Raw genomic sequence first — 102,658 nt, forward strand, 5'->3', positions numbered from 1 at the left:
TTTTCTGTGCGAGCCCTGATTTCTCTTACTTTATCGTGATAATCATTTCTCCCTATATAGATGGGTGCGAACACAATTTTTTTTTTCGGAATCGGAGGACAAAACTGGTGATTGATATTTCATGAGCAGATCCCATCGCAACGAAAAACGCCTTTGTTTTAATGGTTGCCACTTCTATTCACGTATCATGTCTGTGGCACTTCCTCCCCTGTTTCGCGATAATACAAAACGAGCCGGCCTTCTTTGAACTCTTTCACTGTCATCCGTCAGTCCCACCTGATGTGTATCCCACACAACACAGCACTACTCCGCCCGCATCTCGTGGTCGTGCGGTAGCGTTCTCGCTTCCCACGCCCGGGTTCCCGGGTTCGATTCCCGGCGGGGTCAGGGATTTTCTCTGCCTCGTGATGGCTGGGTGTTGTGTGCTGTCCTTAGGTTAGTTAGGTTTAAGTAGTTCTAAGTTCTAGGGGACTTATGACCACAGCAGTTGAGTCCCATAGTGCTCAGAGCCATTTGAACCATTTGAACAGCACTACTCCAGAATAGGGTGGACAAACGTAGTGTAAGCAGTCTCTTTAGTACATCTGTTACACCTTCAAAGTGTCCTGCCAATGAATCGCGCGCTGTCTTTGCTTTGCTCTACCCACAACATTAGCTATGTCATCGTTCCAATTTAGGGTATTTGTAATTGTAATCCCTAAGTATTTAGTTGAATTTACAGCCCTCAGATTTGTGTGACTTATCGCGTAATAGAAATTTAGCGGATTTCTTTCAGTACTCGTGTGAATAACTTCACACTTTTCTTTATGCAGGGTCACTTGCCGCTTTTCGCACCGTACAGATACCAGATACCTTATCTAAATCATCTCATGTCTTTAAAGGCGGTAAATGACAGCATCATCTGCTAACAATCTATAACGCTTCCTTGGGGAACGCCGGATATTATTTCTGTTTACTCGATGACTTTCCGTCTATTACTACGAACTGTGACGTTTCTGACAGGAAATCGCGAATCCAGTCGCGCAACTGAGGCGATATTCCATAGGCACGCAGTTTGGTTAGAAGATGCTTGTGAGGAACGGTGTCGAAAGCCTTCTGGAAACCTAAAAATATGGGATCAATTTGACATCCCCTGTCGTTAGCACTCATTACTTCATGAGTATAAAGAGCTAGTTATGTTCCGCAAGAACGATATTTTCTGAATTCGTGCTATGTGTCAATAAATCGTTTTCTTCTAGTTAATTTACAATGTTCGAACACGGCATATGTTCCAAAACCCTACTGCAAATCGCCGTTAGTGATATGGGCCTGTAGATCAGTGAATTTCTCCTATTTCCCTTTCTTGGTATTGGTGTGACTTGAGCAATTTTCCAGTCTTTGAATACGGGTCTTTCAGTGAGGGAGCGGTTGTATGTAATTGCTAAATATGGAGCTATTGCGTCAGCATACTCTGAAAGGAACCTGACTGGTATACAATCTGCACCAGAGGCCTTGCCTTTATTAACCGATTTAAGCTGCTTTGCTACACCGAGGATATCTACTTGAACGGAAACTAAAGACGATTGTAACTTTAATACAACTGTTCGCGGGAAATGGAATATGCTGTATGTCGAAAAATTAAATCAAAAGACACTAGAAACTTCATTGGTGAAACGACTGCGGCGAGTGTGTTTCTGACGGAGGGTTGGGTGTTGGGTTGTTTGGGGAAGGAGACCAGACAGCGAGGTCATCGGTCTCATCGGAGTAGGGAAGGATGGGGAAGGAATTCGGCCGTGCCCTTTCAGAGGAACCATCCCGGCATTGGCCTGGAGTGATTTAGGGAAATCACGGAAAACCTAGATCAGGATGGCCGGACGCGGGATTGAACCCTCTGACGGAGGGGTCCCCAGTTTGAATCCGACTGTGTCCTTATCTTCCCTTGTAACACTTGTTCCTGTTTCTTTCAGTTACCTGTAGGAAACGTATCATCTTCGAAGGACCACTTAATTTATTTTCTCATTTCATAAAATAAACAATTCTTCTTTTTTCGTTTCATTTCATCTGCTTTAAAACTGCGCTTCGTTCAGTCCTTTAGTAAACAGAGGATCCTAGGGATAAACCACCTTACAAAAGTGCACAGTTTATCGTGTGTTCAAGGTGTGGCTAATCAGAACTCGCACCCGTGGCATTTCGACATGAGGGAAGTTCTTAGACGTACTTCGGCTATCTGATGGATGGCCTGATAAAGACAGTCGGCACCTCCTCAAGTGTTTTGTTTACTGCTGTCAGCTGGCACATGTGAAGAGCTGACAGTCTCCACAAATGTCCTCAGTTGATAAGACCGGTATATTTCTTTGTCAAAGTTCATATGTCAAATATTTACGTCAAATAAATATGGCAGTATAATAGGGAACTTTGTCAAATGTCGCCTCTCGTCAAAGAAATATGATGAAATCTAGAGCCTCGCCGTAGTTTCGATCATAAAAGTCGTTCGTCTTCTGTGCACTGCAGTGTGAAATGTAACCGTTTGGAGCGCTATCATCGCTACAGATATTTGACGATCCTGTAGTGTGTTTGTAAACATGGATTCAAAGTGCTCCTTCGACTCTTTTTTAATAACCTTGTTTTGACTGGGGTCGTGGTGGGGGGGGGGGGGGGGGGGGGTCAGCAATGGCCACACGGCATGTCATTAATCGTGCGCTGGTGGGCAGGAGGAATGTGGTGCAGGCGGCTTCACAGCTGCAGCCATCCACCTCTACATCTGGAAACATGCAGGCATCTTTCTTTTCTTAGCTTTCCATTCTACTTTGTGTATTTTTGAACGCAGGATGCTACAAGTTAAAAAGTGCTTAATCTGTTTCGTATTTTTTATTAACTTTGTAGTTGTTAGAGCTGTACTTCAGTCAATTAAATTATTCAAAAATAAAAATAGTTCTTATCGCCCATATAGTGTACTAAACATTTATTTACCTTCAGATATTCCTTCTTCAGTGCTTTATAAATCGCTTCAATGACTCCGTCCCAACAGGGCTTGGAAGGCCCAACGGTACTGATCGGACGCCGTGTCATGCTCAGCCCACAGGTCAGATCACGATACCGGAGCCGCTACTTCCCAATCAAGTAGCTCCTCAGTTCGCCTCACGAGGGCTGAGTGCACCCCGTTTGCCATCAGCTCCCTCAGAACGAATGGTCACCCATCCAAGTGCAAGCCCGCCCCGACAGCGCTTACCTTACGTGATCTGACGGGAACCGCTGGTAACGCTGCAGCAATTATTTATTAGAATGAGATTTTCACTCTGCATCGGAGTGTGCGCTGATATGAAACTTCCTGGCAGATTAAAACTGTGTGCCCGACCGAGACTCGAACTCGGGACCTTTGCCTTTCGCAGGCAAGTGCTCTACCATCTGATCCACCGAAGCACGACTCACGCCCGGTACTCACAGCTTTACTTCTGCCAGTACCTCGTCTCCTACCTTCCAAACTTTACAGAAGCTCTCCTGCGAACCTTCCAGAACTAGCACTCCTGAAAGAAAGGAAATTGCGGAGACATGGCTTAGCCACAGCCTGGGGGATGTTTCCAGAATGAGATTTTCACTCTGCAGCGGAGTGTGCGCTGATATGAAACTTCCTGGCAGATTAAAACAGTGTGCCCGACCGAGACTCGAACTCGGGACCTTTGCCTTTCGCGGGCAAGTGCTCTACCATCTGAGCCACCGAAGCACGACTCACGCCCGGTACTCACAGCTTTACTTCTGCCAGTACCTCGTCTCCTACCTTCCAAACTTTACAGAAGCTCTCCTGCGAACCTTGCAGAACTAGCACTCCTGAAAGAATGGATTTGACAGTCGGCAACAGAAACCAAAACATTGCTTTAAAACAAGCGTTCAGTGCATAGTGTTGTGGAATGGGGGGAAAAACCGCAAATTGGCGTTTATAAGAGGAAGAACAACACCAAAAATGCAACAGGAGCGTAATATGTAGGAAATTGTCCACGCAACCTGCCACTGACGATGCCTTGCAGAAAATAAAGGCGAAACGCGTATGGCACTAAAATTGTGTTTCATTCAGTTGCTGTCAGACGGTTCATAAGTAAAAATTATTAATATACCGTAATATTACATGCAACTGAGGAAGACAGGACTATAAAAGTTTATATTTTTTTATCTGCTGGACCATCGTCACCAAGAAGTGTTTTGCAGAAATATACCGCATTCTCAAAACTACTTCTGCTATCGTACTCATCATTTAAAGTCGTTAAGATAGTACGTGCCGATTTTATTTAATTGCAATCTTTCATTTATAAATTTATATGTTACTTTCATATTTCGCAATTGGCGAGTGATAGAAACCTTCGACGATTCGATTCATGTCGTATACTGTAGACTCAGCAGTATTTGGCCTGTAATGCGGCAACTACGTATCCCAGCCCCAGGACTACGAAACCAGCCAAAACTTTTTATATTTCAACTCTGAGTCGGAGGGTACGTAGTTGGGGGCCACACCATCACATCTTTCATTTTCATTTGAAACGCCGCAAAATTCTGAGCGGTCCATTTGGCATGTTGTTGGGCCCATCTGTACTGCGCTGCATGGTGTCGTGGTTGCAAAGATGGACCTCGCCGTAGACGTCGGGAGTGAAGTTGCGCATCGTGCAGCCTATTGCGCACAATTTGAGCCGTAACACATGGTGGCGTTGCTGTCAGGGTTCCTCCCATCCATAATCCGTAGGTAGCGGTCATCCACTGCGGTAGTAGCCCTTGGGCGGCCTGAGCAAGGCGTGTGACCGACAGTTCCTGTCTCTCTGTATCTCCTCCATGTCCGAACAACATCACTTTGGTTCAATCCGAGACGTCTGGACACTTCCCTTGTTGAGAGTCCTTCCTGGCACAAAGTAACAATGCAAACGTGATCCAACCGTGGTACTGACCGTCTAGGCGTGGCTGAACTTCAGACAACACGAACCGTGTACCTCTTTCCTGCTGGAATGACTGGAACTGATTGTCTGTCGGACCCCCTCCGTCTAATGTTCAAGCATGGTTGTTTTACATCTTTGGGCGGGTATCATGACATCTCTGAACAGTCAAAGGGACTGTGTCTGTGATACAATATCCACAGTCAACGTCTATGTTCAGCAGTTCTCGGAACCGGGCTGATGCAATCTTTTTTTTATTTGTGTGTTTTTCCAAAAATTCTGAAAAAAATATTTCGCTTTAACATTCAATGAAGGTGAGGGAAACTGTAAAATTTCCATCAATAACGATATCAACAGTCCATTTAATTAACATAACAATAATATAATTAGAATTACTTACTCGATTTATGGGTCAAAGTAGGGAATTTTGTTATTTTGGTTACCACTACAATAGCACACTGATGTGTGTCATCTTTCGTCTGCACGATTCTGATGTAGCTATTGCTGTCTTATGTTCATAGTGACGATGGAACACAGAGACGAAACTACAGACAGGGCATTAATTTTATTTCTTGCATATGCTGTCTCTCATTTCGGAGTGTGTTAGTGGATCTCGTCACCGTGCCAGCCATTTTTACTTTAAACAAAGCGGAACATTGGTATATATTTCTTCAAAGATCATTTTGTTTTTGACAGTCTGTCTCATATCGCATTATATTAGATTTCCATCATACCACAGTTGCATAGGAAAAGGCGTACGGTCCATTTTTCTTTCTGGAGAATACTATTACATGAAGTACATATCTTGATATGCTTGAGAGCCTTCTTTTCTCACAGTTGGAGACTGATTCGAACAAGTTCATTTACCAATCTAATGGGGCACCGCCACACTGGCATCTGGAAGTGCGGGAATTATTACATCAAAGGATCACTGAACGATGGATTGGTCGCTCTAAATCAAATGATTCACCATTACATTACTGGCCTCCAAGGTCATCAGATCTGACTGTATGTGGTTATTTCTTGTGGAGGTTTATAAAAGACTCTGTTTATGTGCCTCCGTTACCAGCAACAATGAATGAACTGAAACATCGCATAACAGCAGCTGTGATAGCTGTAACTCAAGACAAGCTCACTGCAGTGTGGAAATAATATGAATACCGCATTGACATATGCTGTGCATCTCAAGGGGGCCGTATTCAACACCTATTAAGGGGAGTAGGACGTAAGAAGGACCGACTTGGAGCAGGAGAGGCACCACAGGACATTTTAATTTCCACTGTCTATACTTTTACAAATAAATTCATAAAACTTTGTCAGCATGACCAGGAAGGATTCAGAATTCACACTCAGAGCAGTGGAAGTTCCAAAACATAACGAAGTAATTTTTTTTACATGTGAAATTTCATCATTTTTTTCACTTACTAATGGCAGCATTTGTTGCTATAGGTACACTTTTCTTCATAAGTTAGAGAGATTCTTCGATGAATTTTGCACAGCATACATACCGTACTTACAGGTGTATGAAAGTCTAGAATTTATTTAATTTATGAAAAAACGAATGATCTGTTGTATTTTAAACTTCACGTTTAGAAAAAACACAAATGTTGTAGTTAATTACCTCAATTTTTACCACAGTTTTAACACATTTGGAAAACTCTAGTATATCATACACCTTTAAGTATGGTTTCTATGCTGTGCAAAATTCATCGAACCATCTCTCTTACTTACGAAGAAAAGTGTACCTATAGCAACAAATGCTGCCATCAGTAAGTGAAAAAAATGATGAAATTTCACATGTAAAAAAAATTACTTCGTTATGTTTCGGAACTTCCACTGCTATGAGTGTGAATTCTGAATCCTTCCTGGTCATGCTGACAAAGTTTTATGAATTTATTTGTAAAAGTATAGACACTGGAAATTAAAATGTCCTGTGATGCCTCTCCTGCTCCAAGTCGGCCCGTTTGACGTCCTACCGCCCTTAAAAGATATGAAACAAAACTTTTTGAGTTTCCCATTCATCAAAAAAACAAAATCCATTGAATATCTTTATTAGTTTTAGAAATATAGACATACGAAATCGGATGATTCTTTTTCATACACCCTGTAATCATTTCCATTATATCATAGCTTGTACAAAAGGCTATAGCTATTACCTGGAAGTCAGTGGAAATAACTTAGTGGACATCTGAGACTGCTAATCAAAATGTATTGTTACCTATTTTGCCAAATTGTAAAGGTTATTTATAGCCATTTTGGAAAATATTATGAGCATCATTGGACTATATCCATTAGGAATGGACTAGCATTCACACGGCATGTGACGTGTACCGCTTTCTGATTGGCTTTCCTACACAAATCAATTTCAGTTCCACAGTCCAGCCCGACCGTCGCGTCGGCTGGACGGTGAGGAAGGTGTCGGGACAGAGCTGCTGCAAGGCGGGTTGCGTGCCAGCCCCTGCAGACACTCTGCTCATGTGACGCGGGGCTGAGGAATATGCAGAGAATGAAAGCGCGGAAAGAGAAAAATTGGCTTTAGCATCCTGTTACAAGAGTATGATGCATGATACATGGCAATGCATCTTATAATTACATAAGAGGTGTATGGAAAACATACGATTAGGAGGTCCTCTCCGATCGTTTTAAATAAAAATAAACTGTCAGTATGATCTCTGGTGATAAGCACATAGTGTGGCGTAAATATTGCTGGGAATGTCGCGTTCTAATTATAGACAGTATCTCATGAGCCTTCAGTACAGCAGACACATCTTATATGTTCTTCTGCTAAACTGAATTTACTTGTATAACTACAGTGACATAAATCACCGCAAAGTCTGGAGGATATGTACAGTAGTACATTGAGTCTTCAGTTTCAACAGAAGATGCATTGCACGCACTGACCTTGTATGGTAGTGAACTGAGTATGGTAAAATTTATGGTCGTTTCTCATAGCGCTAAACATTAAGTAATTTTCTGTAATGAAATATTATAATGAATTAGTTTTTGTTAGTAATTGAGTATTTTTACAGTTTTGTTGACTTTATGCAAAGGGAAACTTGCTGTTTTTACTTAAGTTAGAAAATGGTTCAAATGGCTCTGAGCACTATGGGACTCAACTTCTGAGGTCATTAGTCCCCTAGAACTTAGAACTAGTTAAACCTAACTAACCTAAGGACATCACAAACATCCATGCCCGAGGCAGGATTCGAACCTGCGACCGTAGCGGTCTTGCGGTTCCAGACTGCAGTGCCTTTAACCGCACGGCCACTTCGGCTGGCTTGTTAGAAAATAAATTCTATCTTGGTCGCTTTTTTTATGATGTTACCTGAGTAATTAGACACTGAAGCGTCGAAGAAACTGGTATAGGCATGCGAATACAAACACAGAGATATGTAAACAGACAAAATAGGGCGCAGCAGCCAGCAACGCTTATATAAGACAAGTGTGTGGTGCAGTTGTTAGATCGGTTACTGCTGCTACAATGGCAGGTTATCAAGATATAACTGAGTCTGAACGTGGTGTTATAGTCGGCGCACGAGCGATCGGACAAAGCATCTCCGAGGTAGCGATGAAGTGGGGATTTTCCCGTACGGCCATTTCACCAGTGTACTGTGAATATTAGGAATCCGGTAAAACATCAAATCTCCGAGACCGCTGCAGCCGGAAAAACACCCTGCAGCAATGGGACCAATGACGACTGAAGAGATTCGTTCAACATGACAGAAGTGCAACCTTTCCACCAATTGCTGCAGATTTCAGTGCTGGGCCATCAAGAAGTCTCAGCGTTCGAACCATTCAACGAAACGTCATCAATATGGGCTTTCACAGCCAAAGGCCCACTTGTATACCGTTGATGACTTCACGACACGCAATTGGACTGTTGATGACTGGAAGACTGGAAACATGTCACCTGCTCGGACAAGTCTCATTTCAAATTGTATCGAGTGGGTGGACGTGTTAACCTCATGAATCCATAGACCCTGCATGTCAGCATGGGACTCTTCAAGCTGGTGGAGGTTCTGTAATAGTGTGGGGCATCCATTTATGTCCATTGTGCATTCCGACGGACTTGGGCAATTCCAGCAGGACAATGCGAGACCCCACGCTTCCAGAATTGATACAGAGTGGCTACAAGAACACTCTTCTGAGTTCAAACACTTTCGCTGTCCACAAACTCCCCAGGCACGAAAGTTATTGAACATATCTGGGACGTCTTGTAACATGCCGTTCAGAAGAGATCTCCAACCCCGCCTACTGTTACGGGTTTATGGACAGCACTGCAGGATTCATGGTGCCAGTTCCCTCCAACACTGCTTCAGACGAGCCACGTCGTGTTGCGGCACTTCTGCGAACTCGTGGCGTGTCCTAGACAATATTAGTTAGGTGCACCAGTTTCTTTGGCTCTTCAGTGTATGACGTATACAGGGTGAGTCACCTAACGTTACCGCTGGATATATTTCGTATACCACATCAAATACTGACGAATCGATTCCACAGACCGAACGTGAGGAGAGGGGCTAGTGTAATTGGTTAATACAAACCATAAAAAATGCACGGAAGTATGTTTTTTAACACAAACCTACGTTTTTTTAAATGGAACCCCGTTAGTTTTGTTAGCACATCTGAACATATAAACAAAAACGTGATAAGTGCCGTTTGTTGCATTGTAAAATGCTAATTACATCCGGAGATATTGTAACCTAAAGTTGACGCTTGAGTACCACTCCTCCGCTGTTCGATCGTGTGTATCGGAGAGCACCGAATTACGTAGGGATCCAAAGGGAACGGTGATGGACCTTAGGTACAGAAGAGACTGGAACAGCACATGACGTCCACATGCTAACACCTTTTTATTGGTCTTTTTCACTGACGCACATGTACATTACATGAGGGGTGAGGTAAACGTACACACGTGGTTTCCGTTTTCAATTACGGAGTGGAATAGAGTGTGTCCCGACATGTCAGGCCTATATATGTTCAATGTGGTGGCCATCATTTGCTGCACACAATTGCAATCTCTGGCGTAATGAATGTCGTACACGCCACAGTACATCGGGTGTAATGTCGCCGCAGGCTGCCACAATACGTTGTTTCATATCCTCTGGGGTTGTAGGCACATCGCGGTACACATTTTCCTTTAACGTACCCCACAGAAAGAAGTCCAGAGGTATAAGATCAGGAGAATGGGCTGGCCAATTTATGCGTCCTCCACATCCTATGAAACGCCCGTCGAACATCCTGTCAAGGGTCAGCCTAGTGTTAATTGCGGAATGTGCAGGTGCACCATCATGCTGATACCACATACGTCGACGCGTTTCCAGTGGGACATTTTCGAGCAACGTTGGCAGATCATTCTGTAGAAACGCGATGTATGTTGCAGCTGTTTGGGCCCCTGCAATGAAGTGAGGACCAATGAGGTGGTCACCAATGATTCCGCACCATACATTACAGTCCACGGTCACTGTCGCTCTACCTGTCTGAGCCAGCGAGGATTGTCCACGGACCAGTAATGCATGTTCCGTAGATTCACTGCCCTATGGTTTGTGAAACCCGCTTCATCGGTAAAGAGGTAGAACTGCAACGCATTCTCTGTTAATGCCCATTGACAGAATTGCACTCGATGATTAAAGTCATCACCATGTAATTGCTGATGTAGTGACACATGAAACGGGTGAAAGCGGTGACGATGCAGTATGCGCATGACACTACTTTGACTCAGTCCACCGGCTCTCGCAATGTCACGTGCACTCATGTGTAGGTTCATGGCAACAGCAGCTAACACACCAACTGCACCCGCTTCTCCTGTGACGGGCCTGTTACGGACCCATTTGCGTGCTACGACCATACCTGTTGCATACAGTTGGCGGTAGATGTTTTGCAATGTGCGGCACGCTTCTGAACGTCGGAGGTTTCAAGCGTCAACTTTAGGGTACAATATCTCCGGATGTAATTAACATTTTACAATGCAACAAACGGAACTGATTACGTATTTGTTTACATGTTCAGATGTGCTAACAAAACTAACGGGGCTCCATTTAAAAAAAGCGTAGGTTTGTGTTAAAAAACATACTTCCGTGCATTTTTCTATGGTTTGTATTAACCAATTACACTAGCCCCTCTCCTCACGTTCGGTCTGTGGAATCGATTCGTGAGTATTTGATGTGGTTTACGAAATATATCCAGCGGTAACGTTAGGTGACTCACCCTGTATAAACATGAGTAGAAAGAATAACTGCAGGATTAACTTTCTGTATTCTTTATTTCAAAACTATTGAAAACTAATGTAATGAAGATGGTTTCTATTTGATCAGGCGGAGTCTGTCGGACTGCTGAGTATGTCTATCAGGTGGTCGTGGTTGTGCTGCCTAGCGAGGTCCAGCGGCGTGTAGCCCTCGCCAGTGGTGACCCGCCTGTCGGCCCCTGCGTCGAGCAGCGCAGCCACCGCCGCCGCGTGCCCGTGCTTGGCCGCCTCGTGCAGCGGCCGCATCCCGTCCCGGTTCCTGGCGTCAAGGTCGGCGGCAGACGAGGCCAGCAGGCGCACCACAGCTTCCCGGCCGCCCCACGCTGCCCAGTGGAGCGGCGTGTTCCTCACCCAGTTGCCGGCGTCCACATCTGCGCCGGCCCCCAGAAGGCACCCGACTGCCTGCAAGTGGCCCTCCCAGGCTGCCCAGTGCAGGGCGGTGTTCCTGTCACTGTCTTCGGCCCCAACGTCCGCCCCAGCGGCTAGCAGTGCCTGCATCTGCTGCACTGCTCCGTTCTTAGCTGCCAAAATCAGCCTCCTGTCTTTCTCCTCGGCAGAAAGGTTCCTGCCAAAGAGAAAGAAAATTCTCACACATTTCTGTGAACACAGACTTCTGATGAAGAAAATTATCATAGAAGTGGAGCTGAGACCATTTCTAGAAACACATCTGTCGGGTGACATCTTATAAATCTATAACTGTGTTCCTTCTTTGATCGAGACTCTTTACATTGAAGAACAACTGGAATCACTCAACAGAGGAAAGTCCACTGGACCTGACGGGATACCAATTCGATTCTACACAGAGTACGTGAAAGAACTTGCCCCCCTTCTAACAGCCGTGTATCGCAAGTCTCTAGAGGAACGGAAGGTTCCAAATGATTGGAAAAGAGCACAGGTAGTCCCAGTCTTCAAGAAGGGTCGTCGAGCAGATGCGCAAAACTATAGACCTATATCTCTGACGTCGATCTGTTGTACAATTTTAGAACATGTTTTTTGCTTGCGTATCATGTCGTTTTTGGAAACCCAGAATCTACTCTCTAGGAATCAACATGGATTCCGGAAACAGCGATCGTGTGAGACCCAACTCGTTTTATTTGTTCATGAGACCCAGAAAATATTAGATACAGGTTCCCAGGTAGATGCTATTTTCCTTGACTTCCGGAAGGCGTTCGATACAGTTCCGCACTGTCGCCTGATAAACAAAGTAAGAGCCTACGGAATATCAGACCAGCTGTGTGGCTGGATTGCAGAGTTTTTAGCAAACAGAACACAGCATGTTGTTATCAATGGGGAGACGTCTACAGACGTTAAAGTAACCTCTGGCGTGCCACAGGGGAGTGTTATGGGACCTTTGCTTTTCACAATATATATAAATGACCTAGTAGATAGTGTCGGAAGTTCCATGCGGCTTTTCGCGGATGATGCTGTAGTATACAGAGAAGTTGCAGCATTAGAAAATTGTAGCGAAATGCAGGAAGATCTGCAGCGGATAGGCACTTGGTGCAGGGAGTGGCAACTGACCCTTAACATAGACAAATGTATTGCGAATACATAGAAGGAAGAATCCTTTATTGTATGATTATATGATAGCGGAACAAACACTGGTAGCAGTTACTTCTGTAAAATATCTGGGAGTATGCGTGCAGAACGATTTGAAGTGGAATGATCATATAAAATTAATTGTTGGTAAGGCGGGTGCCAGGTTGAGATTCATTGGGAGAGTCCTTAGAAAATGTAGTCCATCAACAAAGAAGGTGGCCTACAAAACACTCGTTCGACCTATACTTGAGTATTGCTCATCAGTGTGTGATCCGTACCAGATTAGGTTGACGGAGGAGATAGAGAAGATCCAAAGAAGAGCGGCGCGTTTCGTCACAGGGTTATTTGGTAACCGTGATAGCGTTACGGAGATGTTTAGCAAACTCAAGTGGCAGACTCTGCAAGAGAGGCACTCTGCATCGCGGTGTAGCTTGCTCGCTAGGTTTCGAGAGGGTGCGTTTCTGGATGAGGTATCGAATATATTGCTTCCCCGTACTTATACCTCCTGAGGAGATCACGAATGTAAAATTAGAGAGATTCGAGCGCGTACGGAGGCTTTCAGACAGTCGTTCTTCCCGCGAACCATACACGACTGGAACAGAAAAGTGCCCTCCGCCACACACCGTTGGGTGGCTTGCGGAGTATAAATGTAGATGTAGATGTAGAACAGATATACGGCGGTATCATCCTCTCAAAGCCACCATCCACTCTCAGATAAAAATTCCTACCTTCCATCACTCATGAAATTCAGTAGTCACATTCTGGCAAATTGTTTCCCATCATTACGTTCCTTTATCCTACTGTTACTCGGTCGTTGTCCCCCACTGGAAGAAATTATTCATACAATCAATCTTCTGTGTGTCTCAATAGCTTCTAACTCTTGGAAATGTGATGCATAAAACTAATCACATCTCCAGGTATTTAAGAAAAGTTTCCTGATATGGCAACAAAAATGTCAGACCACTTAGTTGCAAACTGCTTTACAAATCTGAACTAGAGAAAGCTACTCTGCCAGCAAATCATATAGTCGAAATAGCTGATACAGACCAGTGACACTGACTTGACACCCTTGCTCATACACAGACACTTTTTGGAGCAGTTCCACGTGCACACTTCATTGACAACATGTTATACACCCACCCACCCACACACACACACACACAATTTCACCTACATTTTTATTGCTGCGATATCTCAAAGGAACGGCAAAAGCTTCTGGTTATGAGAGTATATACAGCACGCACTTATCTTCATTAACATCCTACATATAGCTCCAAGTACCTCCAGGTTCCCAAACACTCTGTAGATCGACACCGATGATAGTTTTTCTGAGAAATGCAAGATGTTACTTCGATGTAACAACTTTACTATGATGAGAAAATACTTTTTTTTTCTTTTTCTGTAAATATAATGTCCACATGGAGATGATAATGTCGCTGTTTTAATTAAAAATAATACACATCATATGCTCAAACTTTATCTTAGTGTTCCAGCAACAGTATGAAATGCTTCTAGATCATTCTTGTGGGACGACAAGGCAGAAAATGTGAATTATGAACAAGTGTACTGTGGCCAACAGCCTGGAAGGCGTTCTGATTAACACGGTGCTTTACTAGACGTGTCGCTGGCGGAAGTGGCGCACCTCTGCACGCGCCTGGTGAGTGCGCCGGCTCACGTGGACCCCGCTCTGATAGGTATACTAGCGACGGTGCTACTCATTTTTAAAACAGATTCAAAAAATTCTACAAATGTGAGTAAAACACTTAACTACGGTATCGGGCACCTTAGTATCGGGCTAGTTTTGTCGCTGACATTTCTCTACAACTACTGCTGTAACCACATTCAGAGTACCACATTTAGTCTGCCACATGTTCTAATCATTATTGTACATACTATGAAACATGTACTTTAAGCTGGTTGACTCATCATCACTTCCAGTACAAGATCCGTCGTCCTTCAATCTAACAGATGTTCTGGATGGCCAAATTACTGGAAGTCTATATTCTGTTAGGCCACTCATGTGCATGCCTCTGTGTCTCATTGCTTTTTCCTGTTAAAAGAAGGAGAATTTTGTACTTTAAATCTGTTGCTGAAGCAACCACGCATGTCATCTACAGTGGGAGGAGATCCTGCTTTGCACTTGGGTAGTGGGGTCAGCAGTGGCGTCAAACGGTGGGGGTGCACCCGAGCTGTGAACCTAGGACAGCCTCCTCCTACACCCATGTGAGCTCTGACAGGGCACAGGGCAACAGCCAGTCTGGTGGGTAGCGCTCCTGGTACTGATGTCAGTGGATATGGTGGACAAAACTTGTGAACCTGACGAAAAATCGCATGCATCAAAACGAAAACTGTCATCTCATAAGCATTCTCAGCAATTGTCTGGAATTTTCTTCCACTACTATACACACACGCAAACTCATTAATAACAGTGTTTCAGTCATAAACACTACAATGTTACCAACAATGTGCTTCGTCTTGTTACAGGTTGCTCTACCATATTTAGATTAGTGTAAGTAAGAACATCACCAGGAGCAACGCCTGAGTGGTAATCCGGTTCCCATCAGATCACCAAAGATGAGCACTGTCGGTCTCGGCTAGCACTCAGATGCGTGACCGTGTTCCGAGCACTGTTGGTAAGTGGGGTGCACTCAGCACTCGTGAAGCCAATTGAGAAGCTACTCGACTGGGAAGTAGCGGCTCCAGCCAGAAAAACTGCCAATGGCTGGGAAAATTGTGTGCTGACCACGTGGCCCTCAGTATCTGCATCCAGTGACGCCTGTGGACTGAGGATGACACGGCGGACGGTCGGCGCCGTTGACCTTCCAAGGTCTGTTCGTACAGAGTTTAGTTTAGTTTTTATGTAGGGATACTAACAGCAGCCTGGGGAAACTTATCATTTAGTCACAAAAATGCCATGCACACTTTGTAAACAAACGGATTTACTATTATTTTCCTCTATGTGGTTTTTGTAACTAATTTTTGATTTAAAATTTTTAGCTTTCATTTGTTTCTCTCTCCACTGGTGTAAAATATAATAATGATATTGCATCTGAATATAGCTGGCAGCAGCAACAAGCTAATGCCAAACCATCACTCACTTGTGGTGAGTATTTCTGACGTTTTGATGTTTTGACGAATAATTTCCAAACACTACCACAATGAATGTGGAATGGACGACACTGTAAAGCAATGAAAGAGTTAATCACGATGCAGTGGTGACAGTTTAAAATCTGTGCCAGATGAGCATTATAATCGACATTTCCTGCTTTGCATAAGCAGCCACCTCAAGTTTTTCACTTTGAGAAACATTAAAATGAGTATATTTAAACTTACCATCCCTTGAAACTAGTGTCAGGATGACTGGTTCAATTCACTTGAAGAATGTGTTTCAATTCCGTGTCCTTGGAAGTCACTCTGATGGTAAAAACTATTTCTCCAAGAGTCAATTCCACAAAGCTTTTGTGTAATACAAGTAAATTCAGGCTTTGCAGACGTGGACTTCAGTCATCATCTTACAACTGTTCAGCTGATGGTTGAAGTGATCGGTATAGCCACCAGATACCAGTATTTAAATGGTGGCCTCTATTTTGACCAGAACCGTGGCGGAATCTTCCTACAAGTCAATCAGGGGCCCAAAGATGGCGCAGTAGATCGCCGAAACTGACAGCCAAGTAAAATAAGTTTGGAAATTAGATGGCTGAAAGGTGTTTGATTTGACAACCGCCTTAAAGGTTAGGCCTTCTCAGCATGCCCACAGATATGACTGCCACATCCAATGAGGCTGATGTTTTGATGAATAACTTCCAAACACTACCATGTGAAGTTCCCATGTTCATCTCTTGTAGTAGGGTAAACCACTGTACCGCATAGACTCCATTCACCCAGTGGAGTTATTCCCACATATTCTGTGGGAAAATATCTGATTCTAATGTTTGGAAAAAATGTGGAAATATTACTACGATGGATGTTTGAGACAGGTCTGTCATGTGAGAGGTAGTACAATGGTTAAGCTGACGCTTGTGATAAAGGAATCTGCATTCGAGACACAGTATGGTACAAATTTTCAATGGTAAGTACATAGTAACTGAAAAAGTCATTTAAAGAAAAATACACGAAATTCATGTTGTAAGGTTTCTGGAGGTCAGAACATCTGTGTAAGCTGTAAATAACTTTGGTCTAATGTTGCAATCTTATCACAGAAACACAAGCAATTACACAGTTTAAAATGTGACAATGTTACGACTGGTTGTCAAACGAACGCGACTCATCTTCAGGAAGTGAAATAATCCTTAACACAACAATGGTAAATTTTAACAAGAAGTTTCTTTACAAAACTATTCTTACGACTACGACATGATGTTTCGAGAGGGTGCGTTTCTGGATGAGGTATCGAATATATTGCTTCCGCCTACTTATACCTCCCGAGGAGATCACGAATGTAAAATTAGATTAGAGCGCGCACGGAGGCTTTCAGACAGTCGTTCTTCCCGCGAACCATACGCGACTGGAACAGGAAAGGGAGGTAATGACAGTGGCACGTAAAGTGCCCTCCGCCACACACCGTTGGGTGGCTTGCGGAGTATAAATGTAGATGTAGATGTAGATGTTGGCCAGTACTACTATAAATCATCCGATTCCGGTTCAAAGTTCGGTACTATTTAGGATGGCAATCAAGTCTATGGAGGATGGTTATTTTTGTGACAAGTTGAGCAAAAGATTATCCAAGGTCGCTCGAGTTTACAGTGGACGCAAGCTGGTAAACCAGCAAGTTTACACCTCTGCTCCCGGTATTTACCTTAACTGCGATGACTGTGTCGCCTGGCCACCAAGAGCTGTTGCAGGATGATTGATTCACGGATCCAGGTATATGGCTCCTTCCGTGTATAGCGATTTTACGACTATGACGAGTGGGGCCTGAAGATGGCATCAATGTAATACCGAAACTGGTAGCACATAGAAGTTCATAAAATAAAATAAATTTCTACAATACACACGACTGTTGGTAAATTATTGCATCAAGAAGTTCATGCCAGCCGTGATCCCACGATCCTTAATGGATCAACGAAGATTAAAATTAACTAGCTGGCTGGTTTGTTTCTCCACAGTGGGAGCTCAACGACGCTTCAGCTAATATCTAGCTGAATGTCAACAACCGTGAACGCAGTGTTCACTCAAATTTCTCCTCTGCGTCGTACAGAGAGTTATGGGCACATTCTTCACTTGACGCCAGTTCAGAGAAGAGTCCCCGAAAATTTCGCTCTCGTCTTTCTCGTAGACAAACTCTCTCCCCACCTGGGTTCTTTCGTTCTCCACGTCACGGCTTTTTTCGACCAATAGGAGTGTTCCCCTTATTTTGTGGAAATTCTCTCTGCCAATCGCAAGGGCCCTACCATTGAACTGTGTCAAAATCTTGGCACTTACCTCTTTCCTAGTTCGTTTCCGTCAATCGGACGTTTCGTGCCCACTCACATGTGTACCATTCGCTGTTCACGTGATCAGCTGCGTCACTGCTTTTGTTCGTATCCATTTGGAATTCAGAAACGCAGTTTTCTAAAGCTTCTTTCTGTCCTACTTCTGGTGGTCCGTTAATTGCTCTTCAGTATGCGTCACCTGTCCGGTCACTGACTCCCACTGTGGGACGCACCGCCTTAAGAGCTTTCTGTAGTGCCTCCCATGCTGAGGCCTCTGCATCTGCCCTCACTGGCTTCCACACAAAACGTTTCCTCTCGCTGTTTGTTTCACCTTCTGTTAATTGGCATGCATTATATAGGAGCGGTGTGTTAATACTGTCGTTTGAGTCTCATCCCTTTTGCATTACATACTTATAGGCAAATCTGCTCATTACCGCCGAAGTGAGTTAGGTGTCATATTCACCTTCCCATTACGATGTATAAAACTCTTATGTAAGGTGCGAAATTGACCTACATTTATTGTGCCACCTCACAATGTGAAATTTAAACACACACCCAACATGCCATACCCTTATTCAATTGCTGTCTATTACTTTGTTTCTCTTTTCCTGCTTACTATTGCTTTATTATTTCCTTTTGAGTATCACAGACTTCCATTACAACTACTTATTTGCATAAAATGACTGTTCTATGGAGCATCTTTTCCATATAACTGCATTAACTGAATTATTTCTGTTCTGAACTGAACTCAGAGATTGTTGTAGAGAATCACTCTGATACATAGCTACTCGAATAAAAAATTTTATGAAAGGAAATACTTTTCCAGGCAACTGTAACCTGTGTTTTATCAAAAAAGAAAAAAAACTAGCTTATCAACATGGTGTTGCCAAGATAGGTATTTGTTCCAGTCTTCTGTTTGTCCTTGTCGCTCTGTCCATCTTGCCCACACCCCCCTGTCTGTCCATCTCCTCCTTTCCCACTGTGCATTTCCTTCCCTGCTTTATATTTCCTCATCCCCCCCTCTCTCTGATCACTTGCAGCTCCCTTCTCTGTCTATCGCCCAGTTATCATCCCACCCCAATGGGAGGATGGTGCTTTCACCGCCACAGCATTTCATTCCAGATAGTAGCTAATGGGTGTACAAAAATTGGTAGAAATCGATAGAGGGGCTTGTGTTGAACATACAAGTATAGACCGCCCATTCATGTCTCTGATTTTCTGTTGTTGCACGTCATACGAATCCACAGGGGTGTTAAATTTACACGTGGTATTCAGCCGTGTGGCCTGACCTTATGTCCTGACACACAGTTACACGACTATTGACTCGCTGCAGTGCTCACTCGCGAGACCTGATTGACGCACTGAATGGCACAAACTGGAGATAAATTGGACTCCATACTTCTAAAAGTATTTGAAGTCAACAAAATACGGGAAACATGTACCAAAAGGTCGTTTTCGAACAATTTTACATCACGCCTACTCATCCACACCACACTCATAGCGGGAGTAGTACTTCTATGCAGTTAATAAATAACTCGTGTCCTAACAAATTTGGTTGAAACTGCTCCAGGTGATCCTGAGTTATCCTTCTTTCCCACCTTCCTGGGCTGTAGCTGATTCTCAACCCCACAGTGAATCTTTCCAGACAGTAAGTAATCAGTCAGTCCCTGACTCTACAGACAATCGAACTGCACTGTATAAAGCAATCAACCTACTGATTGTTTTACGAATGAATGAATGTGTTAAATATCTGACTTTCAGTATCTAAGCGGAAAAAGGTTTGGAAAAGGTTTGAAATTACGTTAGGTGTTTGTAGAAAGTGGATAAGTAGTATCGTTATCAAGCACTGGATGAGTATACTCAGGGTAATTTGCGCTTAGTTTCAAGAAACCTATATTGACCTATATTACTGTTAACGTCACAATATCTCCCCAGTAATAGGTGATAGAGTGATATAATTTTGCTGGTACATGCAGTGGCATATGTGCATGCTGTCTGCAAAAGTGTTGCGAATGGCCGGCCGGTGTGGCCGTGCGGTTCTAGGCACTTCATTCTGGAACCGCGTGACCGCTACGGTCGCAGGTTCGAATCCTGCCTCGGGCATGGATGTGTGTGATGTCCTTAGGTTAGTTGGGTTCAATTAGTTCAAAGTTCTAGGCGACTGATGACCTCAGAAGTTAAGTCGCATAGTGCTCAGAGCCATTTTTGTTGCGAATGGAGTTACTAGTAAATGTGTAACAAATTGAAACGTTATGTCTGAAGCAGAAAGTGTACTGGTAGAACAACGAAAATGTAGCTCGACACGTGTGACAAGCCTATAGTGGCTTTCATTCTATGTACTATTTTTTTTTAATTTATAACTAACGTTTTATCGCTTAATATTTAGTTTTATATGTGACATGTCAGTTTCAGTGTTTTACTTCTGATAAAGTGCCGTACCTCAGTCAAAAGATTTCTTTTTTGCGACCGAGGGCTGCTGTTACATTAATTTCTTTTTATCATTTTGTAGGAGGGGGGGGGGAGGGGGGGCAGGAGGAATCGTTTCATAAAGATCGGAAATTATCTTCTGGAGTTTGCTGAAAGTCGCTAAATGCTCTCACCCCCAATTATGGTATGAATAGATACGAGGGCAGTTCAATAAGTAATGCAACACTTTTTTTTTCTCGGCCAATTTTGGTTGAAAAAACCGGAAATTTCTTGTGAAATATTTTCAAACATTCCCGCTTCGTCTCGTATAGTTTCATTGACTTCCGACAGGTGGCAGCGCTGTACGGAGCTGTTAAAATGGCGTCTGTAACGGATGTGCGTTGCAAACAACGGGCAGTGATCGAGTTTCTTTTGGCGGAAAACCAGGGCATCTCAGATATTCATAGGCGCTTGCAGAATGTCTACGGTGATCTGGCAGTGGACAAAAGCACGGTGAGTCGTTGGGCAAAGCGTGTGTCATCATCGCCGCAAGGTCAAGCAAGACTGTCTGATCTCCCGCTTGCGGGCCGGCCGTGCACAGCTGTGACTCCTGCAATGGCGGAGCGTGCGAACACACTCGTTCGAGATGATCGACGGATCACCATCAAACAACTCAGTGCTCAACTTGACATCACTGTTGGTAGTGCTGTCACAATTGTTCACCAGGTGGGATATTCAAAGGTTTGTTCCCGCTGGGTCCCTCGTTGTCTAACCGAACACCATAAAGAGCAAAGGAGAACCATCTGTGCGGAATTGCTTGCTCGTCATGTGGCTGAGGGTGACAATTTCTTGTCAAAGATTGTTACAGGCGATGAAACATGGGTTCATCACTTCGAACCTGAAACAAAACGGCAATCAATGGAGTGGCGCCACACCCACTCCCCTACCAAGAAAAAGTTTAAAGCCATACCCTCAGCCGCTAAAATCATGGTTACAGTCTTCTGGGACGCTGAAGGGGTTATTCTGTTCGATGTCCTTCCCCATGGTCAAACGATCAACTCTGAAGTGTATTGTGCTACTCTTCAGAAATTGAAGAAACGACTTCAGCGTGTTCGTAGGCACAAAAATCAGAACGAACTTCTCCTTCTTCATGACAACGCAAGACCTCACACAAGTCTTCGCACCCGAGAGGAGCTCACAAAACTTCAGTGGACTGTTCTTCCTCATGCACCCTACAGCCCCGATCTCGCACCGTCGGATTTCCATATGTTTGGCCCAATGAAGGACGCAATCCGTGGGAGGCACTACGCGGATGATGAAGAAGTTATTGATGCAGTACGACGTTGGCTCCGACATCGACCAGTGGAATGGTACCGTGCAGGCATACAGGCCCTCATTTCAAGGTGGCGTAAGGCCGTAGCATTGAATGGAGATTACGTTGAAAAATAGTGTTGTGTAGCTAAAAGATTGGGGAATAACCTGGTGTATTTCAATGCTGAATAAAACAACCCCTGTTTCAGAAAAAAAGATGTGTTGCATTACTTATTGAACTGCCCTCGTACTAGGTATTTGCACTGAGTGCTTTACGCTACTTTCTCTGCCCCACCCTCACCCCTTTGGGAGGTGGGTGGTTGTTACCACCAAAGTATTTCTTTCCAGATAGGAAGTTTGCTTGAGTCTTATCCGATAGTTTAGGAGGAGATGCATTCTTATAATATACATTCTTATAAGATACAGATACAGTAAAGCGACATTAAACTTTTTGTTCATAACACCTAGTTAAAGCCCAATAAATACTGTGAATGAGGAGAACGTGCACGTGTAGTGGCGGAACTCACCGCAGGAGAGAGACGGCAGCGTCATCTGGTGTGGGGGTGTGGCAGGCAGGCGAGGGTGTCCCAGCGTGGCGGCTGCGGTCGCTGTGGGGCAGAGTGGTGGGGGCGGCGGCGGCGGCGGCGGAGGCGGGGGCGGCTGCCGTGCTGCACGACAGATATACACACTGCTTGGGAGAGTGTACTCACGTGCAGAGCAGGGGGCAGCTCACTACAGAGGGTTCGTCCACACACAGATAACAGAACACACACAGCCCAAGGCAGTAGTGGGTCGGCTAATACGAATGACCAGTCATTTAACTAATCATTTTACACACTGCAGATCCTGACTTGCTCATATCAAACAACAGTTTGTACAAAATAAAGCACAAATAGAAGATACGTACAAGTTTCAATGGTTATGCTGTAGTTGTGCGACAACTAGCAGAGAGCATAGTTTGAACATGTAACAACAATTACCAGAAATTAAAACGAGAATAACCTTTAAATAAACGCAATGTGCTTTATGGTCATGAGATGGTGTTTGTAGCTAGTGTGCAGGGACCAGACTGTAGGATGCACAGGCGATAAACCTGGAGGACAGCACGTTTGGAACTCAACGGGGAAGGGAATTCAGAGAAGGAAGGGGGCACAGAATTTGTGATAGTGTGAAGCTGTTCCAGTGAAACATCAACTTCCACTAAAAGTATCAGCAACTGTAACATTGCCCAGTACATCCACCTGATTCACACTGCCCAACAAGCAAGACATTGAATATCATTCTGATCTATGTCATATGTGTCTACCTTTTAATAAGGAATGCTCACAGCCAGACGGCTCATTGTGTGCATATGTGTGGAGCACACAGGCAACCGTGACACGAAGGTGAACTCGTGCTTCCTACAGCCAACTGAGTGATTTTGAAAGGGATCAAATTGTGGATGGTCCTTTCAGAGAACTGCCACAGGAGTTGGGCGTGCTGAATCAGCTGTGCAACGGGGCTGGTACCAGTGGTCACGTGGACATTCTCACGCCAGTAGGCGAGGTTCTGGACATCCATCCAGCACAGACGCCTGCCAGGGTCGCCATATTTTTTAAGGGCAGCAGTGGCATGATGTAGAGCAACCCTGCACTGAAAAGAGGGCTTGTGGGCCCAGACGCGTCGACTCGAACTCTTACAAGCAGCTTATTAGTAGGGGAGCTACAGCAATGTGCACCTGTAACCCATCTTCCACCCGTGCAGCAGCATCGATGTGCATGGCTCGGCTGTTGCCATCAGAGCATCACTTGGAAAATAGAATGAGGTGCTACAGCCTTCAGTGATGAGAGCAGATAGGGCCCGAACACAAGTGACGGTCGCTCGCTTGTACGACATACACCTGGAGAGTGCTGTCTCGTGGAGTGCATTCGTCCGGGACACACCGGCCGCACTGTAGACCTTATACACTGCTGGCCACCGTAAATGCAACACCCTGAAGGAAGCATCCGAATCAAGTGAAATTTACACCATGGGTTTGCAGCGATGAGATATGCAACTGATTAGAATTTCAGCGCAGACGCACATCACGCGCGCCTGTGGCGCCACCTCATAGCGCCATTGAAGGCTTGGCGATTTCGACGAGTGTACGTTCGGCACGTGTGTTTACCTTGTGGTTGTTTCACAAGACGATCAGTTATGCCTCGTAGGCAACAGCGAACATCGTTTGATCAAGTATTCGAGTTCGACAGAGGAAGGATAGTGGCTTACCGAGATTGTGGATTATCATACAGAGAAATCGCTAGTCGTGTTGGACGAAACCAAACAACTGTAATGCGGATATGTGACCGTTGGATGCAGGAGGGTACGACGGACCGACGTGGTCGATCGCATTCACCTCGGCGCACCACTGCACGTCCTGATAGACAAATTGTGCGCATGGCAGTGACGGATCGCTCAGTGACATCCCGAACCAGAGCACAGCACATTGCGTCTGTAACGCATCATCCAGTGTCTGCGCAGTCCATTCGACGCCGTTTACAGCAGAGTGGTCTGTCCGCAAGACGTCCATTGCTTCGTCTACCATTGACGCAGAACCACAGACGTCTCCGTCGCCAATGGTGTGATGACAGACGGATGTGGACGGCAGAATGGAATGACGTTGTCTTTACTGACGAGGCACGCTTCTGTCTGCAGCACCACGATGGTCGGATTCGAGTGTGGAGACACCGTGGAGAGAGGATGCTGGACAGCTGCATTATGCACCGCCACACTGGTCTTGCACCGGGTATTATGGTATGGGCGGTATTGGATATTACTCTCGCACACCTCTAGTACGCATTGCCGGTACTTTAAATAGCCGGCGCTACATATCCGAGGTGCTGGAGCCAGTTGTCCTTCCTTACCTTCAGGGCTCGGCCACAGCCATATTTCAACAGGATAATGGGCGACCACACGTGGCACGCATTGTCCAAAGGTTCTTCGTCAATAACCAGATTGAATTGCTTCCCTGGCCGGCTCGCTGTCCGGATCTTTCGCCGATAGAAAACATGTGGTCCATGGTTGCTCAACGAGTGACCCAGATTACATCCCCAGCTGCCACACCAGATGATCTTTGGCAACGTGTGGAAGCTGCTTGGGCTGCTGTACCCCAGGAACACATCCAACGTCTCTTTGACTCAATGCCGAGACGTGTGGCAGCGGTGATCTCCAACAATGGCGGCTACTCTGGCTACTGATTCTGGCAGGAACCACATGTCACAGACGTCTGTAAACGTAGTCATTTGATACTTGGTCAACATGTTATCTACAAAATAAATTTTGTTGTGCTACCTCTTGTCTTTCTTGGTGTTGCATTTACGGTGGCCAGCAGTGTAGTATGGGATGCAATCAGCTACAACTCCCGTTCATATTTTGTGTTTCTGGAAGGGACGCTAACCAGCGCTCGGTATGTGCACAATGTTGTTATACCTGTTATTTTTCCTTTTTGCAATAGGAAGGTATTATATATTGTTCCTGCAGGATAATGGTTGTCCAGACACTGGCCTGCGTGATGCGCAGATTTGTCTCCAATCAAGTACATGCACGATAAGATGGGTCGAGGAGAGGCTATTGAAAATCGTCAACCAAACTCCTACAGAATTATGTGAACAGGTCGAGCAGCCTTGGAATAGTGCATCCCAAGACAGTACTCGCTTGGCACGATTGACTGCATGCTGGAATTAGCGCCTGCTTTGCCACCTGTGGAAGCTACAGCGTGTACTAATACAGGCAGCTGTTTCACTATGGGTCGATACCAGTTATCTCACAACCGCTTGTGCTATTGTTCTGTAAATGTAATATTTTCATTTACTCCCTATGTACTGATGCTACAATAAAGCTTGAGTGAATTGGAAACCTGTAAAAGGATGCACTAATTTTTTTCTGTGAATATCTAAATGGAACCGTATACTTCTTATAACTGCATTTGACAGCCCCTGAGAAGACAATTACAGTGATAAAGCGTTTATTAATTTTGACGCAGAGCTTGCCATAAAAAATTTCGAGAAATATCCTAGAATGTGAGAGAACAGTAGTCGGAAACGGTGTTTGTGGTGTAGACAGTGCCATGCAGGCATCTCGGACTAGACTCAGTACTTTTGTACCGTAAACAAGCTTGCGCTACCAGAATACGCTTACGAAAACTGCTTCACATTTGTCATTGTTCGTACTCTCAGATTTACATGAGCTGAAACAGAGAAATCAGCTGTTCATTCTTCAAAAATAAAGAGGTGTTATTGTGGTGTCACTGCCAGACACCACACTTGCTAGGTGGTAGCTTAAATCGGCCGCGGTCCATTAGTACATGTCGGACCCGCGTGTCGCCACTGTGTGATCGCAGACCGAGCGCCACCACACGGCAGGTCTCGAGAGACGTACGAGAACTCGTCCCAGTTGTACGACGACGTTGCTAGCGACTATACGGACGAAGCCATTTCTCTCATTTGCCGAGAGACAGTTAGAATAGCCTTCAGCTAAGTTAATGGCTACGACTTAGCAAGGCGCCATTACCCTTAAATAGCTTGTATATAAAGAGTCACTTGTATCGCCACAATCTCCAGATGTCTCATCAAGAACGATGTATACAAGGATGTATTAAAAGTTAAGTATATTCCAAAGATACGTATTTTCTTTATCACATTCATTAAGTCTCCTGTTTCAGACCTCACTCCATCCTTCGTGAGTTAGCGCGTGCATCTTGGCCGCCTCTTTCAATTAGTGTGCGTAGTGTTGGCAAGTCTGCCGACACTACAGTTATACGTTGCAGAAAACCTCTATAGTACTAAATATCTAAATATTTAAAGGTGTTCTGAGCAGTCAGCAACATATATTCGGTGATGTGAACGAATATGTCGTAAACAAAATGTAAAAACAGTCAAATGAATCGTGCAGTATGCCCTAGACAGGTATGTCCCGAGTTAGGTCCTAAGGAGTGGGAAAGACCCACCATGGTTTAATAGCCGTGCTAGAAAACTGCTACGTAAACAAGATAACTTCGGCTCAATTTCAAGAGAAGTAGAAGCCTAATTGACTAACAAGAGCTGAACAAAGCGAAAATGAGCGTAAGAAGAGCACTAAGGGAAGCGTTCAGCTACTTTGAAAGTAAAACTTTGTCAACCGATCTGAGTAAATCCCTAATAGGTTTTGGTCCTATGTGAAATCAGTAATTGGGCCAAAATCATCTATTCACTCACTTAGTGACCACACTGGCACCGAAACGGAAGAGCCGGCCGGTGTGGCCGAGCGGTTTTAGGCGCTAGAGTCTGGAACCGCGCGACCGCTACGGTCGCAGGTTCAAATCCTGCCTCGGGCATGGGTGTGTGTGTGTGATGTCCTTAGGTTAGTTAGGTTTAAGTAGTTCTAAGTTCTAGGAGACTGATGACCTCAGAAGTTAAGTTCCATAGTGCTCAAGGCCATCTGAACCCCATTTTGAAACGGAATATAACAGAGAGAAAGCCGAAATAATGAATTCTGTCTTCCGAAATTGTAAGACGGTCCCTCCTTTCAATCGTCGTACGAACTTGGAAATGGACGATATTGAGATAACCGATCGAGAAATAGAAAATCATCTACACTTGTGTCCAAAATTGAAGCAACAAACGAAAATTTTCCAAGGTTTCCTTCATTTTGTCACAAAACAAGCGATAGTAACGCAGAAACCATGTAAAGAATACAGAACGTAAACAGCAGTAACATGCATTACGGTGGACAAAAATTTTCTTGGTTTTTGCAACTTAACGGATTTGCACGCAAATTCAGACAACTGCTCGGTGTGCTCAGTATGGGGTGTGGCCACCTCTGGCAGCAATACAGGCCTGACAACGGCGGGATGTCACCAGTCTCATGCTGACGCAATAACACCCATACTTCCCGCAGAGCAACTCTCAAGTCTTGGAGAGTGGTTGGTGGATGCTGAAGTGATGCAATCCGTATCCCTACCCAGACGTGCTCTTGTTGTTGTTGTGGTCTTCAGTTCAGAGACTGATTTGGTGCAGCTCTCCATGCTACTCTATCCTGTGGAAGTTTCTTCATTTCTAACTACAGCAACCTACATCCTTCTGAATCTGCATAGTGTATTCATCTCTTGGTCTCCTTCTACATTTTGTACCCTCCACGCTTTCCTCCAGTACTATATTGGTGGTCCCTTGATGCCCCAGAACGCGTCCTATCAACTGGTCCCTTCTTCTAGTCAAGTTGTGCCACAAATTCCTCTTTTCCCCAATTCTGTTCAGTACCTCCTCATTAGTTACATGGTCTATCCATCTAATCTTCAGCATTCTTCTGTAGCACCACATTTCGAAAGCTTCTATTCTCTTCTTGTCTAAACTATTTATCGTTCATGTTTCACTTCCATACATAGCTATACTCCATACAAATACTTTCAGAAAAGAGTTCCTTGCACTTAGATTAACACTTAAGATAACAAATTCATCTCCTTCAGAAACGCTTTCCTTGCCAGGGCCTGTCAACATTTTAAATCCTCTCCGACGATCATCAGTTACTTCGCTCCCCAAATAGAAAAACTCGTCTACTACTTTAAGTGTCTCATTTTCTAATCTAATTCCCTCAAATCCACTTGATTTAATTGACTACATTCCATTGTCCTCGTTTTACTCTTGTTGATATCAATCTTATATCCTCCTTTCCAGACATTGTCCATTCCGTTCAACTGCTCTTTCAGTTCCTTTGCTGTCTCTGAAAGAATTACAATGTTATCGGCAAACCTCAAAGTTTTTATTTCTTCTCCATGGATTTTAATTCGTACTCCAAATTTTTCTTTTGTTTTCTTTACTGCTTGCTCAATATCCAGATTGAATAACATCAGGGATAGGCTACAACCCTGTCTCACTGCCTTCCCAACCACTGCTCCCTTTCATGTCCCTCAACTCTTATAACTACCACATGGTTTCTGTAGAAATTGTAAATAGCCTTTCGCTCCCTGTATTTTACCCCTGCCACCTTTAGAGTTTGAAGGAGAGTATTCCAGTCAACACTATCAAAAGCTTTCTCTAAGTCTACAAATGTTAGAAACGTAGGTTTGCCTTTCCTTAATCTATCTTCTAAGAGAAGTCGCAGGGTCAGTATTGCCTCGCGTGTTCCAACATTTCTACGAAATCCAAATTGATCTTCCTCGAGGTCGGCTTCTACCAGTTCTTCCATTCGTCTGTAAAGAATTCGTGTTAGTATTTTGCAGCTGTAACTCATTAGCGTGGTAGTTCGGTAATTTTCAAACATGTCAACACGTGATTTCTTTGGGGTTGTAATTATTATATTCTTCTTGACGTCTAAGGGTATTTCGCCCTTCTCATACATCTTGCTCACCAGAGGGTAGAGTTTTGTCATGTCTGGCTCTGCCGACGCTGTCAGTAGTTCTAATGGAATGTTGTTGTCTACTCCTGGGGGTCTACTCCTGGGGCCTTGTTTTGACTTAGGTCCTTCAGTGCTCTGTCAAATTCTTCACCCGGTATCATATCCCCCATTTCATCATCATCTACCTCCTCTTCAATTTCATTAATATTGTCCTCAAGTACATCGTCCTTGTACAGACCCTCTATATACTCCTTCCACCATTCTCCTTTCCCTTCCTTGCTTAGAACTGGTTTTCCATCTGCGGCCATTGATATTCATACAAGTGTTTCTCTTTTCTCGAAAGGTCTCTTTAACTTTACTGTAGACAGTATCTATCTTACCCCCAGAGATATATACCTCTACATCCTTGCATTTGTCCTCTAGCCACCCCTGCCTATTTTTCACTTCCCGTGATCTCTTTTTTGATACGTTTGTATTCCTTTTCGCCTGCCACATTTACTGCATTTTTATATTCTCTCCTTTCATCAATTAAATTCAACATCTCTTCTGTTACCCAAGGACTTCTACTAATTCTCGCATGGTCTATGGGATTCTAATTGACAGAGCGAGCAGGCCACGCCACGCGTGCAGTATCTTCCAAGGAAAAATCAACCACCTATGCTCTATGAGGTCGAGCACTATCGTCTAGCAATACGAAGTCAGTGCCCACAGCAACTAGCAACAACCGTACATCAGGTCCCAAGACCTCGTCACGATACCTCACAGCAGTTAAACCATTCCGATTCACCTGTAGAATTCCATGAAGGGTCAGCATAATCGCTGCCCACACCATTAGGGATACTACTCGATATCGGTCTCTTTCCACAATGTTTGGGTCGCGAAATGCTGTTCCACGTTCCCTCCAGATGCGAATCCGTCGGGAATCACTCTCTGGACGAAATCAGGACTCATCTCTGAAAGGAACATTGGCCCACCATTCGACTCCACTCTAGACGCTCCCTTCTGTGAAGCATCAGAGGTAGACACACAGCAGGTCTCCGACAAGAAAGGGCACTCTGCCGAAGCCTTCAGTACACCGTTTGCCTCGATACAACACGTCCAGTGGATGCTGCGAGGTCAGATGCCAGTTGCTGAGCAGTACTAAGGCGGTACCGTTGTGCCCTTACAGCCAAATAGCGGTCCTCTCTTTCTGATGTCACACGTGGTCGGCGCTGCCCTGGTCTTCAGAGTACAGCTCGGTCTCTACGAATGGTCGTCACGTTCGTGAAACAGCAAAACGATTCACATTAAGCCGTTGGGCCACATCAGTTTGCGACTGTCCTGTTTCCATTCTTCCTATGGCCCTCCACCATAGAGACTGTGCTAGGCGTCTCCTCTGTGCCGTCTGTGAATGTGTACACAGCGATTGTGATGTGCGACTACATGGCAAACACTACCCCTTTTGACAGGTGCCCCAATGTCAACGTTGGGACGGTTGTCAGTTGACCGGAATGCCGTCTTCCGTGCAGAACACGATCGTATGGACATCTGTTGACATTTTCTATGATTATATCGTGAATTGGACGCAGGAGCAGGAAACAGCGGTTTGTTGCTTTAATTTTGGACACCAGTTTACAATCAAACAGTAGCGGAAAGGCGTCAGGACCGTATGAGATACGAGGTGTAACATCATAGATTAAGGGTCGACCAGCAACAGCAATCGCACAACTTGCGTAGGGGCCGCTAGATGCCGCCGCGAGCGCTAAGAGTGCATTGCGATCGCAGGCGCGCGTGTTGCGTACGGGCCGCGAGGTGCCGCCACGAGCGCAACCGTATTTATAAGTGCCGACGGAGTTCGGCCAGCTCTCATTTTGTTGGCATCTCATTTTTGCCTATTCTCTTATTTGCTTAGTTGCTTGGCTCTTATTCGTTTATGGCTCATGTTATTGTGGTCTCTTTCAGCCATTCTGATTGTTTTGATTTACTCCGAACTGAGAAGTGCTCATTTTGGCATTTCACTTTTGCATATTTCTCATTTTGCTAATAATATGCTCCTTAGCTTTTTACAGTTGAATTGATTAACATAGTCTCATGTACTGTTTGTTCATTTCAACCTGTTCATATTTTGATGTTCTTTAAATACTGTAATAATTATCGGAAGCATTTCTTCCCTTAAACCTGTGTAAAGTATTCTCGATGTAGGATTTGTTCTGTGACACAGGTGTGAGGTTTTGAATATAAATTATATACGAAACTGTGCTTTAAAAGGAATTTATTTTTTCAGTTTGTACTACATCAGACGACAATTTTGTGATATGAGGGAGAAATTTGAGTGGCGAACCCATGGAAATATTCTTAAGTGATCCCCTTTAAAAATAAAAATTTGTGTGACACTGAAAGACGTGACACTGTAGGCACCGAAAATGTATATATATAAAATTATACATCACAGAGGGCCGCTCAATAAGTAATGCCCCACTTTTTTTCAGAACATTTATTGTTAAGAGTCAGAATTCGGTGACAATATACATCAACATGTCTTGTCCATCTCCTATTTTTCTACGTAATCTGCATCACGTTCTATGGCTGTACACCAACGTTGTGGAAGAGCATGTATTCCCTGCTGGTAAAATCTCTTGTCCTCTAGGCGTAGCAATGTTTTCACTGCATGACTGACGCTCTCGTCATCTTGAAAGTGTGCGTGTGACCCGTAGATAATCTTAAAGCGGCCCAGAGAGATGGACGTACGAGGGTGCCCTGTCTGGACTGTAGGGTGGATGAGGCAGTGATGTCCAGCCCAATTTGGCGATGTGTTCCCGGGTTCTCAAACTTGTGTGTGGACGTGTTGTATCGTGTTGGAGCAAGATTTCTGCTGTGTTTTTGTCCGTTCGAACACGTCGGAAACAGTTCTTGAGTTTACTCAGAGTCTTCATGTATGCCTCTGAATTGATGGTTGACCCTCTTGGCGTCGCATCCATGACAATGACGCCATCACAATCCCAGAATGTCACCGTGACTTTTCTGGCAGAGGGGGATGTCTCGAGTTTTTTCTTTTGTGGCGAATGCGCCGGTGGCGGTGGTCTAGCGGTTCTAGGCGCTCAGTCCGGAACCGCGCGACTGCTACGGTGGCAGGTTCGAATCCTGCCTCGGGCATGGATGTGTGTGATGTCCTTAGGTTAGTTAGGTATAAGTAGTTCTAAGTTCTAGGGAACTGATGACCACAGATGTTGAGTCCCATAGTGCTCAGAGCCACTTGAACCATTTTTTGTGGCGAATGAGGATGGTGCCACCTCACGGACTGCCTTTATGTGTCCAGCACAGAGTGGTGCACCCAGCTTTCTTCCCCCATAACGATCCGTGACAGAAAGGTCTCTTTGTCGGTCTCAAAACGCTCCAACAATTCAGACGATATGGCCTTTCTTTGGATCTTGCGGTCGCTGTGAGCTTTCGTGGAACCCATCGTGAGCACCTCTTTGAATATCCTAGTCTCGATCACTGCAGGCGCACTTCCAGTGCTGACCGACAACTGTAGAGCCATTTGTCGAGTTGTGACGCGCCGGTCGGCGTGAATAATGGCACCCGCACGATTCAGCATGTCTGGAGCAGTGGCTGTGACAGGACGTCCCGAGCGTGGCTGATCGTGCAGCTCTGTTTCTGCATTTCCTGAGGCTGTATCTTTTGTAAGTAGGCTGTTTACGTTTTTTTTTTTTTTGGTAACGCCACCTCTGTACGAAAATCACTGGCTGTGCTGTGTGCAGTCTGTGGCTGCTTTGCATTGTTGTAATACTCGCCATTGTAGTGTTAGGCAGCTGGCTGTGAACAGCGCGTAGCGTTGCGCAGTTGGAGGTGAGCCGCCAGCAGTGGTGGATGTGGGGAGAGAGATGGCGGAGTTTTGAAATTTGTCATGAACTGCTATATATATGATGATATCAAGGTAAATACATTGTTTGTTCTCTATTAATATCTTTCATTTGCTAACTATCCCTATCAGTAGTTAGTGCCTTCCATAGTTTGAATCTTTTATTTAGCTGGCAGTAGTGGCGCTTGCTCTATTGCAGTAGTGGGAGTAACCAAGATTTTTGTAAGGTAAGTGATTTGTGAAAAGTACAGGTTAATGTTAGTCAGGGCCATTCTCTTGTAGAGATTATTTAAAGTCAGATTGCGTTGCGCTAAAAAAAAATATTGTGTGTCAGTTTAAGCACAGTCGTGTATATTTGTTCAAAAGGGGAAGTTTCACTTTCTCTACCCATCGCCCAACTGTACTCCTATCAACTGCATCATCGCCATACACTGCGCACAAATGTTTATGGATGTTCACCACGGTTTCTTTCTCTGCACACAAGATTTCAATAAGAGCACGCTGCTTGTAACGTGAGTCGTATGTGGACGCCATTTTGACGCTGTACTACGGCTCTGCCATCTATCAGAACGGTTCGAAACTTCATCGGCGCACAGAACAAACATCAAATGTTAAGCACCAATAAAGGACGTTTGTCTGTGTTTATTGGATCCAAATGGCTCTGAGCACTATGGGACTTAACTGCTGTGGTCATCAGTCCCCTAGAACTTAGAACTACTTAAACCTAACTAACCTAAGGACATCACACACATCCATGGCCGAGGCAGGATTCGAACCTGCTACCGTAGCGGTGCATCCGCACGATTCAGCATGTCTGGAGCAGTGGCTGTGACAGGACGTCCCGAGCGTGGCTGGTCGTGCAGCTCTGTTTCTGCATTTACTGAGGCTGTATCTTTCTCTACCCGTCGCCCAACTGTACTCCTATCAACTGCAGCATCGCCATACATTGCGCACAAATGTTTACGGATGTTCACCACGGTTTCTTTCTCTGCACACAAGATTTCAATAAGAGCACGCTGCTTGTAACGTGAGTCGTATGTGGACGCCATTTTGACGCTGTACTACGGCTCCGCTATCTCCCAGAACGGTTCGAAACTTCATCGGCGCACAGAGCAAACATCAAATGTTAAGCACCAATAAGGACGTTTGTCTGTGTTTATTGGATCCAAATGGCTCTGAGCACTATGGGACTTAACTGCTGTGGTCATCAGTCCCCTAGAACTTAGGTCTACTTAAACCTAACTAACCTAAGGACATCACACACATCCATGCCCGAGGCAGGATTCGAACCTGCGACCGTAGCGGTCACGCGGTTCCAGACTGTAGTGCCTAGAACCGCTCGGCCACTCCGCTGTCCTTATCCGGTTCAGTGTCCTCCATGTCTTCCACTTTGCGCTGAATCCACTGGGCACTTTCTGTGCAGGTGGGTAATCAGCTGGTGGTTCTCCTGCTATCGTGGTCAAGAACCTTTTACGGGATTTCAGTCGCCCGGGTTTACACTCAATGCCAAAAAGGGGATGCAGCCAACTTCTCATTCGACGGTGACCACCAATCATGGTACATAACACAAGAACCAACAGACAACAGAGGTCACGTTCTCCCTCCACCGCAATAACCTATTAAAATCAAGTTCCCTCTCCTTCTTCCTTAAGTGACCAATGAAACTAACTACCATTTTAAATTTATGACGTAATGGCATGCGCAGTAAACACTAACAACAAAATATAAAGGGTACTGCATAGCTAGAACGCACCATTAGACCCAGAAGAAGGCCGCTGCAATCGTGGCCGAAACGTTGGTTTTTCTCCAGTAGCAGTAGTTTTTACATCATGACGCGGCACTATACCCAGAAAACTTTTATGTCGACTGACTCTGGCCGCGGAAGCCTACGCAATTATATCATTTGATTTGTTTGACAAGGTTCAGCTTCCTGCGGTAAAACTTCCTTCTAATTACATGCTTGCTGTTCACGTGGTAGCGGGACGTCGCTGCTTGTCTGCAATTTGTGGTGACAGCAAAACTTTAATATTACACGTACTCACCTGTTTTACATACGTTTCTACACGTTTCAGTAGTAATAACACCCACGGTGCAGTGTTGTTGTTGCTACAGATGTAAAGAGAAGTACGTGAAAGGAGGACCAGTTATTTTTCGTAGGTACGTACAAGAAAGATCCAATAGTGAATATTGAGCCGTGGTAAAATTGGATGTTTTGAAGAGCGCGCCGCAGCGCGTAGTGTAAAGCAGTCGCCCCCTGTTTCTGGCGGTGGCGCCGCTGTGGCAGTCGCAGCTTTGGTGTCTCCCTATGGTGGGAAACGGGAAAGGTTGCCTGTTCACGTGCATTTAAGGGGCGCTATGAGCTCGCCAGTCGGTCAGGTGGTCAGTCTGGAGTCAGTCTGAGCCAATCGGTCTGGGTCAGTCTCTCGTCCCCAGCTTGCTTGTCTGTCTCTCGTCCGAATCTGCGAGGCAGTTAGTGTCTGTCTGTCGTCCGGAGTGCTAGTGCTTACTTCCTGCAGTTGAGTCTGCGCGTTAGGCCGTCAGTCTGCTCGAGTTTGTTCCCTCCCTCCCCCTTCCCCTCCCACAGGAGGGCTTTAAGGCTCCATTCAGACGATAGCCTATCACAGGATGATGAAGCTCAGCTGGCTACCTGTTCTGGCACGAGGTCCACCATACCTGTGTCCTTGAGATTGTAGGACTTTGTGGAAACTTCACTGATATGGGCGACTGGTGTCCAGTCAACCTCTGACTTTTCGTGCCAATGGATTGCGAGCTGTCTACGATTCAGGTGGGGGAGGGGGGGGGCTCACCTTCAGAGACTCCTAGCCACCTAGACATCATCGGCCGCTCTACTCGTCTACTCCTGGGGGGGGGGGGGGGGGGAGGTCTGTGACATTGCTGCCCAGCATGAGAACATCTAGTGTCAGCTACCACACCCAAGCACATGACATGGAGACAACGAGTATGCACTGGCATGCCTAACCGACACAATACCAGAGAGTACATGTGGGCTGTACTCATCACCACCTGCTGGCGACGCACGCGCTGCCTCGGCAGCTGCTGCTCAAACCCCAGGACAACAGACAACACTGGTGAGATATGGGCGTCAGTGCATTCCTCAGTCAGCTGCGCTTGCGTGCAGACAGTGAGAGTGCTGTACAAGGCTGCTCAGATAAACACCTGTTAATAAGGTCAACGTTCAGCTGCACAGCCCGGCGTGAATCTGCCCTCTCCTTCACCTTTTCTATCACCCATCCTCATGCATAGCAGCCTGGAATACGTTGGATCGTTGCAAATGTTCTGCTTAATTCCGCTGTGACGATCAGGGAGAATAAGTATACTTTACTATGGAAATTGCACATGTACTGGGAGAACGACGGTTCAAACCCGCGCCCACCCATCCAGATTAAGGTTTTCCGTGATTTCCCTAAATCGCTTCAGGCAAATGCCGGGATGGTTCCTTTGAAACGGCACGACCGATTTCCTTCCCCACCCTTCCCTAATCCGACCTTGTGGTCCATCTCTAACGACCTCATTCTCGACTAGACGTTAAAGCCTAATCTCCTCCTCCTCCGCAGATGTATTGCACAGATGTACCTACAAAGTGAAAAGAAATACGCAACAATCAAACAGAAGAACCGATATGTGGATAGCAATTACTCTGACCATTCGCTTCACTACACCTAATGTTTCCATAGGTCAGGATTTACAGCATAGCAACATAAGGAGTGGGAAATTCTAAATATGTTGCAGTGTGCTGCAGAGTTCCTGGTGCGAGTATTGGGTGACACACCTGCATCTTTCCTTTATGCAGAGTTATGCTAATTCTAGATATCCCATTGTTAGTAGTATCAGAGACAGAAGACAACAATAAACATGTTTACAGTGACGTGAACGACACACAAAATAAACATTCCAGACTCTCGTACTCTGGCTACAAACTATACATTTCAACTGTTGTAAGCAGCAGATCATTGGCTCCACTGCTAGAATGGCTCCTGATCTTTTGCTTAGCGGCTTCATGTCAGAATCTAAGAGCTTCTTGTGCAAATGCAATTTAATAGAACTAGTGAGAGCAAAGAACGCTAAAATAATTGTGAAGCTACCAACTCGGTTCTCCCGTAATTTTTCTTAGCTAACTTACACTATGTGATCAAAAGTATCCGGACACCTCCCAAAACATATGTTTCTCATATTAGGTGCATTGTACTGCCACCTACTGCCTGATACTCCATATCAGCGACCTCAGTAGTCATCAGAAATCGTGAGAGAGCAGAATGGGGCTCTCCACAGAACTCGTGGACGTTGCACATGGTCAGGTGATTGGGTGTCACTTGAGTTATGCGTCTGTACGCGAGATTTACACACATCCCTAGGTCCACTGTTTCCGATGTGATAGTGGATTGGAAACGTGAAGGGACACGTACAGCACAAAAGCGTACAGGCCGACTCCGTCTGTTGACTGACACAGACCGCCGACAGTTGAAGAGAGTAGTACTGTGTAATAGGCAGACATCTATCCAGACCATCACACAGCAATTCCAAACTGCAAGTTCTATGAAAACTTGCATTTCATGGTCAAGGGGCTGCTCATAATCACACACCACGTCGGTAAATTCCAAACGACGCCTCAGTCGGTGTAAGGGGCGTAAACATTGGACAATTAAACACTGGAAAAACATTGTGTAGAGTGACGAATCACGGTACACAATGCGGCAATCTGATGGCAAGGTGTGGGTATGGCGAATGCCCGGTTAACGTCATTTGCCAGTGTGTGTAATGCCAACAGTAACATTCAGAGGCGGTGGTATTATGGTGCGGTCGTGATTTTCATGGAGGGCGCTTGCACCCCTTGTTGTTTTGAGTGGAACTGTCACAGCACAGGCCTACATTGATCATTTAAACACATTCTTCCTTCCTACTGTTGAAGAGTAGTCCAGGGATGACGATTGCATCTTTCAACACGATCGAACACCTGTTCATAATGCAAAGCCTATGGTGCGGTGGTTACATGACAATAACATTCCTGTAATGGACTGGCCTGCACAGAGTCATGACCTGAATCCTATAGAACACCGTAGCGATGTTTTGGAACGCCGACTTCGTGGCAGGCCTCACCGACCGACATTGATACCTCTCCTCGGTGAAGCACTTTGTGAAGAATGGGCGGCCATCCCCAAGAAACATTCCAGCAGCTGATTGAACGTTTGCCTGCGCCACGAACTTGTAAGTCATTTTCAGCCAGGTGTCTGGATACTTTTGATCACATAGTATATCTCCTAATACACGCAGTTCAGTTTAGAGATTAGATGAATCTTGTTGTGTACATAGTTCCGCGTAGTCAGCGCATACACAACTTTCCCACTAGAGCGCGCCCCGCTAAGCACAACAGCGCAGGCGCAGCGCTCGTTCGTCTCCGCACTGCGAGATGGCGCTGCCTTAGAGACGGACCAAATTCTGCTTCCGCCGATCCACGTATTAATATGTAATGCAGCCAATGAGATTGCTGCTAATGTACAACCTTTTCTCCTCGCGGATCACACTCGCGCAGTGATATCGGAACGAGTGAGGTATTATAACTAGTGTACAGACCTCCAATTAGTCAGTCTGCATTTGTCTGCACCAGTCTGTATCAGTCTGTATTAGTCTGTACCAGTCTACAGTCAAGTTTCAGTCTGCACCTAAGAAGATTATCATATTCCTGTACATAGCCATGAAGATAAATGTATAGACACTTTGTCAAGTATCAGAGATATGTGAGAATAAGATTAATGTACCAAGACCAAAGGAACTTCAGATTGTCAATTGTAAATAGCATCCAGAATCAAGTTACGTTATGTTTATGCTTGTTATTATTTCAATAAATGTGTGTGAAACTTAATCAAGTTCTGTTTAAAGTTGGTGACCATCAATCTGCTACTCTAAGCTTGCAAGTGGCATTTCTATCGTCTGACCTAACGGCAGAAGATAAACATGCCACGATAAGACCAAGAGACTTATTGCTGACACTCGCCTACTTCATTAGAGCGACAAGTCAAATAATCTGATGGTTTGTGTACCGAAGGTCTTACAGTACACACACCACATATCTTTTATGAGGTATCAAGAAAGGCATTATGAAACACAAGGAGCCGGCCGAAGTGGCCGTGCGGTTAAAGGCGCTGCAGTCTGGAACCTCAAGACCGCTACGGTCGCAGGTTCGAATCCTGCCTCGGGCATGGATGTTTGTGATGTCCTTAGGTTAGTTCGGTTTAACTAGTTCTAAGTTCTAGGGGACTAATGACCTCAGCAGTTGAGTCCCATAGTGCTCAGAGCCATTTGACCCATTTTTTTGAAACACAAGGAAATGAACATCACTGAAAGTGAATTTTACATCGCAGACGCATTTGTGGATACTCGGTGGTGAATACTGTAGCTTTGGAAACGACAGACGAGTGACTCGTCTGTCACTTACCTCGTTTCAGCAAATTGATCAGAGTGTTGGTGGCTCGCTTCAGTCACATCTCGGTGCTTGCCGCGCATCGTGTGTGGCATCACGTGGAACAGGTGAGCCTTCACGAAGTCGGCGACGGCCTGCCTGAGGCTGTCGGAGGTGCGCCTAACCGCGAGCACAGCTGCAGCCGCCGCAGTGCCCACAGAGAGCTGCGCGGCCAGCTGCTGCTCGCACGCTGCCTTCAGGGCGGGCAGGCCGTACCTGTCAGCGGCGGCCGCCAGCTGTGGGGTCACGTCGGTCAGCTGGGGGGCCCGGAGGGTGTACATGTAGGCCACCAGCTGGCGCAGCACCGGGCCCTCCACGTCCGAGATGCTGATCCGGCCGCTGCTGGCCTCCGGCGAGTCGTCGCGCAACATGGCGGCCAGCACCGGGCTCCGGGCAGCCAGGACGGCCCTGTGCGCCACCAGGCGCGTGTCGCCCGCCACCAGCCACACCACGGCGCCCACCCCGGAGTCCAGCAGGCGGTCCAGGTCCGCTGTCGGCGGTTCTAAAACACGGGATCCCTGTGCAGGCCTCTCCCCTCCCACACAGTGAACCTCTGTATGCCGCACGGACTGGCCGCGTGGTTAGAGGAGCCGTGTCACGGATTGCGTGGCCCCTCCCACTGAAGGTTCGAGTCCTCCCTCGGGCACGGGCGTGTCTCTTGTTCGTAGCATAAGTTAGTTTAAGTAGTGTGTACGTCTAGGGACCTGATGACTCAAAATGGCTCTCAGCACTATGGGACTTAACATCTGTGGTCATCAGAACTAACCTAACTAACCTAAGGAAATCACACACATCCATGCCTGAGGCTGGAATCGAACCTGCGACTGTAGCGGTCACGCGGTTCCAGACTGAAGCGCCTAGAACCGCACGGCCACACCGGCCAGCAGGCCAGCAGTTTGGTCCCTTAGGAATTCACACACATTTGGACATTTTTTACTTGTATGAGGCACAGGCAGGTTTGTATCACGCAAAATTTCATAAATATTGTCTATTACATGTCACTTACGACAACATCAAAGCTTGTCTGAGTAGAGTTTGTCGTACAGGTACATATTAAACTTTTAACATTAATGGTCTCAGGATGCCATGTGAGAAAACTGCGAGTTGAGTTCTAATGATCGATATTTTTGAAAACCGTGACAGTTGCCATGGGAGAGGCCATTCTGTTTGAGGTGGCTCAGCACAATGTAGCATACCACCCACATTTGGTCACAAATGAGCAAAGTTGAAAGCGCATAGTCACAGCTCCACCTGCAACCAAGTGTGGGTGTTACGCTGTATGAAACGTAATACATACATCCCAGTACTGCAAGGCAAGGGATGGAAACATGTGACACAGCAGTACCCAAAAAAAAAAAAAGTTTGGCTGCCAAATGCAAGGCTTATTTCAGTCGACACCACATTCGGCGACTCGCACGCTGGTGATGAGGATGATATCACAATGAGGATGAAATGATGATGAGGATAATGCAACATTCGGTCCCCGAGTGGAAAAATTGTCCGACCCGGCCGGGAATCGATCGAGGGATCGCTTGCATGCGAGGTAAGCATGTTACCACCCGGCTAAGCAGGGGGACCAGTACCACTTGGTAGATGACACAAGTCTTTCCACACCAGCAGCCACCAATGTGTTTAGCATCTTTGCTGCAAGGCATAGCAAAGCCCAAACAACATATATACTTAGCCACTTTGTAATGAAGTCATAGCTCTGATGCCACGGCAGTGCATCGTGTGAACACCCTGTGGAATCCTTTTTGCAGGCTACAGGTCGACTCCGCATAAGGGCAGGTTGCCCTGTGGCACCTTGAGCCATCGCCAAAACAGGCCAGCATCAGCCCTGGGAAGCAGTTGGCCAGCCACAGACTGGGGCAGGGGGTGCAGAGAGGGGAGGGGGGAGGGGGGCAGTAGGTCCGTCCCATTACCCCGCCAGCCTGCTGCCTTCTGGACTGTGCAGCATTCACGAGCTGTGCCACAACACAGACGGTCAGTGCCAGCTGAGGTCGCCCCAAGCTGAAGTCACCACTGATGGAAGCACTTGTGTCGTGAGCCAACACCTGGCCCTTGCTGTGCTCTGTCAGCATTTTGGGGTGCAACACTCACTAGGCGGCCGAATGCCGCTGCCAAGCTGCTGCTTCCTCTAGTGAGGTATGGCGGGGTGCCACTATAAACTATTGGAGAGTACAGATGTCTTTAACTGGCACCACACAGAGTAGCCCCAAACTGTCTCCACCAGTTTACCCAAACTGGTGATGCAGTAGTCTTAGAAATTTGGCAGAGATGGTAGGATGGTTTGACATGGAACTCTTGAGGGTAACAAAATTAAAAGTAACTGGAGAAGATAAAGCTTCTGCGGATTGTATGGAAGCTCTCGAGGGAGCTGAAACACTTGAAGAATTTAAAAGGGGGCTAGTTCAAAGCTATAGCAAGCAAAATAATACCAGACATTTAGAGAACAGTCGCACATGGTATCAAAGAGGTATGAATAACTGGTAAAAGAATTTGTGCACAGGATGAGCAATGTTAATGGTTGTAGATATAAGTAGGGGAAAAATACTATGCTGAATAAAGTTATTTTGTGTTAGGACGTTCAGAATGCACTTTTCGCATTTTAAGAAGTTTGCCTTCGGAAATATTGAGGAGAGTGCGAACAGGGGTTCCATTTGGTTTGTGTGCAGCTATTAGATTGGCACTAGAATTAGAAGAAACTTATGTGTTGACCGGGTTGCAAGTTGGACGAGCAGCGTCTTCAGCTAATATAAGATGTTACGACTGTGGACAGATGGGTCATATGTGGAAGTGATGTCGATAGCCATGAAACTGTGGGAATAGGGGCAGAGGTCAGAATGGTGGTAATGGTAGTTTCAGAGGTACAGGACCAGAGAAGCAGCAGGCGTTAAACGCCAAAAGGAACCTGAGATCCACCTACAGATATTCGTAGCAAAATTAGATGCTATAAGATTGTATGCAGAGGTGGATGGTGTGAGAAGTGGGGAAGAGGAATTGCTGGATGTTTTTGAATGGACGGTGAATGTACCTGCTGCCAGTGGGAATCTGGTGGTGGAAGCCACCACAGTGCAGATGGGATGGAGTGAGGGATAAAGATGTCACCGTTGGGACTGCTGGACGTGGAGTTTGCTCAGGCATGGCAGTGTGTGGAAGGTGTGCCACAGGCGAAGGCTATGACACGGTTCTGGAGTCGGATTTCTTGCATCAGCATTGTGCCAAAATCGACTTTCACAGTGCATTGCGGAGCTTAATGGAAAAACGTTTTCAGTAGAGGAAACAGTTGTCAGTGTAGGGGGAGTCTATTAGATATGAAAAACCATTCAAACCGTGAACAATCACATTACTGCTCGATTTACACAATCGTGTACCTAAGGCTATTGGCAAACCACTCTACTACACTGTTATGTCTAACTTATCGGTACAGACGTTGTGTATGGTGTGGGACCATTGGAAGTAGATGAAGTGCTGGATCAGGCAGGTTCCTCAATGAGAAGTGAGTTTACAAAAGCTAAATGGGGAAAATGTTCTGTATTTGTAGATAAATACAGTGCCAGGAAGTTTAAGTTAACGAAGGGTTTGTTCCAGGCTAATGTGGTATCCTGGAATGGCGACGCTCACAAACAATCGTAAAACGCCACTGAAACTGCATTACAACCTAAAGGGAAGCACCTAGAGAGGATTTATAAGAAACAGACGGAAAAATTACTCTTGGAATTTACGCATTTATTATTTACAATGAATCACCAGTTTGCTGCAAACATACGGGGTACCGAGATACCTGCAGCCAGTTCTGGAGCATCTCATCTATCTGCATCTGAAGGAAGGGACTATTAAGGGAAGCAATAGCCCATAGGAGGAGGGAGCGCAGAATTGTCGTTGCACCCAAATAATCAACAGCTGGATCACGAAACTATAGATTTTGTTGCGATTGCCGTTCTTTGAATACCAACACTGTGATGGATACCCTTTCCCGAACATCGCAGAAACCATAGACTATTTACGACAGTGCAAGTGTTTTTCGACGATGGACTCAAAAACCGACTACCATCAGTTAGAAATGGCTCTGGAAAACCGACCTAAAACAGCATTTTCTTCGCCTTTGGGGACATTATCAATTCAGCAGGATGCTTTTTGGATGGAAAACGCGACGAGCCTGCAACATTCCAGTGTCTGCTGGACGGGGCTCTCTCAGCACTGAAACCATGTGTGCGCACGGTGTACCCTCATAATACAACCGCCTTTGCGAGTGACGTGATGCAGTGCATACAGTGGCCAACGGGGGTAGTCCTGAGATAGGGGCAGCAAATTTAACGTTGAGTACAGAGAAGTGTAATTTTGTGTTAGAGGAGATGGCCCACCCTTGTCACAAAATTAGTAAGGAGGGGGTTAAGATGGGCTCAAGATTAGTAAAAGCCATACGTGGATTTCCTGTTCCCAAAACAGTGAAGGGACTTGGCATCACAAATTATTATAGAAGGTTTTTAAAAGGATTTACGGATATTGCCAGACTATTAACGCAATTATTGCTCAAGAAACATTCAAAGTGTGTATGGTCAGAGGATTTCCGGTGTGCTCTTAAGAAAGTGAAAGATACTTTGACGGCGAGTCCATTCTTAGTGATTCCAAATTTCAATAACGAATTAATTCTGTTATGTGTTGTGTCCTAACATGCATTCTGTTGTGTGGTGGGTCATCAAAGCAAACGAACTCTGCAGGGAATAATTACTCCATGACAGAAAACCAAATGTTATGTCATGTATATGGAATCACCTACTTCAAGTGTTATCTCAATGGATACAAGTTTCGGTGATAATGGAACATGCAGCGTTGAAATGGTTGCTAAGGTCGAAAAATCCATCCAGTAGGTTGACAAGGTGGGCAGTACGATAAAGTGCGACTTCGGGGTCATACATAAACCAGGAAAGTGACATGGAAACTCAGGTGGATTGTGTAGGAAAGTAGCTGTATTGAAAATAAGAGGTAACGAGTTCAAAGTATGGCAGACAGTACAGGAGATGGATGACAAATACAAAAAGTTTCGTAAACAGTCGCTGTTTTGTGTGCAGGATGGGTTGTTGTGCGCAGAAACTAAGTTGAAACCGTGAGTGGTGGTACCAGCACAGTTGGGGTTTGAAGTGTCACAGGAAACGCTTGATCACTTGTTAGCCAGTCGTGGGGGATGCGGCTCTGCCAACACCAAGAGAGTACTGGGAGAGGAACTGGTGGGAGAATAGGAAGGTGGACGTGGATCAATATGTGCCGAATAGCATATAGTGTGCACAGAGAGTGGATTTGTGTCGGACAAGAGTACCATTCCAGAGGTTACCGTAAGTATTAGGGCAGATCGAATTGATCAGGACTGAGGGATTTTTTCAACGTAAGACCTGCAGAGTACAAGTATCTAGTATAGATTACAGACCATTTTTCGAGATACATGGAAATGGTCGTGACGCCCAACCAACATGAAGAAACAGTGGCGCAAGTGGATACTGAAATTCGGAATACCTGAGATGATAAGACAGATCAGGCAACCAAATTGATGTCGGGTTTTTTCAGAATTGTGCCGGCTGTGTTGACAAATAGTCATGTATATCTTTAAGCTAATGGAGGAATGGAAAGGGTTCATAGAGCTACAGGTAAAATGTTAGGATACTATGTGGGCGCACGGCATACTAATTGGGATGTCTGTTTAAGGTATGTGGTCTCAGAATAGAACTCGAAGCAGCATACGAGAGCAGGATTGTCACCGTATGAGGTAGAATATGGTCATGAGATGCCGTCACCGTTTGACATGTTAAAAGCCGAGAAGAGTAAAACAGTAGAATCCCTAAAGAGTTTGCAAGAGTGATAAGCGAAATACGGAACATGGTGTGCGGAGCTAATACCGAAGCACTAGAAAAACAAGAAGAAACAGTGAGCTATGCATTAAGAACGCCGCAGTACACGTCTGTCGACTTCCTATCTTCCGAAGTGGATAGCAAATAAATATCTTGCAAGATATCTGGGGCCATATCAAACTGTGGAAACTACGTCACCAGTAAAAAATCCATCTCTCGACAAGGATGACGATTGTGCATCTGGGAAGTCTGTACATGTGGGACGTCTGAAACCGTTTAGAACGCGTCCACACGTTATTCCACGAGTTGTGGGCTGAAACAAAAGAAAAAAGCGAAAAGGATGTTGCAGATGGGTGGTTGCAGACGAACCAAAGACAGAAAATCCGTGAGTGTTAAGACGTAGGACATAAGAGGAGGTTTGAGGTTTTGTGTTTGTTAGATATAAACATAGCACAATGTACACTGTAGTCCACATATAGTGCTGTGGAGCAGTAAAGGAGCTTTAGGGGGAGGGAACGGTAACAGGAATCCCTGTCTTCAGGCTGGACACGTCAGGAGACAAGACGGCAAAGGTCCTGAACAGGGTAATGGGCGCTGGGTCAGGAAACGGGAAAGGCTGACATGAAAGAGATGAGCAGTTTGCGAACATGGGTTGTACTCTGCCTTCGATGAAGTGATGGTGGTGGCGAGTTGCTACGAACAAGGGAAGCTCAAATTGGCAGAAAACTCAGAACTGGATGGAAGAGGAGGGCACAACACATCTAGCCCTTTACACTTGCGATATATAGTGTTTCGACATGATACACCTATTATCTCTAGTAAATAGGATTTTAATTTGTTTTGTAGTTGTCTGTGTGAAAGACTGTAAGAAACAACATTTCAAAAAAATGGCTCTGAGCACTATGGGACTTAACTTCTGAGGTCATCAGTCTCCTAGAACATAGAACTACTTAAACCTAACTAACCTAAGGACATCACACACAACCATGCCCGAGGCAGGATTCGAACCTGCGACCGTAGCGGTCGCGCGGTTCTAGACTGTAGCGCCCAGAACCGCTCGGCCACTCTGGCTGGCAAACAACATTTCAATGGGAAGTTTTTTTTTTTTTGCTTTATTGAATTTCGATTTCCCCCCAGAAGGGGAGGGGGGATGGGCTGGAAGCAGCGTAATATGCTGCTCTCCAGCCTACAGAAGAGTTAAAGACATAATGAGCAGACATCAAAACAATAAAAACAGGCCATAAAACACAGACTGTTGCAAACTGGAACATGGTGAAAAGTTGAAAAGTGAAAATATAGAAACAAAGGTTGGTTGATGCTGATTAAAATACACAGTAATTTGACAGGCACAGTTAAAAGACACGGCGAGAGTTTGGTTTCTGTTTGCTAGAGTTTAAAAACACACCTAGCAGTAGTATGGTGTCTGTTTGCAACACTGAAAGGGGCTGCACAACACTGAACACTCACTTAAAACTGCGCTATAGAGGAGACATGACAGCAGATGGGGAGGGGAGGACCCGGACAGATGAGGGGGAAAAAGGGGGGAGGAGAGGAAAAGAAAAAGTGGGGAACTTATGGAGGGAGAGGATATATAAAAGGGAGGGGGGGCAGGGCAGATGCAAGAAGGAGTGGGGAAGGCAGAGGAGGGGAAGGCAAAAGGACTCGGGGGGGAGAGAATGGAGTCAAAGAGAGGGTAGGCAGGAAAAAACTGGATGAGAGAGGGAGCCCAGGAAAAGAACAGAGGGAGGGAGGGGGAGGTGATCAGAGTTGATATGAAGGATAAATGGAGGGAGAGAGGGCATCATCCAGGAGGGGGACGTGATAGAATCCACCTTGGGAAAGGAGATGAAGGGTGTAGAGGTGGAGGGTAGGGGAGACACAACGGTGAAGCCACGGCAGCAGGCAGGGATTGGAAAGGAGCTACCAGGGCATGAGGGGGATCACGTCGGCGGGAGTTGTAGAGGGTGTGGATATGTTCGAGGAAAAGGAGCAGACAGGGGAAAGGAATCAGGTCATAGAGGATCCACAGGGGGGGCGGGAGGTGTATAGGGAAGGCGAGGTGGTGTGCATGGCGCTCAAGGATCTGCAGGGACTTTAGAATTGGGGGAGGGGGGCGGATATCCAGACGGGAATGGCATAGCAGAGGATGAGACGGATAAAGGATTTGTGGGTGTGGAGGACAGTAGAGGAGTTCAACCGCCATATCCAGCCAGAGAGAAGTTTAAGGAGACAGAGGTGGTTGTGGGCTTTGGCTTGATGGTAAGCATGGGACTGGCATTTTGTAATGTATGTACAACAATATTCTGGTTGTTTTAATGGTGTACTGTGACGAAACTTCGTTTCTTTGTTATAGAGTATGCTGTGCTACGTAATTTCAAAGCTGTAAACAATGTATAGCAATGTTTTGGATTGTATACCAGTGTACAGTCTGCGTTTATGTTTCAACTAGAGACTAATTTCGTTAAGCTTTGACAAGGGCGCCATATAGCGCATGTTATTGTACATTACAAAATGGTCAAAAGTGTGTGAAATCTTATGGGACTTAACTTCTAAGGTCATCAGTCCCTAAGCTTACACACTACTTAACCTAAATTATCCTAAGGACAGACACACACACCCATGCCCGAGGGAGGACTCGAACCTCCGCCGGGACCAGCCACACAGTCCATGACTGCAGCGCTTCAGACCATATTGTACATTATGTACGTCCCATTTTGTTTCTTGTGTTTCTATACTATGTTCATGCTCTCTAGTGGCAGAATGGGTTACCAAGCAAATGGAGCAATGTTAGCAAGTTAGTAGTCTGTCAATGCTACATGAAAGTACAGTGACATTCTTTTTGCGGAACATAGTAAAATTATGTGCTGTATTCCATATGGAAGCTTGCTGTGTTTGATACACTACAGTGAGGTTTATGTTTATCTCATGGGAGTTTGCGCCACGACAATGATTAAATATACATTGTTTCTTTTTCAGACTTGGCAATTTGTATCAGCCATACGATCACTGTGTCACAGCAGGACACATTGTAAGTATTTTTTACAGTATTTATCCTGGTGTAGTTTTATCTACGCTGCATTAGGACATGGAATTAACTTTTGGGCAAGAATAGGCATAAGTTGTAGTGACTTGACTATGGCACCATAGCCTCAGTTGTCTGGTCTCATTGTTTCTCGTAATTATTGTAAGATGTATGGTCATAATTATCATTACACAGGGTGATTCCTGAAGATATGTTAATATTTAAATATAAACATAGGTCCGCAAATGTTTAGTTACCGAGGTACGGTTAATAAAAGATTTTGCTTGAAACTTAGCAACTTCGCTAATATCAAGCCATCGTAAAAACTGTACAAGGTTAAAGTAAAGCACGATTTCCATTTATTTTGTTGTTATTGATCTGGTGAATCTGATAAAACATGTCCTAGACATGTATCTGCTGCAGTTTTCCAGATCATCCAGAGAAGGCGCCCACTCATTGAAAATCCAACAACCACTGTATTACTACGGGTTACACCGTTTTCAGACTCGACGAAGGCCCTTTTCAGGTACTGTCGCATCATAAATAAGTCGATAATCAAATTCACTTTGATCAGTGTTCCAAATGCAGTGTGGCTGTATCGGTAAACTTGCAGTTTTGTGCTTTACTTCTTCAATAAAACGGGTCCCAGCTTGGCGATTCTCTTGGTCATTCTGTAGATCTCTGGCTGACATGACAAAGGTGACGTGTCTGCCGTACATTATGTATTCTCTCTTGAGACGTACTATGGAAGCACAAGAACACTTAAACTTGTCTTGCTTTTTGCACTCATGGGCGCAGTCTCCATTCTTTGCTATGTCAAATTGGGACAGCATGTGTTGTTTTATCTCCAGTTTTTTGTTTGCCTTTTTTCCTCGAAATGGATGTTCAGTATTTAAAACCTTCCCAACATTAAAGGTTTCGGTCATTTCGCTATACATGGATGACAATACTGACACGTATACTAAACACGTCAACCACTGACCGACTGGCGTGTTACCTCTCCCTTCCTCGAAGACTGCCAGCGCTGTTGTGTACAACCCGAGACCGACACGATCACACGCCGTCGCAGGAGTGGATAGAAACATGAGACGGGTGAGTGTAGAAATGTTTAAACACAAGTTCCCGTTCGAGCCAAGAGACGTCGCTTGTTAATTGGTTTCCTGTAACCTTTAATGCTAGCTTTCCAAAGATGAACGCCATCTCACAACAACGACATAAAATGTAATGCACAACACAGCACGTGTTCCACTTGGGATGGCTACCGATGCGTTATAAAAACCTTACGTGAAAACTATACTTCCACTTTTCTAATCGAGGCTACGAATATCGCCGTAAGACTCTATGGAACATGCGTGCAACACTTAAATAAATAGCATTCCACCTGGTAGCCTGTAATACCAAAAGCAATGAAAGACTGAAACTCAGAAATGTTACAAGGATGGTTTATAATAATCGCTTGACTCCAACGCGACACAAAGCAGTTAATGAATCACGAAATAAGACTACCACAAGTCGGCATCAAATGAAGTTCTGAACCATGAGCCGGCCGAAGTGGCCGTGCGGTTAAAGGCGCTGCAGTCTGGAACCGCAAGACCGCTACGGTCGCAGGTTCGAATCCTGCCTCGGGCATGGATGTTTGTGATGTCCTTAGGTTAGTTAGGTTTAACTAGTTCTAAGTTCTAGGGGACTAATGACCTCAGCAGTTGAGTCCCATAGTGCTCAGAGCCACTTCTGAACCATGAAATGTCTGTAGGAATAACGGAAGCAAATATTACCTTGATTGTCGGCTCTTGAACGGTAGACTGTGACTTCAGGATCAGATCCTAAAAAAGAAATTCACAGAAACGTGAGAGAAAAATCTGAACACTTATTTTATTACTTCGTATACAATTTGTTATTCAGTATCACACCCTAACTTATATCAACTTAAAAAAAAATAATATTTTTACCTGAAATTGAGTCTGCGTCACTGTAGCTGGTAACTGTGACTAATGCCACAAAAATGCGGATGAACCAAGTAACGCTTGTGCAGCTCATAATGCGAGGGCACAGGTATCACGCCACGTAAAGAACGTTTTCCTCAAAATATCTTCACCAAATGTGCACACTGGTGCACTACCTGTAATTTTATGAACGTATGTAGTTAGAAAACTAATTTTCAATCAACAAGCTTTCTTGCCAACTAGCTAGCGAAAATTTTTTGGATTACATCTTTTGAAGAGATTTATCCCACTTTGTTCCGCATAATATACAGGGTGTTATATTGTAACAAATAAGCCCTCGGTCACAAATATTAAGTCAAAATTAACCTGGTTTCGACGCTACTATGAGCGTCGTCTTCAGAATGAGACTAACTGCACTAAAACATTAGGTATATAGTACATTAATAAAATTAAAGTTTGTACTGACTCGAAAAGATGCAGTACTTACAAGTCACATATTAAAAAAGATCTAAGCCGGAAAGGCGACGTAATGAACACTTGTGAGATGGCGAGCCGCTAAGGGCTGCTCGTACTGTGAACAAGGGTTGCAACAAGACATATGTTTCAAAACTCGATGGCAGACCTTCAGGAATGGACTCCTCATAAAAAAAAGACTGTATCAACATGGGTTTCCAAACACACAGTTACTGAGTTATTCGAGCACACTGCTGTTACGGGCCCTGACAGCCTTCAGCACGCATACAGGAAGCATACAGCTAGTGTTCGCCGTTCGTGTACGTAGCTGACGGCATGTCCGTGGTTAGTAACTGTGGCGAGCGGTCAGCTCTGAAGTGACACGCTAGCACGAGGAACGTTAAAGATATCCGTAGCCATTAGCGAACGTGTGTACGGCGTGGTTTGTAAGTCCTGTTGCCGTCGTTTGCAGCATGGGAACGTACAACTGAGAACTCGCGACCACGCACGGCATTCACCGTTTGTCGGCTGGCAATGCATTGGAAGCGCGTCACTCGCACCACGAACGGTACCCACTGCTCAGATTACGAGACCTAAAGACATTTTTGATCGCAGCCTCTGTGAACACGGCAGTTTTCACACGTGCACCAGGCAGCAGTGACAGGCCAATATGTACAGTACCAGAGAATGTTAACACGAAAGCGTCGATCTGGCGGTGGTTCCTTCAGCAATGTGTTGTGGCGCAGAAACTTGGCAGTTGTTGTTTCAATCACATATGAATCCAGAATCCGTGTAACTAATACACTGTGAGTGGACACAAATCAGCCGCGCAGCCGCCCAATCGGCTCGCCGACGGAGGCTCTTCATTAATATCTGTGCAGTCATTGTTGGCGACAATTTGCTGCGACCCTACATACTTTAACTACTTACTGGACAGGACAAGACAGATTTCTTGCGTACTGCAGTGCCTGAGCATTTAGAAGGCTGTATTTTATGCACAATCGTGCTCCTGCACATTCAGGCACCTGGACGCACGTTTTCCCGAGCGCTGGACGGGTGGAGGTGGACCGACTACTTGCCCACCCCGTTCGCCCGACTTACACCCCGTGTACGTTCAGTTCGTCTGTGCGGACGCGTAGAGTCTGTAGTGTATTCGAGTTCAACAGGGGATGAACCTATTCTGCGTGAACACACTGTACCAGGAACAGGAACAGCATCGTAGTGTAGTGGTTACTGTGTTGGAGTACTATGCAGACGAACCATGTTCTTACCTCCGTTGTGCCACTAATTTTTTTTTCACAAAATTATGATCTCTCCATCCAGTCATTGAAAAGTTTGTCCTCTTTCTGGAGTTTTGGCAGTTGTCATACTATACGTTGGTTGTACATAGACTATAAATCATATGGTAAGAATACGTTACCGTCACAAGTAAATGTGATGAATAGTGAGAGCAGGCGAGCTACCACATAAACGCCTCACAGAAATGAAAACTATAAATGAACTGGTGCGAACTGCGTTACAACAAAGGAATTAAACAGTCGAGACTTCCAAAACGGAACGCAATTTCGAAAACTTTAAAAACATATATTTTGACAGACTACACAGAATCTGTGTGATTGTGAAGCTCTTGCGTTCATTTGTTGCAGCTGATGTGACAAATTACGATCTTTTTATCATTTGCTTGGAAGCGATCACATTCACATTGATATGAACACCTATACCGGGCAAGGACGGCTATCTCACTCACTTACCAGTCATACAAATTAAGTGCTTCGATAAGAGACTGCTATTATATGGCACACGTGCTGTCACTAATGCCGTGTATGACACACCAGACGTGTTTTCCGGTGGAGGATTCGGTTGACTCCTCGACTTATCATCGAACGTCTGCGGTCCCCATTCGAAAGCCACTTCCTTTTGGCTGCTAATGGAGTAGTTGCGCAGAATCAACTGTCATCATAGGTCCCTGCCTTACACCCCGCTGTAGCAGACGAACGTTACGCCACGACCAAGACACAAATCTGAATAAAGCGAACTGTGAAAAAAAAAAAAAAAAAAAATTGACACGAGGGAGGTTTGAACACGGCAAGCATTTTCTATTTTTATTGGGCAAAACACTCTTTTCAATGCTCAATGTTGATCAAGTCACTCTTTCAATTAAAATGTTCGCAATTAATTAATTTTGATCAACTATCACACAGTTCCATTAATGATGGAGCCAACACGTGAGATTTCTATTATTGACGAACAATTTTTATTGTTCCTTCTTAGCAGTTAGTTTATAATCGTGAATGATAAAATTAGAGAGCGTTATTTTCTTATTAGCATCTTCCACGCCGCGCGGGGTAGCCGAGTGGTCTGAGGCGCCTTGCCACGCTCCGTGTGTCTCCTCCCGTCGGAGGTTCGAGTCCCCCCTCGGGCATTGGTTTGTGTTTTGTCCTTAGTGTAAGTCAGTTTAAGTTAGCTTAAGTAGTGTGTAAGCCAAGGGACCGATGACTTCAGAAACTTACCACAAATTTCCAACACGGCACGGCCGCGTCGCTGGCCAATACTTTGACCACTTTCTTTCTTCTTGAGCTGATTTTGTTGGTCATTGTTCGTTGCAGCTGTTCAGGGCAGACCTCCCATGACACCCGCTGAAGTCCATTGTTGAGCCATTCACTCAGTGAATTTTATTACAGAGCGCAGCTGACCCTCTAACCAAACACGCTGGGATGCCGTACTGGCTACCACAACACATCCCTGCCCCGTGTTGCACTTCTTGTTCTTGTACCGCTCACTATTTCTATTTTGCTTTTTTTTTCACAGTCCAGTAGTACACCTTCTTCCTCTTTTCATGATTGATCTGCGTTTAGTTTTTGCCGGGCTGTCCACGGGGCCCCCTTACCACTAACTCGGTGCGGGTTGCGATGGGGAGTTTGCTGTGTTAGGGTCGTTTGGTCACGTGGCGTGACAGCAGCGCTCCAAGTGCATAAAGTCAAAATCTTGGCACCTGTGACTATGTTCATGGTGCAAAGCGCCCGATATGAACGGCACCACTTTCCCTACACCCCTCGCCAAGAAACTGTCTCAAAGGACGCGTTTTTGAGGGTACATTCAGTTTATGTTCACATCATCTTCCGGTGCTTACATTTCTTTGTGCGTCGCAGATATTCTTTCTTCCCTTACGACAATTTACAATAGCAACGTTGTGCACGACACATAAATAAATGGGAACATCTAAAGACTGGACGACAGGCATCGCGAATGTGATAATCAAAAATAAATGTTTCTAAAAGCAACTGGCTGCAGCTAATTCGTTCTACATTAGCTTCAGTTTCTGAAGTCGCAGTATTCTAATACGTCCACGCTGGACAAGAATTATTTACCAATGTTCATACGAAAGAGGATGGAAAAACAAAATACGACAATGAGAAAGGTATCGTAGTTGACAATCTATTAGGAATAACTTTGCGATTGTTGACCGTAGGCAAATCACTAGGTGTGTTTCAATTTTTTAAATATTTATCCAAAAATGCTGTTGGTAGCTGATAGCATACGCGCGGAGTATTTGTGTAATGCTAAATAAGGCATCATGTCTTTCCTCGTTTTAAAAAGTCTAATTCGTTTCAGTTTGACGTCTACCGACTGGATTACACAGAGGCCAGACTAGAATAACGCGAGCAGTGGAATGCCGAACATTGGAAAACGCGTCGCGGGCGGAGTAGTGTGTGGGGGCCTCGTTCACCCCCCTCCCCCCACCCCCGCCACCACCCCACGCCTCTCCATGAGCCTCCCACGGACTCGTCCCGCGGGCCAGTATGATGAAAGAGCAGTCCGACTGCCCGAAACCCGCACCAGTCAGCCGCAGGTTGCTGGTTACGCTAATGGGCACTTGTAAAAACGCTGAATAAAAAGTGGTGCACGCTATGTAAACTCTAGCAGGTATAGCACACGTTGGGCGGGAGGGTACTCCTTTTAAGCTTGCCGCTCTTATTCGTATAACTTTTCTTACGAATAAATTATGTGAGCATGATTTACATTCTTTATTTCATGTTACATTGGATCGTTTATGTACTCAGGGGTCACAAAATGACCGTGACGAATGTAAGACTGTTGTAATTACAGGCATACAGAGCGAATCACGTAAAACACTCACCGAAAATATTGCGGAAGTCGAAAGTGCTATTGATGTGCAGTTTCCACAGAACGCATTGGTAATCAGGGGCTCGTATTGTTAGCCAGTAAACGGATTGTAATATGACTTACAAAGCGTATTTTTCTTGAAAACATACACTTTTTATTCATAATTTTGTTTAGCAGCTCATTGTATTGCCCATGTTTGCAGTTAAAATTGTTGGATGTGAGGTCCGCTAGCTATGCAAAACACCGTTTTTTCTCAGTACCCAAACATTTTTCGGCACCACCGTCCCATCATCAGTGGGTTTTCGTTTTTATTTATTCTGCAATAAGAACATTTTTGTTAAATGATTATAAAATTATGTGCATCTTTAATTCAAACAACAGATCGTTTCTTTTTGTGAATACCTTTACATTAGGTGTGTATGAATTTTCTGGATCACGTGTGTGTTAATTACTACAGGTAGCTTGTCATCTGCAACCAAACGATGTTGATGAGAAAGTTTTCTGATGGGAGTTAAGCTTTCTTCTAAAATGTAATTTAGTTTGTCGCGACGTTTTCGCGCCTATATTCCTTTTTACTTACGTTTTCGTGTAGCAAGCACTTCCATTCTCCGCATCATGCTGAGGTGTTGTGATGCACACGTAACTATAACAAGTATTTTCCACAAATAACGTAGTAACAACACTTTACACTTCACCAAAACACAGTGTGATTGCGGTGTGTTGTGTGTCCCAGCCCAGTCAGTGTTCATTTGTTCATCAGCGAGTTCGGCGCCAAATTTGAATTTTGTTTGCATTTTATCTTTGTGTGTGTGTGTGTGTGTGTGTGTGTGTGTGTGTGTGTGTGTGCGCGCGCGCGCGCGCGTTGTCTTTTATATGGTATTCCTTTTGTTTTATCTGTATGTGCTGTTTTTATTTGTAAAGTTCCTATAATGTGTTAAATAGTGTGCCCTTACAGAGTGTATGTATGTATTTCACGGTCTAAGAGAACTTTCTGCTTCTTTAAGAGAACTACGAAGAGGAAATTAGTGTTGGTAAGGCTTGGGAAAGAGTAAAGATAGTAATAACAGATGCAGCAGAGAAAACTTTGGGAAAAAGAAGGAAACTTAAGAAACGGAAATGGTTCAACGAAAAGTGTCAGAGAACTGTGAAAAGGAGGAAAGAAGCCAGGATGCTGTGGCTGCGTAACATCGACAGTGAGGACAGAGACGGAAGAGTTCAACGTACAGAGGAAAGGAAATATCTAACTGGAATTTTGGAATCTAAAAGTGGAAAGCAGGAACAGCGACTCAAAGAAGCTGTTTCAGTGTACAAAGAATAGTCAGAGAGGTTATCAAAGTGAAAAACTATTCATAAAAGACAAAAATCGAAAAATGTTGACACAGGTGGAAGATGTTCTAGCCATGTGGAAAGAGTTGTAACGGCTCCGTGTGAGCCGCTACACGGTTATAAGAATGTTAAGAGCTGTGTAGCCAACCACAGTCTAGAGTCTCTAATACTGCTACGTTGGGTCAGAGAGGCATTAGTGGCCACTGTGAGGTTGGTAGAGGCATAAAGCGCTTACGCTGCCTGAGCCCCTCCGGCCACCGTGTGCGGACGTCTGAGGGTTCAAAATGGTTCGAATGGCTCTGAGCACTATGCGACTTAACTTCTGAGGTCACCAGTCGCCTAGAACTTAGAACTACTTAAACCTAACTAACCTAAGGACACCACACACACATCCGTACCCGAGGCAGGATTCGAACCTGCGACCGTAGCGGTCACGCGGTTCCAGACTGAAGCGCCTAGAACCGCTCGGCCACACCGGCCGGCTCACCTCGGAGGGGAGAGATGGCGAGGCAGTGCCTTCCCTAGGACGCCGGTGAGCACGGATGGTCTGATCAGCATCTCTTTTTGCTGAGTTGAAATGTGTGAGAGCTTTGTTTGAGTTCCCGGCAGTCACTCTGGTGCGTGCTACTGATAATCGTGCAGCGATAACTACACTACTGGCCATTAAAATTGCTACACCAAGGAGTTTGGACAAGAAGAGAATAGAAGCTTTCGAAATGTGGTGCTACAGAAGAATGCTGAAGATAAGGTGGGTAGATCACGTAACTAATGAGGAGGTATTGAATAGGATTGGGGAGAAGAGAAGTTTGTGGCACAACTTGACTAGAAGAATGGATCGGTTGGTAGGACATGTTTTGAGGCATCAAGGGATCACAAATTTAGCATTGGAGGGCAACGTGGAGGGTAAAAATCGTAGAGGGAGACCAAGAGATCAATACACTAAGCAGATTCAGAAGGATGTAGGTTGCAGTAGGTACTGGGAGATGAAGAAGCTTGCACAGGATAGAGTAGCATCGAGAGCTGCATCAAACCAGTCTCAGGACTGAAGACCACAACAACAACAACAAGGAGAAATGTAGATGATAAACGGGTATTTATTGGACAAATATATTATACTACAACTGACATGTGATTACATTTTCGCGCAATTTGGGTGCATAGATCCTGAAAAATCAGTACCCAGAACAACCACTTCTGGCCGTAATAATGGCCTTGATACGCCTGGGCATTGAGTCAAACAGAGCTTGGATGGCGTGTACAGGTACAGCTGCCCATGCAGCTTCAACACAATACCACAGTTCATCACGAGTAGTGACCGGCGTATTGTGACGAGCCAGTTGCTCGGCCACCATTGACCAGACGTTTTCAATTGGTGAGAGATCTGGAGAATGTGCTGGCCAGTGCAGCAGTCGAACATTTTCTGTATCCAGAAAGGCCCGTACAGGACCTGCAACATGCGGTCGTGCATTATCCTGCTGAAATGTAGGGTTTCGCAGGGATCGAATGAAGTGTAGAGCCACGGGTCGTAACACATCTGAAATGTAACGTCCACTGTTCAAAGTGTCGTAGAGCCACGGGTCGTAACACATCTGAAATGTAACGTCCACTGTTCAAAGTGTCGTCAATGCAAACAAGAGGTGGCAGACGTGTAACCACTGGCACCCCATACCATCACGCTGGGTGATACGCCAGTATGGCGATGACGAATACACGCTTCCAATGCGCGTTGACCGCGATGTCGCCAAACACGGATGCGACCATCATGATGCTGTAAACAGAACCTGGATTCCTCCGAAAAAATGACGTTTTGCCATTCGTGCACCCAGGTTCGTCGCCGAGTACACCATCGCAGGTGCTCCTGTCTGTGATGCAGCGTCAAGGGTAACTGCAGCCACAGTCTCCGAGCTGATAGTCCATACTGGTGCAAACGTCGTCGAACTGTTCGTGCAGATGTTTGTTGTCTTGCAAACGTCCCCATCTGTTGACTCAGGGATCGAGACGTGGCCAAACGATCCGTTATAGCCATGCGGATAAGATGCCTGTCATCTCGACTGCTAGTGATACGACGCCGTTGGGATCCAGCACGGCGTTCCGTATTACCCTCCTGAACCCACCTATTCCATATTCTGCTAACACTCATTGGATATCGACCAACGCGAGCAGCAATGTCGCGATACGAGAAGCCGCATTCGCGATAGGCTACTATCCGACCTTCATTAAAGTCGGCAACGTGATGGTACGCATTTCTCCTCCTTACACGAGGATTCGCAACAACGTTTCACCAGGCAACGTCGGTCAACTGGTGTATGTTTATGAGAAATCGGTTGGAAACTTTCGTCATGTCCGTACGTTGTACGTGTCGCCACCGGCGCCAACCTTGTGTGAGTGCTCTGAAAAGCTAATCATTTGCATATTACAGCATCTTCTTCCTGTCGGTTAAATTTCGCGTCTGTAGCACGTCATCTTCGTGGTGTAGCAATTTTAGTGGCCAGTGGTCTAATTCAATCAGTGAACGGTGTTAATTTCAGTAGTATTCCGTTTATTCGGCGAGATCTACTGTGCCGCTGTAACTTGGCGTGGACGAGCGGTGCCGCCACATGATGTACAGCTCTAGTTAGCTTAGTGGATTATGTATAAATGTTTTGTCTGCTTCGTGGCATGCTTGAGCTAAATTTTATTTCATTTACCATCCAATTTGTATTTCATTCCCACGGACTTAGTAGCCCGTACCTAGGTGCACCACGTGTATGTCTGTGTACACCCTGAGGCTTCAGTTTCGTGACAGAGTAGATGTATTCTTGTATGGTAAACTTATTTACAAAATTACTGAGTTGTACGGAAAATTAGAAGTGGACTTTGTTCTGTGAAACTGACCGTTAAAGGTAGTCGCGCTAAGACCCAGTGAGCTTACGTGTGGATCAGGGAAACTTTTTTTCTAAATCCTATCTTTCGTTGGCTGAGTGACCAATGTGAACGTGATGTGTGTGACCTTGATAAATCGTATCCAGTAATTTAGCAGTCTTGTACCACTTGTGTCGGTCCAGATGCGGCCCTTTATAATGTACCACGTATCGATATTCACGCGCTAGCATCCCAAGTAACTGTACGACGGTTGAATGAAAAGTAATGCGTCCACCTTCGTTAATTGGGTTTGGATGGGAATATTTTAATAAATCAAACGCAGAAATAATTCTTAGAATGTGATCTTTAGTTACAAACATTTACTTTACCACATAATCACTAGCCAACTGGATACATTTCTGCCAACGATGAACAAGTTTTCTTAAGCCGTCACGGTAGAAGTCGACACTCTGTTTCCGCAACCACAGTCTCACAGTTCTCTCAACGTCTTCATCAGAAGCATAATGATGTCCCCGCAAATCGTCTTTCATTATGGGGAACAGATGGAAGTCAGACGGTGATAAATGTGGACTGTGTGGAGGATGCCGTACGGTGGTGAGATTCAGTCTGTGAAGTTCTGCTGTGGTGGCGCATGAAGTGTGTGGTTTGGCACTGTATTGTCATGCTGCAGGAAAACATTTCCCTTTTCCTTTCGGACCCTTGTTAGCCGCCGTTTCAGAGTTCCCAGCGATGTGATGTAAGGCTCTGAAATCAACATGGATAACACCATCTGCGTCCCAGAACACTGTGGCCATGATTTTTCCAGCTGAGGTCCGCGTCCTGAATTTCTTTTTCTAGGGCGACTCTTTGTGTCGATATTCCATAGACTGACGTTTCGTCTACGGGTCGTAATGGTGTACCCACGTTTCATCTCCTGCCACAATTGAATGGAGAAAGGCGTCACCTTCATTCTCGTAACGCCAGAGGAGCTCCTGGCCAACTTCAGGTCTGTGCGCTTTCACTTCAGGAGTCAGCATCTGGGGTACTCATCATGCACAGATCTTCTTAGAGCCAAGCAAAGCAATAATGTGAGCCACACGTTCTTGTGAAATGTCGATTGCGCTTGCAGTTTCTTCCTGAGAGATACGACGATCGTCCTGAATCAATCTGTCTACATGTTGCTTGAGTGCAGTAGCGAGTCGCATATTTAGCTTTCATACTTGTTTTGTAGTTTGAGTCTTAAGTTCTTTCCGAGTGTTTGTGCGCTTGCATATTTAATTACATAAAATCCTTGCGTATTCTCGTATTTGAGAGGAGGTATACTGCTTATTGATAGCTGTAAAGCATAAATTCATGGAGTCGTTAGTCAGTTCTTTGTTTTGGACAGCCAGTGCTTTCTGTTTATTTCGTAGAGTCAGTTAGTAGAGACAGAGGCCAGTGCAGTTTCATCTGTGCTTGCAGAGTGACGTGTGCGAGCAGCAGTAGCAAAAACTAGTCGTATATTCCGTTTTTCGTATTAGTTCCGCGGGTTTAAGTCAAATTACTTTGTGTGTTTGTGTGGCGAAATTTTTCGGATCCTTGCGTATTTTCTAATTAGAAAGGGGTAGTATCAGATTTTAATAACTGTAGAGTGTAACATCGCGTAGGCGGTTGTCATTTGTGTTGTGTTGGCAGAAGAGCCAACACCGTGTTACTAGAGGAGGCCGAAATGCACGCGTCTTAGCTCACGCAGGCTGGCGTGAAGAGGGAACAACTATACTGACGTGAGGTCTGGAACATGACAAGGAATGACAATTCAGAAAGCGGACGTAATTAGTTTGATACTTAACTTTAATCCATTAATGATGAACGTCGCTCTTGACGGTACATGAGTCACAATATTATCTGTTCAGAATAGTAATTGAATATGGCGCCTTGCTAGGTCGTAGCAAATGACGTAGCTGAAGGCTATGCTAAACTATCGTCTCGGCAAATGAGAGCGTATGTAGTCAGTGAACCATCGCTAGCAAAGTCGGCTGTACAACTGGGGCGAGTGCTAGGGAGTCTCTCGAGACTAGACCTGCCGTGTGGCGGCGCTCGGTCTGCAATCACTGATAGTGGTGACACGCGGGTCCGACGTATACTAACGGAGCGCGGCCGATTTAAAGGCTACCACCTAGCAAGTGTGGTGTCTGGCGGTGACACCACAATTTGTACTAAGACAGGGGTACGATCGCATTGTAATTATCTGTATAGTGGCGTAGTCGTGGTCATTTGATTGCTTAGTTCGTAAGTAATTGTTCATATATCGCAGCTCAATCTGGCGCTGGGGACGCAACTGTGCAGTCGCATATTGCTGTTTTATTTGCCGCAAGAGATACGTCCAGATATTAGCAGTAGGATGGATAGGGCGTGTGTGTGCTGTGTGCGGGCGCAGGAGGAACTGGCCGCGGTTCGCGAGCAGCTGAGCGTGCTGTTGGCCACGGTCAGCCGCCTTCAGGTTGCTGCATGGAGGTGCAGCGACGGCGGAGGGTCTGGTGCGTCGCTTGAGACACCCCAGGTGTCGCTTGCTGCGTCCGCTGACTCAGCCGCGGAGGCACCTTCTAGTGTACCCGGCGCGTTGGGGCCGACCTCACCCCAGGGTGAGTGGCGGACTGCAACGCGTTCGCGTTGCTCGAGGAGGAGGGTCAATGTCGAGGCTGGCCGGCTGGCCTCGCCCGTTCAACCTGTCAGTGGGCAGGTGGCCGCTCCTTCAGCAGGGCCCGAGCAGGCACACGTGGGCAAAGGCTTGCTGGTTATTGGGAGCTCCAACGTTAGGCGAGTGATGGAGCCCCTTAGGGAAATAGCGTACAGGTCTGGAAAGAATTCCAACGTGCACTCGGTTTGACTGCCGGGGGGCCTCATCCGAGATGTGGAGGCGGCCTTGCCTGCGGCTATCGTCTGCAAGTAGTTGCTCTCGTCGGCACCAATGATGCCTGTTGCTTCGGTTCTGAGGCGATCCTCAGTTCGTACAGGCGGCTGGCGGATTTGGTGAAGACAGCTGGCCCCGCACGCGGGGTGCAAGCAGAGCTCTCTATTTGCAGCATCGTTCCGAGAGTGGATCGGGGTCCTTTGGTTTGGAGCCGAGTGGAGGGTCTCAACCAGAGGCTTTATCGACTCTGTGACGGTCTTGGTTGCAGATTTCTGGACTTGCGCTATTGGGTGGGGAATTGTAGGACGCCCCTAGATAGGTCAGGGGCGGACTACACAAAGGAAGCGGCTACTCGGGTAGCAGAGTACTTGTGGCGTGCACATGGGGGGTTTTTAGGCTAGGTAGGAGTGCGAGGTGTCCTCACCAGTCGACGTGCAGGCAGGGAAATCAGGACGCTCAGTGTAAAGACACTTCAGCTATCAAGATATCAGCAGTAAATTTTAAGAGTGTTCGGGATAAAGTTCCTGAATTTACTGCCCTCCAAGAAGCCTGTGGCGCGCAAATTACTCTCGGGACTGAGACCTGGCTGGACCCTGAGATAGGAAGTTCTGAAATATTTAGTGAGGGTTGGAGCGTGTATCGGAAAGACAGATTAGACACCGTAGGAGATGGTGTCTTCATTGGAGTTGACAAAAATATTGTGCCTACTGAGGTCGAAGTAAAGTGTGATTGTGAAGTTATCTGGACACGTTTAACAGGGCTATGAGAAATAAAGTTAATTGTTGGGTGTTACTACCGGCCACCAGGTTCCACCGTGACTTCTAGAATCATTCAAAGGGAGTCTACACTCTGTATCGCAGAAGTACCCGGATCATGCTATATTAGTCGGAGGCGACTTCAACCTACCTAGTATAGACTGGGATGTCTATGGATTCATTACATGTGGTACAGACAAGCCGTCGTGTGAATTACTTTTGAACACATTATCCGAAAACTGTCTGCAGCAGCTAAATCGACAGCCGATGCGTAATGGAAATATTGTAGCTCTGGTAGCCACGAACAGACCAGACCTCATCGACGGTGTCAGTGTTGAGACAGGGATTAGTGATCATGATGTTGTCATTACGACTATGGTTACGAAAGTTAAAAAGTCGGTCATGAAGGCTAGGAGAGTATTCTTTCTAGAAAGAGTAGATAAGCAGTTGTTAGCATCCCACTTAGTAAATGAATCGACTTCATTTACTTCCGGCACGATGGACGTGGAAGAATTATGGGCAAATTTTAAACAAATTGCAAATGACGCATTGGAGAAGTATGTGCCGAAAAAGTGGGTTACGGACGGAAAAGACCCGCCGTGGTTTAACAGCGCAATTCGGAGAATGTTTAGGAAGCAAAGGCAGTTGCGCTCGCGGTACAAGAAAGATCGGGAGAATGAGGACAGGCAAAGGTTAGTAGAGATTCGTGCTGCTGTAAAAAGAGCGAGACGCGAAGCATTCAACCACTACCACCGTCATACCTTAGCAAAAGATCTTGCTGAAAACCCAAGGAAATTCTGGTCTTACGTAAAATCGGTAAGCGGGTCGAAGGCTTCCATCCAGTCACTCACTGATCAGTCTGGCCTGGCAACGGAAGACAGCAAAACGAAAGCTGAAATTTTAAATTTAGCATTTGAGAAATCTTTCACGCAGGAGGATCGTACAAACATACCGCCGTTTGAGTCTCGTACAGATTCCCGTATGGAGGACATAGTGATAGACATCCCTGAGGTTGTGAAACAGCAGAATGGGTTGAAAATAAATAAATCACCAGGTCCTGATGGAATTCCAATTCGGTTTTACAGAGAGTACTCTACTGCATTGGCTCCTTACTTAGCTTGCATTTATCGCGAATCTCTTGCCCAACGTAAAGTCCCGAGCGACTGGAAAAAAGCGCAGGTGACGCCTGTATATAAGAAGGGTAGAAGGACGGATCCTCAAAATTACAGACCAATATCCTTAACATCGATTTGTTGCAGGATTCTCGAACATATTCTCAGTTCGAATATAATGAATTTCCTTGAGACAGAGAAGTTGCTGTCCATGCATCAGCACGGCTTTAGAAAGCATCGCTCCTGCGAAACGCAATTCGCCCTTTTTTCACATCATATATTGCGAACCATGGATGAAGGGTATCAGACGGATGCCATATTCCTTGACTTCCGGAAAGCGTTTGACTCGGTGCCCCACTGCAGACTCCTAACTAAGGTACGAGCATATGGGATTGGTTCCCAAATATGTGAGTGGCTAGAAGACTTCTTAAGTAATAGAACCCAGTACGTTGTCCTCGATGGTGAGTGGTCATCGGAGGTGAGGGTATCATCTGGAGTGCCCCAGGAAAGTGTGGTAGGTCCGCTGTTGTTTTCTATCTACATAAATGATCTTTTGGATAGGGTGGATAGCAATGTGCGGCTGTTTGCTGATGATGCTGTGGTGTACGAGAAGGTGTCGTCGTTGAATGACTGTAGGAGGATACAAGATGACTTGGACATGATTTGTGATTGGTGTAAAGAATGGCAGCTAATTGTAAATATAGATAAATGTAAATGAATGCAGATGAATAGGAAAAAGAATCCCGTAATGTTTGAATATTCCATTAGTAGTGTAGCGCTTGACACAGTCACGTCGATTAAATATTTGGGCGTAACATTGCAGAGCGATATGAAGTGGGACAAGCATGTAATGGCAATTGTGGGGAAGGCGGATAATCGTCTTCGGTTCACTGGTAGAATTTTGGGAAGATGTGGTTCATCTGTAAAGGAGACCGCTTATAAAACACTAATACGACCTATTCTTGAGTAGTGCTCGAGCGATTGGGATCCCTATCAGGTCGGATTGAGGGAGAACATAGAAGCAATTCAGAGGCGGGCTGCTAGATTTGTTACTGGTAGGTTTGATCATCACGCGAGTGTTACGGAAATGCTTCGGGAACTCGGGTAGGAGTCTCAGGAGGAAAGGAGGCGTTCTTTTCGTGAATCGCTACTGAGGAAATTTAGAGAGCCAGCATATGAGACTGACTGCAGTACAATTTTACTGCCGCCAACTTATAATTCGCAGAAAGACCACAAAGATAAGATAAGAGAGATTAGGGCTCGTACAGAGGCATATAGGCACTTATTTTTCCCTCGATCTGTTTGGGAGTGGAACAGGGAGAGAAGATGCTAGTTGTGGTACGAGGTACCTTCCGCCATGCACCGTATGATAGATTGCGGAGTATGTATGTAGATGTAGATGGTTGCTGTCACAGAACGTCCAATTCTTTGTTTCTCACGCAGGTCAAATGTTCCCCCCTCAATATCTTCAAACTTACTCGCCCAACGACGCACCGTACTCACATCAACACATTCACCACAAACTGCTTTCATTCTCTGATGACTCTCCTGTGGGGTGACACATTCTGCTGTCAAGAATTCAATGACTGCACGTTGCTTAAATCGCATTGACCGACCGTCTGCGCAGGGTTCCATACTTTACACTATAATAACACAACCGTTCAATGCTAAGGCTCCCCGCCAACTCGAGCTGTAGAGAAGGCGCTACGGAACAAGCCAGTACCTGCCGCATACCAATCCTGCCAACTATTGAAGAGTTACGAAGGTAGAAAAAAAATTGTGGTAAGGTCTTATGGGATCAAATTGCTTAGGTCATCGGTCCCTAAGCTTGCACACTACTCAATGTAACTTACACTAACTTATACTATGGACAATACACACCCATGCTCGAGGGAGGACTCGAACCTCAGACTGGAGGAGACGCGTGGACCGTGACAAGGCGTCCGAGGGGCTACCCCGCACGTCGAAGGTGCAGACATTACTTTTCAGTCAACCCTCGTATTTCAACTTCTGTGTGTTACTGTTAATGAGAAAATAAATGCGAATTATTGCTAATTTCTTTGCTATTCCATCTCACAGCGCCATTCCGCTCCCTAGTCAGGATCCTTAAAATCGGTCAGTTTGCACATCCTCTTAGCAATGTTTCAAAACAATTTGCCTGAGTGTTGTATATCGAATATAAGGATTGGTATTTTATTAAATCATCAAAGCGCATCAGTTCAATTAATCGACATTTTAATAAATTTGGCCAACTAATAAGAAATTTTGTGTTTGGTACATGTAGCAGGCAAGCAAAGGTAGCCCCTACTTGCAGAGTCATTCTCGGGAGTTAGGGAATAGATAAAGAGACATTTTGCGTAGCTGATCTTACCAGTAACAGACAACAGGTGTCATTCAGAGTATTTCTCAGAAATGTTGAATTGTACTGACCTTCACACAACCTTCAGCTACAAAATGGTCGAGAGTAACAGCAGTAATACTGACAGTACAGAATCACAGAATAGGAAGTGGTACAAACCATTCAAAAGCCGAAAAACAACAAGGCTGCAGACGAGAACTAGATACCAGCAGACATCTTCAAAGAAGGTGGAAACAAACTACACAAAGAAATTTATAACCTTATCACAATGATGTGAAAAAGTCGAACGCTGCCTGAAGACTTGAAAACTGAAAGAATTTGGAGCATTTCACAAGAAACAAAATGGAATATGGAATTTACAGAGGAATCAGTCTACTGAACATGACATACAATGTTCTGTCGATGAGCATTCTCGACAAAATTAATTCTCACACAAAGAACAATATTCAAGAGAACCAGGCTGAATTTCGACCAAATCATTCCACAAATGACAATATGTTAACTCTACTGTAGATCTTTGAGGAATACTGGGAATTTAACAAAACCATACACAGTATGTTGATTGATTTTCAGCGAGACAATGACAGCATCCATAGAAGTAGCCTGTACAACGCACTAAGATAATTTAGGATATCTTGTAAAATCATTAGGATGGTACAAATGTGCATGGGTGGGTTACAGGTAGCAGTGAAGTGCAGAGGATCCACATCCGCTAACTTCCGAATCGAAACGTGCTTAAGACAAGAAGACGTTCTTTAATGCGTTCTCTATAACCTTGCATTAGGGAAAGTGGTTCGAGAGAACAGTTTACAGGTTTGCAATGGTCTGCGATTGCAAGACTGTGATGAAAAACTCCTGGAATACACAGATGATGTACTCAGAAACAGAAGAAGAGGTCAAGCACCTGTACAGATCTCTGAGGCACAGTGCCAGCAAGTTGGGACTTTTGATAAACCAAGAGAAAAGAGAATATAAGGAAATATATCGAGTCGTAAACCTAATCCACACTTTGAAATTTAACGCCATTCTAGATTCAGAAAAGTTCATCGGATTAAATAAATATCTTGGATCGCACTTCAGCAGTAAAAATGTCACAACACTGGATAAAAGGAGAGACTAGCCTCAGGATCGAGATGTCTGTACGTTGTGAGCAGCTCAGTCAAAAGTAAAGCTTTGTCAATCACGACAAAGGTGAACACATACAAAGCTTACCAATTACCAAGAAAGAGAGAGAAGAACTGATTGTTTCCAAAAGAATGGTGATGAGAAAAATCTGGGGACCTGTGTTTGAGAACGACATCTGAAGAGTTCGAAAGAAAACTGAAATTTATCAGTTAATGAAGCAACCCACTGTCGTCCAGAAATTAAAAAGTAGGAGACTGCAATGGGCTGGGCGTGTGGCTAGAACTGAAACCAACAGAATTCCTAAGAAGGCATTTGAGGGCAGTTTCCAAGCAACAAGACCACTGGGCCGACCTCGCACGCGGTGGAAAGGTGACGGTAGAGAACGGCGTCGCAGCATTAGCAACTTCCGCAGGGTGGAGAGAAATAGCGAGAGACAGAAGAAGGTGCGAGCAGATCGTTGATACAACGCGTGTTCTACAGGGCCTGTGATCGTTGAAAGCAAGAAGAAGAAGAAGAAGCTGTACGATTCTACAATTTCAACGAAATGGTTCAAATGGCTCTGAGCACTATGGGACTCAACATCTTAGGTCATAAGTCCCCTAGAACTTAGAACTACTTAAACCTAACTAACCTAAGGACACCGCACACACCCATGCCCGAGGCAGGATTCGAACCTGCGACCGTAGCAGTCCCGCGGTTCCGGACTGCAGCGCCAGAACCGCTAGACCACCGCGGCCGGCTAATTTCAACGAATTCGGACGCAGAATCCCCAGAAGGTTTCGTTTTATGTCAAATCAGTAAACGGAGCCAAGCCATCTCTCCGGGCATTGTGCGACCATATGTGCAGCGAAATGAAGAATGACAGAGATATGGGCGAAATACTAAAAGATTCCCCGAAGTTGTTTCATTGAAGAAATACTACTGCGATTACCAGAATGAGATTTTCACTCTACAGTGGAGTGTGCGCTGATATGAAACTTCCTGGCTGGTTAAAACGGTGTGCCGGACCGAGACTCGAACTCGCGACCTTTGCCTTTCGCGGGCAAGTGCCCTACCAACTGAGCTACCCAAGCAAGACTCATGCCTCGTCCTCACAGCTTTACTTCTGCCAGTACCTCGTCTCCTACCTTCCAAACTTAACAGAAGTTCTCCTGCGAACCTTCAGAACTAACACTCCTGAAAGAAATGATATTGCGGAGACATGGCTTAGCCACAGCCTGGGGAATGTTTCCAGAATGAGATTTTCACTCTGCAGCGGAGTGAGCGCTGATATGAAACTTCTTGGCAGATTAAAACTGTGTGCCGAACCGAGATTCGAACTCGGGTCCTTTGCCATTGCCTGCTAGTTCTGCAACGTTCGCAGGAAAGCCTGTTAAGTTTGGAAGGTAGGAGACGAGGTACTGGCAGAAGTAAAGCTGTGAGGAGGGGTTGTGAGTCGTGCTTAGGTAGCTCAGTTGGTAGAGCACTAGCCCGCGAAAGGCAACGGTCCCGAGTTCGAGTCTCGGTCCTGCACACAGTTTTAATCTGCCAGAAGTTTCGTATTGCGATTCCTCGTTTAAATCGTCGCACGGATGACTTAATTGCTGGTAGTGTAGTAGGTGACCACTGGACAGAGAAGCAACTGAAATCGCTTAGCGATGTCATAACACTACAATTGTACACACAGTAAGCGAATGCATTTGCAGTATCGTGCTGTAGGTCGCTGAACGAGCGACGCCTTCCTAGTCATTGGAACATACCATTTAAAATTGTAATGGCATTACTGGTAAAAGAAGTGAATCAAAGGTTACCTACAACATGTACGGAAATCAGAGTGCACTTAACAAATGTTGGAGGACGTGAAAGAGAAGCGGTAGTACGGAACTGAGCGAGAGAAGGTCGTAGCCCATCGCCGATATTATTACATCTGTACATTGAGGACACTGCGATGGAACCTAGGAGAAATTTGGAAGGGGAATAAAAGTTCAGATAGAAGCAATAAAACTTTGCGGTTTGCCTATGACGTTGTAATTATTCTCAGAGACAGCAAGAACGTGGAAGATTAATTGGATGAAATGCATAGAGTATTGCGAAACGGCTATAAATGAACGACAACAAACGTAAAACAATTATGGAATGTAGTCGAGTGAAATCAAGGAGTGCTTAGAGCATTGTATTAGAAAATGCGGTAATAAAAGTAGCGGACGAGGCTTTTTTATGTTGTTGTTATTGTTGTTGTCCTCAGTCTTAAGACTGGTTTGATGTAGCTCTCCATGCTACTCTATCCTGTGCAAGCTTCTTCATCTCCCAGTATTTACTGCAACCTACATCCTTCTGAATCTGCTTAGTGTATTCATCTCTTGGTCTCCCTCTACGATTTTTACCCTCCACGCTGCCCTCCAATGCTAAATTTGTGATCCCTTAATGCCTCAGAACATGTCCTACCAACCGGTCACTTCTTCTTGTCAAGTTGTGCCACAAACTCCTCTTCTGCCCAATTCTATTCAATACCTCCTCATTAGTTATGTGATCTACCCATCTAATCGTCAGCATTCTTTTGTAACACCACATTTCGAAAGCTTCTATTCTCTTCTTGTCCAAACTATTTATCGTCCATGTTTCACTTCCATACATGGCTACACTCCATACAAACACTTTCAGAAACGACTTCCTGACACTTAAATCTATACTCGATGTTAACAAATGTCTCTTCTTCACAAACGCTTTCCTTGCCATTGCCAGTCTACATTTTATATCCTCTCTACTTCGACCATCATCAGTTATTTTGCTCCCCAAATAGCAAAACTCCTTTACTACTTTAAGTGTCTCACTTCCTAATCTAATTCCCTCAGAATCACCCAATTCCATTATCCTCGTTTTGCTTTTGTTGATGTTCATCTTATATCCTCTATTGAATACACTGTCCATTCCGTTCTGCTGTTCTTCCATGTCCTTTGCTGACAGAATTACAATGTCATCGGCGAACCTCAAAGTTTTTCTTTCTTCTCCATGGATTTTAATGCCCTCTCCGAATTTTTCTCTTGTTTCCTTCACTACTTGCTCAATATACAGATTGAATAACATCGGGGATAGGCTACAACCCTGTCTCACTCCCTTCCCAATTACTGCTTCCCTTTCGTGTCCCTCGACTCTTATAACTGCCATCTGGTTTCTGTACAAATTGTAAATAGCCTTTCGCTCCCTGTATTTTACCCCTGCTTTTTTATTTGGGCCACAAAATAAGTGACGCAGGTCCACGCAGAAAGCTCGTAAAAGGCAGACTGGCAACAGGGAGGAAAGCATTTCGGAAAGATGTGAAATTTAGTAACACTGAATATAAATTAGTGTTAGGAAGTCTTTTCCGAAGGAACGTGGATAGAAAGTACGACTGTATGGAAGTGAAACAGGGATGACGAAACAGCCCACACAAGAAGAGAATGTGATGCTACAGAAGAACGTCGAATATTGGATGTGTGGATCGAAAAAAGAACTGCTCAAGTTCCGAGTAATACTGCGGAAAGAAGTGATTTGTGGCACATCTTGACCAAAGGAAGGCATCTGTTGACAGGACATATCCTGAGGAATCGTTTCTGGAATTTGTGGTAAGTTCCTATGGGACGAAACTGCTGAGGTCATCGCTCCCCAGACTTACACACAACACACACACCACACCAATGCCCGAGGGAGGACTCGAACCGGTGGTTGGGGGAAGGGGAAAGGGGGGGGGGGTTCGCGCGAACAGTGGCAAAGTGGCAAGGCGCAAGGCGCCTTAGACCACGCGGCGAGGAATCGTCAATTTGGTAATGGAGGGGGGAATCGTGGGGGCAAAGGTTGTAGGTGGAGATTAAGAATCGATTCCCAAAAGCAGGCGCAGATGGGTGACGCCAGACAAGAGGGGACGAAGCCTGGCTTCTAGACATCGGCAGCTCAGAACCGCATTTTTACAGTTTCTGACACACAATTCAACAAAACCTGACGTTTTAATTTCACAGAATGGGCATATGATTAGTGAAACTAAAGAGTTCAAAGTTAGCGATCGTTCGACACGAAAATTATTCTACTTTGCTTATTTTTATTCCCTTATGTCGTATGGTATTATATATATTGGGGTAAATCTTCCCATTCTAAAATGGCATTTTTGGCTCAGAAATGGGCGGTTCGGGAAATAAGTGGTGTAAGTTCGCGAAATTCTTGTAGACCCCTGTTCACTTGACTGGGTATTTTGTCATTCGCCTCTCGTATATATATATTCTTTACTAAACATTTTATTTTAACTCTTATGACTTTTATGTTACAATTTCGTGTACTGACAGGTTCCATGACCTTGGAGATTCGCTCCTCAATTTGGTCCTACGGAACTTGACGTGTAAATAAAAAATAAGCAAAAACAATCAATAGTGTGATGGTACATGTCCCAAAAATAAACAAGCACGCACATGTCCACTGCTCAGACTACTTTGCGGGACGTAGCGGAGAATACTTCAGGCAGAGTCCACTGTGCGCACCGCTGTTGCGCCAGCCTCACTGCTGCTCATCGCCTCCCTCCCCCCCCCCCCCCCCCTGACAACATCCGGACAGCCAGTTTCGTCTGGTTGGCCGCACTGCGTCAGCTCCACGGGGAAGTCCCGGCCTGCGGCGACACGCAGTGACGTCTCCTGGCGGCCTTGCGCTTCCTGCTGGCAGACCCATGTTTCGCAACGCCAGCAGATTTCCTCGCAGCTTCCAGACTTACAGCCACCACGTTTTATGACGCTGCTTGAAGCACTTGCAGTGTTGGTGTTCGCTTTTCAGAACGGCATAAGCTACACTGCCGGTTTCACAATTCATTTTACGTTACAGAAAAGTCACGGGACAGCCCTATGCACACACACAGGTGGCGGTAGTCTCGCGTGCGCATGGCGTAAGAGGGCGGGGTGTTACCGAAGCTGTTCAAATGGTTCAAATGGCTCTGAGCACTATGGGACTTAACATCCATGGTCATCAGTCCCCTAGAACTTAGAACTACTTAAACCTAACTAACCCAAGGACATCACACAACACCCAGTCATCACGAGGCAGAGAAAATCCCTGACCCCGCCGTGAATCGAACCCGGGAACCCGGGTGCGGGAAGCGAGTACGCTACCGCACGACCACGAGCTGCCGACTGCCGAAGCTGTCATGTGTACGCAAGGGATTGATATAAAGAGATTCCCAACGTGATTAGGGCCGCACAACGTGAATTAATAGGCTTCGAACGCGGATTGGTAGTTGGAGCTAGTTGCACAGGAAATTCAGTTCTGGAAATAGTTGGGAAATTCAATATTCCGAGATCCAGAGTGACAAGAATGTGCCGAGACTACCACATTTTAGGCACGATCTCTCATGACGGACAACACAGTGACCGATGGCCTTAACTTAACGACCGAGAGCAGCGGCGTTTGCACAGAGTTGTCAGTGCTAACAGACAAGCAACACTGCGTGAAGTAACCACACAAATCAATGTGGAACGTGCGTAGAACGTATCCGTTAGGAGGGTGCGGCGAAACTTGGCGTTAAGGCTACGGCCACACTTGAGTTTTTTGAAGCTGAACGTGCAGCGTCTAAAAAAGCAGCTTCAAAAGTCACCTGGTGGTGGCCACATTCGACCGTGTATATAGCTTCTTTCAGCACAACGCGTCCTAGCGACCAAAGACGTGAATGTGGCCATATATGGCTCAGCAGCGTTTCAGTCCTGCCTGGGTGACATCGCAGCATTGAGAAATCAATGTATTAAGTAAACAATCTGCAACAATAATATGTGCTGCATTGCTACTGACTCGACAGAGACGACGTAGACAAAAAAGACGTTTTTGGTCTCATCCAATAACTGAGGACAGATCAGAGAGGGGAACATTCAATCTGCTACACAACAAACTTAAAGAAAACACTAAAAAGTTTTTTGGGTGCTACAGGATGTCTATTACGTCATACGAAACTCTGCTGTCTAATGTGTCGAATGCTATTACTGTAAGAAACACTCGACTACGTGATTGTGTAAGAGCTGAAGAAAAACTACCAATTACTCTGAGGTAAGTGAAGTTTTATTACTTATTGTATTATTTCTTTACAATGCATAAAAGGACAGGATTGAATCTTCTGATTTTTTCCTCGAAGATCATTGTAGGTGTGCTGCTTGTGGAGATGATTATTGGTCACTTTCAGATGTAATTCTGGACGGCTGTGCATGTTCGCTATCAAGTTCAATTATTTCCATCTCACACATTTAAAAACCGTAATGAAACACAGTACTTTGTGTTGACACACTGCAAAGTTACTACTGAGTTCACGTGGGAACGCAATGTGAGAAGCATCTTTTGACACAGGGAAGGGGCCCCGGCCCATTCGACTAGCGTCTGACCTTGAGGATGCGCCTTCCCGTCGGATGTTGGCAGAAAAAGACGCTGTGTGTGGCCACTACCGGCCTTCTCCAGCCTGCCTACAACCGTGGCGTCTTTTGACGCTGAGCGTCCAGCTTCAAAAACGCAGGTGTGGCTGTAGCCTAATGGCCTGTGGCGAGTGCCTTTGCCTGCAACGCCTCTCCTGGGTCCGTGACCGTATCGGTTGGATCCCAGACGACTGGAAAACTGTGGGCTGCTCAGGTGAGTCCCGATTTTCAGAGTTGATGGTAGGGTTCGAGTGTGGTGCAGACCCCACGAAGTCATGCACCCAAGTTATCAACAAGGCACTGTGCAAGCTGCTTGTGTTCCCATAATGGTGTGTGCTGTGTTTACTTGGACTGGATACTGTGGCCCAGATGACCAACTATTGACTGAAAATGGTTATGTTTGACTAATTGGAGGCCATTTGCACCCAGTCATTTGACTTCATATTCACGTCACCTAGCCTCAATTGTTCGCGATTGGTTTGGAGAACATTCTGGACAATTCGAGAGAATGACTTAGCCACGCAGATCGCCCGACACGAATCCTATCGATCATTTAGAGCACACAACCGTGAGGTCAGTTCGTATACAAAAACCGGGCCGGCAACACCTTCGCAATTATGGGCAGCTATAGAGGCAGCGTGGCACAATGTTTCTGCAGGGGACTTCCAGCGAGTCGTTGAGACAATGCCACGTCGAGTTGCTGCACTACGCCGGGCGAAAGAAGGCCCGTCACGATATTGAGAGCTTCCCCATAACTGTGACGGCAGACTTCGTGGTAGCAGTGTCAAAAGGCTGGAAATATGTTGAAAATTTTCTCATTAACAAATGTTTACATGCATGAGAAATTAACGAATGGTTTTATATTAGTTTCACAATAACTAGGTATTACTTACGTTCCATTAACAATCTAGTTAAACGCACTGGAAAGCAGAATACAGATTATCATGACTCGATAAGCACTAAAGAATCACAGTCCGCTACCTTACCATTACTGAGCCACATGTGAGCGATACTTTCTGTTCAGCACCTTACGACCTGACATGTAACTGACCTACATCAATCAGTGGTTACACTCTTAAAAGCACACTCCACGAATTATGCTGGACGCATTACAAAATTTCGAAGTATAATAAGTATGATGAGTAATGAAAAAATAACAACTTCGTGATCGGAAACCGATGTGGGACTATAAAATATGAAATTATGTCAAAAAAAAGCAGAATGCATTAGTGAAAATTACTCGAGAAGCGAGAATAAAATAATGACTGAAAACAGCACCTCGAATTACTTGCCACAGGTGAAAGCAGTTACCACTAGTTAATAAATGATATTTGTGAACGTACTGTGCACCAACAAAGATTTTCAAAAAGACTTCTTGTGTTCTACAATGCCATGTTCGCTGCTGGATTTTTACTTTTACCGGGGCTTAATGGCCTTTCAGATTCATAATTATTTTCAGTGTCAGACAGCATTAGTTATGCAGCAGTTTACGGCCTAAGGTGTACTACATGTAGAGCTGTCAGTGGGTACCTTATTAAATTGAAACTCTACAAATTAATTTAAATGCGCTACATAAATTCTAAGTACAGTAACTATGACCAATAACGGGAAGATAACTATTTCATAATCAAAAAGTGAGGCTATAAGGTACGAAATTATTTTTTTCAATAGAATATGTTGCTCAAAATCGCTTGAGAAAGCGTCACTACCTCTACGTACGTCACGGACACTCGGGAGGACGAAATGCAGGCGGCCAGTGGAGGCTGCCTGAGGAATCTCCGCTTCTGCAGCCCACCCTGGTCGGCGTCTTTTGAGGATTCACACGGTTATTTACAGGTTGGCCAAAGAAACTGCGCAAAGGCAACTAAGAAATTGGCACTGAGGATTTATTGTCGTGAAATATGTCGCGTAGTACATTGTATGTTTACATTCGTAGCAAGGTTTCGACACGTTTTCTGTTCGCCATCTTGTGCTTGCACGAACACATTAGATGACTGAGAAAAGTTCGTCACTGTCTACATTCACATAACAGACTGTAGTTCTGCAGAACCGGACGACCTGTCTCACCCTAGCATCCACGTTCGTAGTGGGATCACATTTTGAAAAAACGAAAAAACCAAGCACGTGCTGTTGTTTGATTTTCACGAATGTATAATGACCGAACAGACATGACGTAATGAGGCGAGACTGGAGGGCAGCACACACACACACACACACACACACACACACACACACACACACAGCTGGAAGCTAACACCTGTACAGCCGGCCACTCACAGACCCTGGAGACGAGCCGACACCACTCGCTCGCTGCCTGTCGTGCTCTGAGGCGTAACGGGCCAGTGAGTCGCCGCTTCTAGCTAAGGCCGATATTACACTATCAAATTTCTTTGTCCAATATCTTTGTCAAAGATATTTGATAGTGTAATAGGGACTTTGTCAAATGTCGTCCAATATTTGATCAAATCTAGGGCCTCGCTGTATATTTAATCAAAGAAACCGCTTGTCTTCTGTTCACTGCAATGTGACATGTTACCACATGGAGCGCTAGCATCGCTGCAGCGTTCTGTCGTCTGTAGTGTTTTTATAACCATTGCCGGTAAATACAATTGGTGTGTGCCGACAACTACAAAATTAATAGAGATGTCTGAAGCTGATGAGGCGCTTTACAACGTGGGGCACCCTGAATATTAGGGTGATTAAGAAGATTGGAGACCTGACCTGACCTAACATAACATAACATAACATAACCCTCTCCTGTGTCAAGGAATCGGAGTGTTACAGTGAGCCTGTCTTCTGAAGATGTAGCAGTTCTTAAGTGAATATTGTGCTTTGCGATATGAGGATACACTTCATTGAGCACATACAGAAATGTATGCTCATCCATTCTTAAGTAATTGATGTACAACTTGACGTCTTCCACTGTAAGCTCACGTAACAAGTTTTGTTGAATGCTTTTATCGTGTCGTCGTAAAATCCACGGTTACACCCAGATTAGATTAGTTTTTCGTTCCATAGATCCGTGCTGAGGAGATCCTCGTGGATGTGGAACATGTTGATTTTTTTTAGCTGAAATAACAATACTAATAGTATGAATAAATACAATACATCATTTGTTTCTATTAAAAATTTCGCTAATGGAGTAGAAGGAGTTGGCCAGTAGTAAGTCTTTCAGGCTCCTTTTAAACTGATCTTTATTTCTAACTAAATTTTTTATGTTTCCTGGCAAATTATTGAAGATGAAGGTGTTCCTGAGTAGTGGACCCCTTTTTGAACTAAAGTAAGTGCTTTTAAGTACATGTGCAGATCATTTTTGTTCCTGATATTGTATGTATGAACTGAGTTGTTTGTTGGAAAAAGAGATATATTATTTACGACAAATTTCATTAAGAAGTAAATATACTGAGAGGCAGTAGTTAGTATACCCAATTCCTTGAAGAGGTTTCTGCAGGACGTCCGTGAATTTACTCCACAAATAATACGTATTACACGCTTTTGGACTCTGAAAACTTTTGTTTGACTTCAAGATTTATCCCAAAATATTATCCCATATGACATTATGGAATGAAAGTAGGCAAAGTATGCAAGCTTTTTCATTTTTATGTTGCCTATGTCTGCTAACACTCGAATTGCAAATACAGATTTGTTAATTATCAAGTTGTAATCCCAGGACTTTTAAGACTGTCAACCTCGTATGTATGGTTCCATTTTTCCCCCACTTCTTTTCCGCATGTGCACACAATGCAATTGGGGTACGTACAACTGCTGAGGTTAATAACAAGTTGTTGTCAGCCATCTTGAACTTTGACGAAAAATTTGATGACAGTGTAATACCTCTTCTGGCGCTACGTCAAAGATCTTTGTCAAATATATTGGACGGAATATTGGATCACATCTTTGATCAAATCTTTGACAAAGAAATTTGATAGTGTATTACCGGCCTAAGCACCCTGCTCCGTTAGTAAGGCCGGTATTACACTATCAAATTTCTTTGTCAAATATCTTTGTCCAAAATCTTTGTCAAAGATATTTGATGGTGTAATAGGAACTTTGTCAAATGTCGTCCAATATTTGATCAAATCTAGGGCCTCGCTGTAGATTTGATCAAAGAAATCGCTTGTCTTCTGTTCACTGCATTGTGACATGTTACCACATGGAGCGCTAGCATCGCTGCAGCGTTCTGTCGTCTGTAGTGTTTTTATAAACATTGCCGGTAAATACAATTGGGGTGTGCCGACAACTACAAAATTAATAGAGATGTATGAAGCTGATGAGGCGGTTTACAACGTGAGGCACCCTGAATACAAAAATAAAATAAGAAGACTGGAGACGAGACCTGACCTGACCTGACCTGACCTGACCTAACCTAACATAACATAACCCTCTCCTGTAGCAAGGAATCGGAGTGTTACAGTGAGCCTGTCTTCTGAAGATGTAGCAGTTCTTAAATGAATATTGTGCTTTGTGATATGAGGATACACTTCACTGAGCACATACAGGAATGTATGCTCATCCACTCTTAAGTAATTGATGTACCACTTGACGTCTTCCACTGTAAGCTCACGTAAGAAGTTTTGTTGAATGCTTTTATCGTGTCGTCGTAAAACCCACGGCTTCACCCAGATTAGATTAGTTATTCGTTCCATAGATCCATGCTATCCTCGTGGATGTGGAACATGTCAATTTTTTAAGCTGAAATAACAATACTAATATTATGAATAAATACAATACATCGTTTGTTTCTATTAAGAATTTCGTCAGTGGCCACTAGTAAGTCTTTCAGGCAAGGAAAATGTATTTTTTGTTTCACGCCAGTGAGTAATTTCCGTAATGTGGGCATTATTTTTTGGTTTATGTGAAAGTCCTCCATCGTCTGTCGAATGGCCGATTTTGTGAAACTGTCTACGACGATGGGTTTCCTCCCTAAATTATTAGTTTTTCTTCGCGGCGATTCCAGTAAACCATGCACCTTGTTTTCGCGTTCCTTCCTTATGCGTCCTATTTTGGCGAGGCTGACGTTTGCATAAACTGCAGGCCTTTGATTGGGACTGGTAATATTAGCCAACAGTTCTTTTTGTGTAGCCTCCCCAACACAAGCTGTAATAACGTTAGAGACGATCGAACGCTCGTTCTGCGCAAATATCTCCTTTGTATTCTGCACATTTTCTTGCAATGCAGGGCGATTATCCATCACTTCCGGATACTGAAGTATATCAGCGAATACACAAAGTCAACTGACTGAGATTGGCAACTAAGATCCCACGAACAGAAGCGACGTATATCACAGCACGCCGAACTACACTGCTAGATAGGTAACGGGCAACTAATTTTGGGTTGCCCTGTAGGCCAGTGGCAGGGTTCTTCCGGGAAAGGCCACTACCCCCACCAAAAACGCTGCTCGCTATTGAGTTTACAGACTATAACAAGTTGTCGTCCGCCATCTTGAAATTTGACGAAAAATATGACGACAGTGTAATACCCCTTTTAAGCGCCACGTCAAAGATCTTTGTCACGTGAAAAGCGTGCGCTTAGCAACGAAGAAGGCGTGCCGCGCCCCTACCTGCAGCGTACACGCACGCCCGGCCCGCTCTGCCGCTGGAACGCACAGTCCTACTCCACGGCTGTGGCACGTCCCGTCCCTGCTACGCCTGTTCACAACTGGCGAGGCCGCAGATGCAGCCACACGCGACTTCCGTTCTGCGAATGCTGGGGGAAAATGAGCGAACGAGCGAGGCGTAAAGTGGCAGCGCGCAGCTTCTTCCGAGAACTCAGCCGATCAGAAACTTCCCACGACAGAACGTTGCGTTACGAGTCAAGTATTCGTAACCCCGTGAGCGCGTGCCTTGTTGCAGACAACAGGTGCAGGTGGACGATTAGTGAGTGCCGGCCTTGTGTGCGCGCCTCCCACACTCCGCCACACCGTCGAATACTAGACGAGAAACGACCGCGCGGAGTGTCTTCGCAAACGTCTGGCTGGCTCTATGAGTACAGTGAGTATGTCCAAATAGAGGTTAATGCGGGCGTTAACTTTCTGAATATACGTATACGATTTATCGGATAGGTCGAGCAACATACAGTATGATATCAGACTCTGACGGTGTTATTGGCTACGGGAAAGTATCGTCACTGCACGATCGTAAGGAAATTCACAAAGATTGGACAATATTTTTACTCTCTGTAATAAATGCGAGCACATCATTAAGGTCGATATGCAACAGGACTTTTGGAACACGTATTCGAACATTATGCATTTCCTCGAACAGAACGGTCTATTGACACACAGCCAACACGGATTGAGAAGACATCGTTTTTGTGAAACACAGCTAGCTATTTACCCACACGAAGTTTGAGAACTATTGACAGGGGATTACAAATTGTTTCCTTATTTCTAGATTTCCAGATAGCTTTTGACACTGTACCACGCAAGCGGCTTGTAGTGAAATTAAGTGGTTATGGAATATCGCCTCAGTTATGTCACTGCATTCGTGATTTCCTGTCAGAGTGGTCACAGTTCGTAGTAACTGACGGAAAGTCACCTAGTAAAACAGAAGTGATTTCCGGCGTTCCCCAAGGTAGTGTTATAGGCCCTGTCCTCTTCCTTATCTACACTCCTGGAAATGGAAAAAAGAACACATTGACACCGGTGTGTCAGACCCACCATACTTGTTCCGGACACTGCGAGAGGGCTGTGCAAGCAATGATCACACGCACGGCACAGCGGACACACCAGGAACCGCGGTGTTGGCCGTCGAATGGCGCTAGCTGCGCAGCATTTGTGCACCGCCGCCGTCAGTGTCAGCCAGTTTGCCGTGGCATACGGAGCTCCATCGCAGTCTTTAACACTGGTAGCATGCCGCGACAGCTTGGACGTGAACCGTATGTGCAGTTGACGGACTTTGAGCGAGGGCGTATAGTGGGCATGCGGGAGGCCGGGTGGACGTACCGCCGAATTGCTCAACACGTGGGGCGTGAGGTCTCCACAGTACATCGATGGTGTCGCCAGTGGTCGGCGGAAGGTGCACGTGCCCGTCGACCTGGGACTGGACCGCAGCGACGCACGGATGCACGCCAAGACCGTAGGATCCTACGCAGTGCCGTAGGGGACCGCACCGCCACTTCCCAGCAAATTAGGGACACTGTTGCTCCTGGGGTATCGGCGAGGACCATTCGCAACCGTCTCCATGAAGCTGGGCTACGGTCCCGCACACCGTTAGGCCGTCTTCCGCTCACGCCCCAACATCGTGCAGCCCGCCTCCAGTGGTGTCGCGACAGGCGTGAATGGAGGGACGAATGGAGACGTGTCGTCTTCAGCGATGAGAGTCGCTTCTGCCTCGGTGCCAATGATGGTCGTATGCGTGTTTGGCGCCGTGCAGGTGAGCGCCACAATCAGGACTGCATACGACCGAGGCACACAGGGCCAACACCCGGTATCATGGTGTGGGGAGCGATCTACACTGGCCGTACACCACTGGTGATCGTCGAGGGGACACTGAATAGTGCACGGTACATCGAAACCGTCATCGAACCCATCGTTCTACCATTCCTAGACCGGCAAGGGAACTTGCTGTTCCAACAGGACAATGCACGTCCGCATGTATCCCGTACCACCCAACGTGCTCTAGAAGGTGTAAGTCAACTACCCTGGCCAGCAAGATCTTCGGATCTGTCCCCCATTGAGCATGTTTGGGACTGGATGAAGCGTCGTCTCACGCGGTCTGCACGTCCAGCACGAACGCTGGTCCAACTGAGGCGCCAGGTGGAAATGGCATGGCAAGCCGTTCCACAGGACTACATCCAGCATCTCTACGATCGTCTCCATGGGGGAATAGCAGCCTGCATTGCTGCGAAAGGTGGATATACACTGTACTAGTGCCGACATTGTGCATGCTCTGTTGCCTGTGTCTATGTGCCTGTGGTTCTGTCAGTGTGATCATGTGATGTATCTGACCCCAGGAATGTGTCAGGCCGGCCGAAGTGGTCGTGCGGTTAAAGGCGCTGCAGTCGGGAACCGCAAGACCACTACGGTCGCAGGTTCGAATCCTGCCTCGGGCATGGATGTTTGTGATGTCCTTAGGTTAGTTAGGTTTAACTAGTTCTAAGTTCTAGGGGACTAATGACCTCAGCAGTTGAGTCCCATAGTGCTCAGAGCCATTTGAACCATTTGAATGTGTCAATAAAGTTTCCCCTTCCTGGGACAATGAATTCACGGTGTTCTTATTTCAATTTCCAGGAGTGTATCACACCAAAAAACACTCACACACACACACACATACAGAAACGGACACACAAATGCATACACGAACAGACCACAGATACTTCAATAGTTACACTCATAAGTTTGGCAATAACATTCGATCTTTGGCAAAAACATTTGACAGTCGGCAACAGAAACCAAAACATTGCATTAAAACAAGCGTTCAGTGCATAGTGCTGTGGAATGTGGAAAAAACCGCATATTGGCGTTTATAAGAAGAAGAACAACACCAAAAATGCAACAGGAGCGTAATACGTAGGAAATTGTCCACGCAACCTGTAAGTACAGTTCAAAACATTACTACTTAATAGGAAATACCAACCACCAGAACTGTTTATAACCTATAGGCACAATGACAAAAATGTAAATAAAATAGCTAACATACGTACATATTCCAGGCCACTGATGATGCCTTGCATAAAATAAAGGCGAAACGCGTATGGCACTAAGATTGTGTTTTATTCAGTTGCTGTCAGATGGTCCATAAGTAAAAATTATCAATACACCGTAATATTACACGCAACTGAGGAAGACAGGACTATAAAAGTTGAAGACATTTTTCCACCGCCCAGTAAGCGAATGCAGTAAGGAACAAGTTAGATTGTATTGGAACTGAGTACCCCCAGTCGTGCACCGCGCAGCTGCAGGTAGGTTATATGTGTAAGTGTGCGCTGTGATCGCTCAGCCATGTGTCAGTTACGTTGTAGCTTGAGCTGATGATGCCCTGTCGTAAAATGAGCCTCCTTTTTGCATTAATTATACTCGTAGAAATAATCTGCGTAACATGATGCAAGTGGGAGAACTCTTTCTGTGTCATCTTAACTGTAATTTGAATTAAACAACATGTTCAAAATTTGGCGTTCAGATCCAGATTTATAAGCATGTTGAACGAAATATGAGCTTCCCCTCATATTGACAGAATTTAGATGGATATAAACATTAGGAAAAAGCTGATAGGTCACAAGTAGGTAACCGGATTAGTTCATAAGAGGTGGCCATTCTAGACATTGGAATGGTTCGGTTGAATGTTTGTTCATCTGGTATCAATCCAAGAACTTTTGTGCCACATTTAGCAAAATGGTTCAAATGGCTCTGAGCACTATGCGACTTAACTTCTGAGGTCATCAGTCGCCTAGAACCTAGAACTAATTAAACCTAACGAACCTAAGGACATCACACACATCCATGCCTCGGTTCCAGACTGTAGCGCCTAGAACCGCACGGCCAATCCGGCCGGCCACATTTAGCAGGTTTTGTGTTTAAACGTAGGTGAAAAAAAAAGCCACATCTAGAACTCTCGCTTCTCGCTACCATATTTTAAAGTGTAATGGCACAAAACGCAATGCCGACATACAAAAAGGTTTCTTCTGCAAAGTTCAGCTGCTTTATCCAAACTTCCAGGACAGATTTAGTGGCTTCAAACTAACTGCAGGCAGTTTAACATCGTGGATTACCACACAAGACATTTAACTCAGGTGACTTCATAATAGATTCGTTTACTCCTGTGCGACGTATGTACTTTACTTGATAAATGCTATACAGGGTGTCCCATTTATCTTGACCACCCTAAATGACTGTTTGTCCAGATGCAAATTACAAAATGTTTCAAGCAAATGTCCTTTAGCCGTCAGGGGGTCATCAATCAGCATGATTGCCTTCGTTTTTGCTTTGTTTTTTTACAAAGATATGAACAGCGGTATGACTTTTTTAAATGGCACCCTGTATTTTTTATTCGGTAATTCATTTCCTCTCCTAAAGACTATTCAAAAATGTATCGCAGTGTACCATTCACTGAAACACAACGTTATTAATTACATAACACAACATTGATGTTGACGCTCCCAGCGCTTAGTGCAGGTACTCGGGGTAATGGAACACATCCACGTGCTGATACTGACAGAGGACAAAGTAAACGTAAGTAGAATGCACACCCGTCATTCCTTCAACCATCGTCAGTTGAAACGTTGTGTGAGTATCATGAACACCAACAAAGAGAAGGTAGGAATGCTACTCATCCATAAGGAATGTAGGTTAGCAGAACAGTATTTGCAATACTGTTTTCTTATATACGGGTACATTTAGTGTAGTAGTTTAGTTCTTTTAATTACTGTTGTGTACAGCAGGTATACAGTAAGGGCTGTCCTTCCTACAAACTATATAGACATAACCTTTCTTTCATTGTTGTTGTTGTTGTTGTTGAAGGTAGGTGAAATGCTACGCAGGTAGCGGAACTGTACAGAGAGTGATATCCTGACAAGAGCCCACCTTCTCGACGGATGTTTTCTCGCCTTGTTGCGACGCCTCAGGAAACGGGAAGTTTCAACCCACGACAACGCAATCGTCGTAGCACTCGCACAGACTAAGCTGCCGAAGTTACTGTTCTCGCTTCCGTTACTATGAATCCACATGTGAGCGTACGACAGCTTGAACACGAGACAGGCATTCCTAAAACCAGTGTACACCATATTCTTACACGTCACCGGTTTCATCCTTACCACATACACCTTCATCAAGAATTCCATGCGAATGATTCCCAGAATTGTGTTCAGTTATGTCAGTGGGCACAGCAGCAAATCCTCGCCGACCCGAACTTCTTCTCCAATGTTCTATTTACCGATGAATGTTCCTTCTCAAACAAAGGACAGGTAAATACAAGGAACATGCATTATTGGTCTAGCGACAACCCACGGTGGCTTAGACAGGTGGAACATCAGCGTCAATAGAGAATTAACGTCTGGAGAGGGATGCTTGATACTGCAATTATTGGCCCTTATTTCATCAATGGTACTCTAAACGGCACAGCGTATGCCAACTCCCTCAGACGAATTCTTCCTGCTCTTGTGGATAAAGTGCCGCTAAGAACCAGAATGCTTATTGTTGTGGGTTGGCAGGAGAGCCAACACCTTAATAATAGAGGAAGCCGAAAGGCACGCGTTTTAGCTCACGCAGGCTGGCGTGAGGTCTGGAACAGGGCAAGGAAATTAGACTTTAGAGGAACGGACGTAGCTGGTGGAATCCTTAACCTTAATCCGTTAATGGTGAACGTCGGTCTGACGGTACATGCATCACAAGATCAATAGCAACTGATAATGGCGCCTTGCTAGGTCGTAGCAAATGACGTAGCTGAAGGCTATGCTAACTATCGTCTCGGCAAATGAGAGCGTATTTTGTCTGTGAACCATCGCTAGCAAAGTCGGCTGTCTAACTGGGGCGAGTGCTAGGAAGTGTCTCTAGACCTGCCGTGTGGTGGCGCTCGGTCTGCAATCACTGACAGTGGCGACACGCGGGTCCGACATATACTAACGGACCGCGGCCGATTTAAAGGCTACCACCTAGCAAGTGTGGTGTCTGGCGGTGACACCACACTTACGTGGTATCAACACGACGGATGCCCAGCACATAATGCCTTGCGTGGACGTCGTGTTCTGAACCGAAGGCATCCTGCCAGATGGATTGGTCGAAGGGGAACCGTTACTTGGCCTGCTAGGTCTCTTGATTTAAATCCTCTGAACTTTTTTCTTTGGGGATGCATTAAAGACGTTGTCTATCGCGATATTCCAACAACTCCAGAGGACATGCAGGAAAGTATCGTGCCTGCTTCTAATTCTCTTCAGCGGGCAACACTGGAAGCAGAAAATAACTCTTTCATTCAACGAGTGCACCAGTGTATCAAGGTCCAGGGTCACCACTTGAGCACCCTTGAAAGTTCTACTCCTGGGCAATGGTACAGGACAGCCAAAGTCAATTTTGTGTTATGTTTTTACTTGGTTTTCATTTTTTTTCTGACGACTGCAGCAAGTGGACGAGTTTGTGATCCCGGGCTCAAAGTCAGTGTTGCGTTATGTAATTAATAACGTAGAGTTTCAGTGAATGGTACACTGCGATACATTTTTTGAATAGGTCTTTAGGAGAGGAAATGAACTACCGAATAAATAATACAGGGGGTCATTTAAAAAAGTCATACCGCCGTTCATATCTTTGTAAAAAACAAAGCAACAACGAAGGCAATACTGCTGATTGATGTCCCCCTGATAGCTTAAGAACATTTGCTTGAAACATTTTTTAATTTGCATCTGGACAAACAATTATTTAGGCCTGTCAAGATAAATGGGACACCCTGTAGATACGGTGTTAAAGGTTCAAATGGCTCTGAGCACTATGGGACTCAACTTCTAAGGTCATCAGTCCCCTAGAACTTAGAACTACTTAAACCTAACTAACCTAAGGACATCACACACATCCATGCCCGAGGCAGGATTCGAACCTGCGACCGTAGCGGTCGCACGGTTCCAGACTGCAGCGCCTAGAACCGCTCGGCCACTCCGACCGGCACGGTGTTAAAGTTCCGTATCAAATTATAATAACTGCAGACTTATCATTTAACATTTGAGTATTACATTTCGTAAATACTGCCACACATGTCACATCTTTTCAAGAGCTCCAGTGTGTTCTCTGCATGTGTTGAGACAGTAATTCACGTAGCCTCGGTTTCTATATCATGACTGTAGTGGACCGACATAAGAAGCCGTTGATTCTCACACAGTCGGTACTTTTTTCCTGTAAAAATCCTTCGCTCGTCGTTATGTACGGGAATACGGCTTGTGAAAGACAACCCTGAATATCTTTCAGCGCACTCGCGAAATATTTTGCTCTCGTTTTCCCTCTGAAAAGTTTCCCTGTCACATTTATTGAAGGCACAATGTACTGCCACACGTAATGCGTGAATAAAGTGAACGAAAGATGCCTACAGTTAACAAGTTTGCATACGTCACCATATTTTGCACGAAGCTTGTTCTGTCTTGCCAAACAGTCTTGTCGTTTACCACAGTCTAAAGCTTATGAAGTGCTTCTGTTACGAAAGTTTAGAGGAAAATTACGACCCAGGTTTTACAGACAAACATGGCATAGAAGCTTCACAAGGGATATCCGGGTGTCACAATCCAGTGCAGGAATCGATGTGACATACCGCTTCAGAGAAAACTAGAAGACACAGTTCTGTTGCACGACCATTCTGATTTATAAGGAGGGGGGGGGGGGGTTAGAATGGAGAGCCGTGCCGTTGAAAATGTCCGAGAAATTTATCCACGTTGTGTTGTTCTGAACTTGTTATCTGAAGATTAGTGGAGCTTTTTGAACTACTTATGGCAGGGGTCACCGGTGTTGATAAAGCTGCGGTAGCATCCGACATTATGCATGTTGAAACGAAATGTGGGAAAATGTGTTTTTGTTTATTCAGTTACAGGAAATAAGTACCAGGGTGTCTGAGATGTCATCAAATACTCATTCTTGACGTCACAGACGTGGAGCACGAATGGGTAAAATTCATAAAAACTGCACGATACGCAATAGACCACTATGTGCTATGGAAAGTTGTGAGGGGTAGGAGGGAGCCGCCATGGTTCAGTGCCGTAAAAGAAAGTTGCCACGAAGATAAAGAGAGCTTCATTGCAGATTTAAACGAAGTGATAGACTAGTAGACTAAGCCAGGTGAATGAAGCTAAAGTTGAAACGTTCCCTTAGAGAAATTATAAATGACTGTGCTGATAAACCTCTTACGTTATTTGATTTTCAAACAAATCAGCAAAACTGAACGTACTCAGACATTTCTCTCTTTACTTATTCTGATCATCACTAAACTGACACACAATATTTTTAGCGCAACGCAATCTGACTTTCAATAATCCCTACAAAGAATGGCCCTGACTAACAATAACCTATACCTTTCATGAATCACTTACAAAAACCTTCGTTACTCGAACTACTGCAATACAGCGAGCGCCAATACTGGCAGCTAAATAAAAGATTCTAACTACCGAAGGCACTAACTACTGATACGCATACTTAGCAAATGAAAGATTTTGATAGAGAACAAACAATGTATTTACCTTAATAGTGTTCAAAAGTCATCAGATATATATATCAGCTCATGATATCCAGTATTACAAATTTACTCTATCTGATAGACACACGTCCAGATCGTCCGCTCTCAAAATTCTGCCATCTCTCTCCCCACATCCACCACTGCTGGCGGCTCACCTCCAACAGAGCGACGCTACGCCCTGTTCACATCCAATTGCCCAACACTACAATAGAAAATAATCCAACAATGCAAACCAGCCACAGACTGCACACAGCACAGTCAGTGATTTTGAGACAGAGCACTACGTGGCGTTACCAACATAAAAACCTAAACAGCCCACTTACAAAGTGGCTGTGAGGATAGCAATGTGAGAAGTGGTAAATGATTTCGTTAACATATTATTGCCAACCTATTTGAACAAAATACCAGTAATCTTTGGCCTTATATAAAGTCACTAAGGGGATCGAATCCACGTATCTAGCAGATCTCTGACCACTCTGGATCAGCATCGAAAGATGACGGACAGCGAAAGATCTTAGTACGGCTCCTCCTTTCGAAAATCACACAACTCAGACATGGCAGTTGTTGAGGTAAGTGATCTCGAAATACGAACTGACTAAAGTCGTACTGGACTGGACGGCTCCAAAGTTCTGCAGAGGTTACTTGAAATGGCTTCCTTTTCTTCTGTCATTTTCTTACCGTATCAGTTTATCGTGCGCAGATCGCTGGAGGAAAGAAGCATACCGACCGATAGAGAAAATTTCAGGGCGTTCCCTTTTTCAAGAAGGGTCGTAGGACAGACGCGCGTAATAATATTGGTGACGCCTATATGTTACGGAGCACGAACATCTCTATAAAATTCAACGAAGGTTCAGTGCACAAAGCGCTCGACAAACACAGTTCCGCCTCTTCCCCCGTGAGGTCCGGAGCATTGTACACTCGGGTTCCCAGCTTGTGCCGTCTGCGTTAAGTTCAGGAAGACATTCGACACAGGTCCGCACTCACGTTGAGTGGAGAAAGTACGAGCTTACCGAGCACAGGACCACATCTGTGGCCGAAATAAGCGCTTTTTACCACTACCACACACAACTGAAAATGTTCTTAACGGGACGAAATCGGAAGATCGTATTGTTATCGGAACGGAAAATGCACAACAATAGCGAGTATGTCCTGGACCGAGTTAGGGATCTAAAACAAGGAAACTAACTGTCCGACTTATGTCACGACAGTTTGATTTAAACGTCTTTCAAATTTCCAGATATCCGTGCTTTTTTAATAGTTCGTATTAATACCCAAGTCGTGTAATACGATGCATCGTGTCAAGTGACGTAGCGTGGTACATGATAGATGACGTAATGTCGTATAACGTGACACATACCACCATGCCATCCGACATGGCATTTGTCATGTCGGGCAGTATGACGTAACGTTAATCAACACTCTGGAATACCTCCTATTGTAGACACGTATTTAGAAGTAGATTCGTTTGTGTATATTTGTTGTTCCATCTCCTCGCCACAGATGTAAAACATGGTGGGCTTTCATTCCCTCGGGGAAAAAATAACCCCCCACTCACCCACCCTCCCTAGCTCAGGAATCAAAAAACTTTTTTAGCGTCCTCCATGAACTAATTCATACCCAGAAACTTTATCCCCCGCCCCCCACAAAAACGTTCTCAAATATTACAAGATGGCCTTCAGCCATATGGTAAAATATATTGTTTCCTATGGCTGGTGAATCTTCTGCATTTTGAACACAGGTGCCGCCCGTTGTGACCGTGCGGTTCTAGGAGCTTCATTCTGGAACCACGCGACGGCTACGGTCGCAGGTTCGAATCCTGCCTCGCGCATGAATATGTGTGATGTCCTTAGGTTAGTTAGGTTTAAGTAGTTCTAAGTTCTAGGGGACTGATGACCTCAGATGTTAAGTTCCATAGTGCTCAGAGCCATTTGAACCATTTAAACACAAGATCAGGAACTTGAACCTATAAATAGCAATACGCAGGTGTGCCAATACCTTGCGTCTAAGAGAACTCACAGCGCTGAGGAAGAAGGGTAAACTGGTGAAAAAGCGCGAATGTGTCCAGATGTTTTGATTTAAACATCTTTGGCAGATAAGTCGAAAAGCTAGTTCCCTTCTTTCACAGCCCTAACTCCGCCCAGGAAATATTCGCCTGTTTTCGTGCTTTGATAACAGCATTTTTGATTCTGGTTCCCCACTTTTACTCTACCATAATTTTGACATTAGACCGCGAAAGCTTGGCAGTCGATGTAGATTTCTGTTGATTTGGGTGACAACTCATCCAGTATAGATTTTTTCTGTTGTCTTCGCTTATATCGTCGCAGCGGATTAAGCTTTCACAAAATAATAGGCGACAGTTACTTGCATGTATTTGCCCATCTTGTTACAAAATTTGAACCGACTCACACAAGTTTGAAACAAAGAAGTGGCCCGCGAGAAGCAAACACCACAAAAAGTGTTTTTTTCTGCGCGCGTAAAATCCAAATCAAGCAAAATTTTTGAAAGCGAGTTTCCAATTGTATCGTAAGAAGACCTATTTTATTTGTCTGATTCACTTTAAATCGTTTCCGAGCATTCTGTTCACGCAAGAATGAATTTTACGTGCTACATTTAGCTCGACATTAAACCATCGTATCTCGGCAAGGGATAAATGTTACTGGATAAAAATAATTTCGTTTTGACTTTAACCATTTGTGTAACTTCCTGCAAAGTTTTAACCGATTTGGACAAGTGTAAAAGAATCGAAGAGGCGCACTTCAATAAAAACCAAGAAGAACGTGTTTTTTGGACCTAAAATGCATACGAAGCAAGGTTTTTTTCAAACGTTCTAAAATTATCTTATACCAAGGTCCGATACTCCAGTGTACCACATTTGAACCGTCAGTCTCGCTCCAGTACGGAATTATTTAAGGGTGACGATGTATATTTTGGGAATAATTTGTACTGTTACGTTTCCTACCTTATGACGTTTTTTCTGGATGTGCTATATATATATTACTACTTAACCACAACTTGCATTTTAGATCAATTGTTATGGCCTACTTTGGATATATGGCATTTTCTAAATCAGCTTTCATGTTATAAGGGGTCCCACTGCTGCTACAAGACATGTAACAAAATTATCTCCTTCATATGAATGTCCAAAACTGTTTGCTTGACAGTTTTCAGTTGTGTTGTATCAAGTGTAAATGTACTTGTACAAAAGTGTATAAGTAGAGTGCGATGTATTTTTTTGTGACAAAGCCTTTATACTTTAAGGAGAACACTGTTACCTTATACCCAAGTCCTATTTGTATCATATGAGAAATTTTTCTATAAATAATAGGTGTGATAGTGTAGGTATCTACTAAGCTAGCGTATTTTGTACACTTGTCTCTAGCCAACACATAATTAATTCTTTGCAATTTGTAAGAGTAGTTTCCACTCATGAGTGCGCTATACGACCTCTGCATCCACAATGTGCTTTTAAAACATTCTGCTTTCATAATTACGATGATTTTTGTAATTAAGCCTCAGAAATATTTATAAAGTGTTTACATGTCCCAATGGGGTGAATGAGATGTGTGTATCATCACGTCGTTAAATACGATAAATTGTTAGTCTGCACCCTAAAAAATTTTTATAACACGTAATGTGTTTCATGGTATTTTGACCTGTTATATCGTGACATATATTGTATAATTACCACTGTTTATGTATTTGACTTCTTGGTTTCAATGTAGTATTTTACATAAATTAAGAACTTTGTATCTCTGACTTCCTACGCCACATGGCGGTTACTGTGCTATAACAAATTCTGTTATATTTGATGTCATGTTATTTGTATGTTTTTCTTCTTTACTAGTCGTGTAATCTGACATCATATAATTTTACCTGTTGATTTTTATTCTTACATGTTTTTTAAGTTGTTGGAAAATAACACACCAGCGTATGTTGGCAAGATGTGCATTTCCCCCTTTCTTTTTTGCTATGCATTTTTTAATGTAGAATTTTAAATTTGAAATATTCAATGAACGATTTTCAAGTGCACTTTGGTATTTTGTGGTAATCTCTTGCCAAATAAAGTGTTGTTAAATCTTCACGTGACACACGCCACATAGAGGGCGTTCCCAAGACCCTCTCACACCAAGGTCTGCTGTATAGCTGAATGTAAACAGCGGCTTCAGTTATTGTGATCGTTTCATAAGCTTTGGATACTGATAATAACTTGATACCAGGGCCTATGAGGTTAATTTGTACACCACAGGTATGTTCTTTTCAACAGTTGGTTTATACTCATGTGTATTTGTTGTCTTTTGTTTTTTATTCACTGATCGCTGTGTGAAATTTTTAACTTCCAGCGCTGAAGATGATCACTGTGTGATTGAAAATCGATTTTGCTATCAATAAAACATCACTATTACGACCAACGCTGACCTTCTTCTAATCTCTCTGCACGCATTCCGCGCTGTAACGGTTTTGGGACTACAATAAGTGAGAATTACAGGGAATTCTGTTTACAGTATATAGCGGGTGTACATGACAAGTGTTTACAGCGCTCCACGTTGGTGTAGGGAAGGTCGAGACGAGCAGTTTGTTTCGGGACTCTTTTGTGTTCTGTCAGGTCGGGAGAGTGACTGGCCCACAGCGCATGCGCGCGGCCTCCCGTATTGATTGTCCTCTCGTCGTTTTGAACCTCATTCCTTTTCCTCGTTAAAACCGTCCTCGAATACTAAAAACAGCTTGTTCTTGTAGTTACAAAATGTAAAATTTCCGTTTGTGTAAGTTTTAACACAGAAAAATCAAAAGTTTTGTTGGACTGTCCTTCTTCCTATGACATAGGATTAACTTTAGATCGAAATATAGACGCGCGTTATTTTTGCGTAACGCTTACAAAATTGTTTTTCGTCTCATTACTCACATGGGAAAGTTTGTGTTACTAATATAAGTGAAAAAAGTTTTCAAAAATCTGAGGGAATAAACCTGTGGCGTAAGACGACGGAAGGACAATATCCAAACTTCGGAGGCGCGCGTGCGCCGTTAACTTAAGTGGCCTTTGTAGCCCAGTCTGAGGCTGCCTCCCTCCAAGAGTCCCGTGTAAAACCAACACAACTCAAAAGGAAGGCCTCGGCGCTTGTTGGTGACGTCACGTCAGCTAGGCACGGCGAACGCCAGGTCTGTTGCAGGCAGAAACGCCTGGGCGTGCTTATCACTATAAATCTCTTATTTTTGGACAAAATGTTTGGTATTGTTTTGGATTCTGCAGTTTTATTTAGATGAAAGATTTTCTTACTATCGTAAAGCTACAAATGAAGATCATAGTTCTGTATTACTGAATCCTGTCGAAACAAACGTATATCAATATGAGAAGATGCTTTGCCCCATTGCATGCTTCGGAAATTTTACATTCAAGTAACTATATTTACTTGATCCATTTTGTTATCGAAACTTACCCCAACCACATTGCAATGAACTAGTTTTTTTTATTTATTTGTTTATTTATTTTCGTTTGTCATCGTCACTGGAAATGTGAACTATTTTACGTGTGTAAATGTCCAACTGTTGCCAGTCATTAGGTTACAGTCGTTTTCAACGAAAGGAATTCTAAACAGGAAACAAAATAGCTTCATACATCGAAAATACTGGTGAGCTTAAACTTTTTTAAACATGCACATAGAAAAGATAAATATTCCCCTCTTGCAACTGAAAGGAGAAACTTTGGAAGATAAAAAAAATTTTATTTGATAAAACAAGTGTCTCTCTTTTGCCTCTTCTTCTGTCGCCCACCCCCTCCCCCAACGTGTACAATCGCAAGATATTTCATTAACATTCAGTGCTCCTCATCCCATAGTCAACCAAGATACCTAAAGAAGAGCACCAATATGTTCACAGTTTCTTGTAAAAGCAACAAAGGTAACTTCCTCAGATTTACAAATAAGGTAAAGAAGCACGAATTCTGTTGCTGCTGGACAATGAAGTTGTTTTTGTATGTCAATCCTTAAAACAGATGGAAATTTAAGTTCAGGAGTACACTATTTGTTAAGAAGTGTAATGAATTGTACAATTAACTGATTGCAGAAATCTCTCAGAACAATGTGTGTTGGTCAACTACCGCCAATAGTTTCACATTTTCCTGTCTCAGAGAGGGAGACACCACCATTATGAGTATGCCTGCAACAGACCTGGCGTTCGCCGTGCCTAGCTGACGTGACGTCACGAACAAGCGCCGAGGCCTTCCTTTGAGTCGGTGTTGGTAAAACTGTCCGTGTCGACTTGCCCCGCACCACTGAGGTACGGCTGTCGTCTACACGCTGTCTGCATCGTTCGCAGCTCCGTGGCTCTGTCGCAGCCTACAAAAGCGCCAGAACGCCGGGAGGCGGTTGCGAAATGCAGGGCGGCACTGGCGGTCGACCTCGGATGTTGATAGATGGGACGCATTGCTGATAAGCAGCTGCCGACAGCCATTTCAGTGGGTGCGTGCGCTCGCTGGAGACGGAAACAGATGCCGAACGAGGCCCTCTGAACTCTCCCACATCTACATCATACTCAGCAAGCCACATAATGGTGTGTGGTGGAGGGTACTTTTGGTACCACTACCTGATCCCTCCAACGCTGTTCCACTCGCGAATAGTGCGTGGGAAGAATGATTCTCTGTATTGGCTCTAATTTCTCGAATTTTCTCCTCTTGGTCAATACGTGAGATGTGTTTGGGGGAAGTAATGTGTTGTCTGACTCCTGCTGAAAAGTGCTGTACCGAAGTTTCAGTAGTAAATCTCCCCGTGATGCACACCGCCTCTCTTGTAACGTCTGCCAGTGGAGTTTGTTTAGCATCTCCGTAACGCTTTCTCACCGGCTAAACGATCCCGTGACGAAACGCGCCGCTCTTGGTCGGATCTTCTCTGTCTCCTCTATCAGTCCTACCTGACAGGCATCCCAGATAGATGAACAATACTCAAAAATCGGGCGAACAAGCGCCTTATAATCCTTTCGTGGATGAGTTACATTTCCTTAACCCTCTTCCGATTAATCTGAGTCTGGTGTCAGCTTTTCCAACTGTCTGTTTTATGTGGTCTTTCCACTTACGGTCGCTCTGGATAGTTTGCGCCTAGATATTTTACGGCAGACGCTGTCTCAAGCTGTTTCTTTCCTATATAAGCGCAATATCTTACATTTATTTACCTTCAGGATCAACTGCCAGCGCCTGCACCATTCATCAGTACTCTGCAGGGCGTTCCGCCAATTCTTACTATCTTCTGCCGTTGCTACTTTGATACAGACAACTGCATCATTTGCGAATAGCCTTAAAAACCATCTGACCCTTTCTACTATATCATTATATACAGAGGGGTCCAAAAAATGTATCCACTTTTTAAAAGTCCATAAATTGCAAGCTAATTGACGGAGTTGTCTCATTTTTGGCGAAAGTGTAGCTTAATGTCCAACTTAAAGATATCACTGTAGGTGTTCTAAATGCCCACCATTAACATCCACATACAAACGATGCCGCCGACCTGCAGCACGAACTACGGACTGCAACGTGTTCAGTTGGATAGTTGCACACGAATGTACGATGGATTCTCAAAGTTCATCCAACGTGCGTGGCTTTTGTCGATAAATGACGTCCTTTAGTGGTCCCCACAGGTAAAAGTCCAGAGGAGTTATGTCTGGGGAATGTGATGGATACTCCACAGCACCTCTACGGCCTATCCATCTTCTTGGTAGATTTTCGTCGCGATACGACCTAACACGATTTTGGTAGTGGGCTGGGGCACCATCTTGTTGAAGGTAAACTCTTCCGTCTCCATACAAGTCTCGGACGGCAGGTAAAATGGATGTCTGAAGCTTCAGAAGGTACACCGCCCCGTCAAAGAAGAATGGCCCAATCAAGCCCCGGTAAGACAACCCACACCACACATTTACTCCTGGAAAATTCACGGCTTTGTCTACATGGACGTTCGGATTTTCGGCGGTCCGGTAGATGCAATTGTGGCGATTTACTGTACCATTGAGTTTGAATTGTGCCTCACCAGACCACACAATCATCTCTGCAAACTCTTCATCGTTGCGCACTGTGGTGTCACCGCCAGACACCACACTTGCTAGGTGGTAGCCTTTAAATCGGCCGCGGTCCGTTAGTATACGTCGGACCCGCGTGTCGCCACTATCAGTGATTGCAGACCGAGCGCCGCCACACGGCAGGTCTAGAGACACTTCCTAGCACTCGCCCCAGTTGTACAGCCGACTTTGCTAGCGATGGTTCACTGACAAATTACGCTCTCATTTGCCGAGACGATAGTTAGCATAGCCTTCAGCTACGTCATTTGCTACGACCTAGCAAGGCGCCATTACCAGTTACTATTGATGCTATAAAACATATACCGTCAAGAGCGATGTTCACCAATTATGGATTAAAGTTAAGTATTCCAGAAGCTACGTACGTTTTTTACTAGTCTCATTTCCGTGTCCTGTTCCAGACCTCACGCCAGCCTGCGTGAGCTTAAACGCGTGCCTTTCGGCTTCCTCATAGTGGATTGGCTGTCTTGCCAATCCACAACACGCACCATGTTAGTAAACCACTCGCAGTACTCCATTCTACGATCTGGGTCGTTCTCGTTCATTGCGTGTAGCAGTCGTGGGATGTAGCACTTCCACTTTTCTGTCTTCAAAATTCGCCGAACACTTGAGCGACTCACTCCAGTTTCACGGGCACACTGTATCACAGACTTCTGTGGTGAGCGAGTGAATTGTTGTAACACACGACGGGAGTTTGCTGGACTTGTTACTGTTACAGGTCCTCCACATCGTTGTTTGTGTACATCTTTAACACAGCCTTCGGCTTCAAATTCGTCTCGAATGCGACGAATCGTTAAACGTGTCGGTGGCTCTGTTTGATATCCATTTCGCCATTTCCGTTGAACCTCATTAATGTTTTCGTACTTAAAATACCACTTCAAAACTGACTTCCTTTCATCGAATGTAAGCCTTGCGCCAGCCATGTTTACTCGAGAAACTAGGTGCAACTAAGAACAAAACACTGACTAGCTGGCGACTGTCATCTGACTAAACGAAACAACGCAATACAACACTTGTGTGGCGATTGCCGGAACTACAAACTATTACAGTACCAAAGATGAGACAACTCCGTCAATTAGTTTGCCAGTTATGGACTTTTAAACAGTGGATACATTTTTTTGGACCCCTCTGTATATATCGTAAACAGCAACGGTCCTATCGCACTTCCTTGTGGTACTCCGAATATTACCTTTGTATCTGTCGATTTTGTTCCGTTAAGAGCGGCGTGTTAAGTTCTATCTGCAAGAAAGTCTTGAATCCAATCGGAAGTGTGCTTCGATACTCCGTAAGCTGGTTTTTTTTTTTTTCATTAAACGGCAATGCGGGACGGTGTCAAATGCCTTTTACTGAAATCAAGGAACACGGCATCAACCTGAGAGCCGTTGTCCGCTGCGTTGTGGATCTCGTGCAGGAACCGAACGAGCTCAGTTTCGCACGATCTCTGTTTGTGGAATCCATGGTCATTTTTATAGAGGAGATGCTCATTTTCCAAAAACGTCATAATTCTTGAGCATCAAACATGTTCCGTAATTCTACAACAGACTGACGTCAACGATATAGGCCTATAATTGTGTGGATCTGTCTTACGGTCTTTGATAAAAACGGGAATGACCTGAGCTTTTTTCCAGTCGTTAGGTATCTTTCGTTGCTCAAGTGATCTACGATGAATTACTGCTAGAGGGGGAGCAAGTTCTTTCGCATAATCTTTATAGAATCTTATAGGTACCTCATCTGGTCCTGAAGCGTTTCCACTACTAAGCAGTTCTAGCTGCTTTTCAGTTCCGCGATCGGTTATCTCAATATCTGCCATTTCGATGTTCGTACGACGACTGAAAGGAGAGACAGTGTTACGATCTTCCGCGGTGAAACAGCTTCGGAAGACCGAATTCAGTATTTCCGCCTTCCCTCTGTTATCTTCAGTTCCGAGGCCGGTGTGGTAGCTGAGGGAATGAATAGATGATATTGGCCCACTTACTGACTTTACGTAGGACCAAAATCTCTTAGGGTTTTTGCTCATGTCGGTTCACAACGTCTTACTTTCAAAATGAGATATCTACCATTTTGTCATCTGTGCGACAATCTAGCGAAGGAACTACAGTGCAGTCTTCCTCTGTGAAACAGCTTTGGAAAAAGACATTTAGTATTTCGGCCTTTAGTCTGCATCCTGTGTTTCAGTACCATTTTGGTCACAGAGCGTCTGGACATTTTGTTTTGATCCGCCTACCGCTTTGACACAAGACCAAAATTTCTTAGGATTTTCTGCCAAGTCAGTACATAGAACTTTACTTTCGAATTCACTGAACACCTCTCGCATAGCCCTCCTCACGTTACATTTCCCTTCGTATAATTTTTGTTTGTCTGCAAGGCTTTGGCTATGTTTATGTTTGCAGTGAAGTTGCCTCTGCTTCCGTAGCAGTTTTCTAACTCGGTTGTTGTACCACGATGGCTCTTTTCCATCTATTACGATGTTGCATGGCACATACTCATCTAATGCATACTGTACGATGGTTTTGAACTTTGTCCACTGATCCTCAACACTATCTGTACTTGAGACAAAACTTTCGTGTTCAGCCGTCAAGTACATTGAAATCTGCTTTTTGTTATTTTTGCTAAACAGAAAAATCTTCCTACCTTTTTTAATATTTCTATTTACGGTTGAAATCACCGATTCTAAAACCGCTTTATCACCGCTGATTCCCTGTTCTGCGTTAACTGTTTCAAATAGTTCGGGTCTGTTTGTCACCAGAAGATCTAATATGTTATCGCCACGAGTTGGTTCTCTGTTTAACTGCTCAAGGTAGTTTTCAGATAATGCACTTAAAAAAATTTCACTGGATTCTTTGTCCCTGCCACCCGTTATAAACGTCTGAGTCTCCCAGTCTATATCAGGTAAATTAAAACCTCCACCCAGAACTATAATATGGTCGGAGAATCTACTCGAAATATTTTCCACATTTTCCTTCAGGTACTCTGCCACAACAGCTGCTGAACCAGGGGGCCTTTAGAGACGTCCAATTACCATGTTTGAGCCTGCTTTAACCGTGACCTTCACCCAAATTATTTCACATTTCGGATCTCCGTCAATTTCCTTCGATACTATTGCACTTTTTATCGCTATAAACACGCCTCCCCCTTCATTGTCCAGCCTGTCTCTGCGGTATACATTCTAATCTGAGTTTAGAATTTAATTACTGTTTACATCCGGTTTCAGCCAACTTTCCGTCCCTAGTACTATGTGGGCATTGTGACCGTTTATTAATGAGAGCAGTCCTGGGACCCTTCTATAGACGCTCCTGCAGTTTACTATTGCCACATTAATATTGTTATTCCCTGTTGCTTGTCGGGCCTAGGGAGGGAATTCTCTAACCTAAAAATCCCACATGTGTACTCCACACGTACTCCGCTACCCTTGTAGCCGCTTCCTGCATGTAGTGCACGCCTGACCTATTCAGGGGGACCCTACATTTCTCCACCCGATAGCGGGGGTCGAGAAATTTGCACCCCAGATCTCCGCGCAATCGTCCAAGCCTCTGGTTTAAGCCTTTCACTCGGCTCCAAACCAGAGGACCGCGATCGGTTCCGGGAACGATACTACTGATAGTTAGATTCCACCCCACGAGCGAGGCTTTGCGCCTTCACCAACTCCGCCAACCGTCTGTATGAACTGAGGATGACCTCTGAACCCAGACGGCAGGAGTCATTGGTGCCGACATGAGCAACAATTTGCAGTCGGGTGCACCCACTGCTCTCTATCGCCGCCGGCAGGGCCTGCTCCACATCTCGGATGAGACCCCCCGGCAAGCAGACAGAGTGAACACAGGCCTTCTTCCCCGACCTTTCCGCTATTTCCCTAAGGGGCTCCATCACCCGCCTAACGTTGGAGCTCCCAATAACTAATAAACCCCTCCCCCCGTGTGCCTGCTCGGACTTTGCTGAAGGAGCGGCCACATTACTCACAGGCAGAGCGGGCGATGCCACACGGCCAGCCTCCACATTTACCCTCCGCCTCGTGCGCCGCGAACGCCGCTGAACCCGCCACTCCCCTTGGGGAGAGGATGGCCCAACCGCGCCCGGTAACCGCGAATATGTCTCGACAGCAGGGACAGTGGGTGAAGCATGTAACACCTGGGGTGTACCATGCGACGCACCAGACTCCCCACTGCCGCTACACACCGAGGCAGCAGCCTGAAGACGGCTGACCGCGGCCATCAGCACGTTCAGCTGCTCGCGAACAGTGGCCAGCTCCTCCTGCGTCCGTACAGTCACACATCCTATCCATCCTAAGAAATCAATAATTAAGTAATCAACTTTTAACTAGATTACTGATTCACTAAAGGCGGCTGATGGCTGACTAAACTGTGGTTACTAGACACTTCTTGTAAGAAACAACGAAAATAAGCACTACCGGTCTCTGGACTGTATTCAAAACAAACACGAAATCTATGGAACACTATTACTAGTACTCGAAAATTAAAGCTTCCTAAAAGCAAAAACACACGGAAAAAGAAGTGACAAGTAAGAAAAACACAGTTAATACTTCAATTTACGTAGCTTGCTGCACAGCAGATGTGAAGCAGACGGGTTACGAGGACACTAGCACTACTGGCACTTGTAGCACGCGTAGTCCCAGATGCTGTCAGAGCCCTATGATGATTGATAACTTCCTCTACGTTAAGAGCGAGAGAGAGAGAGAGAGAGAAGATTAAATGCAGAACGGTCCGTTTCGTCACGGTGTCGTCTGGACGACGCGAGAGCATTACGGAAATCCTCAACAAACGCCAGTGCCAAACGCAGTACGAGAGGATGTTTAGGATCACCTACATATTTTCTGTTGATGTTACGAGAGCGTACTTTGCAAGAAGACTGGCGCAACATAATAAGTTCGTCCCACGCACGTGTTGCGAAAACACCACGACGATGCAATCGGAAAAATTCGCAGCTGATGTACGGTGTCTGAACGACAGTCATTCTTACGGCGCAGTATTCGCGAACGAAAAAGGAAGAGTGGTAGAAGACAGTTGCACCAGAAGTACCATTCGTCACACAGACCGTAACAAGTTTTGGGGAGTACGGATGCAACTGGGCACACGGGGTGTACATACGTGCAATCCAGAGCTGCTACACCTAGGACAGTTACAGGCAGTCCGAATAAGCCGCGCATGCTGCTAACCGCCCGTTACGGCAACAGCAGCTGCGTAAGAATAGGTTGTCTACCGCAGCTAATTTATCTTTTGCAGCCCCTATACTACACTCCTGGAAATTGAAATAAGAACACCGTGAATTCATTGTCCCAGGAAGGGGAAACTTTATTGACACATTCCTGGGGTCAGATACATCACATGATCACACTGACAGAACCACAGGCACATAGACACAGGCAACAGAGCATGCACAATGTCGGCACTAGTACAGTGTATATCCACCTTTCGCAGCAATGCAGGCTGCTATTCTCCCATGGAGACGATCGTAGAGATGCTGGATGTAGTCCTGTGGAACGGCTTGCCATGCCATTTCCACCTGGCGCCTCAGTTGGACCAGCGTTCGTGCTGGACGTGCAGACCGCGTGAGACGACGCTTCATCCAGTCCCAAACATGCTCAATGGGGGACAGATCCGGAGATCTTGCTGGCCAGGGTAGTTGACTTACACCTTCTAGAGCACGTTGGGTGGCACGGGATACATGCGGACGTGCATTGTCCTGTTGGAACAGCAAGTTCCCTTGCCGGTCTAGGAATGGTAGAACGATGGGTTCGATGACGGTTTGGATGTACCGTACACTATTCAGTGTCCCCTCGACGATCACCAGTGGTGTACGGCCAGTGTAGGAGATCGCTCCCCACACCATGATGCCGGGTGTTGGCCCTGTGTGCCTCGGTCGTATGCAGTCCTGATTGTGGCGCTCACCTGCACGGCGCCAAACACGCATACGACCATCATTGGCACCAAGGCAGAAGCGACTCTCATCGCTGAAGACGACACGTCTCCATTCGTCCCTCCATTCACGCCTGTCGCGACACCACTGGAGGCGGGCTGCACGATGTTGGGGCGTGAGCGGAAGACGGCCTAACGGTGTGCGGGACCGTAGCCCAGCTTCATGGAGACGGTTGCGAATGGTCCTCGCCGATACCCCAGGAGCAACAGTGTCCCTAATTTGCTGGGAAGTGGCGGTGCGGTCCCCTACGGCACTGCGTAGGATCCTACGGTCTTGGCGTGCATCCGTGCGTCGCTGCGGTCCGGTCCCAGGTCGACGGGCACGTGCACCTTCCGCCGACCACTGGCGACAACATCGATGTACTGTGGAGACCTCACGCCCCACGTGTTGAGCAATTCGGCGGTACGTCCACCCGGCCTCCCGCATGCCCACTATACGCCCTCGCTCAAAGTCCGTCAACTGCACATACGGTTCACGTCCACGCTGTCGCGGCATGCTACCAGTGTTAAAGACTGCGATGGAGCTCTGTATGCCACGGCAAACTGGCTGACACTGACGGCGGCGGTGCACAAATGCTGCGCAGCTAGCGCCATTCGACGGCCAACACCGCGGTGCCTGGTGTGTCCGCTGTGCCGTGCGTGTGATCATTGCTTGTACAGCCCTCTCGCAGTGTCCGGAACAAGTATGGTGCGTCTGACACACCGGTGTCAATGTGTTCTTTTTTCCATTTCCAGGAGTGTATATCGTGAAGTATGTACGATAATTTCCTATGCCAGAGATTTAAGTACTGCAGCAAGGGTGAGGAATGAAGAGTAAACTGTCTACTTCGTGTGGGATGAACCAATTTAAAGTACTTTCGATTCTCCGAGTTTCAGTTTCACCATCGGAATATCTCTTTCAGATAATTTGCTTATTACTGGTGTT

At 45.1% G+C, this 102,658-nt stretch overlaps 1 protein-coding gene across 1 annotated transcript; it reads right to left on the reverse strand.

Annotated features, from left to right (window-relative positions):
* Positions 1-11,132: 11,132 nt before the first annotated feature.
* On the reverse strand, positions 11,133-79,304 carry LOC126210238 (ankyrin-1-like). The gene is made up of 6 exons (XM_049939425.1): positions 79,177-79,304; positions 50,254-50,423; positions 50,080-50,127; positions 39,416-39,941; positions 22,328-22,468; positions 11,133-11,698 (listed from the first exon to the last, which is right to left on the reverse strand). The coding sequence occupies exons 2-6, from the start codon at positions 50,339-50,341 to the stop codon at positions 11,200-11,202; spliced, it is 1,302 nt and encodes a 433-aa protein (XP_049795382.1). The 5' UTR covers positions 50,342-50,423; positions 79,177-79,304; the 3' UTR covers positions 11,133-11,199.
* Positions 79,305-102,658: the final 23,354 nt, after the last annotated feature.

The sequence above is a fragment of the Schistocerca nitens genome, chromosome 10 (assembly GCF_023898315.1).
Source record: "Schistocerca nitens isolate TAMUIC-IGC-003100 chromosome 10, iqSchNite1.1, whole genome shotgun sequence".
Lineage (NCBI taxonomy): Eukaryota > Metazoa > Arthropoda > Insecta > Orthoptera > Acrididae > Schistocerca > Schistocerca nitens.

Excerpts from the sequence above, each read along its gene's own strand:
- LOC126210238 (XM_049939425.1), bottom strand. The coding sequence starts at position 50,341 with ATGAGCTGCACAAGCGTTACTTGGTTCATCCGCATTTTTGTGGCATTA. Across the intron at positions 50,128-50,253 it reads TGACGCAGACTCAATTTCAG|GATCTGATCCTGAAGTCACA; the intron begins GTAAAAATATTA and ends TTTCTTTTTTAG. Across the intron at positions 39,942-50,079 it reads TTCAAGAGCCGACAATCAAG|AACCGCCGACAGCGGACCTG; the intron begins GTAATATTTGCT and ends CCCGTGTTTTAG.